The sequence below is a fragment of the Rhamphochromis longiceps genome, linkage group LG7, assembly GCF_057381845.1.
Source record: "Rhamphochromis longiceps isolate RC_006_pf linkage group LG7, R_longiceps_female_GT1.1, whole genome shotgun sequence".
Lineage (NCBI taxonomy): Eukaryota > Metazoa > Chordata > Actinopteri > Cichliformes > Cichlidae > Rhamphochromis > Rhamphochromis longiceps.
Window position 1 is genome coordinate 36,846,444 of NC_140563.1, and position 144,179 is coordinate 36,990,622.

General features: G+C 40.1%; 2 protein-coding genes and 1 long non-coding RNA gene across 3 annotated transcripts in view; 1 reads left to right on the plus strand and 2 right to left on the minus strand.

The window, feature by feature from the left end:
- Positions 1 to 14,813: 14,813 nt before the first annotated feature.
- LOC146665789 (uncharacterized) lies at positions 14,814 to 15,373 on the minus strand. The gene is made up of 3 exons (XR_014912412.1): positions 15,209 to 15,373; positions 14,930 to 15,135; positions 14,814 to 14,850 (listed from the first exon to the last, which is right to left on the minus strand). It is a non-coding gene; the product is annotated as an uncharacterized LOC146665789 (long non-coding RNA).
- Positions 15,374 to 29,907: 14,534 nt separating this feature from the next.
- On the plus strand, positions 29,908 to 94,359 carry lrrtm4l1 (leucine rich repeat transmembrane neuronal 4 like 1). Its single transcript, XM_085411214.1, has 3 exons — positions 29,908 to 30,378; positions 46,926 to 48,556; positions 92,677 to 94,359. Exons 1-3 carry the CDS (start codon positions 30,375 to 30,377, stop codon positions 92,740 to 92,742), a joined length of 1,701 nt encoding a protein of 566 aa, XP_085267340.1. The 5' UTR covers positions 29,908 to 30,374; the 3' UTR covers positions 92,743 to 94,359.
- Positions 94,360 to 109,770: 15,411 nt separating this feature from the next.
- LOC146665791 (putative flavin-containing monoamine oxidase A) overlaps positions 109,771 to 144,179 on the minus strand; it is a 53,048-nt gene continuing 18,639 nt past the window's right edge. The window contains exons 8-12 of the mRNA XM_085411216.1: positions 141,920 to 142,020; positions 128,341 to 128,499; positions 126,219 to 126,305; positions 120,215 to 120,315; positions 109,771 to 110,709 (exon numbers count right to left, since the gene is read on the minus strand). Of these exons, the coding sequence (XP_085267342.1) occupies positions 110,364 to 110,709; positions 120,215 to 120,315; positions 126,219 to 126,305; positions 128,341 to 128,499; positions 141,920 to 142,020 (794 nt within the window). The 3' untranslated portion in view covers positions 109,771 to 110,363. The remainder of the gene's footprint in view (positions 110,710 to 120,214; positions 120,316 to 126,218; positions 126,306 to 128,340; positions 128,500 to 141,919; positions 142,021 to 144,179) is intronic.

Here is a 144,179-nt window from a genome sequence, read left to right on the forward strand (position 1 = left end):
TTGTTTTCTTTAGGTCACGAGCAGTTGTCCAAGCATTTCACTACATATCGTACTGTGTATGACTGTGTACGTGACAAATAAAAATTTGAATTTGAAAGTAGTCTGCGTTTAATATGGCTTTTGTGTTGTTATGCTCGCTTCGACGCCGCAGCAATTAAAACAACAAACGGCTGCGCGCACTCGGAGTGCACCAGTGAAGAAAATGCATTCGTCATCACAGAGCATGCCGTGAGGAACACCTTCAGGAGGGTGAACACCAGGAAGGCAGCAGGACCAGATGCAATCCCTGGCCGGGTCCTTAGAGCCTGCGCTGATCAACTAGCACCGGTGTTCACGGAGATCTTCAACCTCTCCCTGGCCCAAGCTGTGGTTCCCACGTGCTTCAAACAGTCCATTATTGTCCCTGTTCCAAAGAAACAACAGCCCGCTTGCCACAATGACTACCGTCCAGTAGCACTGACTTCAATTGTGATGAAGTGTTTTGAAAGACTGATGAGAGATCACATCACTTCTTCACTTCCTGCCACCATCGACTCACTTCAGTTTGCTTACCGGACTAATCGTTCCACAGACGATGCCATATCTCACCTGCTCCACACATCCCTGAGTCACCTGGACACTGGCAGAGGGAATTATGTTAGGATGCTGTTCGTGGACTACAGTTCAGCATTCAACACAATAATTCCCTCTAAGCTTTTCACCAAGTTGACGGATCTAGGACTCAGCTCATCACTGTGTCAGTGGATCCTCAACTTCCTCACAGACAGACCCCAATCAGTGAGGGTAGGAAAACAAGTCTCCCCCTCCATCTCACTCAGCACTGGAGTGCCTCAGGGCTGTGTTTTAAGCCCCCTGCTGTACTCACTGTACACTTATGACTGTGTAGCCACATCCGACACCACCTCCATTGTCAAGTTTGCTGACGACACTGCTGTTGTGGGCCTGATCTCCGACAACATCGAGACGGCCTACCTGGAGGAGATTAGGAACCTGGAGACCTGGTGCCAGGAGAATAATCTCCTCCTAAACATCAGCAAGACTAAGGAGCTGATCGTGGACTTCACTACAAAGCAGGCGAGGAATTACAAACCATTAACTGTAATGAAGATAACAGCAAACTCTTCTTCCTCAGAAGACTTAGAGACTTCCATCTGCCACTGAAGGTGCTCAAGAACTTCTACTCCTGCACCATCGAGAGCGTCCTGACGGCAAACATCTGCACCTGGTTTGGGAACAGCACCAAGCAGGACAGACGAGATCTGCAAAGGGTGGTGCGCTCGGCAGAACGCATCATTCAATCAGAGCTCCCTAACCTGCTGTCCATCTACACCAAGCGGTGCAAGTCCAAAGCTAGGAAGATTATGATGGATCTCTCCCATCCCAACAATGGACTCTTCTCACTGTTGAGGTCTGGGAAGCGCTTCCGCTCCCTTAAGGCCAAAACAGAGAGAATGAGGAGGAGCTTCTTCCCCCAGGCTATTCGGGGCCTGAACCAGGTGTAGGACTGGACTCTCCCAAACACGTCACTATAAGACTGGACTCTCACACACGTCACCACACGCACCACCACACATTTCCTATAATCCTATAATTCCTATAATTTATAATCCTTATCTTTATAATCTCTTCTGCTATTTGCACATTCTTTACTGTAAATTCCTAAGTTAATTTGTCAATTTTTGTAGTAAACTGTAAATTGTAAATATTGTAAAACTTTTCTTCTGTCATTTAATGGTCGGGCATTGTACAGCTACAAGCATTTCACCCCCATGTCATACTGTGTATGGTTGTGTGTGTGTGACAAATAAAATTTGAATTTGAATTTAACATGTTTAATGTTATTTATTTTCTTCTATTTTTCTATTTAATCTCAAAAAGCTCCTAAAACAGTCAGTGATCACTGTTGACCTCCCTCAGCTTTTATTATCACTAATCATTTATTTAAGCTCAGTTTTTAAAACCTTAGGATGTAACTACAGCCCAGTCCATGCAGCAGTATATGAATGACTAACCTCGTATTGTGGATGGTAGGGATGGGTATCGAAAACCAGTTCTTGTTGAGAACCGATTCCCACTGTTTCAATTCCTTGGAATTGTTTGCCATTTTTGCAAACGATTCCCTTATCGATTCCAGTTGCCCCGAATGACGTCACCACGTTGCGGAGCGTCATTTACCTGGCAGGAAACACGGCGCGTAAGCAGCTCAAACGCTCAAAAGTTTACGAGAACGGATGACAACAGGGCAACTTGCAATACTTCCAAAGTAGATACTTAATTTAAGGGAGGAAACACTACGAATATGCAAAAGCATTTGTTCACAAAACACGTGATAACCTTAAATGAATGTCATGTTTTTAATTCCGCTCCGGACTCGTGAATCTCAACCCAGCAGCAGCGGTAACGTTTGCACGTCCTCTCCCGTTAATGCGGCAGGTAAATCATCAACTAACAGTGCATATTATGTTAGCGCGATCTGCCTTATTACAAAACCTGCCATTACTGTGCATTTAGGTGACCATGATGAGACAGACAGACAGAGTCTGGCTCAGATGCTGGCAGTTCTCGCTGCAGTCTACCGGTAGCGTCTCCTTTCAGGCCAGGATAGACGAATGTCACCGAGCAGTGACTAAGTTTGTGGTAAAAGGCTTGCACCCATTTGCCACAGCAGATGCCCCCAATTTTAGGTAAGTGAATGTGTTTAATTGTAGGCAGGGACATTACTGGATATTCTTGTGTAATTGCTACAGAATAATTTATGTTATGCTTTGTTATTGCTACAGAAGAATATTTATTTTATTATTTTTCCTGGGGACCCTGTGACACCCCATTGAAGAGCCGTAGGCTGGATCTCTTAAGATTTCACTGTTGGGTTTGTAAGGCCATGTTACTCCTAAATATAAAACAAAGTTCTAAGCTAATCGACCTTAGTGTTCTCCTTTTTTAAAAAAGAATCGATAAGAGAATCGATAAAGAATCGAATCGTTAAACAGAATCGAAAATGGAATCGGAATCGTGAAAATCTTATCAATACCCATCCCTAGTGGATGGATTATCTCAGTTGTTCTCCTGGCTGAAGTTTGGTCTTTTTACAGCATCCTGCCATGCGATTACATTTGTTCCTGACCACTGAGAACACTCACGTTAACTTTTATCGAGTGGAAAAAAAGTTAGCTTGTTTATATTATGCCAACATAGCTGTGTCGCTAGCGGTCACGTAGCACATCATTATATACCAGCTAGCCCAACTTCAGTAACCCTACAAACGTCACTGCTGTTTAGTTTTCTGTCTTCATTTATGCTGGAAGTGATAACAGAGCTGTACGTTTTAATTTGTTTCCAAAACCCCGCAGTCAGGACATGCTATATTGTATTTAGATAGAAGCTAGCGAGCTAACTTCCTGCTAACTTCTAACTCCGTTAAATGTCATAAATTCCGTTTTCATGGATGCCTGGATGTTAAACTCAATTGTTACACCTGGTAGAGCAGAACGCTGATCATTTTATTAAAGATGAAAGACTTTAGACAGTTTTTCAACTCTCAGTAATGCCATAGTGATCGTTTGATATATGGACCTGTAGCAGAGTTTAGACCCAGACATGGCTAGTGACGTCAGACTGAACAATCGGATAGACTCTTTTGCAACACTTTTCACAACATCAGCAACAAGCTTCTCTTACTTTGGATTGCTAAAGGTCTCTTGGGTTAGACCACCCTGCACACTGAAAACTTTCACTAAAGGGAGTGAGCCATGGCATAAAAATACAATGCCAATGGGGCCTGCCAGTGCTAAATATATGACAGTTAACGCTCAGCCCCAATCTGCGCCAAGGATAAATCACCAAAGAGATAAAACAAGGCAAAATGATGCAATCTGTCAACTTCTCTGATTGTCATAAAGTCTAAAGTGTCTAAAGCTTGTGTGTACAAATAAAATCCAATGCAACAGAAAATCCTTTCATATCTCCTGCAGTAAACCTGATGAATGACAAGATTATAACCCATTTAAAGTGCAGCATACTGTGGACAATGTGGAAAGTATCAGTGTGTAGTCTGAGGAAAATAGCACTTCTTAAATGAAATTTTGCTGCTGCTCTCTTTGTTGCTGGTTCCCTTCTATCTCTTCAGTCTCTGCAACCTAGCAACCAAACCTGCTGCCTATGTCTTTACATCATGACTTGGACACCCACTTAAAGGCAGTCTAAACTGAGCAAAATGAGGAACAGCCTAAAGTCAGAGTCCTTTTGCAAGTATGCACTGTTATACATGGCAGCCCAAATCATTCCCTGGGTTGAAAAGTCTGATATTTGTAATTATTGTTTATCAGAGCTCACATTTTTTCCCAAACGAGGCAACAAGGCAAATATCAGTCTTGGCTGAATCTCATACAAACACGGGCGATTCTGTTTGCTTTATAGCTACACTATACAACATGAAAACCATACAAATGATGAACATTGCTAGATTGATGAGCAGCAGCTTTTTTTCCTCTTTGTCTTTCCTCGTGTTTCTCTGTGCCTCAGCTTTTTCAAACACACACACACACATATAGAGAAAAAGATTCTATTAAGATTAACCTGTATGAAATTGTACAAATTGAAAAAGTGAAACTTCATCTTCAGCTCCAAATAAAGTACACTAAGCTTCTAAGGTTTATTTTATCAGTTTGCTGAAAAAGAAGTCCTTGATCCTCCATACTCAACACACACAGAAAAATAATAATCTCAACAATCTAAGAATTGTGGTTGTATCAATATATATATATGTCACTGTTGAATTGATTTTTTGACCCTTTGTAACATTTAATCTTCTTGTTTAACAAGGTACTTTTTAAGAGCTGATATAAGCTGCCACAGCCAACATTTGTCAGTGAAAGTGAAGATAAGCCCTAAAATGAAAAGCTATGTCCAGAATGATTTGTCTAGGGTTTGAATTTGTAAATAATAAACTGAGCCAATTCTCACAGTGACCAAAATAAAGATTTTTGGTCACTGTAAACATTCTGGAAAATGTTTATAGTGCTTTCCCTACTTTCATTAAGGTGACAAGTATAGTAATAATAACACTTTGAGGTTGACAAGTCAACAGGCTACACTAGAAATGTATGATTTTTTTCAACTTTAGGAAACACTGAACAATTCAAATCTATCTGAATCTATCTGTATGTCTTTAAAAACACTGTCAGTACTTATTCTAGGTATCAGAGTTCATTTTTTAGATATTTTGTTTCTGTCAGTGAGAGAATTTTTTAACAACAAAAAGTCTGAAAGGCAATAAAACACACCACCCCCTAGCCAGATACCATGCTGGGATAATAAGCTGGCCAAGTGAAGAGCTAGAAGCCGTGGACATTAAGACAAGGAAGCGCCTTACCAGTTCCTTGGAGGGTTTCACCCCAGATCCATCACCCACACACTGTACACTAAGTGGAAGGAGGGAGTCAGAGGACTGGTGAGTGTCAGAACCAGTACTACTACTGCCCATCACCCTTCCCAGGGTATGGACCACCAAAGGTAGATCTCCACAGATTTCTATCCTGGGCCATTCTTTCTAGATGTGTCCAGGTGTAGCCCATCTTTTTCGCTTCTGCCTCGAGGTCTCTTCACTAGGTGTTTCTTGGGCGTCCTCTCTTTAGCTTGCCTTGGGGCTTCCACTAGCAAGATGAGGAACTGGCAAATAGAGGAAGAGGCTGATATGCAGAAATCCTGCCAATGGCTCCAGTCAAAAAAATGGACTGAAAGAGAGCACGGAGGCACTAAGCATGCACAAGAGGTACTCATCAGTGCAAGATCAATAGAAGCTGGGGGCAACCACATGAGGCAAGACGCCAGGTGCAGGCTGTGCAAAGATGCCCCTGAAAACATTCAGCACATAACAGCAGCGTGAAAGATGCTAGCAGGCAGGGCACACATTGATTACCATAACCAAGTTGCTGGCATAGTATACAAGAACATCTGTGCCAAGTATGGCCTGGAAGTCCCGAGGTCAAAATGGGATTCGGCCCCTAGGGTGGTTGAGATTGACCGAGCTAAGCTAGTTATTGTATGATCCAAAGTAATCATATTACAGGCTTTAGCTCAGGAGGTAGAGTAGGTCATCCACTAATCAGAAGGTTGGTGGTTTGACCCCTGGCTGCACCATTCTGCATACCAAATATCTTTAGGCAAGATAGTAACTCAAAGCACTTGGATACACTTACACAGAAAAGTGCTTATGTGAATGGGTGAATGAGGTTGCTTAAAGTGCTTTGAGTGCTCAGTGTAGAAAAGCGCTATATAAGAACCAGTCCACTTACCATGTTTACATGACCAGACATTCCCTTGGCAGTTACCGTAAAGACCATTGCAGTAACATTTGCTAGTTACTGCTGTGGTAACTAGCAAAACCTTTAAAGTCAAATGTTTTACGTAAAATTTAGCAGTACTTGGCTTGGGGTTTACGGACATCAAAAAGTTTTCACCTTTATCAGAAGTTTAGTATAATCATCTGTTAAGCGTTATGTCTTTTCATACTTAAAAGTTGTATTTCTAATTCTTCATTTCATATTTACTGGTGACCCAAACTCAATATGAAACAGAGAACTCAATATCGCAGTCATGGGGGTTGATCAAATGAACATGATATAAACGAAAATCAAAAGAACTAGAATTGATTTTTTTTTTTTTAAAATACTGACGATAATAATTGCTGCACAAAACAGAGCCCACGATGATCTGTGGTTTGTTGCCTTTGTAACATAATTTTAAATGTAGTTTGCAGAATCTTCTATCCAGGTGTCGGAGTCTGTGTGAGATTACTACAGCCTCATAAATGCAGCCGTTCCTCTTGCTTACTTATTATCATTCTCCTTCCAGAACAGTTTTTCCTGATTGGAAAACTTTGTCTCAAATGGCACTAATAGTTTCAGTGTCCACTGTGGCATCAGAGCAAAACTTTAGCCTTGACTATTAAATTCTAGTCTTGCATAAACTGCCTCCATACTTACTGTTATTTTTGATTTGATGATACTTAAGCGGGAAACAGTCTAGTAAAACAACCTTTTCTTCATTAACTGTAATGAAGATAACAGCAAATAAATAAATAGGTGAAGAAAAATTTGATTAGATTATGATAAAATGTTGTGATCCAGCCTGTCAAAATAAAATAAAATGAGAAATTCTAAAGAAGCCTCTGTTTGGCAGTAGAACATAGCAGTGGGCGGATTGATCCAAATATTGATAGATTGATGCTTTAGTTTTTTTCTCTTCTGTAAATTCAGTATGTTGCTCCTGTTTGTCAGAAAGTAGACATGTCTGTGCAAACTCTGTTCCTGTCATGCAGGCACACTTTGTTACGCCCCCTTTTGCACGCTCTGCTGTGTTTAGTTGTCCTACGGTCATGTGACTCATATGCCAATGAGCAGAGCTATCTAGGCTGACTTAAGCGAGAAAGCAAAGCAATGTGTATAGGTGCTTTGCAGCTTTAAATTAAAGTACTGCAACCAATGATACCTACTGAAAGGAAATTCTCTACTTTGGCAACACCACCAACTTATTGAAAGACATGAAAAACCATGAAAAAGTGAACTTTGTCCTGGAACAAGTAGTAAAAGAGAGAAAAAAGAGAGAAAAAATGGAAATCCATCAGACAGACCCAGACTCCCAAACCAGAGACAGAGCCCATTGTTACAGTCCTTTGAGAGAGGGAAAGAATAACCAGGTAGCTCAGTGGTGAAAGTAATGTCTCAGTCATAACTGACACTGGATCTTCAGCAATTGTCGTAGTTGTTACTTTAGGCAATTGCCTACTGTAGCAGAGCAATCACCTCAGATATTCAGATAATATATTCAACCCACTGAACTGTGTTAAATACATTTTATTGGAAATGGAAAAAAAATACCTCAAACACGAGCTATGAAAAATGTCTCACTATACTAACCTTTTCGTACTGAATGTCTGGTCAGGTATTTCATATTATATCGCGCATTTAAACAATGAGTGCTTTAGCAGACACGTTTACATTCCAGGTCGCATTCAAAGTTGAAAGGTGTGTTTTATTGTGTTAACGAATTATTATGGAAAGCAAAATTCCGAGTGATTTAATGGTGATTAAATTTGATAATTAAAATTCAGCTTATGAATCATAACACAATGCTCCCCTTTACATAAGCTGTCTTTATAAGTTGAAAGTATTGATATTGGCAGTCCTGGTCCTGTATTTACCAGGTTTTGGAGTTATACCAAAATTTGCAGTATCACACACCACGTCGATACATTTTCTGGCAACAATTTCGCACTTAGCCTTGAAATATTTCTAAAAGAAAAACAAGTTCAGGTTGATGTTTTAAAAAAATGTATTAAGCGTGGTCACCATAAAAGCAAGATTAAATGCTGCCTGCATCTATTCTCACAAGGGCAAGAAAAACAGTCTTTGATCTGACAGCGTTTTCCATTTCCAAATCTAGGGTCTTAACTATTTACTCTTATGTTTGGCTGAATGGCTTATGTTTTCTTTGGACTGCTTCTTAGACTGTGATGCATGTCTTTTCTTTTTCAACAGTCAGCTCTCATCAGTGCTTTCCAGCTCCCAGAGGTTGCTAGACTGGAGTCCTCAGTTTGAATCAAAGCAAATTTTCACCTTTCTACACATCACGCTCGTTTCTGTGGTTACACTATACACATTGGCAATGTAAATCTGCACAGAATAGTTTGAAAATTGATTCATGTATACAGCAAAGTAGCTGTGGCCAAATTAAATCTAACCAAAGTTGAACTGCAGAAGTGGAAATTTTGTTGTTTCGCCTTGTCTTCTTTTCTTTCCTCTCCTCTTCTTTTTTGAGTAAATGTTATGAGTCCTGAGCAATACCTTCCATCCATTCTTAAATACACATATCATCTATTCGATCCTTAGTGGCTTGTCTTGCCTCTCTCAATCCCAGCTCGCAGGCAGCATTATGGGTCTTTGTGCGCTTATGCCACAGCAATATTAGATGCCTTTGCCTTCATTTGTTTGCTGGTCAGGTTTAAACTCCAGAAAGCTTGGTTATTTTTTGGTAAAAGTATGCTCCTTCAAAATATTATGCCTGTATGTCCAAAAATTCATGGCTGTCAAATGTGTGTACACGTGATGCAGAGAGGTCTTTTATGAATGACGAAATTGCAAAGGACTGGGAGTGACAAACACACTGGGAGTGACTCACAATTGCCATAACACAGTCCATAACAGCACAGATGCCAAAGGACACCATGTGTGCATCTCTAAGATACCAGTTGCTTGGCAAAACATTTTTGACGGCCTGGGAATAGATGTAATTCTTCTATAAGAAAATTTGCTAGTTATGTATACCTTTGATTTTCAAACTCAGGACTCTTCACATAAAGCAAAACTTCTGGCACGGATTAATGGAATAGGCTGAAAGGCAGTTTAAAGAAAACACAAGCGTTAGAGACAAGTATAATTGGTAAGACTGTCACGGCGACGGATGGCCGGTACTGAATAGGACTCAGGTGCAGAAACCCAGAGCGGAGACAGATGATTTAACAGTTTATTACGGTTAAGTGCAAGGGGGAAAAAAAAGGGAAACGTGGCAAAGACAGAAAATGACGAGACGTGGAGCCTTGGTGTGGCGTGCCCAGGGGAACGTGGCTAGGGCGAGGGGACGAGGCCTGAGAAGTGGAACGGAGCTGAGTGGGGAACAGTCACACTGAGGGGAGAGGATATAGGAGTTAGGCAGGTAGTGAAGGCAGCTCAGAAGTGGCCAGTATAAGAGCAGCAATTCTTACTTGCAGTTAGGGACCTGGAGTGTTTGAGAGGGGGATGATGAAGATCCAGGGGAGGCTGAGTGGCGTGGAAAGGCTGACCTGAGATCCGGGGCTCCAGATGGAGTGTGATGGCAGGAGGGCAGGCGGGTGAGGCACAGAGGGATTTCCAAAATGATCACTAGGTATCCCGAGTCCGGAGGTGGAGTGAGCCAGGGTGGGTACAGCAACTGTAGTACAAAAGAGTCTTTGTTAGTAAGATAAATCACAGCGAGAATTTGAAACACAAGACCTGTTACCAACATGGGTTGATGACGAACTGGCAGTGAGTGAACATCGATGTGTGGTTTAAATCCCTCTGGCTTGATAGCCTGCAATAGGCTCCAGGTGTGCAGGAGCTGGAGTTGGCCCTGCCCAGGGGCGGATCCCAGGTCAGTTCAGGAGCCTAATGGAAACTCCAGCCACCCACCGTAGACCATGACAGTACCCCCCCCTCAAGGGACGCCACCCGGCGGCCGACCGGTCCCCAGCCCGCGACGTGACCAGAAAAAAAAAAAAAAAAAAAAAAAAAAAAAAAAATCAGAGACAAGAGCAGGATCAAGGATAAACGAGCGAGGAACCCAGGCACGTTCCTCAGGCCCATACCCCTCCCAGTCCACCAAAAACTGGTGACCCCGACCACGGCGACGGACGTCAACGATCCGCTGAACCGTATAGGCCGGATGACCATCGATGAGCCGGGCGGGCGGAGGGGGGTCGGAAGGCGGGCACAGCACACTGGACAGCACAGGCCTGACTTGGGAAACATGAAAAACCGGGTGAATCCGCAGACTGGGAGGAAGCTCGAGCTTCACAGCAGAGGGCGAGATGACCGAGTGGATGACATACGGCCCAATAAACCGAGGAGCCAGCTTGCGGGAGGAAACTTTAAGGGGAACATCCTTAGCCGACAGCCACACCTTCTGCCCTGGAGCGTACCGAGGAGCTGGCGACCGTAGACGATCTGCATAGCGGCAGTGGCGGGCAGCAGCTTTCTTCAGTGCCTCCTGGGTCCGAGTCCAGACGCGGCGGCAGCGCTGGAGATGGTGCTGGACGGAAGGCACAGCCAAATCAGCCTCTTCCTCAGGGAAGAGGGGAGGCTGATAGCCCAGGGACGCTTCAAATGGAGAGAGACCAGTGGATGCGGAAACATGAGAATTGTGCGCATACTCCACCCATGGGAGATGTGCTGACCAGGTAGCCGGGTTATGGGAAACCATGCAGCGGAGCATGGACTCCAGCTCTTGGTTGAGCCTCTCAGTCTGCCCGTTGGTTTGAGGGTGGTAACCAGAACTGAGGTTGGCTCGAGCACCCAGGGCAGAGCAGAAAGATTTCCAAACCTGGGATGTAAACTGAGGTCCCCTGTCAGAAGTGACCTCGGCAGGAATCCCGTGGAGTTTGAAGACGTGGTCAACCATCAGTCTTGCAGTTTCCGTGGCAGTGGGTAGTTTCTCCAGGGCAACGAAGTGAGCTGCTTTTGAAAACCTGTCGATCACAGAGAGTATCACTGTTTTACCTGCTGACCTAGGCAGTCCAGTGACAAAGTCCAGGGAAATGTGGGACCAAGGACGAGAAGGTACGGCTAGAGGTTGTAGAAGACCGGATGGTCGCTGATTTCGGGTCTTGTTCCTGGCGCACACGTCACAGGCAGAGACGTAGTCCCGCACATCATGTTCCAGAGTTGCCCACCAGAAGTGACGACGTAGTAGTGCGATGGTGCGGCCGATTCCAGGATGGCAGGAAAACCGGGAGGTATGAGCCCACTTAATTACAGCCGAACGGGTTGCTGTGGGAATGAAGCGGCGGCCCGGAGGACCTGTGCCAGGGTCTGGTTCATCCAGTAAAGCACGCTGGATGGATTCCTCTATGTCCCAGGATAAAAACGCTACGCGGCAGGAGGCAGGAAGCACAGGAGCTGGTTCGGTGGGTTCAGCGTCTGGGTCGTAAAGACGAGACAGGGCATCAGCCTTGGCGTTCTTGGAACCTGGACGGAAAGAGATGGCAAACTTGAAGCGATCAAAGAACAGAGACCAACGGGCCTGGCGGGCGTTTAGACGCTTAGCTGTTTTGAGGTAAGTAAGGTTTTTATGATCTGTGAAGATGGTGAATGGGTGTTCAGCTCCTTCCAATAGGTGACGCCACTCTTCCAGGGCTAACTTAATAGCCTCTCTGTCTCCTACATCATAGTTGCGTTCAGCTGACGAGAGTCGACGTGAAAAAAAGGCACATGGGTGTAACTTGGCCTTGGAACCTGAATGCTGTGAAAGGACCGCTCAGACGCCGACGTCGGACGCGTCTACCTCTAGAACAAATGGCTTGGAGTGATCTGGGTGACACAATACTGGAGCTGAAGTAAATAGGCGCTTGAGCCTACTGAATGCTACCTCAGCTTCAGGTGTCCAGATGAACTGTCTTTTGGTGGATGTGAGTGTAGTGAGAGGAGTGGCTACCTGGCTGTAGTTGCGAATAAACCTCCGGTAGAAATTGGCAAAGCCGAGGAAACGTTGTAGGTGCTTGCGTGACGTGGGCGTGGGCCACTCCAGGATCGTGCGGATCTTGGCTGGATCAGTCTTCACCTGCCCTCCTGCGAGTATATAGCCAAGAAAAGTGACAGATTGTGCATGAAACTCACATTTCTCGGCTTTGACGTAAAGTCGGTTTTCCAGGAGGCGTTGGAGGACTGCTCGGACGTGGACATGGTGTTCCTGGGGGGTCTTGGAGAAAATGAGTATGTCATCAAGATAAACAAAGACAAACTGGTTCAGGAAATCACGGAGCACGTCGTTGACCAGGTTCTGAAAGACAGCGGGGGCATTGGTTAACCCAAACGGCATGACCAAATACTCAAAATGACCTAGGGGCGTATTAAAAGCCGTTTTCCATTCGTCCCCCTCCCTGATGCGGACAAGGTGGTAGGCATTGCGGAGATCCAGTTTGGTGAATACGGTGACTTCATGGAGGGGTTCGAAGACTGAGCTGATAAGGGGTAAAGGATATTTGTTTTTAATGGTGATGTCGTTTAACCCTCTGTAGTCTATGCATGGACGGAGTGATTTATCCTTCTTTTCCACAAAAAAGAAGCCGGCGGCCACTGGAGAGGAGGATGGGCGGATGATACCTGCAGCTAATGACTCGTGGATGTACTTTTCCATGGACTCTCTTTCTGGTCTGGAGATGTTGAATAGCCGGCTAGAGGGAAGCGGAGCACCAGGTAGAAGGTCGATAGCGCAGTCATAAGGCCTGTGGGGTGGTAAGGACGACGCTTTGTCTTTACTGAAAACTTCCTGGAGGTCATGGTACTCAGGTGGGACAAGTGTGAGGTCAACCGGATCAACGCCCGAGGTGTTAGTGTCAGGGGCACCCGGCGATAGGGCAGACTTGAGGCAGTGGGCTAGACAAAAAGGGCTCCAACTAGCGATTTTACTTCCAGACCAGTCTATATGAGGGTTGTGTTTCTGTAGCCAGGGGTAGCCTAGGATGAGTGGTGAATCAGGAGAAGAGAAGGTGAATAAGGTAATGGCTTCATGGTGGTTTCCAGAGGTGACGAGGGTTACGGGGCCAGCCTGATGGGTTATCTGAGAGAATATTTGATCGTTTAATGCGGTAACAGGGATGGGAGGATCGAGAGTCTTGAGTGGCAAATGAAGGCGTCTAGCGAGAGCTAAATCTATTAAATTTTGCTCTGCTCCGGAATCAACGAGAGCATGGAGGGGGTGAGAAACCTTATTTAGACACAGGGTGACTGGTAGAATTAACCGGGGTTTGGAACTGAAAGAGGATCCGCCCACCTGTATCCCCGAAATTACCGGCGGGCGGAGCCTTTTGGCCGAACCAAACACTGCGCTAACCTATGCTCCACTGAGCCACAGTAAAAACACGCGCCCGACCGAAGCCGTCGTTCTCGCTCCTCTGGTGTGAGACGAGAGCGGCCGATTAGCATAGGCTCCGGAGCGGCGTCCGTTTCCACGGAAACGGGAGCGGATGTTGACACCGGACGTGACGGTGGAGGAAGTGAAAACGTACGAGGCGCAGGTTTACGATGTTTCTGGTTCTTTTCTGCCTCCCTTTCCCTCAGGCGATTATCTATCCGAAGGGAAAGGGAGACCAAGTCTTCAAAGGATTCGGGCTCATCGCGGGAAGCGAGCTGGTCTTTGAGCTCGTCGTTTAAGGCGCGACGGAACACTCCCCGAAGGGCATGATCGGGCCAATTGGCCTCGGCGGCTGCGGTACGGAAGTCGATAATGAACTCAGCGACACTCCGGCTCCCCTGTTGCAACCCGAGCAACCTTTCATCAGAACTACCCTCCGATACTGGGTGAGTAAAGGTCTTTTTAAACTCGCACAGAAAATCAAACGAGCAGGTTGGGAGCGGGTGAGCCGACAGGTACGCCTCGGCCCATAACAGCGCCTTGCCCTGTAGCTTAGCCACCAGATATGCTACCCGAGCTGATTCGCTAGTAAATGAACGGGGTGAATGCGTGAACGCGAGAGAACATTTCAGTAGAAAGGCCGTACAGCGGCCCTGCTCCCCAGAGTACGGCTCGGGTTCTGGGAATGCAGCATCGCGAAACACGGAGCCCGAAGGGGTCAGAGCTGGGGAAGACTGGGGAGGTTCTGCCACGGGCGCAGGGGACGCGGAGGATGGGCCTGGAGGAGGGGAAAGAGCCGACTGAATCTCCTGCAGGGAAGCTAAGATCCTAGCCTGGGTCTCGCCTATGGCTTGACACCGGGTGTCGAGAACCTGCAACGCTTGCTCATGAGCCCCTAAAATGGCTCCCTGCTTGGAGACTGCTGCACGTACTGGGTCTGCTGAGTCCATTTGTTGGCCAGTTCGTACTGTCACGGCGACGGATGGCCGGTACTGAATAGGACTCAGGTGCAGAAACCCAGAGCGGAGACAGTAGATGATTTAACAGTTTATTACGGTTAAGTGCAAGGGGGAAAAAAAGGGAAACGTGGCAAAGACAGAAAATGACGAGACGTGGAGCCTTGGTGTGGTGTGCCCAGGGGAACGTGGCTAGAGCGAGGGGACGAGGCCTGAGAAGTGGAACGGAGCTGAGTGGGGAACAGTCACACTGAGGGGAGAGGATATAGGAGTTAGGCAGGTAGTGAAGGCAGCTCAGAAGTGGCCAGTATAAGAGCAGCAATTCTTACTTGCAGTTAGGGACCTGGAGTGTTTGAGAGGGGGATGATGAAGATCCAGGGGAGGCTGAGTGGCGTGGAAAGGCTGACCTGAGATCCGGGGCTCCAGATGGAGTGTGATGGCAGGAGGGCAGGCAGGTGAGGCACAGAGGGATTTCCAAAATGATCACTAGGTATCCCGAGTCCGGAGGTGGAGTGAGCCAGGGTGGGTACAGCAACTGTAGTACAAAAGAGTCTTTGTTAGTAAGATAAATCACAGCGAGAATTTGAAACACAAGACCTGTTACCAACATGGGTTGATGACGAACTGGCAGTGAGTGAACATCGATGTGTGGTTTAAATCCCTCTGGCTTGATAGCCTGCAATAGGCTCCAGGTGTGCAGGAGCTGGAGTTGGCCCTGCCCAGGGGCGGATCCCAGGTCAGTTCAGGAGCCTAATGGAAACTCCAGCCACCCACCGTAGACCATGACAAAGACCTTGGATTTGAAAATGGAAAACCTTGTCAGATCAAAGACTGTTGGCAATATTTTTTTAAAAAGTAAGTTTTTTTTTCCCCCTTTGAGAATGGGTGAAGGCAGCAGTTGTTGTTAAACTCATTTTCACAGCAAACCCATTTGGGGCTTTTTCTCTTGTAGGAGGTATTTTTCTTTTTTAAGAGAAAAATGATAATAATTTGCACTTTGTGGGAAACCATATCAGTAATGCTAACATTTGTTAGTAGAGTGAGGGACTGCTGTTTCTGCTATGTCACCAGCTAACTCGAGGTCTAAATACCACTCGCTGAAGGTCAGTTGTTTGAATAGACACGCACACTGTCAGGGCTCTGTGTGCGGGCAGGCAGAGATGAGGATCCAAATGCAGGACTCGAACACAGAATTGAAACTCAAAACCCTCAGCTTTATTGCTGGCAGGAAAACAAACATGAAGTGATGATGGAACACTGAGACCAAGGACACACAGGCATAATCTGATGGTACGACGCGACACCGAGCATGGGAAAACACAGGGCTTATATACACAGGGTAGTAACGGGGGAATCGGCAACAGGAGGGAGACACAGCTGGGAGAGATCAGGGCTAACGAGACAGGGGGAACAAAGCTGCACACACTAACATCAGACAGGAACAAGAACCCTCAAAGTAAAACAGGACACAAAACACACTTTACTAAGACACAGACTAGACAGAGACAGACTTGACACTGACCAAAGGCTACTAAATGATAATCATAATCACAACAGTATCAGATCATAAATCATAATATAGAAAAACACCAAGATAACTGAAACACCAAGTACCAGAGAAACATAAAGGAAAATCCATGATGCAAAAGTACCAAAACATAATGAACTCAAAATACTGGGTCCAACGGACCCAGAACCGTGACACACACACACACGTCTATCTCTCTATCTATCTATAGAAAAATAAAATTAATTGGATTTTTTTTTTCAATTGGAAATTCTCAGTGCTCATCATCTTCAAGTGTTGTTTTCTTTCATTGCAAGTGTTGTGCACTTAAGGTGCGTGCCATTTGTCTTGCCTCTACTCATCATGTGTATGGCCATGATGGATAGTCTTCTTGCGATAATGATAAGCTCAGAGGAGCTGAGGATGCATGCATGAACTGTAATTGCTATCTGTCGGATTCAGAGAGGAGCAAAACACTGACAGAAAGAACTACACAGAGTGGTTCTTTCTGGACATGCTGTGGCAGCCTTACCTATATTCATGAAGCAGATCTAAAACATGTTTAACTTTAAATCATATCCTTTACATTTTCTAAATCCCCTGTCTCACAGGATACGGTACACCCTGTGAGCTCTTTCTGTCTTTGCTTTCAAAGGAAAAATTGTGTAATATGGAGTAGACAATATCCTGAATGTCCAAAATGCAGAAGTGGATCAAAAAGGCTTGGGGATATATTCTTAAGCCTGATATGACACCAATTGTTGCTTTTTCAGTAAATGTATATTGATACATCTCAACACCAAGTACCCATGTTTAGAGCTGAAAATGACACGGAAAATAGTGGAAACAAGAGTTCCTGACCAATGATTATTTGTATTGGTTGGAATATACTTGTTCCTCATCATATATAGCATTTGAAAAATAGATGATTCCTTGCATTAACTTGTCACTAGGTGAAACAACAGGTTGTCCAAAGTAGAGCTCTGCTGTTTTTCTGTTCCATCATTTATAATGTCCTGAGTCTGTGCATGTCGCATGCTGGCAGATGGAGTTATGGCAAGTGAATAATGTTTACATAACAAATGTGTGGAAAGAGGCATCACTAAGGATCTGAGGCCCTGATGATTGCTTCCAATATGCCCCATTGGATTATGACCTATATACCTCTATATACATCTTTCTTTTAGCATCTAGGAAGTTGGACAAACATCAGTGCTAATTTTGACTGTAAAAAACATATTGCTGGCACAATTCCCAGTGTTTCCAGGTCATGTATTTGATAAAGCTGTGAACCAAGCCTTTATATACGATGGTCAGATAAAACCACGGAAGCAGTTTTATGGTCTGATCCAAGAAAATAAAGATATATTTTATGTTTCCCAGCAGAGCAGCTGGTGTTTTTTCTCGTTTTCAAGCAAGTTTGGTAGAAAACTTAGTAAAAAATTTCCTCATTGAATTTGGCCATCCACCATGCCCTGATAATGTCCTTCTATTTATCATAATATTACAGGAAAAACAAAAATCCAAGTAGAATGATATAACTTTACAACCTTCATTAGACCTCTCATGTTTAGGCAATGTGAAAATTACAGTAGACGATGGACATAGAGATAAGCAGAGTTTCTTATTCTACATTGCATCTTTGTGCTGACTCTGATAACAGCAAACATGTTTCATGACTTTCTCTGACTGTTTTAGATGTGAAAATCTACTCAAGTGAATGCACTTTTAGAATGACAAACACGTTCACATTAAAATGTTTTCACAGGAAAAACTTTGCACCCCACCATTCAGTAGCTTGTAGAACCACTTTTCAATTTAATGAATCATTTTCTGTATAATTTTATCAATCTCTAAAAAATCTTTGTGGAGGAATTGTGGCAAACTCTTCTTTATCATCTTACTTTAGTTCATTGAGCATTTGTTTATGAACAACTATATTAAGGTCTAAAGTAGACTTTGGGCTTATTTTTTTCAGCCATTCTGTGGTTGTGTTCTGTTGTATTAACAAATTTCTAGCTGTCGGACAGATGGCCTCACATTTGATTCTACAATACTTTGGTTTAAAAGGAGGTCCTGGTAGATTCAGGGACTGCAAGCTGCAAAACAAACCCAAATCACCCTTCCCCTGCCATTGTGACTGGCAGTTGATATAAGGTGTTTGTGATGGCGTCACTATAAATTTTGAACAGTGACCTTGGTTTGACTCCAAACTGTGTATTTCACTGCTCCATTATCCAAAAAAGGCCCCCAAAAATAAAATTAAAAAAAGAGAAACCATACTTGTTCATTTTTTTTCAGCATCAAAAGACTGTCAGAAGGCTATATCCCAATAAAGGTTCAGTAATTACTGAATAGCACTTACATATGTAGCCATGTGTTTGAGAAATTGCATTATACACTGATTTGCGCTCATGCACTGAAATAATTTTTGGCTCTCATTGTTGGGTATTGATAAAACTTCACTGGACAGGATAAGTGGTGTCTTATTATGGTAATGTGACCTTATCTGCTTGATTGACCTCTACTTATACTGTTGAATAATTGATATGCATGTTTACAATTTATATCAAATTTAACATGCGCCGTTTAATCTAGTTAAGAATCATACAAAGCCTGAAGCCTTTTCTTGTATTTTTAAACTGATGTACAAGAACAGGACAGCACTTAAACTTTCCCTTTTTGCAGCTTAGATACAAGATGTTTCCTTTTTTTTTTTTTTTTTTTTTTTTTTTTTGGCCTGTCCCGTTTGGCTCTTTTGCCATCAGAATTGTTGTCTAAAGGCAAAGAAAGATGCCCAACGGATTTACTTTACCAAACTGACCATCCCAGCCTTGCCGTAATGGTCCATTTGATTCACCTTTTATTGTTTATTTTATTTTCACTTACTGAATACGGGACAGACTTGACTGGGGGAAAGAAAGGGAGAAAGAAAGAGGGAAAGAGAAACAGCTGAGAAGAGGGACGGGGGAGAAGGGCAAAAGACAAAAACCAACAGAACGGGCAGAGAAAAAAAATGCATATATCAATCACCTGGATCACCTGCTGAGAAAGAAAAAAGAAAGCAAGCAGAAGAGAACAAGAGTAATAGAATAAACAACATCACAATGATATATGGGAATATGACAGTAAATACTAAATGTTAAACATTATTGTGCAGCACATAAGATCAACAGAACACAGTGTGCTTTGAGGTAGGAGCCAAAAAGGGTGTAGTTTGTGGGTGTGATCACCCGTGTGTACACCTGTGAGCATGGACGCGCTTGTTTTTTGTTTTTTTAAAAGGTTCCTTCATGTAATAATCTGCTAGAGGGTGTGGGGGGGCCACAGCCCCGTCCTCCAGGGCGTGAAGCAGGTGTGGAGGAGATCAAAACTCCAGACATCCAGAGGCCCCCAGAACACAAGAGACCAAGGAAGACCAACAGAGGGGCAGCTGCGCCACTGTCCCGGAAAGAGCTGAGGAGAGTCCCAGATGAGGGCTCACTCAGCAGCCGCGGAGCAGAAGCCAGGGGGAGTTGCAGTGACGCGCCCGTGAGCTCCGCCGGCAGCCAGCTGCGCCTGAGTGACCGAGCCCCAGGCCGAGAGGCCGGGGGCACCCCACCTCCGAAGTGGCCCGAGCGAGCCCCAGGCTCCAGGCCCCGATAAGCGGCCGCCAAGGAGTGAGCCGGTGTGTACCTGGACGCCCATCCCCGGACACAAAGAACCACCAACGCACCGATGTCTGAGGGGGTCCGCCACTGGCAGGGGAAGTGGTGGTAGGGGGAGATAGGCCTCCAAACCTTGGAGGGCCTGAGATGTCCCCAGACAGGTGGCGCCTGACACCCAACCTGACATATAGACACAGACATACAGGCACACACAGATACAAACATCCATTCCCACCCTCATGCTCTCATATGCACTTACTCCACACTCAACCAACGTGGAGACAGACATAAAGAGACGTTGTACACACGATCACACTCCCCAAGCGTACTCTACAAACCGGGTCTAGGTGCCCTCGCCCCTGGAGGGGGGAACTGCACCCAGACCCAGGTGGTGTTTCCCTTTTCCCTGCGGTGGGGGGAGGCAGACTGCCCCGACTCCGCAGCAGCAGGGAGGCCCCACACCCCAGACCGCAGTCGGACGGCCAACTCCTCCTCCTAGCCCCCCTGCTCCAGCAGGTCGCAGAGAACGGGGGTGAGAGAAGACTCCAAACCTCCCTCCACCCGCTCATTGTAATGTTGATGCATGTGTGTTCTAAGGTGCATTTAAAACCCAGGAGGGCATGGAGCTACCTGCCAGAGAGCAGCAGGTAAGCGCATGGTCCCTCCTGCTAGCCCTCAATGTCTACGTGTATTTAAAATTGAGAGGTGGGCAACGATGCCAGGGGTGGGGTGTACACCCTGATGGTACTTTGGACTCCGTGTATCGTGCCCACCCCCAAGATCCTATATGTATGTGTAATGAGAGTGTGAGTTTCCAAGATGTTTCCAAGGTCTCGATTCAGTCCTTTTCTTTTAAATCTTTCATAACTCTATTTGTAAAATACTACGTAACCAATTCCAGTTTCTCGCTATGAATAGAGAAGAAGTAAAAGCAAAAATCTGTATAAATATATTAGTAAATAGTAAATATACTTGTACTATGAAGAGACCAATAACCTACAATAATGAGATGGAAAACTACAGACCGTTATGTTTTTATTCTTGCAGCTGTGAATCCCTTTATTTTAAGTCATTAAAACTGAGAATGAATTTGGAAACCACACAAATGTAATTATCAGCCTAGTGGGACAGAAAACCAGCAGGATTCTGCACCTTGAGAGCTCCAATTGAAAACCACTGATATGCAGAGATATACCAGCACGCCACTCAAAGCTCTTCACATAATCTGAGGAATGTGGTAAAAACCAGTTACCGCATGCATTTTTTAAGGGCTACTGACCCTGCAAGCTGCAAAACAGATCCGCTATAGAGATGATAAAACTCAGTTGATATTTCATTTAAGAAACCAATGTAAATGAATGAAGTGGTTACAAGTCAGTAAATTGGCCAAGGAATAACTTTCCAGCAGCAGTATTTCTATAGAGGAGTAGTCCAGAATTTTGCTAATAGACATGTTTTGTCTGAGATGATTGACATCACTCTCATATCTACAATATGAATTAATGGAGCTATGGTTTGGAGTTGTTAATCGTACCTTAGCAAGAAGACTTGAGTCTGTGTATAACAGCTTGTCTGGCTCTCTTAAAAGTTCAACAATACAGCACCTCTAAAGCTCACTAATTAATACTGTATCACATTTTACCAGCTGCACCAATGTGGCTGGCATTGTTTTAACTTTGTGTGTGTGTTGTGTGTATGCATGTGTGAGAGGGAGAGAGTGAGAGTTGCATGATGGCCAACTGTATTCTGAAGGGACCTAAAGAACTATCACAAAAAACTTTAGACACTTCTTTGGGAGTCAAAAGTAACTGCCATGTGATTCATGAAATGATCGAAGCCATGGACGGTGTTATGGCAAGATACACGGAAATTGTTAAATCTAAAAACAAACTAAAGGCTACATTTAAAAATTGTTTTATTATTTCTCACTGAAGATAATGATATTCAGCATGATGATTGTCTTGCGAAAGCCTTTTTTTTTTTTTTTACCAACACTGCCAGAAAACCAGTGGAGGTTCTTTCTATGTCCACAGACCTTTCTGGCAAAAAAAAAAAAAGTCCATTGCTGTTGAGTGTTTATCCTTTTACAATATTTAATTATAGCTCTGACATACTTATAATTAGTAAGGATTTACTGTTTCATGCTAGGCTCAAACTGCAGCACATTTAAAGTCTTTATAAGTTTTGGAGTCAACTTACATTACTCATATGAGGAGAAACTGCTACACATTCATGTGCAATGTTAATGAATGTGTAGGTAGTAATAGTAATGTAGTAATGTTACTAACAGACAAGTATCAATAATACTGAAGCAAAAAAAAAAAGACAAAAGGCTGAATGTGTTGTAGATGAGAAAGTGGTTATAAAGAGGCGATGAACAAGAACATTGAAGATGTTACCTGTCCTTTATCTGACATATACATGACTTTAGCATAGTCATGTATATGACAGATAACACCAATTTATAGGACAATTTAAAACCCAGCAAAGAGGATGATAAAAATTGAATGACAACAGGAAAAAAAAAGTTTTTTTCTTTTTTTTTAATCACGTTAACTGCTGATTGCATGCAGTATTTATGTCTGTGTGTCCACAGAAAATAATGTAGATAATTCTTCAATATAACTGCCCAAACAGGTGCAGGTGGCATTTGAAGATGGCTGCCCAGTGGCAAGACTTCTTAAGGGTGTTTGCCTCTGGGCTAGAATATTTACTGTTGCTTGGCAACACTGGAAGCTCCTTGTGTTTTCCTATATATTGAAAGTTTTTACTCTCTACTGTCCAACACATTTTCCCACATAAAAAGAAAAGAAAAGAAAACATTTGCACAGTAAGTTCTGATTGCCATTTCAAACATCCCTGTTGACGTCTGTCTCCATCTTTCTTACTGATTTTTGAGAAACTGTTCATATAATCACAATCATCTGGCTTTTATCCCTTAAATATCAAATACTTTTTTTATCAGTGGTGTGGCTAAATCACAGTCAGAATCAGAATTGGGATGCTTTATTAATCCCAGAAGAGGTTGTGTGAGGTTGTGACAGTAAGAACAGTAATTAAACAAACTAAATTTAATATTACAATATATTACAAAGTGACAAAATATAACAAAAAACTCTAATAAATACAAATAGCTCTAATTATAAATATTCCAGTATATTCCACATAATTAAATATAAATAGTTGACATTGAGGTGCCCCTCTTATTATATTGACTTATATTACATTTTCTCTGTAGAGGAAGTGATATTATGGGTGTGCAACTATTGCAGCGTGTACTGTGCTTTAGAGTTAGGAATTGAGCTGAGAGAGAGATCTACAGGCAGGAATGATTTCCTGTGTTGTCCGGTGGTATATTTGGGTAATCTCAGTGAACATGCTTCTGTGACTGGCCTGCAAATCATGGAGTGGGTGGGAGGAACTGTCCAGCATTGTCCTTATCTTGGACAACAAAATAAAATGACTTTTGTTTAATATAGAAATTTGAGAGTTGTAAACACCTCATATTAAAGTGAATTTGGGAAGAATATCAGTGAAAACGGGGGATCAGATTTCTCTTTGGACAGTCAGTGAATTAGAGCTAGAATGGCTCAAACCCCTGCAATCCAAAACCAGAATTTCATCATCATCATTCTGAAATGTACATTTAGCAGACACGTTATTAGGTTCACCTGTTAAATTAAACTCCTGTTTGTTATTTTTAATACTAATATCTAATCAGAAAAATATATTGTAGATAAAGTGATTTAGTGAAAGTAATTTGTGTCAAGACGACCTGCTAAAGTTTTAACTGAGCAACCGAATTGGGAAGAAAGTGGATTTAAGTGACTTTGAATGTGGCATGGTTGTTGCTTACAGACAGGCTGTATTTCTAAATATTTCAGAAACTGCAAATCTACTGACCTTTTATCATACAACAATTTCTACGGTTTACAGAAAGTGGACTGAAAAACTGAAAATATCTAGCGAGCAGCAATTCTCTTGGCCAAAATACCTTGTTGTTATCAGAGAGCAGAGGAAAATGGCCAAACTACTTCAAGCTAAAAGGAAAGGAACACAAACTTGAATAGCCACTTGTTAAAACCGAGCAGAAGAGCATCTCTGTATGCACAACAGCTCAAAGCAGATGGCCCACAGCAGTAGAAGACCACACCAGGTGCCACAGCTGAGAACAGGAAAGTTATCATTTACACAGAGTCAACAAAACTGGAAAAAAGAGGATCTGAAAAAATGTTGCCTGGTTTGATAAATCTTAATTTCTGCTATGATATTCTGGCATGAATAACATGATATCCCAGCCTTTTACTAATGCTTTGTTGTATACTTGTGATAGCAGTGTAATGGAGTGTCATATTTTGTGACCCTTCAGTAGTAAATAAGTATAATTTAAATCCAATCCACAGCTCCCAGTCCTTTGGGATGAGAGGACCTTTGGGATATAGTGAAATGAAACAGTGACATCGTGGATAAGCCGTCAACAAATTTGCAGTAGCTACAAGATCTTATCACACCAATATAGACCAAAATTTCAGAAGAATGTTTCCACTACAGTGTTGATGCCAAAAAGAATTAATACAGCTCTGAAGGCTAAAGAAGGTCCTAGTAAGGTATACCTGAGAAAATGTCCTAAACAACAAAATTTGAGATTTCAACTTGGATTTTGGAATGATGTTGTCTGTTGGTTGTTGGTTGCTGTCACATTATAGACTCAGCAGTCAATAGTGACCAGAACACTTGTTGAGAAAGTAAAGCCACTTATCTCTGCATGGCTAAACTACAGTGGATAATTGAAGACTGCTGAAGTAAATTATTCAGATTGAACACGCTAAACTGTGTCATGCAAATTATTTTATTACTTTACTTTCATTGTGGCCTTTACTCCATGGCTTTGTCCTTTCATTTCTACTTCAGTTACTTAGTTCCCACATTTCTACAAGAAACCGACATGAAGCTGGTGAATCAAAAGGTTGAAGAGTGGCAGCATAAATACTCCCAGCAAGTCAAATGGTTGGTGTATATGAGGGCATGTCTGTGATAATACTGTCTGGTGGCAGCACAGTATTGTGAGCTCCCAGTATTTTCATCTCTGCCTCTTGAACAAGAAATCTTTCCCCATGAGAGACTGACACCAGAAGCTTACATGTATGTCTGATGTTTCAAAAGAGCTGAGGATGTTAATCTATCAAAACATTTAGCTGTAGCTAAGCTACAAAAGTAATCCTGTCAATGTTATCCTACTTATTCCACTATTTGAAAAATCAGACAAATATGTGGAATTAGTTAATTGATATATGACTTATATCGCAAATTAAAGTTAAATTTAACAACTATAAATAGTTTAAAGTCTAGTTTCTACATTACCAATGCAAACGTCTCTCGTGATTGTCTACTTCAGAGTCATGACTCTCCTAAGATAATTTGCAGACAGTAATGCCTTACAACAGCAGGGCGATGTGATCAAGAAAGATGGCTGCCTAGTTGAGACATTTAACATTTCATATTCACGGTACAAGATGTTGTTGTCCTAGATATGACAAAAAGTTTTCACCGTCAACTTGCAACTGATTTGCAGCAGCAGAATCACGTCCAGATCCTAGTCTAATTAAATAAAAAACAGTATGCCAAAAGATCGGGAGAAATTTGATGCCACATAAAAAGTTATGAGAGCAGGCTTTTAGTCTTTCAGTTTTATATACGGCCAGTGACCATGGTGGAGAATTTTCCTTTTTTAATTTGTGAGAGTTTTGCAGATGTGATATAAATTTAAGCAGATGTCACAACAACTAATTGTGTATTATGCACATGATAGGTGTTCACATATCTGTTCACATAGATTATAAAACTTCACCGCTTACAGCTTTAAGCCAAAGTATTTCTCCAGGTTTTAATATATCCTTGTCCAAAATAAAATTAACATGAATGAAAACATAAGTGAATGGAAAAATGTGGCGCACATGCTCCGATCATGAGCAGGGTCAACCTCCCCAGGGCCCTGTATAGGCATAATTTTGCTCAGGAGCCCTCCTAAGTGACCCATGAGTCATTTAAATCATTTGCGATTGCCTCACAGTCACACCTGACACTCTAGCGCTCCAATCAATCCTTCCTCCTTTAAAACGTCTTGCTCCATCTGTCGGTCCAAGAGGAATTAGATCTACAGAACAAAATGGGGTATAAACTGACAGCATTTACTAAATAAAATATTTCAGTTTGTAGGAAATTAAGTGAATATTAACTTTAAAAATTAAACACTATTTATACCAATTTCACTGACTACTTAATAGTATTTCCTGCAAGATAAGCTTTTATATTACTCACTTTGGCCTGCCAATCGATATTGCAAATTAAATATTCAATCAATACTGAATGTCAGTCCAATTTCCATCTTGTATTAGTCGAGTGCCCCCACTGAATCTGTCTTTCCAATAAAAAACAGGTCTTTTAAATAAAGGCTAAATATTTGTAATACCTTGCTTGGCTGATGTACAGAATTTCATCCCCAAAGACAGGCAGATGTAGACATGTGAGTACTTACTGTGTTTTCTTTGAAAGTAAAATCTCAGCCCACATAAATATATCAACAGCAGTGATCACAAAACGGTGTATAACTGAACACAGTAGTGAGATCTTTAACCAGGTCTTCCCACTAACACCTGACCTGTCCAGAGGTTCAGTCAATGAGCTCGTCAATAGCTTCAATGCTAAAATGTTAAATGTAATGGACACTATTGCTCCCATTAAGGTGAAGGTTATCTCTGGAAGGAAAAAGTCTCCATGGAGAAACTCCACACTGGTGAAAAAAGAAAAAAGAGAGTGTAGGAAAGCTGAGCGCAGATGGAGAAAAACAAACCTCCAGGTTCACTATGACATCTATAAAGAGAAACTTCACAATTATAATTTACAACTGAGGAATGCAAGGAGGTCCTGCTTCTCTGACATCATCACTAAAAACAGCCATAATGCTCGGGTCTTATTTTCTACAGTTGACAGGCTAACAAACCCTCCTGTGTCAGTGGCAGCTGAACTTCATTCAACCATGGCCTGCAATGACTTTGCCAAATTCTTCACAGACAAAATCCAAAAGATTAGACAAGCAATTGGTACATCAACAGCAGATCCAGACTATGTACTGTGTCCACTGAAAAACTGTTTAAACACCATGAAACAGTTTCACCCTATTAACAGCAAAGACCTGGAGGACATCTTAGGTCAACTGAACTCCTCCTGCTGTTTAGATGTCCTGCCAACAAGTTTTTTCAAAAAGGTCTCAAAGACTTTAGAGTCAGACCTGTTACAGATCGTCAACTTTTCTTTATTATCAGGTGTGTTTCCAGAATCACTAAAAACTGCTGTAATAAAACCTATACTGAAAAAGGACAATCTTGACAAGACACAAATGAACAACTACAGGCCGATCTCAAATCTCCCGTTTTTAAGTAAGATCATTGAAAAAGCAGTTTCTCAACAGCTCAATTACTTCTTAAAACAGAATAACTGCTATGATGCCTTCCAGTCAGGTTTTAGACAGAACCACAGCACTGAAACTGCTCTGACCAAAGTGTTTAATGACATATGTCTGAATACAGACAGTGGAAAAATGTCAGTCCTAGTTTTACTGGATCTCAGTGCAGCATTTGATACAGTTGACCACAACATATTACTCAAACGACTGGAGAACTGGACAGGTCTTTCAGGAACTGTACTAAACTGGTTCAAAACATACTTAGAAAACAGGAAATACTTTGTATCAATAGGTAACTTCACATCTGAGCAGACAAGTATCACATGTGGAGTTCCCCAAGGTTCCATCTTGGGACCCCCTCTGTTTAACATTTACATGCTCCCACTGGCACAGATTATAAAGAACAACAAAATAAACTACCACAGCTATGCAGATGACACACAAATATATATCACAATGTCACCAGGAGCCCGAGGCCCTGTACAGGCTCTTGGTAAATGCATTGAGGAAATTAATGACTGGTTGTGCCACAATTTTCTCCAGCTAAACAAAAACAAAACTGAGGTAATAGTCTTTGGTGCCAAAGAAAAACGATTACAGGTCACCAGAGAACTTCAATCTATACATCTAAAAACCACAAACCAGGTGAGAAATTTGGGTGTAGTGATGGATGCAGACCTAAACTTAGAAAAACACATTAAGACAATAACAAAATCAGCTTACTATCACCTCAAGAATATTTCAAGGATAAAAGATGTGATGTCTCAACAGGACCTGGAAAAACTAGTCCATGCATTCATCTTTAGTAGGCTTGATTACTGTAACAGCATCTTTACAGGTCTGCCTAAAAAAAATCAGTTAACGTAGCTTTCCTGTGCTATGCCTTGTGTTTGTTGAATGGCCGTTTGGTTTCTCCCATGTAAAGGATCCTCACTGAAGCCTAACCAGTTTTGTCTGAGCTTGATGCTGTGTTTGAAGTGTCCTGGAATGTAATGCTTGAAGAAATTTCTTCGGAGTTCCTCTGACAAACGCGCAATTGAAGAGATGACAATCTTGTTCCATTAGTCCCCCTTTTTCTCCATCAATAATGTCTGAGGTTCTTTCCTGTGCAAGTTCACTAATTTAAGTAATTTATGTTTGTGTACTCCTTGACTTACGTGGCAATGACCCTCAGGACCACATTTAACAGGACAACTACGGGTAAAATATCACAGACTCTCAGATGTTTTAGAACAGAAGAAGCCTCCTGGATGAAAGGTGAACTCACAAATCAGGAAGAAGTCAGTTGTTCTTTTCAAGCACTCAGTGGAAGCAAATTATGTGTTTGTGACAGTCTGCTAATACCTGCTAATAAGCACCTAAAGAGACCGTTTAATATTGGTTCTTTGCTAAGTGATCTGTGATGTGTAGACACAACACTGGCTCATCCCTTGAGTTTGGTGCCTTTTTTTAATACTTAAATGATTCACTGGTCAGTGTTAAGTGCCATAACAACAAGAAGAACAATGGTCAGTTACAAGGATTGAAAATGAGTGAAAGCAGCCAGTGTCCAAAGAAAAACTTGGAATGATCTCCACAAAGCCTGGAAACAAATTTAAAAAAAAATTCTGGATCCTTGGAAGCAAAATATTAGGAAACAAGTAGCAGCTCGAGACTTTTACACAATACTACAACACTCTAACTTTTGACTCTCAGGCTCTTGAGATGTGGACTGTTCCTCAATAAGGCACTTGTAGTGAGAGTGAGAGTGAGAGAAAGATGTGTGTAAACCTTGCACTTTCAATGTCATGGTGTTATAAAACGTTCAGTGAATCACTTTAGCCCACAGTCTGTCAAGCCTAAACTGAAAGCTATTTCATAATGGGCACATTTTTATAATTGATCTTCCTTTTTTAACTCTGTGTCTGAATCATCTAAAATAAAGGAAGTACCGTTTGGGTGACTTAACACCATCCCAGGGATTAGTCAGAATGTAAAGTGAGTCAAAAAAGGAAGCACCAAATCAAACATTTGAAATCATTATAAACTGGTATCGTCAATGTAAGAGAGGAATGCCATATCAGAATGTAATTTTTTACAATTACGCAAAACTTAAACAACCACTATCTCTCTGGTTTCTCAGCAGTAGTGTCATGCCATCCTACAGAGAAATATCTGGATATGTTTCAATGTTTTATTCCTCTATTTTTAATTAGCCCGACACCCTGTCCAACAGTTTCCCCGCTCTAACAGGTTTCCCGTCGATCTATCTGCAATAATTATGCAACACGAGGTGGGATCAGGCAGGCTACCCACTCATGATATAATGACGACCACATATAGCCCTCAGCATATCCTCCACACCTGCATAATAGACTTGGAAAAGCATGTTAAATGGGGGGCGGCTCCTCCGCTGATTTGTGGTGGCGGTGGAAGAAGCAGGCGAACCTAAAGAAAAAAAATAAGAACAAAAGAAAATAAAAATTTCATATATGACCAAAAATATGCCTGCAGCTGTTGAATGCTGCGTCGAACGTGTTCTCCCTCTCTCTCTTTTTCTTTCTCCCACATGCGCGAACACACGTTCCCTCGCGCGGCCGTGCGCGCACACGCAAACCTCGCCAAAGCACTGCACAGGAGCCCCCGACAGTGCCCGTGCTTGCTTGTGCTCCGTGCCTAGCGCCTCTGCTGCTCCGCTGGACGATTGCGCAGAGGACACCTGGCGCACAGCCGTTCATTGCAAGCGATCCCAGTGGTAAATGCTCGTTTTAACCTCTTAACTTTTGCAGCGTGACTGTTTTGTTTTTTTGGTTGCAGTTTTGTTTTTTTTTTTTGTTTTTTTTTTCTAAAGATACCTGCTCCGAGACCAAGGGTCTATCAGGGTAAAAGAACCCTGTAGAGCCAGGCGTTTGGCTTCCAACTTAGGGCTTAATGACACGGCTATTCGCGACAGGTCTGGAAAGTTGCTTCGTGTGAGGAAGCATGTGCGCAAACTTTAAAAGCTTTTTTATAATCAAGAGACAGTTTTTTCAGAATGAAGGCAGGTGAGTCACCCGTGGCGTAAGGGGCGAAAAGAGCTCCTCGGCTCTCCAGGTACTGGAAAGACAAGAGAGAAGAAGTCGTGATCTGTGCGGTGGATAGCACTACGGAGGACGGAGGGAACGGACCGATGAGACAATATGGGTAAGTAAGTGGAGAACTGTGTCGTTTTAAAACGATTCCCGCCCTTTGTGAATGTGTAGACGTTTAGGGGGGAAAAAATCCCCAAGTCTTCTGTGGCATATTAATGCGCAGCAAGCTGGCATCTCCTTTATTTAAGAGCAGGAGACTACTTTTGTCCTATTCGCTCAGAATCTGTGTGAGTACTTGAAAAAAAGAGGCTTTCGTTTTCTATTTGGGAATTTGAGGAGAGGGGAGAAAGGAAGGAAGAAACAGACGGGAGAGTTCATGCTTGTGAATATCAAGGCGAGGAGACAGAGAAGACTACTGTCACCTTGTTGGTGTGGAAGTGATGTAGCCCTAATCTGAATCAGTCGACGAGACATTGCAACACGAGCTGAAGCTGAACAGCTCATTAATTGTCCTTGATTTTTATGCTGCAATGGCAAGTTTGTTCACCCAATCTGAACCTGACCTGAAACGGGCAAAAAAAAAAAAAAAAAAAAAAAAAAATGGTGGTGAGATGTGCCTGTTTTCTTTGGCTTCCACCTCATACCCCCTCTTGTTTCTCCTTTCTAAGCACTGACATGTTTTGACTGCCCCTCTTCTCCTGACAGCTCTGGGTACCTACAATCTCATCCCACACTGCCTATCACCTCCTCCATTTTACTGACTGTGGGTGCTCCAAAGCTAAATTCACTCCTCAGCCTTACAAACCCACACTTCTCTTCAGTGTTTCAGGGGATTCTTCGTGTTCTGCAGCTCCAGCACTTTTTTTTCCTTATTTTTCTTCTTTTTTTTTTTACATATACTTGGTCCTCAAACAAGTTGTGGGTGTTTGGGATTGTCACTGAATATGCGATGAAATGACGCTGTCACTTTCAAGCAGTCTGGAGCTGCTCAAACAGAAAACCTCATGTTTCATGTCCTTTCCTTTCAGTGCAACTTTTGTTGTTGAATAGCTCAGTGAAAGACTATTATTCATATCCAGGCATGCACGAGCGCGTACACGCACCATTGGACCAGAGCATGTGGTGCACTGAAACCTATATGAGTTGTTTTCTTTTTTCCTAACTCTTCCTAACACTGCAGCCACTCTTTTTGTTTGACTTGATTTTCTGTTGGATTTATGCGCCTTTTCTTTGTTTTTATTTTTCTATTACTAAATCTAATGAAAAGCTGAAACAGGCCCAAGGAAAGCATGGTACCTACACATCTGTGCAGAATTGTGGCATTTTCCCAAGTAATGAGGAGCTTAGTGCTGCTAATGAGCACATTTTAATTATGTCATCACAATTACTATAACCCAGAATAAGTGGCTGCATTTGTTAGGATATCCACACTTCTCACTAAAGCGCTCTCTTACATCCCAGTCGCACCCATCACCTTGTTTTCCCTCATTCAGGGGCTGATTAATTAGGGGAAGTTTATGCTGTTGGCAGGGCTGAAGTTTTCTTTGTGAATTCAACAATAAAACTTGGCATTATCTTAATATCATATACAGAAAACTAGCAGCTGAACAGTTTAGCATCAACAGAAGATTGCTCAATTGTCCTCTCATTAATCAATTAATAGCTTGGTCTAACTGTGAATAATTCCCATAACAACTTTCTTCACTGTGCCTGTTTTGCCAGACTGACTCAGCTTCAATGCATTCAATTTGCATTGATTAAAAAAAAAAATAGAAATGCAATAAAATGTCACATCTCACATTTTTCTTTTTGACCATTTCATGTTCAAAACTGGTAACAAACAATCAAGTAATATTTTTACAGTGCGTAATTTATCAGTGTGCAATTTCACTGACAGCTAAACAGCGATGGATGTGAACTCCCCGCTCCATGGCCCAAGCAGTGAAACTTGTATTCATCCCACAACAATAAATGACACAAGGAAGCTACATTTTCAGCTCCAAGAGTGAAGCAAGAGTTTCTGTGACACGGCATCTCTGTGTTCACCAGTCTGTCCATACACACTCATCTACTGTAGCAGAACTGAGCAGACAAGAGCAATAGAGCCGTTAGACTGAAATAACGTCCCTTATATTCAATAATCCGTCAGTTTCCTCAAGCAGACTGAGACGCTAATTAGTCCACGGAGCACTCTTGAAAAGCCTCAACTGAATGTCTTTGAAAACAAAGAAAAGAAAAAAGAAGAAGTCACCTGTGTGCACAGCTTTTTTTTTTTTTTTTTTTAATTTCACATTTTAAGGCTTATAATAGTGCAGATAATTAGGAGATCTACTGTTGTTTATAGGTTGCTCTTGGCAGTAAACCATCCACTTTTCTGCAGCTCCTGCAGTCTACTTTTTTCCTCAGCTTCTTACATTCATGTTGCCAGTAATACTGCCAAGTTTTAATCAGATCAAATATAGTAAATAAGTTTATGTAAAAGACAAGGTCTCTCTGCCCTATGGATTAAAACTATAACAGAACTTGTTGCAGTTTCCTTTAGACTTTGCACGACTTTATGACTTTTACAAAACCCTGTCTCTACTTTATAGAAAACATCGAGACAAAAAAGTCTGACTTTGAACAATCTAAACAGTTGTAGCTCTAGCTACTTTAAAACCTGCTGAAGCCACCACTAAGAATTATTCTCTTTGTGAGGAATCTTTCCTTATTCTGAGAATGACTGAAAGTCCCCATTAGTCATTTTTTTTGCTGAGGTTTAGTAATATGTTCTGTACTGCTTCCCACTCGTGCCATCAAACTGTCATAATATAGCAGATTCTTTCAGTGTACCTCCAGGTCATTGATTTGAAGGGTTTTTGTCCCTGTTGTTGTGCAGACTGTTGGGCTATTTTGAAAAGCAATGCCTTTTCCAATTTTTTTTTCCTTTTCTTGAAATCCTGCAATGACTTCAGCTGTGAATGGCTTTCCCAAACAATGTGTCCTGCACATTGAACTGATACGGTGAAATATGGGCAGACACACAAAACTGAGAACAAAGTCTGGCAGTAAGAAGTGGGAGCTGAGCTTGGAGAAGAAAAAGATTCTGCAGCTAGAGGCATATGATAACGTTTTATGCCACTGAGGTGCATCACGGCCTGAATTTGGTTGTCATGGTTTTACATTTGATTATGCAGGCTTCTTAATATTTTGGCTTGATTTGCTTTCTTTGCAAGTCCACCAGCCTGAGCAACAGAAAAGATAATTAATTATCCAAAATTATTCTGGTCTGCTACAATTCTGCAACTAAAATCACTTGGTAAATAGGAAAGAGATTTGGGTTTTGGTTAAAAGAAACCGCCAATGACATCATCGAACACCTCTTACTCAGTTACCACAGTCATTATTCATGTGGCCACAAGAGGTCACTTGTCAGAAAACTTTAAACATAGTGAGTTGAGAAATAAAAACAACATTTCTGTCAAGCTTAAAGGTTCTTTATGCTTGATAGTTAGATGTGATGATATAAGGTTACATTTTCGCTTAAATACTTATTTTCTGTCAGAAGTTGAATATGATAAATGTACTGTCAAGCAGTACAGTGAACTCAGTGTGATCTTCGAGGCTAACGATGCAAGCAGCAGGAAATCAAGGCTAGTCAGACCAGGAAATGTTTTTCAAATTCTCTAATTTTCCAGCTTTTGTGAGCCAGTTGAAATGACAGGAGTAGTACTTGTTATGGTCTTCTGTTGCTGTGTAGCCCATCTGCTTCAGCGTCCAACATGTTGTGAATTTGGAAATGCTCTTCTGCACATCTTGGTTGTAATGAGTGGTTATTTCAGTTACTGTTGCATTCCCATCGGCTCAGAGCAGTCTGGCCATTTTCCTCTGACCTCTGGCATCAACAAGGCATTTTCACCCAGAGAACTGCCTCTCACTGGATATTTTCTCTTTTTCTGATCATTCTCTGTAAACTGTTGATATGGTTGTGTGAAAAAATCCCAGCAGACCTGCAGTTTCTCAAATACTCAGACCAGCCCATCTGGCACTAACAACCATGCCACTTTCAAGGTCACTTAAATCAACTTTATTCCTCATTGTGGTGCTGAGTGTGAACTTCAGCAGGTCATCTCAACCATGTCTAGATGCCTAAATAGAGTTGCTGCCATGTGATTCTCTGATTAGTTATGCACCTTACAAACAGTTGAACAGGTGTACCTAGTGTCGTGGCTGCTGAGCATCCATGTGTTTGTCATCAATTTTAATTATTGAAGACTGTGTTCTATACTTCCTATTGTATTGAAGTATAATATATATCTTGATACTATAAGTAATGGTTTCTAGTTAATATGTTAGACAAATCATAACAATATTGTTATTGAAAATGTCTTGACTGTGTTCATTTTTTTTCTCTCCCCACAATCCAATTTTCCATCACATTATCCGGTGGCAGTGCCTGCAATCTTCAACTTCATTCAACTTTTTATGGTTATATTTAGACACTCAAAGAGAGTCGTTAAGGTTACGGTGACTTGACAGAGGTGTTTGCTTCAGCTGACTAAAAGCACAGTTTTTCTCTAAGCTTAACCAAAGAAATTTCGTTGCCCAAATCCTAAACAAAAATCTGGATGAAACCTGTGTCGCTGACTAATGGCGTATCTTCTTAAACTGGCCGCAACTATTATGCATTAGGCAGACGATGAATTCAGTTGTAAAATGCAACTCATGACTATGTTGCACTCCCTGCATGGAAGTACATGACATCACTTTATTCCAGTAATGTCCCCCACACTCCAGACCTGTGCACATGATGACAATTTGTTATGTGAAAGAACCTGCAGTGGTTCTAACTTTGGCAGAGAAAGTGTTAATTTATGTAGTAGCCCATCGCTCATATGACCTGTAAGAGGCTGACTTAGAAATTAGATTTCCAGGGGCTTTAAAATAATGAAAAGTAATGACCAACACTGTCATTTATTCTGACTACCACAGCATCCCTGTGTATGCTCATCTTCATGTGTGTGAAGACACATGAAGAGAAGAAGAAACTGTTCAGATAATATTTATGCCAGTTTTGTGCCTTGGATATGTTTTATTCAGAGCAATTTGTGCATTGGGTGCTTTATTCTGATGAATTTCTGCCAGGAGTCTTGATTTTTCAGGTTAGCAAAAGCATTTTGGAAAAAGAAAATGCACCTTGTCTTCAACTATCTATGCTACCCCACTTTTTTTTTTTTCCTTTGGTTTTCACTGGAGCCAGTTAAAAAGAAAATGTAAGAAGCAGTTAAAATAATGAAGGCAGAATCCACGATCCAGAGTTCAGATATCTAATGCAATATAGCTTTCTCAAAGTAAAATGAGCTGGTTACAGCATGAGCAACAGAAATCATTAAACTGATTATAATGCACATTGGGATTGACTAATCACTGGCACAAAGTGTTGAATTCTGATTAAACATAAATGTGTCTTGCCACAATTTTGGATGAAAGTAGCCTGCAATGCTTTCGACCTTTGCTGATTACCAGCATGCCACCACTCACACGCGCACGCATTTGGACACACACTTATGCATTAACATCATCTCTGTTGTTAATTCCTCAACATTTACAGCAGACGCGCTTTGCAGTGGCTAGCTTAAACGGTTCAGTTTGTGCTGATCTTTTGACATCAGCACTTATATTGATCTGCAGAGCTCTCTGGCTCTCTGCACCGATTTATAAACCAATAAGCTGTGCATGTGTGTGTGAGTGTGTAGGCCCATAGGAAAGGCAGGAGCAGTAAAGTTCTTGATATGTACGATGTTATGGGGCTGTGAAGAGTTTCAGCTGTCACTGACAGCCTGAGATGGAAAGCGCTGTGGGTGTAAAGATGGAAGACTTTGTGATATGGCTGATTTATTGGGTGGAACAGTTTGAGAAGCAGCCTGTCTGCCTCATGCAGTTCGATGCTGCCTGGACTTTAAAGAAAAATCTTTGTGTCTAAATGCTGATTCTTAAAAATTATATAGGTAGGTAAATAAAAGGCAGATCCACCCCAACCAGAACAGTAAATTCCATCATAATAATGGGACAGTTCATCCCAAAATCAAATTTATGTAAAAAAATTTCTGGCCCGTAAATCTCTTTATCCATCAAGATTGTTTTGGTGTGAGTTGCCCTATTTTGGATGTATCCACTGTATGAAGATGTCTTCTTTCTTTTAAACATAAACAAACTAAATGGCACTGACCTTGTGATGTGCAGTGTGCCAAAAAATACATTTAAAAAAAACTCAGCAGCAATATCTCATTGCAGAAGTCATGACCTAGTTACTCCAAGCAATCTTACATAGTGACTTTTTCTGTCTTTCTGACAAACAGTATCTGCCAACCAATAGAAATATTCAGCCATTTAATATTACAATATGACAAGGTGGAGATCATCAAGTGGTTACATTGTGTCTCATAAACTGGCTGATTTTTGGATTTCTATGTAATGATTACTTGAAGGGAAGTTTTGTGTTTATTTTTTTGGAAGACCAAATTCAGTTAGTTCCTGTATAGTTAAAAGAAGACAGACAGTTGTACAGCTAGTATTTCCAAACTGGACTAATTGCACCAACGCAATGTAGATGGATAAGTAGCACCAAAGGCCAAAGGAAATAATATGAAATATTTTTTTTTGGAGTGAAACGTGCTTATTACTTTATATTGTGCATTGTTATTTGTGAAGAAATTGCACTTAAAATTTTGTGTATCTTTTCAACCAAGGAATTAAACGTCTTCCACTAGACTAGAAAAGATAAAGAGTACAATAGCTAGATAAAATAGCAGATATCAAGGTATAATAAAAACTGTCCGCTGTTTGATAACTTTAATTACACTCCTGCAGCTTCCTGTCTTTCATGGATCTTCGTAAGACACGTCATGTCAGATCAAAACATTGCAACCACCAGATAATTAAAGTTTTAATGGGGACGTTAAACAGTACTCTGACATCTCTTAAGAGAAAACTGTAGGCACCAGACCAGAATGGGCTGGCTGAAGCTCACTTTAAAAAGTCACATCGCTAAGAGCACTTCCATCCAACTCTTCTCATTAAGGCTGGCTTTTTCGAAAGCGGGCAGCTTTCATGGGCATGAAAACCTGGTGGTATAAAAATGTTGACATTCAAAATTACCAATTAGCCCTTTTAAAGGTCTTCCTCTTTGCAAATTAAGAATGTGGTGTGTACAAATACTCTACATTAGGTTGTGACTTGTGTGAGACATCACTTTAGTCGTCATGTTTTTATTTGCTGGGCTCCTTCGTTTAAATGACATCGGTTAGAGCGCCAGTCTAAACTGTAGTAATGATTATTTAATTGGTCGACACCTCCAAAAAAGAACAACAAGTGAAAGAATTAATTCATTTCCTTTTTGAAACATGATTGCCAAATTACCTGATGTGGTCTGGCAAATTATTTTCAAGAAAATTGAAAATGTTTTGTTTTGGTTTTTCTGATGGCAAATAAAATAATTTAAGATTACCTTAACCCTTTAGTTTTAGCTCATGGAAACATAAACAAGATTCATTTATTTTTAAAGAAGTAAGTTCATGGGTAGGTCATGGCCACTTGCTTTAAACCATTTAACTAATTAACATTTTGTGTTCATCTAATTTTTGTTCCGTTTTTAAAATGTAATGCAAATCCTCACATTGCTAGGCAACACGTACCTTTAGACATGATGTTTCACACACTCTGGCTCATAGATTTAAAGCTCTATCAAATTTGAAAAACCTGAAGTTAATTTTCAGTAATTGTTTGCACATACTCAAATTAAAACAATACAGATCACACCCAGTCTTTCTCCATTCCAGCTGCGATACTGTGGTATTCTTTCTGACACACACAGACATTATTTCCCCTCTCCTCCCCTGCTTCTATCTGTCAGACAGACATCCAGAGATGTTAACTTTCTGTCGCACCACCACTTTCCCTGCCATACTTTACTGGCAACTTTATCCAAATGTCTTTATTTTCCGTGGGGTTTCAGTTACATTTACATTCTGCTTTCCCCTGCAGCAGTCCCTTAGACCCACAGGCTCGTTCTTCACTGTAGCTAGCTAAAGAAAAGTCCTTTTCCTGACATTCTTTGACTAAGCCATGAATTTACTGTCTTTAACTGCAGGTTAATATTAGCTCTTTCATTTAGGTCTACAAACTGATTCCTGCATCAGTGATCTCTGGTTTTACTGTCTGCCCGTCACAACCAAGAATTCTCAGTGGAAGCAGCATATCCATCGTTAGTCTTTACTTTCAGCACCTCTGCACAGGATTTATAAATAGGTATTGATGTTTGTTACAGTTAGTTGTGGATAAATAATAAATGCATAAACAAGGAATTATGTTACTCATCCTATTGATCTGGAATATTATATGCTTAAGGGGCATTCACACAGGAGGCGTGTTGGCCTTTGGTTGCCTGAAATGTCACTACAGGCTCCAGTTGCTTAGGTAACCCTGATATATGTTGATTAACTTTAATTGCTCACCCCAAAATTGAGAAAAGTTTCACTTGGGACCTGCCTTCTTGATGCTGACAGCAGTTATTTTGACTGCCGTGTGTTCTGTGTTCTTTGGTTGCCAACAAGTGACTTCAGTTTCTTTAGATTTAGAAAATCCTGATTACAAAATTAGGTCTTAAAGAGTTAATCTATAGGCGTGCCTATTGGCAAATTACAGATTTTGTATTGTCATATTTAAAGAGGCATAAACACACACAAAACCATGCAGCAACAGGTTTCTTTTTTAAATTTCATGACAAGAACTGCTAAGCTTTCCTGAATGCACGTACCTTTTATAAATTAACAATGCGTAGAGTAGTATAAGCAACAGATTATCAACCAAAATTATTCAGTCATGCTCCCAAAACGGTTGAATTCTCTGCAATTTCCTTGACAAATAGCCAACCAACCCACCAACTGAACATCATATCAGCCACTTTTTCCCTGTTTGAAGCAACTGATGCAAGAGTTCTTTAAGTGCACTGAAGAGCACTTTGATCTGTTCCCTGTCCAATTCTACATTTGTGAAGGGCGGTGCAAATGTACCTTACTTTTGTTTTGGGTTAACGTGCATAACTTTAAAATCCTGAATGCATACTGCTTTTGTTAAGTTACCAAGATGTTTAATTTATCTTTCCTTTTTTATACGCACTTGTTCACATGGCCACTAGAAGTAAGTTCACTTTTAAGATGTGACTATATTTCATAATAACAGATTTCATTGTTATTATATATGAAATTCCAGTTCAGCAGAAAAGTAGAAATGGAGAAGATCTCAAGGCAAAGAAGCCTTTCAGATGACACTTTGCATCTGCTGGGCAGAATGTCAAAGCATACCCTCAAACAACTGTACAGAGTGGATGCACAAATGGGGTCTACGTGGAACACTCATCAGTCTTCACCCTTATTTATCAAGTTAATGACATAAAAGTTAATTAACATTTGGCTAATTCTTTGCTGCAGTGGTTGCACTTCTTTTCTGTTTGCACACAACTCTATGCCTCTTTTCCTAGTGAAGGTTCCAGCAAGAGCAGCTCTGTCTGTCTTCATTTCCCCATTTAACTGCTATGCTTGAGTAGGTCGTGGACTCAATAGACCTCAGTTACTACGTCTCCCACAAATCCAGACAGAATAACTGAGCTCACAGAATTGACTGCTCATTTCATTTAAAATTTTAATGGATGCTGCCCCATTTAAGCTGTATTTTTCTATTACTGCTATTAAGCTCCACTTTTACATATATTTTGCTCACCATATGCAGTGTATTGTGTATGTAGGACTGGCTGCTTGTCTGTATGCACGTATGTGCAGCTCCAGTAGTAGTAAAATAAGCTTTTATCATAAATCAGCTGTTTTATACTGCTTCATGCTTTCGCTGCGAGTTGAAATTACAGCTGACTCCAATTTTCAAATTAATGGCCGTAAAAAATGGGTTTTAAGTGTGTAAAAGGTACTTCATTTCAATATTGTAATGCCACTGTGTCCAATTAATCACAATTGCATGATAGGCCCCGTGACTGGTAATATGTCACGTTCTTCTGTCCTCTGGAAGTATTTTTAATTCTATGTGCCTTAAATCTGAGTGAACACACTCAATAGTGTAATATATCACACATGCTGTAGTACCATACAGTTTTGCTTGCCTAAGCTCAATCACACATCATACACTTTAAAATTCTTAGATGCTGTGTCAGAACAGAAGTGTCAGGTTAAAAAAGGATGCACAGGAAGTAGGACTGGGAGAAATCGTGTTACCTGAAGCTTTAGGTTATGCAAAAATACAGATTAGAATGTATTATACTCTTTTATTTCTAGACTAAAGCCTCATATTGGGATCAGTATTTCTCACAGTCACATCCTATCTTAATTTAGTTTAGTATGTTGGCATATTTATAGAGAAGAAAGAAAGAGAAAGTGACAATTAAGCCTATAGTGTAGACGGTCTTCTATTTTCCAATTTAAAACAGGCACAGCTGCAGCGAATGTTTAAATATAAAACGCTAACTATACTTTTCTGCCAGTCAATAACCTTTAAAAGCCACCTCATACACCCCTCCTTTTAATGTGTATTATCTTTTATATGGTAGAACATTTAATAAGAAATATTTAGTTTTTTTTTCTTCTTTTTTTTCTCCACACTTTCATTTCTTTGAAGTGCCCCAGCATGTGGCCTGTTGCAGCATGTAGTACTATTGGCCAACCCACTTGGGCACTCTGGGTAATAGCCTTTGCATCAGTGCCTGAGCACTGTGCATTCAAATGAAATATCAACTTGTCTCACCGCCAAGGAAGATGACAGCTGACTCTGCTGGGCCTGCCAGAGACCACTCTGTCCTGGGGGGAGGGGCAGTGTCACTTTTATGGGATTTCGGGAAGGTTGCCACTGGAACCTGGCCTTGGGTGAGGTAATTGGAGAAAATATATATTTTAGGATATTGTGTAATAACTTTAGCTTTTTTTGCATTTGAACCCATTTCAGCTGACATTTAGTGTGCACATTAAAGTGTAACTTCAGCAAATTACCTCTGTTCAGGACGTTGTTGAGCTCCAGGGATACCGGAGCACAGAACTTGTTTCTTAATTAATATTTATGGTCTTCAATTGCATTTTCATCAGCTGCAAATTGTGTTGAAACATTGGTCGCTGCACAAAATAAAAGAAAGTCTGCTCTACTTGTCTCCTACATACTTGACTAAGAGTATAATTCCATCTTATAAGAAATCTGTTTTTAAAACCTTTTATTGCTATTGCAAGAAATCTTTAAATGAAATGCTAAACTAATAAAGGTGGTGTTAAATTTGGTATGGGTTTAGTCTTTTAGAAATTTTTGACACTGTCCCATCTGGGTTTTTTTTGTTTTTTTTGGCCATCTGAGGCAACAAAAATTATATTTGCATCTAGTTTGGTTGCTGAAACGTTTTCTGTTATGTACATGTTGAGAGTCATTGTGTACATTGAGTGCATAGGAAATATAATCTAGATTATCCTTACTGAATCAGTAAACTAGGTTACTTAATGCATTCACTAAAATATATAATATATTTTGCGGTAGAAGACTACTACTATTTTACTACTACTCCAGCTCGACCAATCATCGGCTTTATATGGATTTAAATTTAGATGTACCCACAGGTCATTGGAAATAAAACCGTTCATCTGTTTCTTTCTCTGACCTTTGAATTTACTCTTTATGTGTTGACAAAATGTACAATGAGATTTACCGTGGTTCTCATTTTCAAGGTCACTTTTGATTTTTCTTTAAGACTTGTGGTAGTCATTAATGTAGGATTCTTTTTAAAACAAATAGTAAGAGAAAATTAACTTCAAATAAAAGCTAAAGGGTGAAATACACTTTACAAGGCTGTTACATAGGTTATAAGAAGACATTTGCACAAAGTTTAATACAAATCGTTTCTGGCTTATAGGGATTTGTACAGAATCTGATCTGATATTGTCTGTAGTGATGTCACTTGTTGCCTGGAGACTTCCGTTCAAACAAACTCCTACTGCTCTTTGTACTTAATGTAAAATAGGTGGCAGTGACAAACTGGAGCTTAATGCAATGTTGGTGCTGCTGCACTATGCTGGTTTTGTTGAAATCTCCAAGATGTTAAATCTACAAGATATGAAATCTTTAAAACCCTCCGGCTCTGATTGGTCACGCTCTACTGAGAAGAAGGAGCCTTGCTGCTGGAAAGTTGTAGCTTACCACAAATCCCATATCAAATCTGATCTGCAGGGGAATGGATTTAATATCAACCTGTGGCAGCTCTATTTTATTTAAGCTGTATTTAGATAAAGGTTGTAACTTAATGATTTTCTATATATGATTTTTAATATTTTGGTTGTGTGGGGTTTTTTTTGTTTTGTTTTTTTTGTTTTTTTAACTTTAATAATGACACAAACACAGCTATATTGAAAGACACATTTTATATTATTAAATAATTTATTTGTAATAGTTATCATAGATATATTTACTTATGCCCTGGTGTACATCTAATACGTGAAATCAATGGAAGCCTATGACTGCCTGCATGTAGCACCCCATTTAATTTCTGATTAATGAAACTGTACTGAGAGTAAACATTTCTCTTCATTGTATTCTATAAAGCCTCTCATGGGAACCTAGCGCACATATGTCCAAGGGGCTTTTATTACTATTCTCTCTATGCAGAAATCCATGCTGAACCATTGTGTGCTAATTAAAGACACTGTCATGCGTAGGCGTCTATGAGCCCAGTGGCACATTATTGTGGCTGCATAGCTTTGAGTTTTCTGCCATCTAATAACCTCCTTGTTTTTTCATATTTTGCTATTCTTTTTTTAGGAGTACATGCACATGAAATCCCAGATGTAGTTTTAGTGATATGACATTGTGAGGTTGCCCTGGGGTTTTACAACACAGCCAATGTTCCAATGGGATTATCATTTAGGGAAAACTGATGGCTGCGTGTAGTGCAGCAAATGCTTGGAGAGTTCACAAAGTAGTTACAGGAGGTGATGGAAGTGCCACTGCATCTTTTGCTTCAAGGATTAGAGTGATTTATTTATAAAACCATTATTTTTTTGTTGAGTTTATCTTGACTTATTTTCATGCACTCATTTGCTTCCGTTTATTTCCCCCAATAACCTGCTGTACAATTCACAAAATAGCTTTATTCTTGAAATTTATTTACTTATGTTTTGCTATTTTATGATATAATTAAATGTAGAGTGCTGAACTGAATTTGTATGCCTGTCTGGATCATAGCAGGATATGTAAGAAATCTGAAAAGTATTATTTTGAATGATTTTCCTTTTAACAGGCACATAACTCATTAAACACAGGGGAAGGCTGGATGAGATGCTGAAACCAGATAAGTTACTTCAAAGAAAATCTGTACCTCTTATCTCTCAAGATGCAGATTAATGATTTCTTGACATTTTGTGTTATTCTGATAACACACACTTTCTCAAAGTTGGTGTGTGCACTCCCAGTGGCCACAAGGTAATTGTTGTTGGAACACATTAAGACGGTGAAATCGTGTCCTCTAAAGCATAGACTGATGCATAGACTAATTCATGTTCACAGGAGCTGTCGACCAGGTTACCCAATGTAGTTTCCATCCATCTTTCTTTATTGAATGTAATGGAATAATGTAAAATAATAATAATAATGTATTCTGATTCTTCTATTATAATTTCTCCAAGGAAGGCATGGCAAAAACTGCTAAAACACTGCAAATTTAAAACCGCACTGATTCAGGAAGCGTACAGGAGTAAATCAAATCACTGGTTAAATGTAATTTCCGTAAAGGTCAAAAGTTACCTGCCAGTGTTGAAGTATAGCATAGCTGCATTTTGCAGTTTGTGGTGGCAGCTCATGTATGACATTGGATGTTTGTTGCCCATTTTAGCATGAAATTGTCACTGTGCTGTATGACAACCCCTAAGTTGTGGATTAATGATGCATACTAATATTTTCTGCATACCATTTTCTGCACAGGGGAAGAATTGCCTTTTATTTTCTTACTTTGCAGCTTACAGCAGCAGGTTAGTATAGAGAAAGTGCAAGAGTTGAACTGTACAAAAATTGGATTTTCTGAAGCTAGTAATAAACAATTATTTATTCAACCTCTTTTTAGTTTCATTAATGTAACACAAAATCATTCAGGACAGTTTATACAGTACGAAAGAGAGCTTGTAGTGTTGTAGAGGAAAACCCTGTGATCTTTCCATGAGTAAGCAATTGATAATTGTGAGGAGTAAAAAGACCCACTTAACAAGAAGAAACATTGGGCAGCACCAAACTCAGGGAGGACAGCTTTTGACTCAACTGGGTGGGGTGAGAGGAGAGCAAAGAGGGGGAAAAAAAAGGTTGATCATTAAGAGATAGCAGACACTGAGCAGGCTGTTGGGGCCAGTAACTACAGACAAGACATGTACAGCTCTGGAACCAGAGATACGGGCAGAAAGGTACAAGAAGAAAGAGGACAGAGAGGAAAGGGCACAAACTGCAGGAGAGAGAATATCACAAAGTTAATTAAATGTAAAAGTGAAGTCTAAAGTGTGGAGAGTAGAGGATAATTACTTAGAACATTATGGGAGGTCCCCATAGCAGCCTGAGCTTATAACGATATTATGATATTACTAAAGGATGACACAGGGATTACAAAAGTCCACCTTAGACATGCCAAACAATACTTTTTCACCATTACTGTGATACAGAATGTGCTCAATTTTGACAGCACTGGATAGTTGAAAGCTGGAAGTTCTAGAGACTTCGGTTATGTGTGGATACGGATATGCAGTCAGGCCCCTTAGTATTTGGACAGTAAGGCGTTTTTGTTTGGGTTTTTTTTTTCTACTTTTGTAAATCACACAGGGTTTTAAAATCAGTCAAGATTTTATTGAACTGCAGACCTTCAGGTTTAATTCAAAGAATTTACCAAAAGGAATGCGTTGTTGTTGTTGTTGTTGTTGTTGTTGTTGTGATATCTGTTTATCTTTAATGATGTTGGTCCATCTGTCAGTCCTCAACGTTCTGGAAAGAAATAATCTCAAAGGATTGTTCGTTGAACATAAGTTATCTTATAACTCAGACTCAGAATGTGTTAGGACAGTGATACATCTTTAAACATACAGCCGAATCTGAAATCAAGGTCTGCCTGTCAGCATTGATATGAAGGTGTGTTTACATAATTTGAGTGGTGTGAACTTGTTTTGGTTGTCTTGCTGAATGTCCAAAAAATGTGCCAAGATCTAAGATCAGCTTTAATACTTGGACAATCGCTGCATTTGCATGGCAGATGAGGCTGCCACTGAAGCAACAGGCAGAAGTTGTGCTAAGGCCATGTTGATAGGCTGCACAAGGTCTTAAGGTCCTATATTGGTCAGAGGGCCCGGTGGCGCCAGTGTCTGGCAGCCTCGCCTCTGTCAGTGCGCCCCAGGGTGGCTGTGGCTACAATGTAGCTTGCCATCACCAGTGTGTGAATGTGTGTGTGAATGGGTGGATGACTGGATATGTAAAGCGCTTTGGGGTCCTTAGGGACTAGTAAAAGCGCTATATAAATACAGGCCATTTACCATTTACCATTTATATAAAAGACCTGAGATACTATAGTCTAATGCAGGGGTGGGCAACTCCAGGCCTTGAGCGCCAGTGTCCTGCAGGTTTTAGATATCACCCTGGGTCAACACACCTGAATTAAATGATTAGTTCATTACCAGGGCTTTGGAGAACTTCAAGACATTTTCAGGAGGTAGCCATTTGAATCAGCTGTGTTGGATCAAGGACACATCTAAAACCTGCAGGACACTGGCCCTCGAGGCCTGGCGTTGCCCACTCCTGGTCTAATGGTATTGTAAATGATTCACAGAGCCATTTGACAGAACAAATGTCATGTAGGGTGTATGAAATCATGGAAGCTTTTTTTTATTCAAAACAACTTGATGAGGGCTAATACTTATTCTGAGAAAATATCTCTTTTACATCATCCTGTAAACCTAAAATGCTGCACATTTAAGCAGTAGGTCTTCTGGTTACTTAATCAGATGTGTATATTTTTTATCATGCTGTTATTGACCTTGAGAAGTCTGTTCAGAATATTCATTTATGAGGAGAACTATATGTCAGTTAGTGTATTTCTTTTAAGAAACCATTGTCATGACCGGTTGGTTACGTAGAACCACTGTCCCAACTGTGTGTTAGGTCATGACATGACTGGCGGGTTTTTGTAAATATGATTCTTTTCATGACATAATGTAAAGAAAAAGAATGTAAAGAGAAGTCATAAAGATACTTAAATAAGGGCCAATCTCAACAGAAACAGAAAAGTACCACTGCTGAATGATAAACTATTTAGATCACTAAAGAAATAATTTAAACAAACAAACAAAAAACCCACAATTTAAAAAAAACATTATATTTACCAGTGTCGAATTTTGAGATCTTTGTAGAAGAGATTTTATATTTAAGTCGTTTTCAATGCATGTATAAAGCTGTTGTTGCACCAGCCCAAGCAACACATTGCTGACTTTGCATGGTAAATCAGTAATAATACTTCTTAGTCCTTTTTGTTTGACAGCATGAATATTTTGAAATTGTAAATATAACTTGTAAAGATTTGAATGGTGATCGTTTTTCTCTGTATCTCTTTCTCCTAATGTTTTGTAGGTCCATTGCTGTGTGATGGACGACTGACACACCTCCTCTTCCCTTTGCTTCTTCTCTTGCGGGCTCCCCTGTTATTCAGTTTTGGTGAGCGAACATGCCCTAATAGCTGCCGATGTGAGGGAAAAACTGTCCATTGTGATTCATCTGGATTTTTAGATGTTCCAGAAAACATCTCAGTAGGCTGCCAGGGCCTTTCCCTGCGATACAATGAACTGCATACGCTGCTACCATATCAGTTTGCTCACCTCAGCCAGCTTCTCTGGATCTACTTAGACCACAATCAGATTTCAGTTGTTGACAGTCGAGCGTTCCAGGGGGTCCGCAGACTCAAAGAGCTCATTCTGAGCTCCAACAGGATTACAGCCCTACACAATTCAACATTTCATGGAATTCCAAATCTTCGAAGTCTGGACTTGTCCTACAACAAATTAGAAAATCTACAGCCCGGTCAATTCCATGGCTTACGAAAACTACAAAACCTTCACCTACGCTCCAATGGTCTCTCCAACATCCCAATTCGAGCATTTCTGGAGTGTCGAAGTTTGGAGTTTCTGGATTTGGGTTACAATCGAATCAAAGCTCTTACCCGCACAACTTTTCTGGGTCTACAGAAGCTGATGGAGTTACATCTGGAACATAACCAATTCTCTCGGATCAACTTTTTTTTGTTTCCACGTTTAGCCAACCTAAGATCACTTTATCTGCAGTGGAATCGAATTAGGGTGGTCAACCAGGGTCTGCCATGGACATGGTATACACTGCAGAAGCTTGATCTGTCTGGAAATGAAATTCAGACTCTGGACCCAGCTGTGTTTCACTGCTTGCCCAACCTGCAAGTCTTAAACCTGGAATCCAACAAGCTGTCCAATGTGTCTCAGGAGGCAGTGTCAGCGTGGATCTCACTGACCTCAATAAGTCTTGCTGGCAATATCTGGGATTGTGGAACTGGGATATGCCCACTTGTTGCTTGGTTGAGAAATTTTCGGGGTAGTAAAGACACAACAATGATATGCAGCAGCCCAAAGTATCTCCAGGGAGAAAAAGTCATGGATGCTACAAGGAGCCATGGTATTTGTGAGGAAACCGATTACATTCTGACTGAAACACCTTCACCAACATCAGAGCTCATTTCGGAAGCCACTGCCGAACCAACCTTTGGCCCCACAAGTGGCATTCCACCTATGCCACCGACCAGTACCTTTGGTCCTCTCCCACCATTTAGACCTCGACCCATTCCTCATCCTACCTTTCCCGGGCATATGAGCAAAGATCCCAGAGACTCAGTGGTTCGCCCTCGACCCACTCACATACCACCCCCAGAGATGGAGCACATGACTCTGCACAAAGTGGTTGTGGGCAGCGTAGCACTCTTCTTCACCATGTCATTAATCTTGACAGTTTTTTATGTTTTGTGGCGGCGCTACCCAGGTGCAACCAGGTTGCTGCAGCAGAGATCCATGGTGGGACGGAAGCGTCGCAAAAAGAGTCCAGAGCCAGAACAGAACCTCAGCTCCCAGCTCCAAGAGTATTACATGAGCTACAATCCTGCTGCAACACCGGAAGCATTGGAGGTGCTAGGCAATGGCACTGGTTCCTGCACTTGCACAATTTCTGGCTCCAGGGAGTGTGAGGTATGATCGATCGCATCAGCCTAAAAATAAAAACTCAAAATCAAAATACAAGACCCAACAGAGAGGTAAATCCTTTATCAAGTATGTACTGTAAAAACACTAATCACAGTAAAGCACCCTTAACTCTTCATTTAAAGCACGCTTGACTCCAAATGTTAGATGTCTCCAATTATTCCAGTTTTTTATTTTGAAACCGACTCTAAAGGGGAAAATACAAAACAGCTAATCTGATCTGATCTAGGAAAAGAAATCTACATCATGGTCTCAGAGGACTGCATTAACACAATAATTAATGCATGCATAATTTTTTGTTCTCTGAATTATATTGGTTATGGCTTTAATTACCATTCTTTTGCTTGGAATTTATCTTTGTATCACTGGTTATCTGGATGATCTTTTCAAAGCTACCCTTTTGAAAATGTTCTTCATGGTATGTAGACTTGAAAGCACAGGGAATAATTGGAAACTGTCTAACTAATTTGTAGACACTACTCCACATTAGCATTGCATGGCTTAGATGTTTTAAAGCTTTTTTGGCTTGCGTGTTTGGAGGAGTGAGAATGATGTGTTTCTGTGTGCGTGTTTGTGGACTAATGCATAAATGTGTGCCTACATAATTAATTTTTCTATTGAAAAATGCCAAATATACTATATTTAGCATCTATTAAGGTAAAATGGCAAGGGTCTACGAAGTGCAATGCTGTTAAGTAAGAATTTGGTAGTTTTGCTGTCACAAAGTGAGAGCAGCTGATCAATACTAGATAGGCAATATATTTGAACTTTATGTTCTATCGTCAGCTGAACATCCATTATAGATGTCTAAAGTTGATGATCTGCACTGAGTGTGTCTGGCGCACTGCATGCCTCCTCACTTGAGGAAATTTATGTTAATCTGCATAAGGGGAGGCACTATGGTAATCCCAAAGCTTATGATATGGCTTAAATGAGGATCCCTCTGCTCTGGTAAGGAGTGAATGTATAAACCATTGTAATTACAACCACAAACATGAAGACATGTCTAATTTTGGGACGGAAATTTTACCTTTCAAAGTAATGACTGCACACCTGTGTGTTTTTCACCAATGGGCCCAAGATAGTTTAAGTAAATTAAAATACTTAAAATATTTTTGTCTAAATATTTTATTTTAAATGTGATTGATTTCAATTAAATTGAAAAAAGGGGGAATTGGAGGATACAATACATCAAATAATAGTTTTTTTTCTCTAGCTATCCTAACTCATATTCAAACTTTGTGGGTTCTAATGTGAAAGAGGCTCACTGAGCAAAATGTTTAATTTTGAAATTTAAATTGTTTGGTACTATTCATTTTTACTTGAGCTATAAACTTAATTTTCTCACATTGTGAAGTTATAATATAATAAGTAAATGTCAGTAAGAAAATATATATATTTTTTCCTTCCCTGTAGGTGAAGTCAGCATTACAGATGTGGGGAGGTCGAATGAATTACAGCAAGTCAACCAAATCACCTAATCAAATCAGCCTGTTCCATATACTCTAAGTCGTAACTCACTTGATATTGACAATGGAGCAGGTCCAGCTTTTAACATTTTACATCAACAGTAAAATTGTTTTCAATCTCCTACTTGCAGTTATAGCAGTATTTTTATTCCAGTTTTCCTCATGGCATATGTTTACAAGGACATATTGACAGTTACAATGGTAGCTGGTTTGCTTTCATGATTCACTTTCATGATATTGGGCTATTGTAGAGTTCAGTCATAATGCACTGCATTATGATCGAATGGATAATGTCAGCAGTAACGATAAAGAGAAATGTACGAGGATTAAATTGATTTCAAGTGCTCCCAAGGTTTAAAAAAAAATGGTGTGTGTGTTAAAATGACATGTACTTATATACAGAATAAACAAATGGCGATCAGTTTCATGCATAGATTTTTGTGAGCAAAGCAGCTAATCAAGCAGTCTGACTTCAAGGATGAATGAAGGAGCACTTCAAAGATGCAGTCCAGTGGTTAAGGGGTGAAACTAATGTCAAATCTAAAGCCAATTAGGATGCTATTCATCCAGAGGGTTATGGCTTCTTTCAAAAATTCTCCACTTCCCCTTTGGTGCTTATTCAGTTTCAATTACAAGATGTCTTGGTGGCATAGAGGAGGTGTTTTGATATCTCTTTCCCAAAGCTTGTAATATTTGCTGAAGAAATCTCAATTTTGTGCAATGAGCCATAGCTTGAATGGATGTTTGCCCCTAAACTTTACTAGTACCCCAAAACTACGCCAATTGAAAACTCTTAAAAGAAACATACCTTTGCTTTTGTAAATAGAGAATCAGATGCCTGATTACGCCTGGGTTTGACCAATGCTAATCTACCCTCCAGAGATCAGAAACACAGCTGTATAGCTTTTCTCTGCTCTGAATAAATGAATCTGGGGCTCATCAGTTGCAAATGAAAACCAGCCAATAAAAGGTATCTTGCTCACTTGCATACTATGAAGGTTTTTTAAGCATTGCTTACCCTGCTACAAGGCCAAGCATCCAACACGCATTTACGCTGAACAAAGGACATTATGTTAAATTTACATATCTTTAGGCCGATTTTATTCAGTGGAGTATTTGCGGTTTTTTTCTGAACAAGGATGTTATTAACTTTTCACTGTAGAGAATAATGTGGGAAAACAAACTCAGTTAATAAAGTTAATTCTCACTTTCAAAATCCTACTTGGAATTTGGTAAAAAGCATTTAGATTAATAGTTTGTTGGGCTTTTTTTCATTGTTTTGTTTTTATAGATGTATTCAAATTCCAAAGAAGTCCATAACATCAGAGTTAGGTTCTTTGTAAAGAATTGAAAAAATGAATGTCTTTTAAAGATAAAAAAGTATTGTATACTTCATTTGAAAAGATTAAGAGATCTATATTTGTACAGTGTCTTGTGACTGCTGTGTTAGTCACCAGCACACAGCTTGACTCCAGTTTGATACAAACAAAAGCAATGCTCTGATTCTCTTTTAACTGCAAATATTTCTGTAGCAATCAGTGTCAGTGTAAGTATTGTTTCTCTCCACATAACCATAATCCAAATCTCATCATCTCAAAAACGATCTTTCCTTTTCAACATCACTGACGGTGTCTACAGTAGTTTGCTTGGGGGCGTTCTACACTGTTGCCTATTTCAGCCGTTTAATAATTGAGAAGCTGGTGTCAGCCTGGTTTAGTTTGATGAAAGTGCCATCTTGCTGGCTGTGCCTTTCATTACGGCTGTGTGCAACGCCAGCAGTCCCTTTTGGGTGGCAATGGGGACGAACAAAAGCTAGCACAACACATTTACTCTGGTGTGGCTAGAATTCGGTGAGGTATTCTGACTGACACGGCCCAGCAGGAGACAAGTCGATGTCTTTTTTACTTACATCCTAAAGATTTTGAGGCAAGAAACTCAACACTTAAAAGCCTGTGCAGCTCCAGAGGTTTGGGGGTTTTTTTGGGGGGGGGGGGGTTTCACAGGTTGAGGTTAGCTGCAGTTATGCATGGCGTTTGCTGAGATCACCAAAATGGATCAGTAATACACCATGTACAGAATTCAAATATGGGCAGGTCTCTCATGTAGGAGTTGTGGAAAATTTACAGCTATTGGAGAAAAAAAAAACAGCTTTAGACGTGGTGCCTAAATGATTGCAAGCATTACCACAAATAGAAATGAAACACGGCTTATTTCAGGAAGCTCATATGTGTGGGTATACTCTGCTATTCGAGATCCACATCTATCATCCTATTCATCTTATTAAAACTTCCCTTGAAGCTTTAATAAGCCCTGGTAGGCCTATTGACTCATTGTTTCTATACCAAAATAGTGATGTTCATGAATCTTCAAAATAGTGAATGCTGAAGTTTAATTTACATAATAGCATTACATTAACAGGCGGCATGAAGTTTAAAGCATAAATGGGTGACTCTTTTAAATATTAGAATGATAATCTTTGCCTTCTGATTCATTTTGTTGCTGATCACATTCGGTTGGCAACACAGTGCTGTATTTCATTGTAGATGGGTTCAGCTACTTTGAAATATTGGAAAAATTGGAATAGTCTTTGTTATAACACTGAATATGTTTCAATCACATTTTTATATTTCTAAAATTATTTTCTAAATCTTTGGAATGCCTTTTAAATAATAAAAAATGATACCCCAGTTAATACACAATTTATTATAATTAAACTGAAAAAAAAAATCAATGTAATTTAAGAAACATATTTCTTTCTGTCAGCAGTAAAACAACTATTAACAAATTCTTTTATAAAGTGATATTGTAAAAGGTCAATTATACATATTTTGACATAGCTACAATTATAAGAAAAAGATAGTAGTAAAACATACGAGCATGGTTGCAGTGTGAGCATTACGTCATGCTGCTCAGCTCTGTGGCTATAATATAGCAGTGCACAGTTTGAACTCATTGTATTCAGTTTTGGTGTTGATAAAGTTGACAATTCTGCCCAGACAATGAAATTCACAGACTCTGTGTGTGAGCTATAATAACAGGCGAATTGGTTCATCTTGTTTATTTATTTATTTTTTAAAGATGTTTTTGCTGCATTTCTTTTTAAGACTTCAAAGCATAAATTAACTTCATCTTGGGCTTGTTTGTGATCCTCGTACATGTTGACAGATTATTGAGTAGTACAAATTGTTACACATACCTATAGGGCAGTTAAAATAAATAATACTGGGATGCATATTTTGATCTTAAGAGCTCATTACATGTATTTTTGGTAAGCAGTTGTAATGATTTTAATGTTGTACAGTATTGTGTTGTATGTGTGTGGAAAGGCAATCATATATGTTTAAAATACTGTTATAATAGCACGCTTTGACATAAACAGTCACTAAAACAGTTTAAGAAATCAACATGAGGTGAGTGATGTTTGATTGTCCCATAGGAGAAACTGAAAAAGTAGATTTGGCAGTTCATTCTCTCATTGGTCTTTCCTCAAGCGATCCCTGCTTCTGGGAGATACTGTGCTGGTATCCTACCCCCACCCTTTACGTTAACATGGCTTTGAAGAGAGGCGGGTGTTACACAGTCAGCCCCAGCGTACACTTTGCATGTCCCCTGGCTAATTTCCCCTCTAGTCCCGTTCCACTTGACAGGCGTTCTTCCAAAAACCATTTAGAAGAACACTTTCATTTTCCGCTCTCTCTCCCCTTTACCTCATCAGCTCTAAGGAACCATTAAGAGCTTAAGTGCAAGCAGGCATACACTACTGAGAAAGATCTCAATGAATATACAGTAAGTCTCACACCCCTGATTCCAGTTTAGTCATTTGCTCCCTCACTTCCCCTCCTGCCCCAAATTCTCCCTTGCAGGCACTAAAACAGCTTTTAATATGTGCATCATGCAATCCTCTCCGGTCTTACATTATTAAATTCATCATTTCTGTGATCGAGCAAGATAGAGTTTAAAGTAACTGAATTATTAAGAGTTTTTTTGGTCTATAGTAAGCTTTCTGTCTTGTTTTCTCTTGTTTTTTAAACTTTCTGTGTCTTATGCTCCAGAGAGCAAGATCCTGCTGCTCCTGTCAGCCAATAACTGAACCTCTTTTAATGGAAACGGAGGGCTAATGAGGGAGCGATATATATTTCTGGCTGCACGGCCCAAGTATTTTTCCAGTTGACATAACAGAGAAAAACTGCAAAACATCTTACTTTATCATCATTTAAAATGGCGGACAGTTGGAACAGCTGCTTGTATGACAATGCCAAGATGTCCCTTGGTGAGAAGTATTTCCACTTCTTCGGTGCAACAAACCTCTTAGCCCTCTCAGAGGGACAATTTCATGCCCTCTTCCCTCGATTGCTGGGTCATCCTCAAAAGAACTCCCAGGAAGGTTGTGCTGGATGATGATGCATGTACTAAAATGTAGATGTGATTCTGCACCCTAGGCACTCCCTCCTATCTCACATGAAGAGATGCAGTCATACATACACAACACAAACCCCGGTGAGTGGTGTATTCTTAGCAGCTTCTGGAGCCTGATTTGGCCCTGGAGCTAAGACAAATAAGGATCTTCTGTTTTACTGGATATCACACCAAAAACAGAGAGGAGATTCTATAGTATTTTTTTTTTTTTTGAACAGTTTTTAGACTGAAAAGGGGAAAACAGCTCAGTGGCACCTTATATAAAAGATCCACCTCCGCGTTTGCCCTAAATTGAATTTTCTAATCTGCTACCTGCCCCCCTCCTCTCCCTTCTTCTTGCCGTTGGCTTTGGCAGCCACTGTATACTTCATCCTCAGATAACAGTAGCATCAACCCACCCACCTCACTTGTTCTGTCAAAAACACACAAACATCTTGTTTTGCTTCAGTCTTAATAACTGCAAAGCTGGCACATGTACACACACGTACTAAAATGTGCAGATACAAAAATGAGAATAAGGATAACTCACTATGTCATCACATTCACTGCAGAGACAGGTCGAAAAAGATATTAACATATATACAGTGGGGCAAAAAAGTATTTAGTCAGCCACCGATTGTGCAAGTTCCCCCACCTAAAATGATGACAGAGGTCAGTAATTTGCACCAGAGGTACACTTCAACTGTGAGAGACAGAATGTGAAAAAAGAATCCATGAATCCACATGGTAGGATTTGTAAAGAATTTATTCGTAAATCAGGGTGGAAAATAAGTATTTGGTCAATAAAAAAAATACAACTCAATACTTTGTAACATAACCTTTGTTGGCAATAACAGAGGTCAAACGTTTACTATAGGTCTTTATCAGGTTTGCACACACAGTAGCTGGTATTTTGGCCCATTCCTCCATGCAGATCTTCTCTAGAGCAGTGATGTTTTGGGGCTGTCGCCGAGCAACACGGACTTCCAACTCCCGCCACAGATTTTCTATGGGGTTGAGGTCTGGAGACTGGCTAGGCCACTCCAGGACTTTCAAATGCTTCTTACGGAGCCACTCCTTTGTTGCCCGGGCGGTGTGTTTTGGATCATTGTCATGTTGGAAGACCCAGCCTCGTTTCATCTTCAAAGTTCTCACTGATGGAAGGAGGTTTTGGCTCAAAATCTCACGATACATGGCCCCATTCATTCTGTCCTTAACACGGATCAGTCGTCCTGTCCCCTTGGCAGAAAAACAGCCCCATAGCATGATGTTTCCACACCCATGCTTCACAGTAGGTATGGTGTTCTTGGGATGCAACTCAGTATTCTTCGTCCTCCAAACACGACGAGTTGAGTTTATACCAAAAAGTTCTACTTTGATTTCATCTGACCACATGACATTCTCCCAATCCTCTGCTGTATCATCCATGTGCTCTCTGGCAAACTTCAGACGGGCCTGGACTAGAGATGGACCGATCCGATATCACGTATCGGTATCGGTCCGATACTGACCTAAATTACTGGATCGGATATCGGAGAAAAATAAAAAATGTAATCCGATCCATTAAATATCACGAAAGCACCTCACAAAACTTGCAACACGCCGTAACTCACCTCAGAAAGTTAGCACGTTGGAGCAGTATGCATCACGTGATAGAGCGGCTGTGGCATGCGGGACCTGTCGGTGGTCTGGATAGCATTTGGAGCTTCGCTAGCAACCCGGCATTTCATCTCCGACAAAGTTATCCCGAGAGAAGTAAAGCAAGTGTGTAAGTCCATCTCTGAATGTTTGTAAAGCATTCCTGCGTTAAGCTTAACAAACGATATATGGAGCGACTGCTTCTTCTTGCTGCTACTTCAATCATGAAACTGCTTAACGATCAGCTGATCGGCTTTTCTGTCGCGAGTCCGTCTCTCTGGTTTGTTTTTGGCCCACTTTGCACCAGAAAGAGGAAACCAGCGGCTGAACAACAGCAGCACGTTTAAGCTTGATCAGCTATTGTTAGAATGTATTTAATATTACTTTCTACTCGAGGATCTTTTTCTACGTAGCTGACGCTGGTAACTGTGCAGGGGCGGATCTAGCAAAGTTTAGCCAGGGGGGCCGATAGGGCATTAACAGGGAAAAGGGGGCACAAAGACATAGTTTTCTTTCTTATTCTCATTTAAAATGTCTAGCTTTTAATAAATAATTATCTTACACCCAAAGTTTTAATTTGATGTAAAATGAATAGAAGTCCATTACTGTATATAGTGACTATTAAGTCTAATATATATACCCTAGTAAGCTATAGCACTTTTTCCTTTGGGAAGGTACCATCTGTTCAGTCTGCAATTTTGTTGAAGAAAGATGTTGAATCTATTTAATATTTCTTGAAAAATAATTGATTTCTGTGCATTTTTTTTTTTTTTCACACTGCATCAAATTAAGGTTGATTACGTCGATTAAGCATCATGAGGTGGAGCGTGAGGGGTGGTTCCCTATTTTTTATTTATTTATTTTTGTTGCTGGGAGTTGGAACCCTATTAGTTAGGTTGCTTAATATTTACGCTAAGTACTCTTTAAAATACCAGAATAGGGAGGATGGTGTAGGCTTAAGTTTATTAGATTGATCAGTATTGCTGAACTATGAAACATTTTTTTTTGCATACAGGTATAACAGAATAGCTTTAGTGTAGTTGTTGTTTTAAACTTGAGTATGAACTTATACAAAATGCAGCAAGATATTTAAAAAAACAGTTTTGTTGATTAAAAAAACACTATATCGGATTCATATCGGTATCGGCAGATATCCAAATTTATGATATCGGTATCAGTATCGGACATAAAAAAGTGGTATCGTGCCATCTCTAGCCTGGACATGCACTGGCTTCAGCAGCGGAACACGTCTGGCACTGCGGGATTTGATTCCCTGCCGTTGTAGTGTGTTACTGATGGTGACCTTTGTTACTTTGGTCCCAGCTCTCTGCAGGTCATTCACCAGGTCCCCCCGTGTGGTTCTGGGATCTTTGCTCACCGTTCTCATGATCATTTTGACCCCACGGGATGAGATCTTGCGTGGAGCCCCAGATCGTGGGAGATTATCAGTGGTCTTGTATGTCTTCCATTTTCTGATGATTGCTCCCACAGTTGATTTTTTTCACACCAAGCTGCTTGCCTATTGTAGATTCACTCTTCCCAGTCTGGTGCAGGTCTACAATACTTTTCCTGGTGTCCTTCGAAAGCTCTTTGGTCTTGGCCATGGCGGAGTTTGGAGTCTGACTGTTTGAGGCTGTGGACAGGTGTCTTTTATACAGATGATGAGTTCAAACAGGTGCCATTCATACAGGTAACGAGTGGGGGACAGAAAAGCTTCTTACAGAAGACGTTACAGGTCTGTGAGAGCCAGAGATTTTCCATGTTTGAGGTGACCAAATACTTATTTTCCACCCTGATTTACGAATAAATTCTTTACAAATCCTACCATGTGAATTCATGGATTTTTTTTTTTTCACATTCTGTCTCTCACAGTTGAAGTGTACCTCTGGTGCAAATTACTGACCTCTGTCATCATTTTAGGTGGGGGAACTTGCACAATCGGTGGCTGACTAAATACTTTTTTGCCCCACTGTAACTAGACACACTGACACAGGTAAATTGTGTAGTAATTATGCATTTAATGTTAGTAAAGCAACTGACAAATGTAGCAAGGATAAAGAAAATAAAGGTAGGGAAAAAAAAAAGGTAAGGAACTTGCAACAAATGTTTCTGGCCATTCTTGAACTGTAATAGCAGGCAGTCTGACCTCTGCGACATGTATGTTAAGTTAGTAAGCAACAGCAAAAAAATAGGTGAATAAACATATATTGAACCTCTGTCTTAATGTGACACTCATATGCCATATGCGTTTCATACCATTTACTGCCTTAAACTGAATCAATCAATAGATCAAAAATGAATGGGCAGTTCTTGTCACCTTCATAGTCAGCAGGATTTATTTCAACAACACCCATCTAGTCAAGAGCGTGTCTGTTTCATGCCAGAAGCCACAAAACCTCATTAAGTGTCATCACACAAAAAAGGGGATTTCTTTTTCTTTTTTTTTTTAAATGAAACTAACTTAAAAAATTTAATATTACTTAAAATTAAGCCACACAGTATGAAATTAACTTCAAAAATGAATCTACTTTGTATTGACTTTCCATTTGCCTGCAGTGCTAGTCTTGCAGAATACAGCAATTCATCTCCAGCACACTTCTTCATCCTGCTCTTATTTAATACAAGTAAATGGGTGTGGAAGACAGTGCCCTAAAGCTAGTGAAGCAATAAGATCTTTGTGTGATTGGCTAAGTAGTTAATAAACAACTCACGTAAGACGTTGTCCTTGCTTTTTATTGCTGATACTCTTAGTAGTTTTTAACCAGAAACTTTTATCCGCTATTCTCCATTCTTTGAAGAAACAATGGTGTGTTGAGAAAAGATTTTCAAATTAAGTAGGAATGCTGGGATGTGGGATAAAGTGTGTTGCCTTCAGTTGAGATTTTTCTCAATTGTATTTGAGACGGTTTTCTTTACAGCATTGTGCAGCTGAACAAAACTCCAGCAATAACCTAGCATGCAAATGCCAAGATGGAGAAATGCATATGGTTTGTTGGGATGAGACTGCTGATTCTTCATATTAGGTTTAGCAGAATACATTTACTCAGGTAGAGAATTATGAAGTGCAGTAAATACATGTGTCTTTCTACCAAACAGTGTGGCGAGGAGTGGTAGTAGCACAAAATCCACATGTACATTTATGTTGGGTGGCGGCCAGGAGCGGAGGCCCTGGCGGACTGACCCCCGGCTGCCAAGACTGGCAATAGGGACATGGAATGTCACCTCTCTGGTGGGGAAGGAGCCTGAGTTAGTGCGTGAGGTTGAGAGGTACCGGCTAGATATAGTCGGGCTCACCTCTACACATGGCTTGGGCTCTGGAACCAGTCTCCTGGAGAGGGGCTGGACTCTGTCTCAGTCTGGAGTTGCCCCTGGTGAGAGGCGGCGGGCTGGGGTGGGTATCCTAATATCCCCTCGGCTTGCTGCCGGTACGTTGGGGTTTTTCCCGGTGGACGAGAGGGTTTGTTCCCTGCGCCTTAGGGTCGGGGAACGGGTCCTGACTGTCATCTGCGCTTATGCGCCGAGTGGCAGTTCAGAGTACCCAGCCTTCTTAGAGTCCCTGGGGGGGTGCTGGAGGGTGCTCCACCTGGAGACTCTGTTGTCCTGCTGGGAGACTTCAATGCTCACGTGGGTAACGACAGCGAGACCTGGAGGGGCGTGATTGGGAGGAACGGCCTCCCTGATCTGAACCCGAGCGGTGCTCTGTTATTGGACTTCTGTGCTAACCACAGTTTGGCCATAACGAACACCCTGTTTGAACATAAGAGTGTCCATAAGTGCACGTGGCACCAGGACGCTCTAGGCCGTAGGTCGATGATCGATTTTGTAATCGTATCAGCAGATCTGCGACCATATGTTCTGGACACTCGGGTAAAAGAGAGGGGCTGAGCTGTCAACTGATCACCACCTGGTGGTGAGTTGGATCAGGTGGCGGGGGAGGACGCTGGACAGACCTGGTGCACCTAAACGCGTAGTGAGGGTGTGCTGGGAACGTCTAGCAGAGGCCCCAGTCCGCGAGATCTTCAACGCACACCTCCGGCAGAGCTTCAACAGCATTCCGAGGGAGACCGGGGACATTGAGTCCGAATGGACCATGTTCAGCGTCTCCATTGCCGAAGCTGCTGCATTGAGCTGCGGCCGCAAGGTGGTGGGTGCCTGCCGTGGTGGTAATCCCCGAACCAAATGGTGGACACCAGAGGTGAAGGGAGCCACCAGGCTGAAGAAGGAGTCCTATCGGGCTTGGTTAGCCTGTGGGACTCCGGAGGCAGCCGACAGGTATCGACAGGCCAAGCGGAATGCGGCTCGGGCAGTGGCTGAAGCAAAAACTCGGGTGTGGGAGGAGTTCGGAGAGGCCATGGAAAAAGACTTTCGGACTGCCTCGAAGAGATTCTGGCAAACCGTCAGACGTCTCAGGAGGGGAAAGCGGTGCTCTACCTGCACTGTGTATAGTGCTGGCGGAGCGCTGCTGACGTCGACTGAGAAAATTGTCAGGCGGTGGAAGGAATACTTCGAGGACCTCCTTAATCCCACTGACACGTCTTCCGAGGAGGAAGCAGAGTCTGGGGATGAGGGGAATGACCCGCCAATTTCCGGGGGCGAGGTCACTGAGGCAGTTAAACAACTCCTTGGTGGCAGAGCCCCTGGTGTTGATGAGGTCCGCCCCGAGTTCCTGAAGGCTCTGGACGTTGTAGGGCTGTCCTGGTTGACACGCCTCTGCAATGTTGCGTGGAGATCAGGGGCAGTACCTGTGGACTGGCAGACCGGGGTGGTGGTCCCCATCTTTAAGAAAGGGGACCGGAGGGTGTGTTCCAACTACAGGGGGATCACACTCCTCAGCCTCCCTGGGAAAGTCTATGCCAGGGTGCTGGAAAGGAGAGTTCGTCCGTTAGTCGAACCTCGGATACAGGAGGAACAATGCGGTTTTCGTCCTAGTCGCGGAACACTGGACCAGCTCTTTATCCTCTCCAGGATACTTGAGGGTGCATGGGAGTTTGCCCAACCAGTCTACATGTGTTTTGTGGACTTGGAGAAGGCATTCGACCGTGTCCCTCGGGGTGTCCTGTGGGAGGTGTTGCGGGAATATGGGGTGTCTGGCCCATTGCTACGGGCCATTCGATCCCTATACAACCGTTGCAAGAGCTTGGTTCGCATTGCCGGCAATAAGTCGGATTCGTTCCCGGTGGGTGATGGGCTTCGCCAGGGCTGCCCTTTGTCTCCGGTTCTGTTCATAATTTTTATGGACAGGATTTCTAGGCGCAGCCAAGTGGCGGAGGGCTTTCGCTTTGGTGGCCTCAGAATCTCATCTCTGATTTTTGCAGATGATGTGGTTCTGTTGGCTTCATCGGGTGAAGGCCTCCAGCTCGCACTGGAATGGTTCGCAGCCGAGTGTGAAGCAGTGGGAATGAGGATCAGCACCTCCAAATCTGAGGCCATGGTTCTCAGCCGGAAAAGGGTGGAGTGCCCACTCCGGGTCGGGGATGAGTTCCTGCCCCAAGTGGAGGAGTTCAAGTATCTCGGGGTCTTGTTCGCGAGTGATGGGAGAAGGGAGCCGGAGATCGACAGACGGATTGGGGCTGCAGCTGCAGTAATGCGGACGTTGCACCGGTCCGTCGTGGTGAAGAGGGAGCTGAGTGTAAAAGCGAAGCTCTCAATTTACCGGTCGATCTACGTCCCTACCCTCACCTATGGCCACGAGCTGTGGGTAGTGACCGAAAGAACGAGATCGCGGATACAAGCGGCAGAAATGAGCTTCCTCCGAAGGGTGGCTGGCCTCTCCCTTAGGGTGAGAAGTTCGGCCATCCGGGAGGGGCTCAGAGTAGAGCAGCTGCTCCTCCACATCGAAAGGAGCCAGCTGAGGTGGTTCGGGCATCTGACAAGGATGCCCCCTGGGCGCCTCCTGGGTGAGGTGTTCCAGGCATGTCCCACCGGGAGGAGGCCCCGGGGCAGACCCAGGACACGCTGGAGAGATTATATCTCTCGGCTGGCCTGGGAACGCCTTGGTATTCCCCCGGACAAGCTGGAGGAGGTGGCTGGGGAGAGGGAGGTCTGGGCCTCTTTGCTTAGGCTGCTGCCCCCGCGACCCGACCCCGGACAAAGCGGATGACGATGGATGGATGGATGGATGGACATTTATGATTTCAGCTTAATGCAAATACCAGTATGGAAACATTGTCATTCACAAGGGTATCAAATACTCACATTTTCAAAGCCAGTAGCATCAGACTGATATTAACAAGGTTTCCTTTGGTATTGGTGTCTTGATCAGGCTGAGTGTTGGCTATATTAAAGTTCAACATTCCAAGGGCACTGCTAGTTATAGGTTAACTGGCTAAGTTAACTCACTGAGTTAATCCAGGGAAAATGGTACAGCCAGTGCAATGCACACCAGTGTCGAAGGACAAAAAAAAAAAAAAAGTATGATATTTCAGACTGGACCAAAGCAGCAGACCAAACGTCCACTGCAGGGCCTAAATATGCTGTACTTTATGGAGCTGATTCTTTTTTCTTCTCCATGATGATCCTTGTAATCGTCTTTCAAACCCTCACAATGAATCTTTACTCATTAGTTGGAGCCCTGTAGTGTAGCATTCTAATTCTGCAGGGAATAAGCATCCACAACTATCTTCCCATTTGTCTTATTAAAACTTCCCTTGTAGCACCTTTTGATTCCTCATTGCTGTTTTATTTCCAACTGTGAAGCATTTGAGTTTAGAAAATGTGAGAAAATAAAGGCTGAAGGAAGTCGGCTGGAATGAAAATGTGGAACAAGGAGGCACTATGCCATTTGTGCTATTTATATCATTAAGAGGTTGGTGGCTAATGTGCAGCCAGGCAAGGAATCCCATGAAATCACCTCTATGTAGGAAGAGCATGGCTGTAGTAGCATAAGAGGGTTTACAGCAATGACCAGTGTATCCTGACAAGCTGTCTGCGCTAGACAGACTGTACCCTATGAACCTTGAAACTGTGTGAAGGTAGTTTAGTCATAAAAAATACTTCGTTGTTCTCTTCAAAAGACATAGGTTAGAGTAATTAATTGTGTGTCAATAGTTTGAACTGCACAATGCTTTTTGGTTATGAAATCTCAGAGTTATTTTGGGCTCCAAGGCCTATCAGGTAAAAATAAAAAAAACCACCAATTTAACCAATTCAAACGGTTTTACATACATTTTTTTAAAGTAAGTACAATATTATTTTTGCCTTCTTTATGCATTGCTTATATAATAAGGATCAAATAGGACTGCAACTTTTGTGCAGAACTGGGGGGGTATTGTTTTTTCTTTTTTTTTGTGTGTGTGTGTGTTGTTGTTTTTGTTAGGGGGGTGGGTGTGTGTGTGTGTGTGTGTGTGTGTGTGTGGGGGGGGGGGGGTTCTCTCCTCCTGCGCAAAGTTGCTGGTTCTTTCTCTACAAATGTTTAAATCATTAAAGTGTGGTTTCCTAAAGGGAACAGAAATATTTGAGGAGATCACATATTTTTAAATGGCTCCCTATAGGCACAATTTTCTTTTTGAAAATCCACATCCACCCATGAAAAAAAGCATGTCTTAGTAGACCAGAATAATGCTGCCTGAAGTGCCTTTTCTACTCAAAGTGACCCGTGCTAGTTTAAAAAGTTTAAATAAAATACCTATAGCCTACCTCACACACCTCTTACATTTATGTTGCCCTGTGCTTTCTATGAGTAATGGCTGCATGGCTACTGTTTGTAATAAATTTTGCTACTTAATTAAATTATCACTAATTGATCTTGCATATTATCTGAAGACATCCTCTGTGTGAACAAATTAATCCCACTTCCCGTCATTATATTGCTGTTTCCATGGTCCTGTGGTGCACCCTGTGTGACTGTGTCTTATAACAGGGTGAAATGGCACTTGGTAGGTTAAATCGTGACTCAAAAATGGCTGTAGGTTATCTGTCTCTCCGTGTTACCCATGTGAGTAGTGACCTGCGGTTGGTGAGCCCTGCCTCTTTCCCAGTGTCAGTTAGGCACAGCGACTCCATGACTTTGAGGATGACTGGAGCTATGGAGCTATTTTTATTTATTTATTTTTATCTAATTACATGCATGTATTATAACTGCATTTTCTTCCTCATTGTATTGATTCAGCACGGGTCCATTTTGACATGATAGCATCACACACCACCTACAGCTTTGTCATATACACTTCTTAACACTTTAAAAATGCATCAGATCTCAATAGAAAAAAACCCAAAACAAGACAAAAAACACATGCTGAATATCTGTCTATCCTGATATAGACCGGGTAGCGTGTTAGGAATGAAAGGATGCCACATCGTTTAATGAAAATAAAACGTGCCTGTATCCATGCCTCACAATGTTGTGGCATGCTCCTAATGAGATGACGGACAGTGTCATGGAGGATATCCTCCCAGATCTGTTCCAGGCAGTCACTGAGCTCCCGGACAGTCTGAGGTGCAAGCTGGTGGTGTCAGATGTGATGGAACAAATGTCCCAGAGGTGTTCTGCTGGAGCTTGGGGGCCTGACAATGGTTTAAATTCCTTCATCCTCCAGGGACTGCCTGCTTTCATGTCTGTAACATGTTCTCAGGGGGAACCCTGCTTATGACTTTTTTTGATCAGACATTCACACCAGTGGCTTGCTAAAAGTAACTTTGTAGTCCTCCATCAAAGTTAATGCTATACTTCCCTGATGGGTTGAGGACCTTCTATGGCCCTGTCCAGCTCTTCTACAGTAACTGCCTATCTCCTGGACTCTCCTGCATTATTAGTGGTGATCATTTTTGGATAAGAATGTGTAAAGTTAGTTTTATATTCTGGTTCATAATATAATGTACATTCAAGTTTTGTTAAATGTCACATTGAGGCTGTCATTTATTAACTGCTGAGTATGACACTGTCACTAGTAGTTGCATTTGGAGTGCTACTTGCACTTTTGCACCCTCTGGCAAGTGTCAACAGCCACTTCAGTAGAAAAAAGGGGAAAGGAAAACAATATCTCCTGTAGCTGTTTGGCAGTTCGTCAGGATAAAATCTTATTATGTCAGACAGTCAAAAGTGATTTGGAACATGTGAACATGTTTTGCATAAAACAAAAAGAAAAAAACACAACAATGTCGTAATGAATTAACTAAGCTAAAATACCTGGTAGTAAAAGGAATAATAGCCAAATTCCTACTACATTTAGATGCATTTAAATTTCTGCGGCCTGCTCTTACTATTAGAGACTTTTTTTTTGTATTAAACAAATTTTGTCACGGTTGATTAAGGCTCTGAAGTGAGGAAAGTAATGATGGATAGATATGTTTGGCTTGTAAATAGTACATCTATTTTTGAAAAATAGAGATAAAAATTATATGTCATCAAATTATGTATACCAATAGGAAATGACACGTAGGCTTTTTGATCGAAAGAACCACTGTAGATTCAGAGGAGGAAACGTGTATGAGTAATGCTTTCCCCTCTTTCAACAAGTACCAAAAATATAACTGAATGAACCATTTAGGCAGAGCCTGCTCCCATGTAATTTTGTTTTCTGCACTATCATGTTCAAACGCAAATGCCTACACAATATGGGAGGTTTTTTTTCCAGAGTAGAAGGCATACATGAGTGAGAAGAAATACAGCTTGTTCTCTGAAATAGTGAATGGAGATAAATTTGAAATTTCGGCCCCATTACACTAGTCAGTTCAACTGAATTGTAGGGGTGATGAAATCACAATGAGATCTTCTTACACTTAAAGTATATTTGCAATATATAATTCATATATAATATATATATATATATATATATAATATATAATTCATGCACCATAATATGGTGCATGAATCTCAGATCGGAAATCACACATTTCACAAGACATTGCAGTCAGTCTTGAATACTTGGCAGCAATGTTCCCAAATCTGTTTAATAAGTTTACTCTTTACACATTAAAAGTTTAGCTGTGGTTTAGTAGCTAACAAATTTCATTCAAATGAGATACAATTTTTTTTGTTTGTTTTGTTTTTTTGTTTTTTTTTGTTTTTTTTTTTTGTTCATTTCACAGGATCATGTCCACGTCCCATCCCCAGATATATACTAAATCCTTTAATCCAGGATCAGATAAGTACTACAATAGTTCAGTAGACCCATCATATGAATGTATGTCATTATATTTATCTTCTGATTATTGTATATTTTTCAGTAAAGTTAAAATTTGTTTCCTGGAGAAACTGATGCTTTAACCTGACACTAGACTGTGTCTCAAATCAACCTCAAACTATTTCCGTATATACTGAGGTAAAACACAGTTTAAGTCTCCCTTAATCTCAAACCTTACCTGGTCTCAAATCTTCATTTTATTTATACCAGTGCTTCCTAGAAATGGAACAGCTTCCCTATCTGCCTTAAAAGCATTGTGTGGTATATGGATATTAATAACTGATAGCCTGAGATGATTTAAAGTCATCTGACATAATCCTAAAATTAGCAAACTTTTTTTCTTTTTCCCTATAAAATTCCAAAGATGAACATATTAGAAATTGCTGCTTTACACACCCAAAAATTAGAAATGAACGTCTTTCCTTTCATATCATGTGAAGACTTCTGTCAGTCTCTTAAATGTTAGTGCATCAAAAACATTCACAAAAAGAAGGCTTGGCATAAAAATGGAATAAACCACCCCAACCAATCTGTACCACGTGATCACTTAGATCGTGATCACTTAGACTTAGTGATGGTTCTGTTATCTTTTAGGCATGTGTGACCGTTAATGGAACTGGCATGCTGGCATTTATTGATGTTTATACTGCGGACAGTATCAACACAATGAATTCAGGGTTCTAAGCCAAGAGTCAACATCAAAATTCAATGGACAATTTTCATCATTTACAAGACCATTAATTATAAACATGGGTTCATAGTAACCCAAGAGCTTGACAGTATCTGGCTGACCAGTCAAAGTAGGTCTTTGACTGGTCAGCCAATAATTAGATTACATTTACTTACCGAAGCATAAATCAAAGGCAAAGGGATCACACAACAAGCTGACTGTGACTACAGTGAAAGCATCGTTGAAGGTGTCTGCTGATGAAGGTCCACAATTTCACACCGCTGTAGAATCGAAAAGATTTTTCACAAATTTTTAAACATAGTTGTATATTGTGTATTTGTCCAATTACTTTTTAAAGCTCTAAACTTTGGGATTATGTGCTAAAAGGGCTCCCAAACAGTTCTTTCTATATTGAAAACTGCTCAAATTAAAGCAGAGACTTGACACTTGAATGTGCACTTCATTGTCTTATGTCAAAATTAATTTGCCAAAGCACAGAGCCTGAATAGTACTGACAAGTGTACAGTCTGGAGTATAGCGCTGGGTAAGCGGTACAGAAAACCCTCCAACCATGATAGAAATCAATTACTGTAAACACTGCACATGCAGTATATAAACCATAGCAGTTTGGTATTATGGATAAACAATGGGGTGTTTGAAAGGCTTAAATTGAGTTGACTTATTTCTTTTTTACCTCTTATAAAATGAAACTGTACCACTGCCTAAACACAATACAATTAATCATCTAAAAAGGTTTTTATCATGATCATTACATTATGAAAGAGTCCATTTTAATTTACATCTTTGCCTCTTACTGATGCCAAAACCTCCCTTGTGTAACCGTTGGCCAAACTACTGTCCAGATGAAATAATTGAATAATAAAAGTGTTTACAACATCTCTATCATACTTAATCATATTAAAATGTATTGTATTGCATCAGACAGTCCTGACTTGAATTTCATTTACTCAGTGACTACAGATCATGATTCCCTATTAAAATATTTATTAAGTCAGTTTGTGAAGGAAACACAGAAGCAAATTACAGTTTCTCACCTTCTCATCTTCAGATTTAGAAATAATCTGTAAGACTGAGCAAAGGCTCAGGAGACTTGCTGCAGGACAGTTTTGCACCATATTACATGAACTCACATATACTGTTGGTTCCCTTGTGTCACTTTGCTAATGAGTTATTCACGCTTATAAAATGTTGATTAATTGAACGGTCTCTGACTACATAATAAAACACGTGAACTCTGATTCAGGGTGACTTTCTCCCTATATTAGTTATTGTTTCATTTCATGATAATATTTCATAAAGTGAGTCACTGCAGTCTTATTCCCAATGTAAAATAAATAAATAAATAAATAAATAAAGGTCTAAAATAGGAAAATGGAAAACTGACCTCCCGTTCGTGTCACTCTTGCAGAAATCAATAATCACGATTGTAACCATGTTACCAAGATATGACCTAGACAAATACAAGTAAGATGGCATTGGGGAAGGACGAATTAATTTTTAATCAAACAAATGCAGAAACTTGGTTGTAAAAGCTGAGTGTTATAGAGAAGAACTAAGGAAATGCCATTTCTGAGATGAGAGGATCTGCGGGGAGCCAACATGACCAAAGAAGAGCCCCTGCATTTCTAGCGGGGTCCCAGAAGACGTGTGGGGGAAAAACGGAGAGATTTTGATTTAAACACTGTACCTCCCAGTGCACAGCCAAACTGTGTGATCTAATAACATTAATTCTATGAGAAAATGTGTCAACTGTCAGTTGAGATTTTGCTGTAGTGTTCCTAATGATTATATCCGTGTCTGGTTTCATTAAGCCATTGTAGGCACTGCCGAGGGCTTGGGGACCCATGTATCTGGATCCACACTGCTGTACAAAAGTTTAAGATGTTCAGATTTTTACAATATGTAGCCTCATTTGGAAGGCATCTGATTTGCCTCAAGTGAATTTCGCAGTGTGGCTATGGTAGTAGGTTTAGAGTTTGTTGACTACTCTTAAGACTCCTGTATCATACAGTACAGCCTCAACAGAGACCTGGTCTCAACAATCTATTTGAACAGACAGAAGCAACAACAAGGCTTTTCTTCATAGATTAACTGGGAGATTAAACATTAACTCCAATTTAAGATGACCAAATTAACTATTATTAACCAAATTAGCTATTAGCTCCACCAGTCTGAGAAGAGATATGGATTTTATGATGGCTGTAGATGCTTTTGCACAGAAATAAATGCTTGTTTGTGCAGCAAGACAGCCCACATTGTTACTGTGTGTTCATGACTGTTTAATAACTATTTGTCAGACTCTGTGTTTGACATGTTTTTAGACTTTTAGTGTGGGAATCGGTGACAGCTGATAGAGCAGCAGACTGATGGCTTTGGTGGGAATATGTATCATGTTTTCTTAGAATTCGCTAGAGAGGGGGAAAAAAAGATTGCCTTTTAGCGATGCTGTTTGGCTGATTGTGCTTATTAAATCCTGCATTGATACATTCATTTGGAGTGAAACTCTACCAGTTTAACTGCACTCATCTCTGCTTAGGTTTTGGATTAATGCAGAACACCTGGCCGATATCCAGTATCTGGTACATTTTAACGAAAGAGGACTGAGTAGTTAGGTTGATGCTAACATTAAACTCAGGTAATTTCTCTACTTATAAAGCTAACATCCCTGATACAGATAATAGATGGTTTTCCTACCTCATCTTCAACTGATATCCTGTTAGACATCCTTGTGCTCATCCCTAGCCCCAAGGCTTTAAGCATTTTACTGAGGTAAAGATGGGTTTAGTACACAAAAAAAGAGTAGACCAAGGCAAAAAAGAATGAGACAGAACTGTGTCAAATATATGGGGAAGCTAAGACTAATAAACTGCTGGAACTGTAAGAATATATCCAATGATTGGACAGAGGTATGGGGGAAAATGGGAGACAGTTGCACACATGTGCAACGTGCTAGGGTGGAGTAGGCAGTGATGCAGGAAGGTGGCACAGGAGGGCAGTAAGTAGGGAGAGTTAGGAATCATGCCAAGCCTTCACATTATGACGTTATTTTTGTGCCACTATTCTGAGCACACGTAAAAAAAAAAAATGTGAGCGCACGTACAAAAAATTTGCAGGTGCAAGTCAAGTGTTGCATTTTGAGGAGAAATTTATTTCAAGCGAAGAAAAGCTAAATTTGAGTGAACAACATTCATTGCTGCATGCAAAAAAAAAATGTATTTCAGTGTTTGCTATTATCCATACACACACACACACACACACACACACACACACACACACACACACACACACACACACACACACAATAGCAGCCCCTCTCGCTCAGTTTTTGCATTTGCGCTTGCTCGCAATGTGTTGCTTGCGCTCTCAACATTTCTGCCCGTGCGCGCTCAAATCTTTCTGTACACCGTAGGGCTGCCACGATTACGTCGACTATCAAAATCGTCGACGACTGATTTAATAGTCGACGGGTCGTTTGAACCTTTGTAAGATCATAAAAGACGCAGGAATAAGTAGTAGGATTTAAGTGTAATAACGGACTGAAACAGAAGATGGCAGCACTGCATGTACAAGGATGCCAGCTGCCGTTAAACCCCGAAGAAGAAGAAGCTCTGTCCCAGAATTCCAGCTCAGTTTCCAACAATGGCGGCAGCTAGTTAGTTTTAATATTACTCTTATTATTCTTTCTGGGTCACAAAATAAACGTTTAACATATTTTCAAGTGAGAATGTAGCTGTGTAAACCTCAAATATCTGCTCAGTTTATCAAGACACCACATATTTTCAAAAGCGCTCCGACGTTTTCGGAGACATCTGTTACCCACTAGCTCGATAGCTAGCCGGTGAGAACACCGGACTCCCGGCAAATCGTTTTCAAACCCACCGCCGTCTTTCGCTACTCAGGTTAAATATATATATAAGTCACTTAGATAACTTAAAAATGTTATTGTTTGGCTTTTTTTAGTATTTTATTTGTTCCTGAGTAAATCGGTTTGGCTGAGATTAAAGTTATAGTTTTTACACAGCTGAATAAACTTCAAGCAAACAACTGATCAGAATCAGAAAGGGTTTTATTGCCAAATGTTGAGCGGGTTTACAACATTAGGAAATTGCTGCGGTGCTTCGGTGCAAACATACTGTTATAAATTAAGCTTAAATAGACATGAAAATAAAAATGAGAATAAGAATTAAAAGTGCTAAGTAGATAGATAGATATATACATGAGTGCAGGTGGTGATCAGTGCCAAACATGGAATGATGCAGTGAACACAGCGTAGGGTCATGTGTTAGTGGTGGGAACAGGCATACGGTTATTGTTCATGTGTCCAACAGCAGAGGGGAAGAAACTGTTCTTATGGCGAGAGGTTCTGGTGCGAATGGACCGGAGCCTCCTGCCTGAGGGGAGCAGGTCAAACAGACTGTGTCCAGGGTGAGAAGGGTCAGCTGAGATCCGAGCTGCACGCCGCAATGTCCTGGAGGTGTACAGGTCCTGCAGAGATGGGAGTCTGCAGCCAATCACCTTCTCAGCAGAGCGCACAACACGCTGCAGTCTCTGTTTGTCCCTGATAGTGGCTCCAGCGTACCACACGGTGATGGAGGAGGTGAGGATGGACTCGATGATTGCAGTGTAGAATTGCATCATCGTCCGTGTTGGCAGGTTGAATTTCTTCAGCTGCCTCAGGAAGTACATCCTCTGCTGGGCTTTCTTAATGACGGAGGTGATGGTTGGCTCCCACTTCAGGTCCTGGGTGATGGTGGTACCCAGGAAGCGGAATGAGTCCACAGAGGTGATGGGGGTGTCAGTCAGGATGATGGGGGGGAGTGGAGCTGTGTGCTTCCTGAAGTCCACAATAATCTCCACTGTCTTCTGGGCATTCAGCACCAGGTTGTTGTGGCTGCACCAGGACACCAAACGTTCAACCTCCCTCCTGTAGGCAGACTCATCCCCGTCCGAGATGAGTCCAATAATCAGAAGTGTGAGATGCTCAAGAATATACTCCGGTGTCCTGTTACAGTATATTTTAGATAGCAAGGAGTTTATTAAACTTCACCGAAACAATCTGCAAATTTCATTAAAATTTAATAAACTATCATCTTGTCTTTATTTTTAGTTAGCACATACCTTAAACACTTAAAGCTGTAAGCTAATGATAGTTATATAAGAGCAGATGCATGCTGGTGCAATAAGCTGTACGTTTTACGTCCAATGGATGCATGATCTGATTAGTCGACTAATCGCAAAAATAATCGGTGACTAGTCGACTATCAAAATAATTGTTTGTGGCAGCCCTAGTACACACCGTTATATTTGTGCCACAAAACCAGCCAATCACAGACTTGGATGCAAAAAAATCGGACTTTTTTCGTCACCAATCAGCTCGAAATGACGAAATGCAGTATCCCAGAATCCATTTCGTCCAAAATTCAAACGAGGCAGTGGCGGAGGAACACAGAGTGGCAGCGTTTAAAATATCACTCTTTCTGGTTCACAAAATAAACTTTTTAAGATATTTTCATGCGAGAACGGTGCTGTGTAAACTTCAGGGTGAGGATGCCAGTGGGTAACAGGCATCTCCGAAAACATTAGAGCACTTATGGAAATATGTGATGTCTTGATAAATCGAGCAGATATTTGAAGTTTATTTGAAGTTTGGCTGGTTTTGTGGCACAAATATAACGGTGTACAGAAAGAGTTGAGCGCGCACGGGCAGAAATGTTGAGAGCGCGAGCAACACATTGCGAGCAAGCGCAAATGCAAAAACTGAGCGAGAGGGGCTGCGTGTGTGTGTGTGTGTGTGTGTGTGTGTGTGTGTGTGTGTGTGTGTGTGTGTGTTCGCGTGCACGGATAATAGCAAACACTGAAATACATTTTTTGCACGCAGCAATGAATTTTGTTCACTCAAATTTAGCTTTTCTTCGCTCAAAATAAATTTCTCCTCAAAATGCAACACTTGCACCTGCAAACTTATTTTACGTGTGCTCAGAATAGTGGCACAAAAATAACACCATATCACATATCCAGATCATTTTACTTCTTACCCACATTTTAGTGTTTAATTTTAAAATGACTAAATTCATACACCTTACACATCTTCACTTGACAGCTCACAATTTCAAAGTGAAATTGAGACAAAACCTGAAATTTCTTGTTTACAAATTGTTTGAGATTAAATTGGTACTTGAAGACCCTTTGTCAACCTTTTCTGCCATCATTCTTTTTAAATAAGTCTCCATAGGCTTTTCACACCTGAAATCGTGCAGTTTATGACATTCTTCTGGACTGATATTGTCAAAGTGCTTGGAAACGTCCAGGTCTCAAATGTTCCCTCTGGGTTTTAGTTGGGCCTCTTATGGACAAAACGAGACTTTTCTCAATTTAGTGGCCAAATTAAAATTAAACTGTCCGCTTTCACTGTGTCCCTATGGGTGAGATCCACACCCATAGTATCATGCTGCCACATGCTTCATCCAAATATTTCAGTTTCTGACTCAATGGTTTTCCTTATGCTCATACACAGCAAAATCTCCAGTGTTAAATTAACACTGGAGAGTGTCTATATGGGTCCACACCTCTGAGTGTTAAATACAACACTGTTGAGTGTTAAATTAACACTTTTGACAGTGTTATATGTTTAAAAGTAACCTAGTCAGTTTTGAAGATTAACAATGGCTAACACTGAGCAGTGCTGATTTTCTAACACTGGAATATTTCTAACACTTTGAGTTATTTTCCAGTGTTAGAAAACCAGCACTGCTCAGTGTTAGCCATTGTTAATCTTCAAAACTGACTAGGTTACTTTTAAACATATAACACTGTCAAAAGTGTTAATTTAACAATCAACAGAGTTGTATTTAACACTCAGAGGTGTGGACCCATATAGACACTCTCCAGTGGTAATTTAACACTGGAGATTTTGCTGTGTAGATTTGTTTTAAATGCTCGCACTCATGATAAAGTATTTATTGATGGCAAGTTGTTGACATGGTCGTCCTTGTGTCAGGTTATTTTGTCTCTGCAGAGAATTTCTGAAACTCTATTAGCGTGAATGTGACAGCTCTTGGTTTTTACTCTGAAGTACGTCGTTTCTAGGTGCTCCTATGAATACTCAGCTTTTGAATTTATTTCAACCCTTCCCCTAATGTGTGTTTCACAAATTCATTGTGCCATTTTATTCTTTTTTCTTGACACACATCCTTTTATACACACTTGTGTACTTTTCTAAAGAATTTAATTAGCCACAGTGGAACTTTTAATTTAGTTCTTGACACATCTCAAGGATAATTGAAGCAAAGACGATACACCTGACTATAATTTGGAGAGCCCTGGGGTTTGATTGTTGTAAATAAGAAATTGTACTTTTTGTAAGTGTGTTGATTATACATTACCAATATACAGATTATAGGTTATTTAACATACATTATTGTTTAGAAAAGTTTTAAAAATTGCTTATCACCATATAGTGTGATGTTTAAAAAATGATTTGCGTGCTGCTTTAGCTCACGTGGTTGAGGAGATGACACATGCTGTGGTTTGATTCTGCTGACCATTTCCCTCTTGCTCGCTCCTTACAAATTAAAATAATAATAAAAAAAAAACATATATGTACAAATGTATTATGTATATGTTGCAATTTCAAATCAAACAGTACAAATTCACTTTTCAAAGATGGAGGAAACATTCAAGTCAATAAACAATCCAGTGGGCTCAGTGAAGACAGCAGTTAATAAGGTTAAGAATACACAAAAGCTAAAACAAAAAAATCTCTGTTTAGTTTTTGTTTTTTAAATTCTTTTGTCACCATTTTGCAGTTGTTGCTACATAGTTGTTTGCCAGAAGTTGGCATATGTCACCGTTGTCATGTAGAGGATTCTTTGTAATCACATTAGTTTTGGTTCTGCACGATGAGGTGGAGTGGAGAGTAGTAGATCTTGTGGTAGGGTAGTTTTATGGTTCTGAACTAAGCAGTTTCAAGAGCATCCAGCTGTGCTTTCTATAACCAGCTCCAAGGTTTTGCTGAAATTTAGTAAGTAGTAGTTAGCTGTGTAACATAGTACCTTGCCACTCCCAAGTAGGCCATTTGATCAATGATTGTGAACCGATATGCTACTGCAGTATCATCAGCGCACATCAGTCCAGCAGAAACACATTGGATTTACCCTGGAATGAGACAAATGTATTTTTAAACTCTAAATCAGTAAATTTGAATTTATTTGAAAAGGGGTTCTATTTTATCACATGCCTCTATGATGAAATAAAAAGACAAGCAATTCTGTCATTAAGTTTTCAATTTGTTAGCATTTGCATTAGTGTTTGGCAGGTTTAACAGACAGCTGCAGGAGAAGTGTTGTTGAAACTGCTGAGGCTTTACATTCACAGATGAAGGACGAACGTTAACAAGTGTGACAAGGAGACAGAGAAAGTAACCATATGTGTTCTGACAACGGAAGGTAGAGAAAAGGGGAGTGAGGTGAGTCTGTGCATGCAATAGAGTGAAAGACCCTCTGAAAATCCTGTTGTCCGTGATGCAACACTGTTCTTTATTCTTCTAGTTTAAGTATATTCATGATTCAAAGCAGATAATCACTGAAGCTTTGTGTGATGAAACGTACTTCAAAATTAGTCAAATCTTGCAGTCTAACCTCGTCACACTTTCCTAGCTGGCCCTTTTGTGTTACCTAATGTGAGCAGCATTTTAAGGCACAGGAAATAATATTGGTGGTATCCAACATTTGGATATGAGACTCAAATGCTGAGATGTGAGAAGATTTTCTGTTTTAAGTCCTGCAGTGAAATAACACAAATAATGTATGACACTGTGGCCACGTCCTTCATTACACTAGCAGAACATTCCTTTTTGAGTATGATTGCTGAAATGATGTATGTAACCTAACAAGGTCAAAAATTATTACTTGCCTTATTTATTTATGTATTATTGTTTGAGATATGTGAAGTCAGATTTATTGCGTGCTACATAATATATACAGAGAAAGACCTGAAGGGAAAAAAACTGCTGCTTCTAATGCGGTCATCCATCACCTGCCTGAATCACAGCTATCATAAATCATAACATTCAAGCAGAGATAAACATGCATGTGCATACACTTAAATAAATATGCATACACATTGAGATATTTCATTAGGGGTGTGCTCACTTTGCTCCCAGCCACAAATCACTGAATCAGATGTGCTCAGGGAAATCGTTGAGCTCTACATATAGACCATGGATTAAATGCCTCCCTTAATTTGTACAAATAGAATATTGTTTGTTTGTTTGTTTGTTTGTTTTTCAACTTCACATGACATAAGAACAGTTTACTTTTACTTCTGGTTGTACTGGCCTACTTCAAAGTGGATATCTTTACTGTGCAGTACTATGCAAAAATGTTGAGCCACACCTTGTTTCAGGAGAACAGTTCTCCTGACTTTCTAAAGGTCTTTCAAAGCTTTTCCTTGGATATTGGCTGTTTGTTTGTTTTTTTGTTTGGTTGTTTGTTTTTTTTTACCCTTTCTGCGTCCCATCCTTGTGCTTGACCATTTTCAGAGGCATGTTTTTCTTTGTTTGTTAAGCCACTAAACGCTGACTTATGGATCATTCAGACATACTGTAAGCAAGGTTACCTAACTCAACAGATGAACCAATGTTGTGTCTACGAATGACAGAAAACTTGGCAAAGAATAGTTTTTATATTTTATCTTTAGATATTTTGATACTGGCAGTTTGTCACAAAAACACACCATTGGTTCCCATTTCTTGAGCTGAAATTTTGAAAAATGCCTATGATAACAAAGTTCTACAGGCATAAAATTGTATTTCTACCCCAACAAGGTTGATTCCCAAAAATCTAGTAGTAAAAAATTTGTCCTATCATGCCATGGTGCTGTGGGAGTCCCGTGGACAAGTGGAGGATAAAAGAAGCGGTGGCAGGCTTAAACTATTTACAGCAGATGATCAGTATCTGTAAGTCACGTCCTTAAGGAATAGAAAAAGTGCAATAAAGAACTGACATCAGTTGCATCTGTTGGCCCATCTACAGTTTGCTGAAGCCTAATCAGAAATGGTATCATGGCAGCTGTCAAGAAGTCATTCTTAAGGAATGAATTTTCTGTCCAGAAGAACTGGACTGACAGTCAATGGCAACGACTCCTATGGAGTCATGAATCCAAATTTTACATTTATACATTTCAAGTCACTGTAAACATGTATGGATGAGGTGTACAACAGTGAATGTCGGCAGCCTTGTGTTAACAAAATAAAATAAATATTGTATGCGCTGTATTTCCAGTGGTATTGTGAATCTTGTCACAATACCACTGTTCTGCGTTCTTGAAGACAGAACGCAGAACAATACGATCAGATTTTGACCCACAATACAGTGCCATCTGGAAAGCATCTGACTGGCAGAAGCTTCATTTCTCAGCTTGCAAACATATTGCCAATACAATATAGCATACCTGAATAGAAAAATAAATATAGAATGGAATGCGATCAGGCATGAATTTCTTTCCTGGATCTAGACATTATTGAAGCAGTGTGGAATCATCTAGACACAGAATGGAACAAAAGGCAGACAGTTTCTTTGAATATTGTCCAAGAACTACTTGGTGCTTAAAGAAATTACAAGGTTATTTCAAAATATGTACTTCAAAGTTGCTGTTTGTTTGTTCTTTTACATTTGTACAAACTCTGTTTTTGCTTTATATACAGTATGTGTAGTTGCCCAGATCCCAATATTTCTATGTAGCACTGTGAGCAACAAGTCACATTTGACAGACCTTGCTAAAAACTAAATTAGAGGTCCTTAATGGATGAATTTCAAGTCATTGGTGGAGAGTCTATTATTTTACCTTATACCTTTTATTTCTACTGAACACTGTTATATAAAGAGAGCATCCTAATTACTTGTCTAAGGAGCTTGAAAAGAAAAGCTTCAAGCTTAAGTTGCTTGAAGACGTTTCAACTCTCATCCAAGAAGCTTCTTCAGTTATAGGGTCAAATGGTGGAGAGTCCCAGATTTAAGCTCTGTGGGACTAACCCACCCTATCATGTGATTTCCTGAGGTCAGAAATCACATTATTGGGTGGGGCTAGGTTTCACAATGAGTTCACCCGAAACCTTGGCTGATTGTGACCTACACCCATTTTCACACCTTGGCTCATGTCATTAGGTAGAAGATCATTAGGGGGTCCATTGTCCCTCTCTGTGGGTTACTCCCACAGAGCTTAAATCTGGGACTCTCCACCATTTGACCCTAGAACTGAAGAAGCTTCTCGGATGAGAGGTGGAACGTCTTCAAGCAACTTAAAGAAGTCCAGACGCTTTTCTTTCCAAGCTCCTTAGACTACGCTTACTTGGATGACTGAGAACCTTCACAGACACCCTAATTACTTCAAACCATCTACAGATATCTTTGTTCACAGTGGCTTTTATATTGTCATGTTCATGCAGAATAAGTGTTGCAAATTATTAACCAAGAAATACGATTGGTTCCTAAAGAATAAGAGGATTGAGTATTTGTTTTTGTTCCAGAAAGAAAGTCAGACTGAGGGCTTTTTGTAAGTATTCATGCTGTAGAGATCAAGAGCTTATACAGTGGGGCAAAAAAGTATTTAGTCAGCCACCGATTGTGCAAGTTCCCCCACCTAAAATGATGACAGAGGTCAGTAATTTGCACCAGAGGTACACTTCAACTGTGAGAGACAGAATGTGGAAAAAAAAAATCCATGAATCCACATGGTAGGATTTGTAAAGAATTTATTCGTAAATCAGGGTGGAAAATAAGTATTTGGTCAATAAAAAAAATACAACTCAATACTTTGTAACATAACCTTTGTTGGCAATAACAGAGGTCAAACGTTTACTATAGGTCTTTACCAGGTTTGCACACACAGTAGCTGGTATTTTGGCCCATTCCTCCATGCAGATCTTCTCGAGAGCAGTGATGTTTTGGGGCTGTCGCCGAGCAACACGGACTTTCAACTCCCGCCACAGATTTTCTATGGGGTTGAGGTCTGGAGACTGGCTAGGCCACTCCATGACTTTCAAATGCTTCTTACGGAGCCACTCCTTTGTTGCCCGGGCGGTGTGTTTTGGATCATTGTCATGTTGGAAGACCCAGCCTCGTTTCATCTTCAAAGTTCTCACTGATGGAAGGAGGTTTTGGCTCAAAATCTCACGATACATGGCCCCATTCATTCTGTCCTTAACACGGATCAGTCGTCCTGTCCCCTTGGCAGAAAAACAGCCCCATAGCATGATGTTTCCACCCCAGTGCTTCACAGTAGGTATGGTGTTCTTGGGATGCAACTCAGTATTCTTCTTCCTCCAAACACGATGAGTTGAGTTTATACCAAAAAGTTCTACTTTGGTTTCATCTGACCACATGACATTCTCCCAATCCTCTGCTGTATCATCCATGTGCTCTCTGGCAAACTTCAGACGGGCCTGGACATGCACTGGCTTCAGCAGCGGAACACGTCTGGCACTGCGGGATTTGATTCCCTGCCGTTGTAGTGTGTTACTGATGGTGACCTTTGTTACTTTGGTCCCAGCTCTCTGCAGGTCATTCACCAGGTCCCCCCGTGTGGTTCTGGGATCTTTGCTCACCGTTCTCATGATCATTGTGACCCCACGGGATGAGATCTTGCGTGGAGCCCCAGATTGTGGGAGATTATCAGTGGTCTTGTATGTCTTCCATTTTCTGATGATTGCTCCCACAGTTGATTTTTTCACACCAAGCTGCTTGCCTATTGTAGATTCACTCTTCCCAGTCTGGTGCAGGTCTACAATACTTTTCCTGGTGTCCTTCGAAAGCTCTTTGGTCATGGCCATGGCGGAGTTTGGAGTCTGACTGTTTGAGGCTGTGGACAGGTGTCTTTTATACAGATGATGAGTTCAAACAGGTGCCATTCATACAGGTAACGAGTGGGGGACAGAAAAGCTTCTTACAGAAGACGTTACAGGTCTGTGAGAGCCAGAGATTTTCCTTGTTTGAGGTGACCAAATACTTATTTTCCACGAATAAATTCTTTACAAATCCTACCATGTGAATTCATGAATTTTTTTTTCACATTCTGTCTCTCACAGTTGAAGTGTACCTCTGGTGCAAATTACTGACCTCTGTCATCATTTTAAGTGGGGGAACTTGCACAATCGGTGGATGACTAAATATTTTTTTGCCCCACTGTATGGGCATTAGCTCCCCAGAAAGAGCTCCCCTGTTTAATTGTTATTGTGTTTTGTTCTTTGTTTTTCTTTGAGTAAAAATATGCCTGGTTGTGGTGCTTTAATTTTCCTGCCTTGTTGATGGTTAGAGGTGTTCCATTCATGTACATGAACACACAAGAGTGGCTATTTTCATACATAAACTTATAACTTAAAATTAAACTATATCCTTTGTCTCATTAACTTTATATTTCACAATTGGCACATTCTGTGAAGTTCATATTGTCTGCCTGCCTTTGAGGGACTTTGAGGGAACGTGCAACTTCACACAAACAGGGCGGAGAATTAGAACAGGGTAATTGGTGCTCTGAGTGGAGCAAGAAGCTTGTGATCCTTTTGAGTGTGGCAGGCATATGTCTGTGTTACTTCCAGCTGTCCTAACTGAGAGCAAACTAATTACATCATGTTTGCACAATGCTAATTAGTATCCTAATTAAAAACATAACCGCTTTAGCGGGGGGTGGATGAAAGTAGGTTCAGCTCTGGACATGTAACCTGTGTTCTTGAAAAGACCAGGACTTAGTCTTAAAAGTGCTCATTTGTTCACTGGTATGCCTATGTAGCATAAGAGAAACATTTATAATTAGCTTTTAATGATGGTGTTTTTTTTAGTAGGTTTTTTCTATGTAATTATATACAAGCAGAGAAAGAGTTGTGTGAGTTTGCCACGCTGTTTTCAGAGTTTCATTAAAATTACTTGTACTTTTCTTTGTTTTTCAGTAAAAATACATGGATTTAAATTCTTTTTCTCGCATACTTCATCCACACACAAACACTATTTATTTATTTATTTATTTATTTATTTATTTATTTATTTATTTACTCATTTATAAGTAACTCAGTACAGTTTATTTATAGAATATTTTTCACGGACATAAAGTGCCTTACAATAAAATAAGCAAATGTTAGGAGTAACCACAATAAAATATGAAAGCTAATAGAATTACACTTTAGTAGGAATACAAAACCATATTTAAAAAAACAAAAAGGATTTAAAAAAGAAGGCCTGGTTAAAGTTTTGAACGAGTCCACAGAGTCGAATGTATCTCTGCAAAAGTTGATTCTGTTCATCTGGACGTAGCGTTTTGTGGGAGAAACGTTTCGTCACTCATCCAAGTGACTTCTTCAGTCTCAGCTGACTGCAGGTTTCCCCAATCTTATAAACAGACATTTGCATAATGACTGAAACCAGCCCACTGAAAGAACAATGGGCTGGGAGGTCAGTTCCTTAATGTTAATTATGCAAATTCTCATGACCATTGATCAACAACCATTGACCGGTGTAGATGTACATAGACTGCAGAGTCCTGGCCTGATGGGGTAGCTTTTCTGTGTTGTGCCATCCGCTTCGCCAAAGGTTGTTTGGTTTTCCCGATGTATAAATCCTGGCAATCCTCCTGGCACAACACAGAAGAGCTACCTCATCAGGCCAGGACTCTGCAGTCTATTTACACCTACAGGCCAGTGGACACTCTTCCAATGATGAGGATGTACACATCTTGGACAGGGAGGAACGTTGCTTTGAGTGCGGAGTCAAGGAAGCCATTTACGTGAAAAGGGAAAGACCATCTCTGAATCAAGGAGGGGGCCTAATGGTACATCTTTTGCCATCTTACAATGCTGTGATTGCAGCCATTCCCCAACTCTCTGTGAATGGTACTCACAGCCATTGATCAGTGGGTTTTGGTCAGTGGTTGTTAATCAATGGTCACACACCATGGTGTCAATGGTGTGTTTAATAAGAAGTAGGTTAGGGTTAGGATTAGATAAATAGTCTGGAGCTAGTCGATTTAATGCTCTGTATGAAAGTATGATCCATCCATTTTCTTCCGCTTATCCGGGGCCGGATCACGGGGGCAGCAGCCCAAGCAGAGAAGCCCAGAGCTCCCTCTCCCCAGCCACCTCCTCCAGCTTATCCGGGGGAACACCAAGGCGTTCCCAGGCCAGCTGAGAGATATGATCTCTCCAGCGTGTCCTGAGTCTGCCCTGGGGCCTCCTCCTGGTGGGACATGCCCGGAAAACCTCGCCCAGGGGGCATCCTTGTCAGATGCCCAAACCACCTCAACTGGTTCCTTTCGATGTGGAGGAGCAGCTGCTCTACTCTGAGGCCCTCCCGAATGGCCGAACGTCTCACCCTATCTCTAAGGGAGGGGCCAGCCACCCTTTGGAGGAAACCTATTTCCGCCGCCTGTATTCACGATCTCGTTCTTTTGGTCACTACCCACAGCTCGTGACCATAGGTGAGGGTAGGGACGTAGATTGACCGGTAAATTGAGAGCTTTGCTTTTACACTCAGCTCTCTTTTCACCACAACAGACCGGTACAGCGGCCGCATCACTGCAGCCGCTGCGCCAATCCATCTGTCGATCTCCGGCTCCCTTCTCCCATCACTCGTGAACAAGACCCCGAGATACTTAAACTCCTCCACTTGGGGCAGGGTCTCGTCCCTGACCCGGAGTGGACACTCCACCCTTTTCTGGCTGAGGACCATGGCCTCAGATTTGGAGGTGCTGATTCTCATTCCCACCACTGAAAGTATGAGAATTTTAAAATTAATTCTCAAAATACCTGGAAGCCAATATAGAAAGTACAAAATTAGGGTAATGTCAACTTGTTTGCTAGATTATGTAATGAGCGTGGCTGTAACATTTTGTATCGCTTAGAGGTGGGAAAGAGATGATTTATCTAATATGGTAAATAGGATATTACAGTAATCTAGATGCAATGACACAAATGCATGAACAATTTCCTCCAATTCAGGGGAACAGACTATAGCTCCCAAATGAGTGTCCCCTAAGTGAGAGAAAGAGAGGAATGTGATCAAATATTTCACTGAGATTGCGAACACTGGAGTTTGCAGATGAACAAAAGGAAGCAATCACTGCACTCATTCTTAAAAGCTTTTCAGGAGGAGCCATAATCATGACCTCAGTCTTATTGGAATTTAAAACAAGGTCATTGTTGGAGAGCCAGTCAGTTATCTGGGATAAAAAGAGAACTAGGTTGGACAGCATATCCAGCTGGTGAGGCTTAAGACATATGCAGCTAAATGTCTTTTGCATAAAAATGATAAGAAATGCCAAAAAAAAAAAAAGATTGACATGCTGGCTAAAGCAAGGATCTAAAAAGAGAATAATAACTGGTCTCGGATTGAGCCTTGCAGAACCCCAAAGGTCAGAGAAGAGTTAAAGGAAAACTTCCTTACCCTAACAGAAAAAGCCCTTTAAGACAAATAGGACAATATTGTCAACTGCATCAAATTCTATATAATTATAGACTGTAAATAAAAAAGCCTGATTGGACGGGCTTTGACTAATAGAAGCACAGTGCAGTCTGTCAGCATACAGTGGGGCAAAAAAGTATTTAGTCATCCACCGATTGTGCAAGTTCCCCCACTTAAAATGATGACAGAGGTCAGTAATTTGCACCAGAGGTACACTTCAACTGTGAGAGACAGAATGTGGGAAAAAAAATCCATGAATTCACATGGTAGGATTTGTAAAGAATTTATTCGTGGAAAATAAGTATTTGGTCACCTCAAACAAGGAAAATCTCTGGCTCTCACAGACCTGTAACGTCTTCTGTAAGAAGCTTTTCTGTCCCCCACTCGTTACCTGTATGAATGGCACCTGTTTGAACTCATCATCTGTATAAAAGACACCTGTCCACAGCCTCAAACAGTCAGACTCCAAACTCCGCCATGGCCAAGACCAAAGAGCTTTCGAAGGACACCAGGAAAAGTATTGTAGACCTGCACCAGACTGGGAAGAGTGAATCTACAATAGGCAAGCAGCTTGGTGTGAAAAAATCAACTGTGGGAGCAATCATCAGAAAATGGAAGACATACAAGACCACTGATAATCTCCCACAATCTGGGGCTCCACGCAAGATCTCATCCCGTGGGGTCACAATGATCATGAGAACAGTGAGCAAAGATCCCAGAACCACACGGGGGGACCTGGTGAATGACCTGCAGAGAGCTGGGACCAAAGTAACAAAGGTCACCATCAGTAACACACTACAACGGCAGGGAATCAAATCCCGCAGTGCCAGACGTGTTCCGCTGCTGAAGCCAGTGCATGTCCAGGCCCGTCTGAAGTTTGCCAGAGAGCACATGGATGATACAGCAGAGGATTGGGAGAATGTCATGTGGTCAAATGAAACCAAAGTAGAACTTTTTGGTATAAACTCAACTCGTCGTGTTTGGAGGAAGAAGAATACTGAGTTGCATCCCAAGAACACCATACCTACTGTGAAGCACTGGGGTGGAAACATCATGCTATGGGGCTGTTTTTCTGCCAAGGGGACAGGACGACTGATCCGTGTTAAGGACAGAATGAATGGGGCCATGTATCGTGAGATTTTGAGCCAAAACCTCCTTCCATCAGTGAGAACTTTGAAGATGAAACGAGGCTGGGTCTTCCAACATGACAATGATCCAAAACACACCGCCCGGGCAACAAAGGAGTGGCTCCGTAAGAAGCATTTGAAAGTCCTGGAGTGGCCTAGCCAGTCTCCAGACCTCAACCCCATAGAAAATCTGTGGCGGGAGTTGAAAGTCCGTGTTGCTCGGCGACAGCCCCAAAACATCACTGCTCTCGAGAAGATCTGCATGGAGGAATGGGCCAAAATACCAGCTACTGTGTGTGCAAACCTGGTAAAGACCTATAGTAAACGTTTGACCTCTGTTATTGCCAACAAAGGTTATGTTACAAAGTATTGAGTTGTATTTTTGTTATTGACCAAATACTTATTTTCCACCCTGATTTACGAATAAATTCTTTACAAATCCTACCATGTGAATTCATGGATTTTTTTTTTTTCACATTCTGTCTCTCACAGTTGAAGTGTACCTCTGGTGCAAATTACTGACCTCTGTCATCATTTTAGGTGGGGGAACTTGCACAATCAGTGGCTGACTAAATACTTGTTTGCCCCACTGTATATTCTAAATTTGATTGCATAAATGAATATTTTTAAAATATTAGACATTCCATTGTGAAAAAGAACAATCAGTTGTGTAAAAAAAAAAAAAAAAAAAAAACAGGCAGCAGCGGCTGTGTGTCTTCTGAGCGACACTGCAAAGCTGGAATTCCAACCAGAAAGGTTGTTAGAGACAGGGCTGTGGGGAGGTTAACTGAGCACTATCCTGTTCTGATTTTGACACACAGAATGCACTGTGTGTCAAAATCAGAACAGCTGTGGTTTGGGCAGCTGCCTAGGTGCAGCTCTGGCTGCTTCAGACCTCAGATGCACGAGAAGAGAACGAGGGTGAGAAAAAGATGGAATGAATAAGCCCACCTTAATTAGGGTACATGAGTGGATAGAATAGATTTTGTCTGGGGGTTTTTTGTTTTGTTTTGTTTTTGGCTCTTTCAGGTCATTTTAATACACTTTTTATACATTTTTATACATTTTTATTTTTATACCACAGCCAAATTCTGTGGTAAACAATCAAGGCATGATTTAAATGCAGAACTTTAGGATCAATTAAAGTGCTTTAACAAAAGTACTGTGTTAACTGTTTAGGAATTATTTCCATTTATGTACATAGTCCCACATTCTCAGATTATCCAATTATACAAACCAACCTAATTTGAAATATATAGGTTTTTGTCCGGGGTTCCCCCCCCCCCACACACACACTTGGAATAACCTTAAATTCTCTGGACTTCATACATGAGAGCATCTATCAATTGCAGATTTTGACAGCGACTTTGCCAAAGGATTCTGTGATCATTCACTTTAGTTTTCTTTAATGATCTTCCAGGCCTTTGGGTGTTAACCAGCTGGCAAGTTCATTCCATTTTTTCCCTTCTTTGCACCAGATTGTTTTTCTACTCCTACAGTTTTTATATCTCTTTGTCTTTTGGTCTAAAGATGTCCTCCTTCGCTTGTATTTCATCACTATACAGCTCTTCACAGAGAGTTCCAGTGAACAGCTACCAAATACAAATTGGCAGCTTCTGATTCCAAATGCCTGGAATCAACTCGGGATCATTTATCCGCTTAATTTGTCCCAAGATAATAGGTGGCAATATAAGTGGTTGTGAAGCTGCTTGTCATTCAATTGTATGACTATGTTTGAGTGGACTTTAATTCCAAAACATTTAATAGAATACTTTTGTGAAATAGAAACTGACATCTGCCCACCACAGAGCATATATAGAGAGAATATAAATAGCATATTACAGAGGACTGATATTTTCAAAGAAATGCATTTTAAGTCACATTTTCTTTTGTTGATTATCTGGAATTTTTTTCAGAATTAACTTTAACTTTAATGGAAACCCATCCTCTTTTCATCCTGCACCCATATGATTTTGCAACTATGATTCTAACACAAATCAAATAGCCAAATAATGAAGTCATTTGGCAGCACTTTGTTTACAGAGCATGGTTTCAGATAATATTCTGCAAGAATGAGTAACAAAAACACCAGCAACCATACAGCCAATATACACAACACAAATCACTCTCACAGCACTCACAGCCAGTACATTCCCTCACAACATAAAGTGTCAATTATAAATCCTAACTAGTGATCAAGAATATAGGTTTTACAGGTGTGTGTGTGTGTGTGTGTGTGTGTGTGTGTGTGTGTGTGTGTGTGTGCGCGCGCGCAAGATATGATATAGGAATTCTGAAATCGGCAGTCACAAACCCACAGAGATGGGGGTTATGCAGTGGGTCGGTGTGAAAGTTAAGAGAGAGAGGATTTTGGAACTAGACTGGAAACTTTGGATTCGCTAGGTCTCTAAAATGAAATTATTGTACTGGCTTTCTTCTGACACTGAGGTCCAAATGCTGAAAAAAGCAATCGCATGTCAGTGAACAGAGACTAAAGACAGAAGCAAGCCTAATATGAAAGCACTTCACAGCGTGTAGAAAGCTTGCTCAAAGGTTGGATTAAAACACCTGTCAGTCCATGATGAAAATCATAAAACAATCCTTGGAAACTCATATTGCCTTCAAAAAACTTGATTAAAGGTTTGAATACTATTAAAACTGTAGGCCTAGTAGTTGTCAAATTATGATTTTAGAACTAGATTAGATGTATTTGTAGCCTAAAAAAACTACAAAAATGTTCTGCGGTCTATTATAGCATCCCCTTTGTGCTGTTTTTGAAGTCTTTTCAGTCTGTTAAATTAGTGTCAAGATTTTAGCATTGCATTCTATCTGAATCTAATATTCATCCACACGTATTTTAGACTGTTAAAATTATATACTGAAATTAAATATAACTGATCATTCAAAACCAGCAGGCTCAAATATAATTAACCTTTATTTTCAAATCTTACAATGTCAGATGAAATGAAACATGACTTTCACCATGGATTTGATTTTTGTGCCAAGATCAGAAAGTACAAAACACAAAAATAAATACATAGAGATAAATAAGAACTGTTTATCAAACGTTGAATAAATACATCTGTACACACTTTAACAACTTGGTCATTTTTGGAACAACTAATTTCCCACTGCTAATCAAATACAGAAGGCCATAGAAACTCTTAACCACTAATGCAATTTAGGCATACAGTGGGGCTGGCGCCTAGCCCAGTTGTCATTGGTTGAGAAGCAGGGTATGCTGTGGACAGGTTGCTAGTCCATCACAGGGCTAATACATAGAGACAACCACATTCACACCTATGACCAATTAAGAATCAACTCTTAACCTTGTATACACATCTTTAGACTGCGGTTGGAAATCAGAATATCCAGAGAGAACCCATCCAGGCTTAGGGGAAACATACAAACTCTACACCAGAAAGCCCCAGCCAGCAGATTGAAACCCAGAAACCTTCTTGCTATCTTGAATTTATTCATAGCTGTGTAGAGTAGTGCAATACTTATTTTACTCAAAAAAGAAAGCTTACAAGCAAAGGGCTCACATTTATGGGCCCTGGTTGTATGCATACTTTTTCAAGAAATTATTAAGTCATACTTACATTAACTATGGAATACTCTTGTACAAGCAGGCTTCATCTGAAAATTAATTTCACTGTTATCGAGAGTGACAGTAAAAGAGTAGAGTAGAGTACTGGGGATACTTATCAACAATATCAGCCACAACTGTTTAGTACATGAGTTGGAATGTGGGACTTGATTCACTATGAATAAATCATGAGCCTTCATACAGTACTACTTTTGGGGACATGCTTTGTGTTTCAAAGTAAGGGCCTGCACTTTTATAGCGCTTTACTTAGTCACTATGGACCCCAAAGCGCTTTACACTACATTCAGTCATCCACCCACCCATTCACCCACCTATCCACCCACCCATTCACACACTGGTGATGGCAAGCTACATTGTAGCCACAGCCGCCCTGGGGCGCACTGACAGAGGCGAGGCTGCCGGACACTAGCGCCACCGGGCCCTCTGACCACCACCAGTAGGCAACGGGTGAAGTGTCTTGCCCAAGGACACAACGACCGAGACTGTCAAACCTGCAACTTTCCGAGTACAAGACGAACTGTCAACTCTTGAGCCACAATCGCCCTAAGTAATGCCACTACAGCAGACGGCCCTAGATTTCTGTGCCAGGCCTATTCACAATGTTACTCCTTGAGAGGCTGAACCCTACACATCACTTCTGTCCCCAGTAAATCTGTATAGGGGGACTGATGAGGTTGGTGCTACAAAAGCCAAGCCATCTCTGTCTGTGTATTCAGGGGGAACTGTCCATTTTGAAACCACCAGGATCAACGCCAGCTTCTTATGTCTTCTTTTCTGAACAACTAGCAGGACTGCACAAGCATCCAAGAGGGTGGATGGTTATGGGTTGGCAAGAGATCTAAAATGACAAAGTAGACGTGTCATTTGGATAAAAAAAAAAGAAAAGAAAGAAATCTTCGTCAAATTTTTGGATTCTCTTTTGGACTATCTTATCGCCTACTGGCTTTACTGTGGACATTAAGTTTGTCAGTTCAGATGCCTGGAAAGGGCTGCAATGTGGGGGAGATTTTGTGTGTGTGTGTGTGTGTGTGTGTGTGTGTGTGTGTGTGTGTGTGTGTGTGTGTGTGTGTGTGTGTGTGTGTGTGTGTGTGTGTGTGTGTGTGTGTGTGGCACAGTGAAATAGGTTCTCTGTGATTTTCAGTTGTAAGTAAACAGCAGCTACACTTCTACCACATATTGCAATTTTTCAGTGGTGGGAGGCAGGGACCCCTGAATATAGAATTTATTGAGCTTTTTCCCACCTGTTTTAAACTCCGGGAAAGCTACTAGAAAAAAGAAAGCACACCAGCGTATGTGTTGCTTCATTGAATATACCAGTAGTTCCTGCAGAGGTTTTAACAAGCAGGTGAAGAAGTCAAATGCCCTTGCAAATACATTTTGCTATGGTTTTAAAAAAAAAAAAAAAAAAAAAAGGTCAGCATTGCTCTCCAGTTGTCCTGCTAAACAATGGTGGGAAAGCAACAGGAGAGAAAAAATGTCATTTTTCTACAATAAGAAAATACTTAACTGCTTAAGTGAAGTCCGTTTTTCTGATGACTGGTGACAAAACTTCTTCATTGCTGTGTAACGGCAACCTTCACTGTTTTTTTTTTTTTGTTTGTTTGTTTTTTGTTTTTTTGTTTTTTTGAGGGGGGGGATAGGACAACCTTCACTGTTGCTGTGAAGGACGTTAATGATCTTTTCTTTTTTCACCAGTAGAAGTGATTTGAATGATGGAGTCTGGAAACAAAGATATTCTTAGACATCCAGCATGTGAGGATATAAAACGTATAGCTTTAGAAGCCACTGACCATTTAATGGCTTTTTGCACTGGAAGTGTTTGAAGAGGTATAAGCTTAAGTGTTTATTACAATAGCACTCATTTGCCCAAGCAATTCAAGAAAATCATCTTGAAGGACCATAATGAGTTTTGCAATAGCTCAGCTCAGATGTCAGTAGCCGTGAAGGAAAGTCTGCACTGTGCTAAAAAGAGGACATTTTGCATAATTGCAGTGCACAAATGCAAGACAACAACATAAAGCTCATTAATTAACATGTGGAAATTGTGGGCTTTTATCATCAGTCCTCACTTCTGCCATCACTCAGCAAGTTATGTGAAGAATAGCTCTTGAATACAGATTAAAATTACAGCCATTCTGACCACATTCTGTAATGTTCCAAGTTGTTTCTGGAATGCAAAGTACAGACTGTGCAAACTGTAATCAGGACCACTACAGTTCTGCATCAATTTATATTTGGTTGTGATGTGTTGTTAGGGGACCTCTTTGCCCATCAATGCACAGAGCAGGAGAGCAGCAGCAAAAGCAATAACAGCCCCGGGTGCAGAACAGAGAAGGCATCTGCAACAACAGACTTTGGATAGAGTTACTGTAAGTGTCAAAGTGGCTTGTAGCCACAGCAGCAACTATAGGCACACTAAAGCAACTTAAAAATGATATGTGCCAATTGGATGCATGGGAGGATATCAACTGAGTGCATTTGTGAATCTACCAGGATTGCAGGCACATCTGTTACATGCATATTTATGAAGATCTATTCAAGACCTTTCCATATATCTTGCTGACTGATGGCTGAAATTCAGTGCTTGTTTATGCATATATAATTGTATTTTTTTATAAATCTGTATAAAGTAACTTGTACACCGTGCCAGGATTTGATTATGTTTTACAAGATGAACAAATGACACTCATATTCTGCATACTGTTTGCAATGTGATAAATTAAGTCTGCAATACTGATTAACGGCAGAAATTACTGAGTGGATGATCTGATGGCACAGTACCTGATAGGATTATTTCCTTCCATTTAGGCGTGTGTCTGCAGAGAGTTGTGCACTTTATTGTCTCTGTGTTGCTACACATGTGTTCAGAGATGCACAGTCTGAGGTTTTGCTGCAAGTTGTTTCTGTTTTTGTGCTGTGTTGAAATTGTCTAAGGTATGACAATTTGTGCAGCTGTCTCCACTTCTTTCACATCCACCTGAGAGGTAGATAAAGAGTGGAGTGAAGACTTGTCAGCCTGTTTGATAACGTTTAAATCAAAGTTCTGCTCGGGGCATACTCGTCTGAGCCCTTTGTTACAGAGATCTGCTTCACACTGACAACAATCTCAGCTTGAGCAGCAAAAAGTTGAGCTGGAATAATTTTGAGCAGATTCAGAAAGCTTTAGAAATTGCTTAGCCTGTCAAAACTCTGAGCATTTTTTTTTCTTATTAATGCAATGTGGATTTACCTGTAGCCAAGTCACAAATAGGCTCTTTTAAAGGTTAAGTTGTAAAGGGTCTGAGAAAAAAAATGCTCAGAGGCAAAATTGGATAAGGAGGTTGAGTGTGCCTTTGCCTTTTTTTTCCGTGTGGAGATCAGTTCATAGCAGGTTAGAGTAAAATGTCAAACAAAATTCTTACTTATTTGCAGCATCTCAACAAGGTTGACTTGACCTGTGGGAAAGCACTGACATTTAAACTGTTCCAAATTATTCACCTGTGATGATTTCTAATTTACTTTTTCTAGTGTATCCAATGTGCTGTGTGATAGAAATGAGCCTTTTATTATCCCTGTATTTAGGTGTGACCATGCACTTATCCCCCAGGGTGCACTCTGCACAGGTCACCAGGTCTATCAGAGAATTAACATGGATAGAAAGACAACTGCTGAGAGCATGACCAAAAAGTTGACTCTGTTCATCTTGACTTTTTCAGTGGACGAAACGCTTCGCCACTCATCCAAGTGACGTCTTCACTCTCAGCTGACTGCAAGTTTCTCCAGCCTTATAAACAGTACATTTACATAATGACTAAAACTAGCACGACTAACGAACAATGGCAATGTTCGTCGATGAACCTTATAATAAGGTTCGTCCATAAAACATTTCTCCCACTGAAAACACTATGTCCAGAGGATCAGGAATTAACCTTTTGTGATTTTCTTACCTGGATGATTGAGCATGCATCAAGATACTCAGAGCATGGTGGTGTAGTGGTTAGCACTGTTGCCCCACAATAAGATAGTCCTGCGTTTTAATCATGTCTGGGGTCTTTCCGTGTGGCATTTACATCTTCTCTCCAGCTACTTCCTCCCACAGTCCAAACACACAGATGAGGGATGGATGGATATGTATAATGCAAAAGTTACCCTATATTTTTTTTTCAGGAACACGTTGTTCTAAAAACAAGAGTCTGGAAAATAACGGGGGAAAATGCTCCTCTTTCAATAACCATAATAATTCATTAAAATTGTTATAATAATTAATCCAGTTGTATGTTAATCATCAAAGAGTAGTAAACAGTTACCGACTAAAGTGAAAAATTTAATATTTTAATTTCAGCTTTAATTAACATTTTCAAAAAGAATACTTGTGTGCTGAGCTGCCTTTTAATCTTTGTGAGACATTTGGGAAGTCACTCCACCTCAGCCTTCCAAGTTATCTAAGCTTATGGGATTTCATCATCTGCTTAATTGCTTACCCTAATTTGCTTTGCTGGCACTGTCACAGCCCCATTGTACTGTTATCAAATCACTGGGCACTGTAATTAACTTTACATTGTAACCACCACCTCTGTAACTGGTGCAGGCCAACTGTTAAATGGTCTTCATTGTATTTTTTTTTCTGTTCTTGCAGAATGAGTATACATGTCCACGCCCCCTACCCGGTGCCTGGTTGGGAGATTTGCCTACCATCCATTAACCCTCAAACGGACTGCTTTCGGATGATGCAGCAAACCACAGAGACGCAAGGAGAGAGACATGCAGAGAACCCACCAGGATCCTACTCCCATAGTTCACATTTAAGGACACACTTACAATGGCATTCCATGCTAACAAAGGCAACCACGGACCAACACAAGGAGACACTACTGTCTTTTTTTTTTTTTCTTAAAATTTTCTAATGTCTTTTTTTTGGCCTGTGGTCTTTGGTCATTGGCTTTGCTCCGTTCCATCACATCGCTTCATCACTACACAGATACTGACACTGATGATTGTGAACATACAATCTTACTGTATGTTGCACAGTAGACCTTTTGATGAAAACTCATGAAAACTAACTGGATGATTATGAACAACAACCAAGCTTATTGTATAGATATTAACAGCTTATTGTCTCCATGAGGACAACGAGGCACTGTACAAATTCAAGATGCTTTAAAAAGTGTAAACCGAGCAATGAGTCGTCAATGAAAATGCACTGAACAAGTAATGGTGATCTGTTAACTAATTAGTTAACTAATCTGTTAACTAATCTGTGTATAATTTAAAGTGGGCTTGCATATTTTGTTTCCATATGAAGCATCGTTCTGTCATTTTTCACTTTTTTTACTTTTTTTTTTTTTTTTTTTTTAAGAAAGACTATTCAAAGGCTATGATGTAAATGTGCCTCACTGGAGCAGAAAATTTATGGAACGAGTCACTGAGTTTTTAAGCACCTGCCAGTAAAGAGGAAGTCTGACGTCTGGTGGAAATTAAGTAAGCAGCTGGAATCTCCATTTGGAGCTTGTGGAAAATTGCCTGAAGAAGGCAAACTATCCCCCAGCCAATAACATTTGGTGAAGATGTTTGCTTATTTGCTTTTTTGAAATTATTTTTTTAGGTTGTCATAAACTGCAATCAAACTTTGACTGTCTTGTACGATTTGGAGGACAGCAAGGGCAATCAAACGCAAATGAGGGGATAAAAGAAAAAAAAAGTCCTATCAAGGATAAAATGTGATTTTCTGAAATTATAATGTCGTTAACGTTGTACTTTATATATATAAATATATATATGTGTTTCTGCAGTTTTCAATGACAAATACCAAAGAGCCAAATGGATACTTCTTGGCTTTTGGCTCTCCCAAATAAGAGCCATAACAGATCCAGGAATGGTTCTTTTAAATGAAATAACCCCCCCTCCCCCCAAAAAAAATCTTAAGCTAGCCTCAACACCCCTGACGTACAGCAGTGCTCCATTACTGAATCGGCTTTTCTCATGTGTATAATGTGTATGTCTTTGTGGAAAAAAAAAAATCTTACAATTACAGTCTTCATAAGGAAGATGACTCTGAGCACTGCTTTACATTGTATGACTTTTGTTTAATACATGCTTCACTTTCCTTAAGATAATCAGCCCACCTCTCTCCTCAAAGGAGAGTGCAGATGTTGCTGTGTGTAGTTCCTGCGTGTGCTTGTGTTTCATTCGTTTTGAGTTTGACACACCGAGTTTTGGATTGTTTGTTTTGGACCTCTCGACATAACCTTTCTACGGCGGAAAATGATAATTTTCTATTGTAAATTTCTGTCCCTCCTCCCTTGAATTTGTTGATATTTAGTAAGCAGCTGTATTCTTTATTCACTTTCGACAGTATGTTTTATAAAGAAAATAATGACTTTATTGGTGAGCAATATGAATTGGTCCAATTAAAATATTCATTAATCATTTTTCTTGGGTTCTAGCTATGTGTTTGAGGCATTTTCTTTGGCATGCACTGGAATTTAATAAGCTTGTACTTGTTTCATGTCTCCATTCACAAATGGTGAAATCTGTCTGATTCCCCACAGATCCCGAGTGTCGATGCTGTCACACCAACATTAGCCTCATTAATTTAGAGAGCAGAACATTGATCTCTGTTTGACCATTCTGTTCAAGGTGATGCTGCAGGCCTCACCATGCCTCTAATTATGCTTCCTGTGTAATGTGCTGCGTATCTCAAGAGGGGGCCCTGCTTAGTGAATTTGCTCCACATTTGCTGCGCTTGGAACATGTCAGGCTGTCAGCTCAGAGGTCCAGATGGCCAATCTGTCGGGCAGTCTTTATACTCTTCTCTACCTTTATCCCCCTGCAACCCCCCCCTTGCTCACACTTTCTTCCTCCTTTCTGGGTGCCCATACTTGAGTCGTTTTTAGTTTCTTTATATTATTATGACATACAAGGCCAATCCTATGCATAACAGTCTCACTCTTAATCCTTTCTTCCCCTCCATCTGCCTCAAAGCATCAGTGGACTCAAATTTATCAAAGGAGATTTATTCCTGATACTATCTAGCTATACAGATTATAAAACTTTTTGCAAATAAGTTATGTTTGAAATGGGTAAAAAAAAAGATTAACACCATATACTTCAATAATGTAGGTTTCATTTCTGGGCTGTTCCATTCGAGTGCAGTAGCTTCACGGAGCTGATGAAGTCAGCTGGTCATGTGTCAAAGTTGTGAAATTTCCAATGGGAGTGAATGGAAGTGTGAGTGGTTCATTAATCAGCTATTTATTGACAGCGCACAGTAGAGACAGACAGGAAACACGCAGAGAGATGGGGGTCGGCCTGCATCCAACAGTTAATATTTGTATCGATCAATACCCCAGTTGTGTGCTTAATTAATTAATAGAATGATCTAGTCCAAAAAAGAAAATGGCACGATAGAGGAACTCTTCCAGCAAATGTGTTGTGAAATTCAGGAGCACAAAAAAAAGATATTCAATTTGCAGTTATAGAAAATACAAATGCAAAATCTGAGACTCTGCAACGGTGGGCTTTGTTTGCAATTATAGACTTCCACAATGATGTCTGAAAACATTTAAATAGCATTTATCAGGCACCAATAGTAAACATTTACCACAATCAAAAAAAGGGTTGCAATTTAACGTCTCTGCCATTTGTATTTTTAGAAACGCTAGACTAGCATTATTTAATTTTAGAGAAGCACTACTTTGAATGGCCTGTTCTTCTCTATTGCGTATTATACATTTCTGTGTTTGGTCATATTTTCTATATTTCTCTGTCGCCTTCTCTTTTTTCCCCCCTGTCTATCGGTTTTATTCGCCACTGTTCTCTATGATCTCTGTAACTCAGTCTCCGTCTCCGGTGCTGCATGTGCAGTGGCAGCACAGACAGGGCTGTATGCCTGAGAGCAGACACCATGCATAATTCATGTGATTTGGGCTCCCTGTTGACCCGAGTCCAAACAGTTGGCAGTCTATAACACTTGCACAGAAAAGCCCCAGGAAGAAGATGTTAAACTATGAGGAAAATACACTGATGCAAGATTCATCAAGCCAATCCCGTGACATCGTAAACAACGTAACATTCAGACATCATCGCTGTCATCTCAGGATATGAAAGAATAGCTTAAAGTATCTGAAAAACCTTTGAAGCAGCTGCAGTCACATACACTGCAAGTAGGACAATGGATCATTTGGAGAATTTAAAAATATGACATTACTCTAAGAATTTATGATAGCAGAGATGTCAGATTATATGACAAATGAAAGAACAAAACTGAGAATGTATGTAAAGGCAAATTTGAAGAAGAAAGGAGTCAAAAATTATGAGAGACCCTGTTGGGCCTTGATCTATAGTGTTTTCATCCATTGGAATGCTTCCAATTGGAAAAGAGATGCAAGAAAACATTATTTTTCCCTTCCCTGCTCTTGGTCGTCACTTCAAACAAATATGCCACTAATAAATTTGCCTAGCCTCAACCTGACTCACAACCGAATCATTCTTTTTTTATGTAAGGCATGTTAATTTGATGTGACACTGTAATCTGAAGTTTCATTCAGACAGTAGGATTTGTATTTTTTTTTAATGTTAAAATAGCACTGTGTCTGCTTCTCTAGGAATGACTTCTAATCACTCATAACCTCATATAATCTCCAACTTGGAGCACAGCTCACCAGGTGGCTCTCACTTTAATTACGACTGCTGGAGCTATTAGTCAGCGACTGCCTGAGAGAAGTGAGTTAGAAGCTAAAATATCGAACTCCATCAGTGAACGAATGGCAAATCTTTACGTAAGCACCAGTCACATCACTGCTTTCACAACACACCAGGAGTGGCGATCAGCAGATCATCTGCTTAAGCCATCTGCTCCTTGCTGGGGGACTGCAGGGTTCTCGTTGAGATCATCTTCAGTCATTGCCAACTGCTGGTCTGATATTTTCACATGCTTCCATCTCCTTTCTTTTTTCTTCTTTTTTCTGGGGGGGGAACACCATATATACCATGACCATGTATGACTGATCCTTTAAAAGACATAACTGAGTACATATTGAAATACACCTCTGGAGCGTTTTCTTAGCTTCGTTAACTTTTGGGGCCCTACAGTACCTTTACAGTAACATAAAGGAATACCTCTTTACAGCAATTCCAAAATTAACAAATGTCAAGAAAATGATGCATCTCAATTAGCCATGTCTCATACAATGTGAAGTTAATGTGGGCTATTTTATACATCAACACATTATATGGTATGTGCATCTGTGGGGCATCATTGAAAAGCCACGCCTCAACAAAGCATCTCCACCCACTGCAGGGAAAAACATAATGAGCTGGAATGAATAATTTTAAACCGAATAATTCACATAACATGTAGCAGAAAGCTAAGATTGGAGGAGCTGATAATAATCATCTCATGGGTATAAAAATCTACAATCTATGTCTTGGAGCGATGAAGTGCGATGTAGAATTTGCAAGAAGCAGATCACCATAAAGTACCTGAACTTAAATGTTACCCATGAATGCAACTGGACTGAGGAGCAAAGTTTACACATATACACGGATTAAAAGAAGTTCAGTAGTTTAGATGGATTTATCAAAACGGGCTCTCTTATGACCACATTTGAGACAAAATATGTTTCTAATGTTTACCTGAGTATGAAATGTGCTGAGAAAATGTGAAGAGGTCAACGTCCTGTACACAGGGATTTTCCCAACAAAGCCAATTGTACAGCCAATAATTGTATGTGCAAGACAGCAGTAGACTTTACATTCTGCCAGCATATGAGCTTCTGCTAAGCCAAGAGGAAACAATAACCAGCAAAATCAATGTATCCCATAATATTCATGCATGAGCACAATAAACCACAATAAAACCTTCGTGTTGGAGCTGCCAGACAGTGCAATACAGAAAATTTAGGTCAGCCACAATAAATATTAAACTCATTATCAATAAAAATGCAAAAGCAGCACCTGAAATGAGTTCAGCATTTGTGCAGAAATTAATACCCAGGTCACAAAAGACATCAACCCACCATAAAAATGTACTTATTTAATTTTTTGATTTTTTCATATATATATATATATATATATATATATTTTTTTTTAACTAACTGTAGCTTGCAGCATCTAAAGTGATAATACGCCCTTCTTTGGGAAAACCAAGGTGTTGACAACAGCAGGGAAAGACAAACAGAGCCTGTTAGAGTATGGCAACTGATATGACTAACCGCCCCCTGAGGTGTACCCTGTTTCTTTTTCCTCCTCTAAACTGTTTTGTGTTCACTTTGTTAGCAGGCTAGGCAGCTTAATAACAGAATTAAGAGATTTATGTTGGACGATGCTACAGCAAATTTAAGCATGCACAGCAGAACAAAGCAGTGCTTTTAGTTTATCTGTGGACATGTGTGCTTGAGATTACCATGCACATTGGCCACACATTTTATTAAGTAGTGTTTCTGGACAGTTTCATGCTACACTGCGCATGCTCAATGACATTATTGATGTTCTCCAGAGTGATGGATGTCTGGAGTATTTCTCCAAAGCAAAGGGGTTTAAATGTTGACACAATTAAAAGGACAAAGTTACTTTAGGGAGGCTGGGTATTTCAAATGAGACTGGAATTCAAATATGCCTAAAAACACGTGGATACAACCTTGCATATTATTTGTTCCATGAAACTGAACACATTGTTGTGGTAGTTATGTCCAAATTAAATCAAGTTTACCAGTAATCAAAGATGAAAACAATAATCAAAATCTTGTACAATAAATGAACTAAATGCCGTGATAAGATTCATAGTCATGACTTGCACAAAGATGCTTAAGAATAAAATGAGGTGGTTTTTTTTTTTTTGATTTTATACAGTGAGAGCTCTTCAAAAGTCTAGGGTTTGCAACTTCAAAAGCTGAGCTCTCTGTGGAAACACTAAGAGACTTATATGGGCTGACCTAAAAGGTCAAGGCCTTCTAGTCCATTTAAAGCTTGCAAAACAAGCAGGAGAAGCCCTTCAGCCAGTTCTGAGTTAAAATGAAAGCCAGCAATGAGAATGAAGCACAAGGATAAGGACCTGCCAGTTCCTTGAACAGAAAGCAGATAAGCAGCATTTATACATACAGTGGGGCAAAAAAGTATTTAGTCAGCCACCGATTGTGCAAGTTCCCCCACCTAAAATGATGACAGAGGTCAGTAATTTGCACCAGAGGTACACTTCAACTGTGAGAGACAGAATGTGAAAAAAAAAATCCATGAATCCACATGGTAGGATTTGTAAAGAATTTATTCGTAAATCAGGGTGGAAAATAAGTATTTGGTCAATAACAAAAATACAACTCAATACTTTGTAACATAACCTTTGTTGGCAATAACAGAGGTCAAACGTTTACTATAGGTCTTTACCAGGTTTGCACACACAGTAGCTGGTATTTTGGCCCATTCCTCCATGCAGATCTTCTCGAGAGCAGTGATGTTTTGGGGCTGTCGCCGAGCAACACGGACTTTCAACTCCCGCCACAGATTTTCTATGGGGTTGAGGTCTGGAGACTGGCTAGGCCACTCCAGGACTTTCAAATGCTTCTTACGGAGCCACTCCTTTGTTGCCCGGGCGGTGTGTTTTGGATCATTGTCATGTTGAAAGACCCAGCCTCGTTTCATCTTCAAAGTTCTCACTGATGGAAGGAGGTTTTGGCTCAAACTCTCACGATACATGGCCCCATTCATTCTGTTCTTAACACGGATCAGTCGTCCTGTCCCCTTGGCAGAAAAACAGCCCCATAGCATGATGTTTCCACCCCCATGCTTCACAGTAGGTATGGTGTTCTTGGGATGCAACTCAGTATTCTTCTTCCTCCAAACATGACGAGTTGAGTTTATACCAAAAAGTTCTACTTTGGTTTCATCTGACCACATGACATTCTCCCAATCCTCTGCTGTATCATCCATGTGCTCTCTGGCAAACTTCAGACGGGCCTGGACATGCACTGGCTTCAGCAGCGGAACACGTCTGGCACTGCGGGATTTGATTCCCTGCCGTTGTAGTGTGTTACTGATGGTGACCTTTGTTACTTTGGTCCCAGCTCTCTGCAGGTCATTCACCAGGTCCCCCCATGTGGTTCTGGGATCTTTGCTCACCGTTCTCATGATCATTTTGACCCCACGGGATGAGATCTTGCGTGGAGCCCCAGATCGAGGGAGATTATCAGTGGTCTTGTATGTCTTCCATTTTCTGGTGATTGCTCCCACAGTTGATTTTTTCACACCAAGCTGCTTGCCTATTGTAGATTCACTCTTCCCAGTCTGGTGCAGGTCTACAATACTTTTCCTGGTGTCCTTCGAAAGCTCTTTGGTCTTGGCCATGGCGGAGTTTGGAGTCTGACTGTTTGAGGCTGTGGACAGGTGTCTTTTATACAGATGATGAGTTCAAACAGGTGCCATTCATACAGGTAACGAGTGGGGGACAGAAAAGCTTCTTACAGAAGACGTTACAGGTCTGTGAGAGCCAGAGATTTTCCTTGTTTGAGGTGACCAAATACTTATTTTCCACCCTGATTTACGAATAAATTCTTTACAAATCCTACCATGTGAATTCATGGATTTTTTTTTCACATTCTGTCTCTCACAGTTGAAGTGTACCTCTGGTGCAAATTACTGACCTCTGTCATCATTTTAGGTGAGGGAACTTGCACAATCGGTGGCTGACTAAATACTTTTTTGCCCCACTGTAAGTCAGTACCCCAATCAGTCACATCGGTTAACTCCCACAAACAAAACTGTATATACAATCTACTGTATATTACACTCAAGTGACTGCAGTAATAATGGGCAACACAGTGGTTAATTGTTAGAACAACCATATGTAATCAGTCTCAAGGAAAGCTAAGCAAAAAAGCTTTGATTAGCAGTTAGTATGCCCCAGATAACTAGCTGTTATGCACTTTCACATAAATAAGAGGATTGTTCATCACAATGATCAACTTCTCAATTTTGATGCGGAATAAACTAGATGTTTGAATGCCCTTGAATGAATAGCAGCAGAGTTGGGAAGTAATAAAGTATAAATACTAAATCGCTATACTTAAGTAGAATTTTAAAGTATCTGTTTTTTACTTCTTAATTTCAATCCCTACGAACACAAAACTGTTCCTGTGTGTTTGTAGAGGTGGGAATCACCATACATCCCACGATACGATATTATCACAATACTTAACGCACGATACGATATTATTGCAATTTTTTAAAAATATTTTGCGATATTCAGATTCTGTACATAAAGGTAAACTTTATCAATATTCATTTTATCTAACATCAAAGTCTCACACTCAGTCTTTCTCTCATTTCAGTCAGTTTTATTGTTGACAAACTGAACGGTTTGTATTACAGTCTAGTCCAACTTAACTGAATGCAACCATCTGGTACAATTATAGCTATTCTGAACTATGCAATTTATGAAAAATATGCAGCCCCTTCAGCAACTGAAGAATTTGAAAGTAAATTAAAACAAAATATAATTTTACATTAAATAAAAAAGTTTTAAACTTAAAATAAAACATGTTTATTGCTGCCAAAAAAAAGTTAAACACATTTGGACAGTGTCAGGATTCTTGCTCAGAAAAAGGATCGACATGCTCTGACTTCCAGTCCACAAAAACTTTTTTTGTAACAAAATATCGATTTCTGCTGTCCCTGTATCGACACATTATTAGCAAATAAAATATCACGATACTACACAGTATCGATTTTTCCCCCACCCCTAGTAGTTTGCCACACAATGTCTGCTAGCTAAAGGTATAACTGCTTAATTTCCCAGGGAGACAAAAAAAAGAAAAAGAATTAACTTCACTCACAAATGAAAGAAGATGTAAGAAAGAAAGGACAGGAGAATAAGAAGAGAATTTTTTGTCAAAGGTAGGTGCTCAGTGACATTCATTAAATTTGAAAATTAAATCTTACATTTAATGTTCTAATTCATTCTAGGGGTTTGGAGATCAGCCTTGATAGCTCATGAAATATCTGGTTATGTCTTATTGAATTCAGTTCAAATCACAAAAAGCAATGTATCTCAGCAGGCAATGTAGGGAAGAGTGAACAGACCTTTGTTTTTGTTTTTTTACTTTTAAATCTTTTGATTGGTTTGTTTCTGCCTGTGTTCTAAATAATACATGTTCATGGCGTGCAAATTCATTAGAATTTAACTTAAAGTTTGTATTCTGTTATATTAATATTGGTTTTATTATCATGTTAATATGAAAGATGAGGATTTAGTTAAATTTGTAAAAAATAAAAATTTTAAATTAAATTAAAATTTAAAACTAAATTATAAATAGGTGCCAGAACAGCTACTTTTTACTTTTATGGATTGAATCAATTTCACAGCCTTCTTTACTTACTACTTATTAGTTGATACTTTACTTAAAATTTAGTTCATTCATCTCAAGGCATATTGTAAGGTAAAGACACTATAGTAATGTAAAGAAAACCCCAATAATGAGACAATGATTATGAGCAAGCACTTGGCAACAGTGGTTAGGAAAAACTCCCTTTTAACAGGAAGGAACCTCTGGCACCACATGGGGGTGGGGCAGACATCTGCCATAATTAAATTGGGTTCAGGGCAAAAGAAGAGAGCAGAGGAGACAAAAATCCAAAATCCTGTATACATAGAGGGTGAAAAGAGGTAAGTATCACAGAAATTTTCAGTTTAACAGGGAACCAATGAACAGTATGGGAGAAATGTCTCTTTCTCCCTGCAGCATTTGGGATCAGTTGAAGTATTTGTTGAACTTTTAGAGCAACCTGACAGTAATAAATACAGTAGTCCAGCCTAGAAGTATTAAATGCATAAACGAATTTTTCAGTATCACTCTGATTAAGAATTTTTTTCTAATTATAGAAATATTGCGCAAATGCAAGAAAGCAGTCCTACATATTTGTTTATCAAGCACACTGAGACACATATTATGGTAAAAAAAAAAAAAAGCATTAAATATCTCTCATAGTGTCATGGGAGGCCAAGGTAAAGCTATCCAGTGTAAGTATCTGGTATGTTTCTAAGAATTTTAGGGAAGCATTAGGGCCTTGATGTCTTTAAGATATTCCTCTAGTACTTAGAGCCCCGAGAGCAGCCATTTGGCTGTAGGGACTTAGTTTCATTTGGCTGTAGTGCTTAGAACATGCATACAGCATGTTCTAAGCACAAAAATCAAAACAAATGTCATCCATAGTCTTCACTTATGTTGTTTCTGTATTTTGATGAATTCTGAATCCTGACTGAGACTCTTCAAATAAACCAACCCTCTGCACCTAATCATTTGGCCTTTTTAGAACTAGTTTTCAAGGATTTTAGACATAAAAGGAAGATGGGAATAGGGATTGACCTATAATTACCTGTAACAGCTGAGATTGATCATATTTAAGATAAAAGTATTAATTAATGGTATGAATTCTTTGACCAGTATTGTAGGAATGGGGTCTAATAGACCCCATGGTTTGGAGTATTTAGATCAGATTGGCTGGAACCTCCACTGGTACTTAAATAATTAAGCTAGTCACCATAAGCAGCACAAGCAAACTCCAGAGATAGATCTGTTATTCACTTTGGTAATCCATGACCCTTAACCTTAAATAACTGCAACCTGAAGAACTGTTTTAAACAAAGACAAAAGGCCAATATGATAATTCAGTTTGTAGGACATATTCTTAACAAAAAAAGAAGTAAAATGATTACAAAAAAACATACAAAAGGGGGGGAGATGTATCACTACTTTGTATAAGTTCACACTTGAAGACTCAACTGAAGATTACAGTAACAGGAAAAAAAATCCAATGGTGACATCTAGCACATTTTTAAAGCCAATAGAGATTTTTGTTTTAATTCTCACATTCAATACCTGATATTATGTCCCACCACTGTGCAATGTCACCCAGGGGATTTATACAATTGATTATCTGCTAAAGTGTGCAGGTTTAAGAGAGCTGGGTATTTTCCACATAGCAATGATGTTCCCAAACACACTGGGATCAATGAGATGTATCTCCTGAGGGAAAGATATTAAGCATAAATGCAGCCAAAGATTGAATCCTATGAATGAGAGAGAGCATAATTGTGGAGCTGCTCCTACTTCCTATTTTATGAGTTAGGCTAAAAGAATTTCATGTATTTGAGATGAAAAAATGGACTGAGTGGATACTATGAAGAGACAGCCTCGGTCAGTCTTTGACACACCAGACTAAAGAGTATTAGAAATAAGAACCAAGACAAAAACACACTACTGTGCAAACCTTTGAGCTACCACACCAATCATTTCTTCATATTTCGCTGACACATGAGCAAACGTACATGGAAATAAAGCATATGTCAAAACAGAGCTTGTGCAACTCTAAAAACATTGAAAGCCCATGTTCTATATGCCTTCCTTTATTCGTCTCTGTTAGAGAAGAGCATTGTTAGAATTTTTCTAAATAGTCTTCAGGAACAAATACTCTGAGTTTCTTAAAAGACAACGTTCTTCTCTCGCTGTTGTCTGCTCTTGGTTCTGTTCAGTGTCAAGATGAACAAAGATTGCTTCAAGAATGTTAAGGCATGAGCTCTGCGGAGCCCAATTCATAGTTTTCCATTATGTTTTTTTTTTTTTTCATGGATAGCGTAATGCCTTTTTGCTTTTTTGAATGACAAATGAAATGGGCTGGAAATGCTCTTTTTTCTCTCAGCAAAACGTGCTTTTCTTCTTCTTTTTTTTTTTTTTTTGCTTTAACTAGTTTAAAATGCTTGTTAAAAAAAAGCCAAATGACTATAACAAATAAATATCCCCTCAAAAACTGTAACTATCTACTTTACCATTTAATTTGGCATTCTGTCTTTTTCTTTAGGGTTGTAGGGACCCTATCTCACACACTTAGATAAGTGGTAATCTGTTTTTCACAAGCCACACATGAATGCAAATGAATATGTTGCTGTTATATGTTTTTGCCTCACATTATTTTCACACATTTCTCAAAGCAGCTTGAGACCACTCCCTACTGAATCACCCACCAACATATATAATAAAGTAAAGAATATTATTTATAGGTACCCTTACATCATGTCAATATGGTCCAAAATCTCGATTTTCAACACATTACTTAATCTAATCTGAGAAGAATTAACAAAAGGGCTCCAACTTGGTTCTAGCAAAGTGTCCAATACCTAACAAAGTGATAAGTGCGTATATTAATTTAACTTGCTATCACCTTACTAACGATAGTTTTAAAGTATCAAGTTGTGGTGAAACCTACATTTTACATCGTTTTGAAACATTTCTCATCATTTGTAAATTATTACAAAATCTCTCTTGTAGCTGAAAAGGTGCTAATTGGTATTGAACTTGATGTACCTTCTTAAGTTGTTGTTTATATTTGCAAAACAGAAGGAAACTGAAACTGAAACAGTACGACGATGACTGCTTTGTGATTTCTCTGAGTGAACAACTACAGTACGGTATCCATCCATTTTTAATTTTTTTTTACTTCTGTATATATTTATATGAGAATTAAATTAAATTGTATTGAATAAAAGGAGAAAGTAATACATCTTCATGCGTGGGACTTACATGTACCTAAGGATAGAACGTTGGATTTGTTAATGGGATTTCCCCAACAGGTGAAAATTAATGTGACAGGAAGTGAGTGGATGGGGCGCTTTAGTTTTCAAGCCGGCTGACTGAGACGACGGACTTGTAAAATTGTTTTCCTGTGACACAAAGTCTGTGCCAAATACAAAGGCATTCTCTGTAGCACATGAAGGAGGAGCTGGGACCCAGGCTGGAGCAAAAAAGGGAAAGAAAACCAACCATTTGTAATCGCGACATCTGTCAGTTCAAGCTAAAAGCTAAACAATGTTTTCTTTAGCGACAGGTGTTCCTTCACTCTCTCGTGCTGCTTTACGTCGAGCTCTGTCAACTCTCCGATGATGATGGCCTCAGTTATAATCAAGTCATTTGGAAGATTATGCCCTTGTTAAAGACAGGGGTGGGATCTGTAGATTTCATTATGAGGACAGATGGTAGCAAACGCTGTTCACCCTAATGCAGCATTCAAAGATCTCTTTCCTCGACTTCCACATAAGAAATAAGTTATGATTCAGTCTCACAGTGAACATGGTTTAATTCACAGAAGGCCAAGTTACTGCAGCTGGCCTTCGAGAGAACTTACCGCAAGTGCACTAATGAGTGGAGAGATGCTATCTTCACACGGCTTAACTGAGACTTTGTCCGCCTTCAGCTATTTCAAGGGTGAGTGAAGCTTATTTTTACCCGTTGGCATTATTGTGCTTCTGTTCTTCTGCGGCTTAATTTGTATATGGCTCACAAACACGGCGCTTTCTTGTTTAGTCCATGCTGTCACTGTGAGTGTTTTTATTTCTGTGCTTCGTCAGTATCTAATTTCCTCGTGTATTCATGAATGACAATTCATTCCGAATCCCCTTGAATGCTTGGCAGCACGGTCACTTCTTTTGGTCTAGTTGCCTGGGTTGCTGTCTATACACCCAGTTGCTATTGCAGTCTTTTTATGACTCCTAGTACAAATCTGCCTGTATATGCGACAGAAACTTTAGGTTGCTGGTTGTGTTTCAGCTGTGACTGGTTAAAGTGAAACTCGGAACAACTGTCTCGGTTGATCTTTTGCGAGCTAGCAAAGACAAATAGCAAGGGATGGCACCAGACTGCCTCTCGGTGATCAGTGGGTGTTAGGAGATACTCATCAGGGGAGAAAGTGGGACTGATAAAAATCCTGTCAATCAAATATGTGCAATCAAGTGATAACGATTAAACAACTCTGTCTTGTAAGATTCTATTGCATGATTTATGTAAACAGTTATGTATAAAATAAATAGTAAAGTAAACCGATGTGATGACAATGTTTTGAAGGCTGCTTACCAGATTTCACACATCAGTTATAGTGCTACCACATGTCAGAGAAAAAGAAAAGTATATATCCAGGTAGCTCCAGATGGAAGTTGCTGAAGAATTCAAGTTGAAGAAATGAGCACTCCTGCTAGGGCTCTTTTACCAGTCTCCATTTTTATTTATTTATTTTCTCAAGGCTCGTGAATTGATGATCCTTTGGCTGCTTTTAACATAAATGTATCTCTGACCAAATTGAGTTGGATTGTGAGCACCAGAGTTTGATGCACAAGCTGCATATATTTTGATCCTTTCTTTTTTTGAACCCTTCACCATGAGTCATTGTCAGACTCTGAGGATTGAAATGTGCAATTGGCACAGCATATTTCTTATTGCTGGTTTAAGGCGGAACATAAATATCAATGTCAAAGTCAGATGTGCTATATGCCCATCATTTTCCTCCAGACTTTTTCTCTCTTCAAAGAAAAAACAAAAACAAAGTTGGATGTTGGTATTGGGTACAAATTGGCGCTAGAAAATCATCTTGTATACATTACATTCTAAAGCGAACTGGCCTCTCACTTTGAAGTGAGTAAATTACAGCTGCTAAAGCAGCTGCATAAATGACTCATCAAGTTTTAAAAGGGCCTCAAAAATCATGATGTTTGTTGAATACGGAAAGTTTTCTCTGACAAATGGCAGTAGAGGCCACGAGGAAGTCCTTGCAAGCATTAACTCAGTGGCTCTTAATAGGATATTTGCATAACAACAATAGAAAAGACAGGATAAACATAGTTGCCGGCATTGTATCAACTAATTGCTCACGTGATGAATGCATCCTTTCTTCCAGTTTTGAATGATTGCATTAATGTTACACTTCTGCAATGCAAGCATGCTGATCCACACAGGTATGCACACATGGGTATTCACAGACGCGGACTAAAGCTTTCTTGGCTGCTGCCTCAAAGCACACTGTGCGCTGTCTATCTTGCGTGCTGCACAATATCGTTTATTATTTAGTAAATATTGATATCTATGACTAGCTAGTTTATTGTGATGGTGCTTTGTTTTCTCTATTATTATGTTGCTCTTTGTTGTTTGCTGTCTCCTCTGTTTGTTTTTTTTGTTTTTTTGTTTTTTTTCTCCATACAGGTGACCCAGGAGTTCTTTTTTTTTTTTCTCTCTCTCTTCCCCCCCCTTCTCACCATCTCTTCTCCCCTTTGGTTTTCTTTCTTTCTCTCCCCCTCTTTCTCTCATTCATTCCCCCTGTCCTATTTATTAAAAAAAAAAAAAAAAAAAAAAATGACAAAGGATGAACTGAAGCTCTGCCATCACGTAATGTCGCATACTGCTGTTTCTGATGTCATTTAAAAAAAAAAAAAAAAAAAAAAAAAAAAAAAAAGTTACACTTCTGTTCACAAGCCACTGCGTGTCTAAATAAATAATAATGACATCTATTTAAACTAGCTGAGTTCTGGTTTAGTCCTGTGAAAAGCGTTGTTTATGGCTACACACCCTGATTACACTGCACTGGAAAGTATGAATTTTTAAAGTTGGTGCTATTGCCCAAAGGCAAACACCATGGCAAGTGATTTGACAGGTGTTTAGAGGCTACAGTAATTACAGGAACATTACTTAGAGACTTTGCTAGAAATGTTATTTTGTTGTTTTTTTCTTTGATATTGGATTAAAAAAAACACTCCACAGTGCAAAATCTCAAGAGATAGTAAAAAATGCTGAAATTTGTTTTGGGTTTTTAGTTGATGTACCACAATATCGTGGCTTCAGTCTTCAGTCATTTTTTAAAAATACAAAGCATTTATACTTCTAATGAACTATGGCATTATTATCAGTGATGACTAGGTTTTTGCATCCATGCTTCTACACTTGTTAAACTTTAACATGGACACTGTATGCTGATGCTTGTTTTAAAAATCTGAGCCATTTTTGAGGCTCATGTTTCACTTATGTTGCACATATTCATTCAACACAATAGTTTGGCCAACTATTTTCTACTTAGTACTCATGATATCCCAATGGGAATGGGGATGGGAATGCATTTATCATTAAAATCAAGACCTGGATTTCAACTAATGATTTAAAAAATAGCAACCGACGAGGCAAGCTGCCATTCTCCCAGATGGTACATTACTGCATGTGTGCCTTGAGCTGGCAATGGCATATATCATAATAAGGTACCTCTGAGAGCAATGAGGAGTTCTAAAATAGTACAATCCACTATACGTATTACAGACGACTCATAGAAAAATGTACATAAGCATCTTTTTGCATTTTATACTGAATTTATTCAGAACTTACTTACACGAGAACCATTGCACTGATTTCAGCTCATTTGACTCTCAACAAAAAATGGGTCAGTAATCAAATGCTACAAATAATCAAACATGTTCAGAAATGTTAGGACACTGGCCTTGATTCAGCCTGGGCTGGCTTAAGTGAAACCAGGGAGAACAAGCAGTTGATTCAGTGCAAGCTAGTGATAACAAAGACAAATGGAAAGCCATGGCGCCAAAGGAGTCACAGACTACCGTACAGTGATTAGTGGGCATTTGAGATTCTCTCTAGAGGAGACATTGGAAGTGACAAAAATCCTTTCAATCGACTGTGCAATCAAGTGATAGCGATTAAATCACCTTCTCTTGGATATGTCCATTGTGTGACTGGTTCATCCATCTTACGCTCGTTCATCTTTTGATGGTTTTGTGAGTCAAAAAACATGCTTGTGGAATAGCTTCAAACCTTTCATCCAGATGTTATGGCTTTGTGTGAGACCTCAAAAGGCATACACTGTAAAGGCTTGATTTTCTCATGACAAACTGGTTTTAACTGCAGTGCAGACCTTTTTTCCCCTCCTATTTATATAAATAGTTTCTTTTGAGTTTTCTTAGCTATTTTTCCCAAAGGCTCTACCACATATATCTGTATTCACCAGTCACTTCATTAGTTACATCTTGCAAGCAAAAGTAGAGTACATGTAAAGGTCCTGCATTCTGGTCCTAATGTCATAAGCACAACCTTATGACTTTAGGGGGGGCATTTGGTTGTTGTTGTTTTTGTAGTCACTGCTAGTGAAAATAATTTAGATTCCAGCAAAACCTGTAGCTTTTTACCCGTCAGCCATAAAAGGCTGATGGGGTTTTGCTGTCACCTTGCCCGGCTGGCAGGCGGGCACTGTGGAAGCTTGTTAATGCAATAACTCGAGAAGGAGACCATTCAAATTGATACCCCAGGTGCAACTACTAAAAACCTTGAATGGAGTTCCAATTTCAGTGGTCTGACCTCAAGATCAGAGGTCTGAGGTCAAGTTTTTTGAAAATCTTGTGAAAACTTTTTGAAATTGATATCATTGGTTGCTGCCAATATATCCTTCATCTTGTTTTAAATTTATTTATTTTATTTATTGCTTTTGTTTAAATGTACTCTTGGTTTACAGGGTATTTTGTTATCACAGCAGAAGGTTGTGCTTGATTGGTGAAAAGGCACTTGTGAAGTACTCTTTGATCTTTAATACTGTATTTTGATGCTGAGCCAGCAGAAGAACGGCTCCTATTGTCAGTGTTGCTATAACCACAGATTTGCTTGTAGGCAGGTACATGAGTTTGGATGATGGTCTTTGCTTAGAAGCACTCTTGACATTTTGAATGCGCTGCAATTCTTCCTGCTCCTCTGTGGTCAGAGTCATGTGGGACACTTCAGCCAGCACCTCCAGAGCAGCTCTCTGACCAGCTTGCACCGCTCCGTCCATGTATCCACACCACTGGGTGGCTGTCTCTGTTCCTGCCCAATGTATCCTGTAAATCAAGAAATTTAGTGATTCATATACGAATACACACAAAGTTCAGTGTTCCCTTGCCCTTGTCAATACATGATAGTAATGTATTTATGATGTCTTAAGAAATAATAATACATATGATGGTGTTGACTGATAAGATTTCCTCTCACAAACAGATACAATTTAAGATTCACCCATAAAACAAATCTCTCCTGGCTTAGATGGTCTATGTCTCTGTGCACTGAAATCTCCCACTAGCAAATTAGATTAGGTCTGTTCAACGCTGTAGGGCTTGCTGCCTGGAAAAGCACAGTAACGATGTTGCTCCTCATCCACCTCTTCTGCTCCATGAAATGACAATACGGCCAAGAATGTCTTATAAATCTTACAAATTACTGCCCATGGTATCCAGCTTTATTGTCAACATCAGTCCACATCATGTGCTTCAGATCTGAACACATTGCTGTCAAAGTAAGCTTCAGCCAGACTGTGCAGACTGCAGGGCTATGTCACTGGTAAGAGTCTATCATTGTGGGTTTCTCAAAAGAAGTGCTGTGTTGTTGTTGAGCTAATGAAAGAAATCTGGAAAACAAACGCTGGTCATAGACTATAGAGATACCATGGCAATGCATGTAGCTGCTTTCATCTGGTGATCCCAAAGACACAGTAGACAAAAGCTCTGTTAAATAGGGGTGGGTTTGGATTATCGATTTATCGATTAAAATCGATTTTAGCTTGAATAAAGCAATATCGATTCATTAAGATCCTGAATTGATTTTTAAATATACATGTATTTTGTCAGAAATCCCAGAATCTCAGGTTAAACCTCACAAAACTATTTAAACAAACAGCTAGACAGCAAATGACAGAAGGTAAATGGATTGTGCAAAAACACATAAGCACAAAGCACAAATCTGACGCATCAGAATCAGTGAGACGTCGGTTTTCTCACACCGTCGCGGCTGAAAGCAGACAGCTCAAAGATTCTGATGCATCGGATCCACGCTTTGTGTTTACGTCTTATTTTGCACTAGATTCTGAAGCTGCAGGTTTCATCACTCTCCAACCAAAATTCACTGAACCAGCAGCAAAAGAAGATCCAAACTAAGCTTCACATTTCGCTTCCCATAAACATCGTCATGAATTCCCTCCTACTTTTGCTGTTTTGCTTCCCCCACAATAAAATCACACTTTGTAGGGCTCTCTCTCCCTCTCTGTGTACTTTAAGAACAGTTTCCCATCTTAAAATCTCCATTTTCTGCATTATTCGCTTGCTTTTTACCCACTAGTCTACCGTTGGTGTACAGCGCTGTCAGCCGCTGTTTTTTTTTTTTTTTTTTTTTAATGACTTCTGACAAGGAAGCCTCACTTGGTGGCTTGGTGCTTTTGGATGATAGTCTATCTGTGCTTAGCCGAGTCAATTGTTTCTATTTTTTCGAGAGGTAATTTTTGTCATTTTTTTGTGCACTGAACTGAATTGTGCACCTCCTTGAGAATTTATTTCAGTAAATAATTACCTCTAAAGGGTGCTTACTGCATTGGCTGATTCAAATTAGCAGTTGGAGTTGGGCCATTTTATACACACTGTTGTTTTTCACCAGAAGAGGTAGTGACAAAATGACTATTAGGGCATCTACAGTCATTTCTGTCTGCTTGGTTCTTAATTGCAACAACAATTTTTAGTCGTAATTACGATCAACAACTGCACACAAATCAGTCCAAATGTGTGGTAGTGGGCACATCTGCTATATTGAGATAATCCATCCCACCTCACAGGTGTGCCACATCAGGATGCTGATCTGACATCATGAGTAGTGCACAGGTGTACCTCAGACTGCCCACAACAAAAGGCCACCCTGGAATGTGCAGTTTTGTCTCACAGCAAAATGCCACAGATGCCACAAGCAATGAGGGAGCGTGCAACTGGCATGCTGACAGCAGGAATGTCAACCAGATCTGTCGCCCGTGCATTGAATGTTCATTTCTCAACCATAAGCCGTCTCCACAGGCGTTTCAGAGAATATGGCAGCACATCCAACCGGCCTCACAACCGCAGACCTCGTGTAACCACACCAGCCCAGGACCTCCACATCCAGCAGGTTCACCTCCAAGATCGTCTGAGACCAGCCACCCAGACAGCTGCTGGAACAATTGGTTTGCACAACCAAACAATTTCTGCAAAAACTGTCAGAAACCGTCTCAGGGACGCTCAACTGCATGCCCGTCGTCCTCATCGGGGTCTTGACCTGACTCCAGCTCGTCGCCGTAACAGACTTGTGTGGGCAAATGCTCACATTCGATGGCGTCTGGCACGTTGGAGAGGTGTGCGCTTCACGGATGAATCATGGTTCACATTGTTCAGGGCAGATGGCAGCTGAGAATGTCCCAGTTCTTGCATGGCCAGCATACTCACCGGACATGTCACCCATTGAGCATGTTCGGGATGTGCTTGACCGGCGTATACGACAGCGTGTACCAGTTCCCACGAATATCCAACAACCTCGCACAGCCATTGAAGTGGAGTGGACCAACATTCCACAGGCCACAATTGACAATCTGATAGACTCCATGTGACGATGTGTTGCACTGCATGAGGCAAATGGTGGTCACACCAGATACTGACCGGTTCTGGGTCCCCAGACCCCCAATAGCGCAAAAAACTGCACATTCCAGGGTGGCCTTTTGTTGTGGGCAGTCTGAGGTACACCTGTGCACTACTCATGATGTCAGATCAGCATCCTGATGTGGCACACCTGTGAGGTGGGATGGATTATCTCAATATGGCAGATGTGCCCACTACCACACATTTGGACTGATTTGTGACCACTGTTTGGGAGGGATGGTTATATTGTGTATCTGGAATGAATTTTAGGTCTCTACGTCCATCCCATGGGGAATGGGAGCAGTAACAAAGGTGTTGCGTTTATATTTTTGTTGAGTGTAATAAGGATTTTGACTGTTTAGTCCAGCCCAATAGGCAACTTCTGCTGTTCAATACCGAAGAAATGTAAACTTTTTAAAATTATGACAAACTGCAAAATGCTTAGCTGTGTCTCTAATAAAACCTCCGTAACTTTGCTCTGCTTCACTTCAGCAGCATCAGGTAATGTTCATATGCTGATTGATGGTCTTCTTCTGTTTCTGTTCTACTACAGAATATTTTTAAGGCTATCTACTATAAAAAACCAGGCCAGGAAAATCTCCGTCATGTTTTTCTGTGTTTTATCCTCAGTTACTTTGACACAAAGGCACCTGCTGTGATTCTTACACCTCTGATGCAGTCTCACAAGTGTCAGTACTGATAAATATAATATTTCTGACTGTCTGAGGCAAAATTTCCCCAATTTGAATCGAATCGAAATCGTGGATCGAATCGAATCGGGACCTTGTGAATCGGAATCGAACTGATTCTAGAAATCAGTGACGATACCCAAACCTACAGTGCATGCATTACTGTCCCTTATCATCAGCTACATTATGCAAAGAGGCCACTATCCACCCTCTGCTGTTGATACAGGTTAGCTATTTTTTTCAAAGATCCAATCAAATAGCTATAGAAGCGAGAGGTAGGATAGTATTGAAGAACTGTCTGGAAGGTCTGGAAAACCAAACATGAGCTCCTAAACAAGCATAATAACACGTAATGTTTCCTGACCTGACCCTGTAATTGAGATTCTGCAGAAACTAAACATGCAATGCAGATTGGGATGGGTGTCATGGCTTGGTGCTTTTGGATGATAGTCTATCTGTGCTTAGCCGAGTCAATTGTTTCTATTTTTTCGAGAGGTAATTTTTGTCATTTTTTTGTGCACTGAACTGAATTGTGCACCTCCTTGAGAATTTATTTCAGTAAATAATTACCTCTAAAGGGTACTTACTGCATTGGCTGATTCAAATTAGCAGTTGGAGTTGGGCCATTTTATACACACTGTTGTTTTTCACCAGAAGAGGTAGTGACAAAATGACTATTAGGGCATCTACAGTCATTTCTGTCTGCTTGGTTCTTAATTGCAACAACAATTTTTAGTCGTAATTACGATCAACAACTGCACACTGATCATTTGATACCAGTTAGGATCAGAAATATATGGGGCAATCAAACTTTCAGAATTTTGCCTCTGCATATCTTTACAGTAGATTTTAGCTCATAGAATCAAAATGTGACTGAAGTGCAGGCTTTCAGAGGGGTTTAACAAAAGCATTGCATTAGTTGTTTGGGAATTACAGCTATATAATGTCTACTACTTTTTCAGAGGTACAAAAGTAATTGGACAATGACTGTTTCGAATAACTGGGTGAAAATCCAGTAAAGTCAAAGACTGTCTAGAACCCATCGGGATCACCAATGTCCGTCCTTGTTATTCCCTGTCAGGCCTTTACTGTAGCTGTCTTTGGTTTCTGCTTGTTTGTGGGCATCTCTGACTTCAGTTTTGTCTTTGATATGTGGAAAACATGCTGTGTCAGATTGAGATCAGGTTTTTGACTTGGTTGTTGGTTGTACTATGCTTTGGGTCATTATCTGAGCACAGCGGAGAGTAGCTGTCAACACATCAAATTTCATCCTTCTACTTCTATCAGCAGTTAAAACGTCAATAAATACTAGTGCCAGTGGCTGCCTTCCTGTTCTTGACTGTAACCAGTTTGTACCTTGTTGCAAACTCTCTGTGTTTATATTTATGAAGGTCTCTCTTGGTAATACAGGTTGACAAAGTCAAGCAAGAGTTCTCAATGTGGCTAAATTTTGTAAAGGCATTTTTACTAACCAAGGAAATTATTCTGCATTTTAGTCATCGTCGGTGAGCAAACAAAAGTAAGTTCAACACTAATTAATTATTCTTGAAATAACAAAGGACCAGGCCTTGTCGTGCTGTGAAATTCCTTTTCAGTCAATTGTATATTTTTTTTTAAGTGCTTTAACATGTTGGACTATTTACAAAACTGGCTCTAATTATGCAATATTTGTATTAAACTCCTTAAATTAAAAGTAAAAAAAGCTTGCACTTGAATCACGCCCTGATTGAGTTAAAATCCACTGTGGAGTTGTACAGAGGCAAAACTATAAAAACTGTGTCATTGTCCAAATATTTATGGACGTATCTGTAAATTATCCACCTGTTTGCGGATATATAGGTAGCAACTGGACATATCCCTTAACCTCATTGCCTCCCTGTGTCTGTTGACTATGTATTTTTTGCCAGCAGTCTCTTTGATGTTTGCGTTTGCACACCTTACGCAGATGATGGTTAATTTGATTTTTTTTTTTAACACAACGCTCAGTCTTACTGGAATCTAACACCAATAAAATGTAGGATCATTTTTGCTTTCACTGGACAAATCCCCTTTTGAGGATGGCATGTTTTAGAGATTTGTAGCTTTTTATTCACAGCTTTCTACACTATAGGTACTTCAACATACTATTAGATATGATGAGGGTTTTTTATGTGGATGATTTTTTTTCTTTGGGATATAATATGTTTTTGTACCACGTTTTGGTGACCTGATGGAGTCACTCACAGCCTCTCCAGGTTAAAGAGAGACAATCTTCCGGGTGGTTCAAGTGCCCTACAGCAAGTAAGAGTGCCAGTCCATTATGTAGTAACTGTTGTCCTATTGTTTTATATTATCTATGAAAAAAAAAAACTATTTGCCTCCTCAGTGGGAGTGAATCTGAATGACCTGCGGTCAGAGGTGGGTTATCTAAGGTTTCATATGGCAACCATGCATTTAATTTGGTACATATGATTGGTTCTTTTGTTCTCATACAATTTTTTTTCTTTGTTTGTGGCTACCCACAAAAAGGGAAATCCATATGCCACAATAAGACGTATCAACCAATCACGTTGGTTAAAAATGATGCCAGTCTAACTCAGTTTTGATACTTAGAAGCTATTGCTTACACCACCACAATGATTGTGTGCAGTTACATGTTTTAGGCCATCAATTGCATTTTAATACTGAATTAAATTAAATAAATAAATTTATCGAGTTATGTATGTATTAACTTACTAAGGGGCATGCAGTTTTTTCCCTTGGATAATGAAACAGAAAACTTGCATTTACCTGAGTTACCTTTATCTAATATTAAAATCTGTTTGATCTAAAGCTTGTAAATGTGACAAATATGCAAAAAAAATAAAAATAAAATAGGAATAATGATACAGGAGCATCAGATAATGACAGCTGTGCATGGTGGTTACCTCCTTGCATGTGATAACTGTGTTAGAGGAAATCAAGCCAGTTGAAGTTATGAGTTTAATGTGTGTGAATAATGGGTGTGCTGATTTAACCCCCCCCCCGGCTTTTTAAAATTTGTTCATTTGCACTGGGTTCCACATTATTGGCCTTTGCACACACTTTATGAACCGCTGATCTAGACTACTTTAATTATGTTTGTCCAGTTCAACATAACCTCATCTAACTGGTTTTAAGGTTCTTCTGAAACTACAGCAGCCACCAATTTTCACTGATCAATGCAACTGAGAAGGGCTTCACCTCAGCTGACCTACTGGCAAATATGCTTGATGAATTTCTGTTGTCTGAACAATAGTGTTTGATGTCTTTGCAACAAACAGTCTTTACTCTCTATTCACACTATGGCTATTTGTGGATTTCATGGGCTATGTCGATGAAATCCACAAATAGATGTGAACACTGAATTGAACAACTAAAATACCATTCAGCAAAGGTGCTAAAAGAATAGAGAGTAATCAGGAGTAAACAGAGGGTCAATGTGTGGCAAAGCTGCAGTGTGAATGTAATAAGGATTTTGACTGTTTAGTCCAGCCCAATAGGCAACTTCAACAACAGCAGAATTTCTAAGACTTTAAGACCCAAGTCTGAGATGTCAGAGAGCTTGGTAATGAGCTGGTAATGCTGAGTCTGTCTCTCACAACACGCAACTGCCTAAGCTTAGAGGTAAAGTTTAGCTTTCCAGAATGTATGTTTGGAAGTACCAGACATCACCTCAACTATAGGATAATTGACTGCAGCATATGATTACACACTTGCTTGAGGGGTACTCTGTAATGGATTTATGCAGCAGTGATTCATATCATTGAGATATAGGATACATGATAATGAAAAAGGAAAGCAATATATCCAGTAAGAATAAAAAAAAAAAAAATCAAACATGCAGAAGTGGTGGAGAGGGAAATCAATCAACTCGGCCATTACAGTGGCATGCATAGCAGGTGGCAGTAAACAGTATAATGAGCCGCAGCATTATGATGAAAAGAACGAGAGCTTGTCAAATTAAAACGTCTGCATTTTGGCCCTGATTGAACTTGATTGGTGTCTTGTTTAAATGGGTGATTAAATGATAAGAAGTAAGTGAAACCGTTCAGCTGACAGCCGTCATAACTGTAGCGCTCTTTCAAAATAAAGGAAATGTTTTGTGAGCTTAAATGTGTGTGGGATGTAAAAGTAGTGGTATAAAAGTCAGTCATATAACACAGGTGCGGCTGGATATGCACAAGTATAACATTTATACAGTCTCTAAAACTGGGAATGATGAAGTCAACTAGGATTTTAAAATTGATACCAACTAAAGCAACTAATCGTCTCAGACAAGTTTGAACCCCGGGTGACCTTGGCCTCAATGTCATGGTCAAAGTTGAAGTTTTCTAAAAATCTTGTGACCACAATAAATCGAGAACAAGGTGACGTGGGTTTTTAAATTCATCCCATACATGCAGTCGCCTGTGTGAGTTCGAAACCTTTGATCTTGAGATCAACTTTTCTGAAAACACTCCTGAGGCTGAGGGGTAGAACTGGTGGCCAGTATCTTTTTTTTTTTTTTTTCTCAGCCATTTAAAGTGGGGGTGCCTTGCATGTTTTCAGCACTCCTACTGTGCAGTGTTTCCTAGTCATATATCAGTGTTCCTTGATTATGGCAAAATCAAGATTCAGAAATTCAGAAGGATAAGTTTTGCTTAAAGAATGTATTTGTTTTCAAAGAAAATGTAATTTATTGTAAACCATGTAAATACATAAAGAATCAGTAATGAAGTGGTTCCCCTGAAGGTTTGCTTGTGGAAAATCTGTCATGACTTAATTTTCCTTTGCATTATTTTAGCTTGAGCTAACCACCTGTAAACAGTAAGAAAGTTCAGGCCTTAACTACTGGAACAGGGACTCATACTGGTATTTTAGAATGAGGCTGCTGCTGTTAAGACAGACTTAGATGGGACTCACAGACTAATCATGAACTGACTGAATAGATGCAGACTTTAACATAGATCCGATGGAGAGTGATAGCTCTGTAAGTTGTTAGAATTCAGTGATACAATGATGCAAGCCCCGGGAATTATATTAAACATATAATCAAATTAGTGTAAACCAAGCAAGCTACTTTTAGTTGCTCCTTTTTCACAAAGGGGCACAACAGTGCTTGTTTTGGATTTGACATATTATCCCAGATGTTTCCTCCCTTGGTAAAAAACAGAGATCTTTTGTTTAAACTACGTATTTATATTTATACTAAAGAATTAATCTTTCTTTAAACAAAATGCTAACTTGGTGTAAAACCTACTGAGGTCAGTTTATTCATATGTCTTGGTTTTTCCTCACACCTCACATACCCTGTTCTCTGCTCTCAAACATCCTCCATGCTGTCTATTCAAGCGTATTATTAACCTAGAATAATTAGTCAGTGTGTGAAGTGTAAAAATCACATTGTCAGTATAAAGATACAGACCATGTCAAATCCCATAATGGGACACTAGCTAAATTTTTTGCACTGGTAAATACATTACCTTGGAAGCACCAGCAGCATTTTTGTCCACCAGTCTTGGGTTTGTCTTCATTACATGTGCTAGATTTGTGTCAAGGTTACAGTATGCCCTTGAGAATCAATTTCCTATATGGGGTAGGGATGTGGCTGAGAGCTACCATCACCTTTCTGCTGTTTCAGTCACGTTATGTAATGAGCTTCCTCTGCTCCCCACGGACTTGATGTCATTATGGAAATGCATTACCTGGATCCCCCCCCCCCCCCCCCCCCCCCCCATCTCTCTCGCTCTCTCTCGCGCTCTTTCGCTCTCTCGCTCTCTCTCTCGCTCTCTCTCGTTTTTCAGCTTTGTGCATCTCTGAAGAGGCCATTAGAAATGGATTATAGGGCATTTTCCCATGAGAACACCCCTCCTGATGACCTCTTGCCATTTCTTTAGAACTGGACTACTATGTATCATTAAAGATGTAATCACTCCCACGACTCATGTCAATGATCTGTACGCACTGGGTGCTAGTGAGTAATACCTAGTTGGCAGGGAGAATAGACCTATTTTTTGTTGTATAAAAATAGTATAAACATTCAGCAAATATTCTCAGTATCTCTCATCCTGTCACCTTCTGTACTATGTTAACATTTACAACTGTGAATTCTATAACTCCACACGTTTAGCCATTGAAAACATTAATATTAATCTTGTGTGGATACAAATACAGATGGACGATGAGTTATTTTAATGTAAGGGAGAATAAGTATTGTAATTCACTGGTATATATGCCATTAGTAAGGTGTTTACCTGCCAAAAGGCTTCCTCAGGCTAGGGTGGTAATATGTTAGCAAACCTGGTGCCATGACATTAACTGGACAGCCACCACTGTAGTCCTCCTTGGCCCAATCCTGTAGGAGAAAATGGATTTAATTATATTTTTCAGTATTGTTTCACATCACATGACTTGATTTCATAGTAGTCATAATATTTTTGACAATTTATGAGGACATAACCATGGACCATGGAAAACACCATGGACTACTCCTTGACATTCCTGTATAGTATGCTAAATAAGCTGTTATTAGTTTAATGTTTGCAGGCTGCCTAAATCCGTAAAACTCGTATTACAATCATTCAATATTAAACATTTTAGTGTGAAAACTTAAATATATAATGATTCTCAGGCGGGGACCAAAAAGACATAATAACAGTTTTGATTATACAGAATTTGACTCTTTTTAAGCCCCAGTGAGGCCTAAAGTACAAAATGTAGCATCTAATTTTCCTTTGGAAAATGTTAACTATATTGAATTATTTGTTGAGGAAAATGTGTAATACTAATTAATACCAGTGATGGGAATAACGGCATTACAAGTAACGGCGTTACTTTTTTCAGTAACGAGTGATCTAACTAATTACTATTCCTATCGTTACAACGCCGTTACCGTTACTAACAAGAAAATGCGGTCTGTTACTACTTTTCAACAAACAGACGGTTGAAGTTGTGTTCAGCTTACCGCATCTTATATCAGTTGTACAGAAGTAGCTGTAAGTAATCTGGATGCTACAGCTTTAAGCAGCTGCGCGCTCCCGCAGACGATAATCACGATCACTTTCTAGCACAACACCTGGAGCTAAGGGGGCAAAACAATTGCATGAGTGCTGCTGTTTGACTGAGGAAGAATAAAGTAGTCGTGGTAAGCCAATCACATGACCACATGACAAAGCAACAAGGTGAGTCATGATAAACAATATATACACGTGTTTTTTCCTCAATAGTTTCGTCACGTTTACTGTCTAAGGACAGCGCTAGCAAGCACTCTCTGCTTATGAGCAAACAACAACAAAAAACAGAAAGTTTTAGGAGTGACGGAGAGAGAGAGAAAGAAAGACAGCAGAAAAAGAGAGAGAGCGAGTTTTGTGGTGTGAGAGATTTGTGAAGTTTAGCGTGTTTGGAGTGTGTAGTTAATGTGTTGTCTTGTGTAGTTAGTGTGTAGTGTTGTGTAGTTAATGTGTTGTCTTGTGTAGTTAGTGTGTAGTGTTGTGGATAGTTTTGTGCTGTTTGTCAGAACAATGAGGCGACTGCTGTCTCCAGGTAGAAACAGGAGTGATACACCTGCTGCTGTCAGACCTGCAGGTATCAGGCTGTGATGTTCTCCTTTATAGTGAACAGAAATTATTTTTTTGGAGTGGCACAAATAATTTCTGTGGCATCTTATTGATGCAAAACAGCTGATTGTTCTGTAAATAGTTTGAAATGGTTATTTAAAAAAATCAAGGTAAAAGGTAAATGGCTGCAAATAACTTTGCTGTTTGCAAAACTTGTGCATAGGATTTTAAAATTGACAATTTATATTTGCATTTAAAGTTATGAAATATGATTCATTAAACATGTTTGTGGTTGTTACAGTAAAAAATATAACTTTTTCTACTCTGATTTTATGTTTTTTGTCTGATTTTAGATCAATTGTGTTAATGCAGTCAAAATGAAAACATAACTGTAAATTCAGAAACGTGAGGTTGTGGTGAAAAGAATGATACCAAACTAGGCAAAGTAAATAGTTTTTAAAGGTAAAATGTGGAGGGAAAATCAAAAGTAGTTAAAAATGGCCAATTATACCCTGGACCCCAGAGGGTTAAACCATTTTTTTAAAAGTAACGCAATAGTTACTTTTCAAGTAATTAATTACTTTTAGAATATTGTAACTCAGTTACTTCTCTGAAGAAGTGACTAGTAACTATAATTAATTACTTTTTCAAAGTAACTTGCCCAACACTGACTAATACTAATCATCCAACACCTTGAATCTGCACACAGGAAAACTAATCTTTCAACTTGCACCTCCTAGGATGTCATCCAGTTAAAGAAGAGTAAGGATGCCTTCATGACAACACATTTAAATAACACCTTAGAAAGGACAACTAAATATAAACATAGAAATAAAAATGTTAAGGACTTATCAGTCACTATCCAAAGTTCTGTGCAGATTTACTTATTCTCTTCTTTTAAACTTAACATTCTTTCTAAGATGGATTATTAAGTACCAGATTAAATTTCTCTGTTCCTTTAATGTCTAGAAAGTCCGTCACACTGCTTAACCCAGAGTGCAGAGAAAATTTCTGGTGTATATTCTCTGTTTAGCCCTCACTCATTACAGGACTGATGTTCTCAACAAGTCCTGTGGATTATTCAGTGACTTTAAGATCGTGCCAGTGCAATCCTGCCATATATTTTCTGTCTCCGCAGCTGCTGGTGAAGTGAATAAATTATCAGCCTTGTATCTGGCCTGTATTCCTTTACAGGCCATAAATGAATGTGCTACGTCATGTAATACAGCTGAGCTATTTGGTTTATGTTTGACACATTTTTAGGATGATAGGCAGATTAAAATTAAAATATCTTTCAAAGTTTATTGCATGTACATTGTTGTTATGCAGGACTGTAGAAGATGTGTGCAAAATGGGTGATTGTGCCCCATTTGGAGACCCAGCCTAAATTCAGCATGCTTGCCTTCCAGTGACTTATTTATTCAGGTTCTGCTTATTTTGACATCATGTTTTTAAAGCAGCCACCTAAAGTCTGCCATTGAACTTTCAAAATGTGACCTTTTTTTAGTGTGTCCCTAGGGGCTGTCACAAGTCAAGAATTACCTTTTTTATGAGCCTTATTTAGAGTCACCACTATACTTTTTGATTCTATCCTGGCTTTCGTCCTCATTATTCTGGCGGCTGATGACACAGTCATGTTAATTGTTTGTGTATGTTCTTCATTGTGGTGTTTTTTGTCCGTCCGTCCATCTGTCTAGAGCAGGGGTAGGCAACCTTTCTGATGGCGAGTGCCATTTAAAATTTCCTCAGAAGTCAGTGTGCCATATGATTGCATTAGCAATGAATTTAATAACGCTCTATATGAACAGTTACACACTATATAGAACCACTTTATAGAATTATATTTGTTCGCAGATGTTGGCAGCTATCAGTAAATAGTTATCAGCTATTTTGAAACAAAAAAAGACTTTTTATCCATAACAGTAAATGAACTGTACAACAGAAAATACAAATGCTATTTATGGTCTCCTCACAAGAATGATAAGAAAAATAAACTAAGCCAATATGGCATGTCTGTTAATACAGAGACACAGGTCTCCAAGTGTCCAGCATTCAGATGGCTGCCTGAGGACACTCATGTGAGAGAAAATCTGATCACACAGATATGTAGAGCCAAATACTGTCAATAAGGCCTCTGCAATGTTCTGAAGACAGTTAAACTTGTCAGGTAGTGATGTCCAGCAGGTGAAAATGAAAGCTCCATGAACACGCACAGCTGTGGATTCTAGCTGCTTCGATGTTGCATTAACCCAGCCAGTTAATGCGAGACAAACCCAGCTGCTCATTAAAGCTTTCTGGTTTGATCAGAAAATAAAACATTGGTCCATACACCTGAAAGTCCCAAAAATGCATTGTGTCTCGAGTCTACGGATGTATCCGTGTATTTCCGTGGTGCTGATGCTGTGCTGAGCGGAAAGCTCCTGAAGCTTTTGAAGTGTCGGAATGTGGAAAGCTAACAATGTCCCTCTCACCGGTAGGTGAGTTAGTAAGTAAGTTATTTTTTTTTAGCCAATTACAAGTTGAATCTGGTAGTTGGGGCTGTTAGCTAAGATATCGTCAACTAATGTGTCTATGCGAGCTGATTTGCAATGTGCACCGCTGGCCCGGCCATTTATTTTTTACCCTCTCAGATTAATTCACTGCGTGTCGTGCCCAGGGCTGGACTGGGACAAAAAAACAGCCCAGGCATTTTGACTAAAGACCGGCCCACCAGGTATTAAAGCCATAAAGCCTTTGAATGAAAACAAACGCTGTCTTGTTGGTATATGTATGATTTCTATACATTTTACATAAGATGAAAACTTTGGTTGTAAGCTTCAGATAATTATTTAAGAACAGCCAGACATTTTAAATGAGAATGAGAAAGTATTTCTTTGTGCCCCCCTTTCCCTGTTAATGCCCTACCTGCCCCCCTGGCAAAACTTTGCTAGACCCGCCCCTGCACAGTTACCAGCTGTCAGCTACATAGAAAATGATATTGGTGTTATTTGTCTCTCAGAAACAGTTCATAACTTCCCTTCAACTCATCCATGTCACCTAAAAGGTAAACCTGTTTCTCCATCACCTGTTCAGCTCTGATGGTTCAGTAAGGACATCTCCTGGTTTCATCTTCATGTTTCCCTCTCACCACATATCCAAACCGACATCCTGACCAGCAGCTTTTACAGCTGTGGCTCCAGCAAACATCAGCTGATACTAGAAATTAATATTAAATACATTCTAACAACAGCTGATCAAGCTTAAACGTGCTGCTGTTGTTTAGCGCGACATCCGGCGGTTTCCTCTTTCTGGCGCAAAGTGGGCGATAAACAAACAAGAGAGCCGATCAGCTGATCATTGATCAGTTTCATGATTAAAGTAGCAACAGGAGAGAATGAGAGGAGAAGAAGAGGCAGCTGTGCAGCGTAACGACAGAATAACTCCACCTTTGTGTCTTTTTCCATCCTAGCTGAAGTCCGGGACAAACTGTGTTCCTTCTCAGCTCAACACGAAACACGTAATATTTTCTCTGAATGTGGGACGATTCCGTCTTTTTACGGGGCGGTTGGCAACTCTACTAACTAACCTTATGAATAAAACAAAGTTCACTATCAGTAACATAGTAGCACCCACCCAGCTGTATAGAAACTCTGTCATGCTAGCTAGTACGCAGTACGAGTTATTGTAACTGACTCTAAAAAAACAGAACAACGAAAATAAACTCCACCTAAACTTGGTTCATATCTGACCCACATAGACTGCAGGTCATAACTTCTTACCTGAAGTTCAGTTCACCTGACACTCGGACCGCCCCGTCTCGGGTCTCTCCTCCTCCTGCCTCCCCTCTCCCTCATCCACCTGCCAGCCTCCACCACTTGTTAATTTTACTGAATCTGTGGAAGCTCCGCCATAGCCACCACCAAACAACTGAGTTATTTTTACACACCGGCCAGCATCTGGCCAATCCACAAGCTTTCATTGTTTATACCGTTACAAAAAAAAAAAAAAAAAAAAAAATCATCGGGCCACCGATGGCTAGTCCAGCTATGGTCGTGCCATCAGTTAACCCTTCGCATGCCAAGTGTGGCACGCGTGCCTAGGGTTGTCGAGCCCTGGTCTAGATTGATAGAGATATGGTGTTCTAAAGTAAATCAAAGCTAAGATAGCACTAGCCATAAGATAATTTGCCTATTATGGTGGTATTGCCATCAACTTAAGTGTAATCCACTGGTTTTTCATTTCCTAAGGTGCTGGGAGTTCAGGTTTCTTGTATTTGCTCATGCAGTCAATAAAAGAGCAAACCATGCTGTGCTTGTGCCTGAGATGTTTTAAAAGCGGAGTAATCAGAAGCAGTACTATCAGGAAAATAAGAATAACAGAATGCAGCAGCTACTCATTTGGAATTTAAAAAGGCAGGTCTGTTAACAGAACTTGTCCACTTTCCACACTAGAAAGGGATGCAAATTTGGAGGGTTTTAGACACAATTTATGGTTTGTGGAAATGATTCTAGACTCACTGTGAAACCCCAGTGAAGTCTAAAATAACTTTTAATTTAAGCATTTTTTCCCCCTAATATAATACAAAAACTTTATACCTTAAGAATACAAACCAGAAAACTGCAAAGTGAGTGAGAGAGATGGGATCCATTTTGGCACTGTACAAAACCACCTTAAACTAAAAATATTGTTTTATTTCACCAGACATTTGGCACTTAGCACTTACTTTTTCTTCATAATGCATGAAAGATGCAGCCTCAGGACCTAGATATTTGACCAGACTGGAAAGCACAGCGTTTTTCCTTTCTCCAACCTGTAAACAGAAAACAGAAACAGAAATGTGTGTTGTAACTTGGCACTTTCTCTAACTCAAGACTGTAACAACATGCTTTGTGCTAAAGTATGAATGTATTGTCTAGAAATCACCAAGTTGGACAAAAGAAGTAAAGAATTTGTGCAACTCATTCTCACAGTTGTATTAGCACACATGATGAGCAGCTGAGGCCTGGTAACAAAAGGAGATCCAATAACTTAAACTCTGATTGTGTTATAGAGATTCTAGGAAAATAATTAAAGCCAAACACATCATGTTTTTGAGTGTTTCTGAAAGTGATCTATTACAGTAAATGTATGTAAATCAAACACAGATGATTTCCTACAAATGTTTTTATTTGTAGTTTTTTTTATGTTTCCTAATAAAATAATAAATAATACATTATTTTTTGTGTGTCACAACAGTCACGGATTTGTCTTTTACACTCTGACCGACTCTTCTAACATCAGCCTGTCATTCTGTTTGAGTTTCTCTGTAAAACCAAACAAGAATGGCCTCCTATTACATAAAACATGAGCTGAGCAATAATATTTATAATTCAGGAACGTTGTAGTTAATTCTAATTTATTTATTTATATTTATTTATTTATAAAGACTTGAGTTCAACGAAGGTGAATGAAGTGTCAAGTTAATTTTGGAGTCATCCCATTTGCTCCAATAAACGGTAAAGTTTACACTATTTTTTTGTGCGATCTTCAATCTCTTGTATTTCTGCATTGGGAATGTTGGCATACTACAAAAAAACAGGCAAAGAAAGAGCATCCAAGTGAACATTTAAACAAATTTAAAACTGCAACAATAGAAAGCCAGCAAAGTGCAAGAGACCTGAAAATGGAAAAGAAATACAGAAAAAAAACAAAAAAACAAAAACACATAAAATACATAAAATAATAACAAATTCATACTTTGTAACAGCACATACTGTGCGTAATTGCATGCCTGATGCCACGTCTACTCACATATACCACCATAGTTTGGGGATTTTTCTTTCTTTTGTGGGGGATGTGGAGTTTAATTATTTAGCATCCTACACAGAATAAAGCAGCATAGTGATAGTTACTCAAGAGCTTTAGCCAGTCAGGATGACTTAGATGGCAAAAACAACTGTAGAGATGGGGCTGAATGTATTTATATTTTTATGTAAAGGGAAACACTGCTACCTGTATGTATGTATGTATGTATGTATGTCTCTATGAATATAGAAGGAAAGCGTGTAGGCTGTGTGCAAAAAGCATGTTGCAAACCTCATACACATGCTTAAAGGCATATAAAGCCTGCATTCGTCCTATACCAAAGCTATTGCTGAAAAGAATTCAAAGGAATTTAAAGGATTAAGACAAGACTTGTACAATTCCAAATAATTTTAAATGCTCTTTGTTAAGAAATAACAGATTGGTTGGCCAATAACATGAACAACCACGCATCTTAAATTTTAGTTAAGTCATTCTCTATTTTTGTGGGTTGTCTTTTACAACTTAAATCTTAAACTTAAACCTGGTAACAGTAATTATAAACACCTTCCCTTTATTTCTAAACACTTAACAAGCAAAAAATACCCACTGTCTATTTTTAGGAATGCTCTTAGTCTTCTTTCTACCATACAGGTAAAAAAAACACTTCTGTCTGTTATTCACTTAAGTTGCAGTTACTGAAAGCTTGCATCAGTACCCCACAATTCTCAGTCTAAAGGCAGTGCTTTATCTGCACTCGGGTGATGAGCAATCTTGAGTGCATTTTTAAAATGCTGCCACTGAACAATATCATTTTGAGAATGCATTCTATGTGGCTTTTTTTCTCTAATGCAAACAAGACTTAACCCTAAATATACCCATGATTGTGGAGCTCTTTAGTTTATATCTACTAGCAATGGACATCCAAGAAAAAGCAAATGATCCTGATGGTGGAGGAGTATGCAAGTTTCTGCTTATTAAAACATGTTGAAAATACTGTCATGTTTAAATGACATGTGCATAGAAAGTTACTTAAAAGCCTCTCTACAGCATTTTTCCATTACCTCTTTTGATTCCCAATGAGAAGCCTGCTGGCCAGCAATGAACCCTACCAGAGCAGCATTACCAAAAGGGCTGGTGGCATCAAAGGTTACACAGAATGGACACTCGGTGGAGGACCCTGCCACTATTTCCCCAGAAAAGCCCTTCTCCCTCCAAAAAGCCTGCGAAGAAATACAAACATTCTTAGCATCATCAATAATGGCAACACTTTAATACTGAAACGAGCTACAAACCATTTGCATACAGTCATTCCTTGATTACACGTTGGGGAAATGTCATTAAATTTTGACTGGATTAATTTGAAGGTTTGGCAAAAAAAAAAAAAAACCAACAAACTGCTTTGTCAAGAAAAGTTGTTTAAGCTAAAACAGAGGGGAGCTACCATAGATCTGTCTGAAAACAATAACGAATACCTTCTGTGCTTCATGATTAACCTCCTAAGACCTGAACTCTTCCACGGCATGCATTTTTAATTTCTCTTTGATATTTGGGCTGATTGGGACCTGATAAATATAAAAACAAAGAATTACCTGATTTTTTTTTTTACCTAATTTTTGTTTCTGAGAAAAATGAGAGCTACATATGAGGATATTCATTTGAAATTTCGATAGAACAGTAGCAGTATAATGTCCTGGTTAGTGGATATCAGGCCCTTGTAGAGCAAAATTGAGTATTTTGTTCTAAATAACCCAAAAAATGTGATGTCCACATATGTGGACGCCAGGTCCTAGGAGGTAAAAGTGATAATGTCAGGAGGAAAAATAGTCTTTTGTGCTCACATTTCCCTCAATGTCTTCAAATTTGAAGATAAATCAACAGAACCTTGTATTGACAACTTTTAGTTACTCAAAGTTGTCAGTAGGATATTGGAACTTCTTTACACATCCAAATGTGAAATATTAAATTAAAGGAAAACAGTAAAGAAGCACAGTGCACAATGTGGTTAGCACTGTTGCCTCATAGCAAAAAAAGTCCCAAGTCTAAATCCTCCACCTGGCTGGGGCCTTTCTGTGTGGAGTTCCCATGTTCTAGACGTGTTTGCATGAGCTCTCTCCGGGTACTCTGGCTTTCTCCCACAGTCCAAAGACAAACAGTTAGTGGGGTTAGGTTAACTGGTGATTCTAAATTGCCCATTAGTGTGAATGGTTGTCTGTCTCTGTGGTAGCCCTGCAATCCTGCAGGGCTTGCACAATCCACCAGGGCTAGCAGGATTGTGCTAGATAAGGATAAGTGGATGGATGGATAGAGAGAATACCCTTCATGAAATCAGGATGGTTTACTGTAGAGCTGTTCGATATAACGATATATATCGGATGACGATATAAAAACGTCTATCGTTTCATTTTACGCTACCGTTTGTTTCATGGTGTCGCAAAATAAACTGTTTACGGCAATATTTTTTCATCGTTTTGATGGTCACTGTAGTGGCTATATTAATTTCTTAAAGTTCTCTCTTTCTCTTATATTTAATATAACCACACTACGGACGGACAAGCACTTGTTTTTATGCGTTGTCGTTAGCAACAAAACTAAAACCACCGCGTGTTTATGTTCCACATAAACCTTTCACAATAAAGCTCAAGATCCTGTTTAGACTTTTCAAAATAAACTGAATCACGTGAAAGAGCAGATTAATTACAGATGACAATTAAAAAAGAGCCGTCAGGTGCTAAAAAATAAACCTTAGAGTCAAACGTTAGAACAGGCTTTTCCCCGCAGCACGCCGTGTAATAAATACTCACAAAGAAAACGGCGGACGTTACAACCTATGTCTAAAAATTTATAGTTTCATGCATCAGTAAAACACTCGACTCCAGGTACACGACGCCCAGCTGGAAACACTTCACGCAACTTGAGCTTTACAGAGAATGTTACATTTTTGTGATTTATATCGTTATCGGGACAATAGATGTTTTAATATCGGGATATGAGATTTTGGTCATATCGCACAGCCCTAGTTTACTGAGCACTTACTTTGTACCATACTGATACGCTGTTCACACAACACCTTAGTAATAAGGTTGAGGTCCTGTGTTGGCCACTCAGTTACTGAATACCTGACCTGACCTGAAGTTACCTGACCAACTTCTTTAAAAATTTGTGTATAATTTTTGAACTTTTGGTTATTATCTGGTTTCACTTTAGAATGATGTTAAACCATAGTAGTTGGGACCAACCACCTCTTTCAGCATCTGTGTATTTATTCTACATCTCACAGCTGTTTTTCTTTTGGTTCAGACATCTCAAACACAGACTGTTTGTTCATAGCACATTTTCCAATGTTTCTCTGTCCAGGTTTTGTGTCCCTTTGCCCATGTTGATCTTTTGGGCCAATATCAGGAGTGGCTTTTTTCTTTGCATCTCTACCCCTTTTGAGACTGTTATCGAAACCTAAGCTGAAGCTCCAGACATGCAACTACACTAGGGAACAAAAAGCGGTGCTTCTTTAATCGGCAATTACCATTACTGGCAAAGGCTTTTTATAATGATCAATCAGCCTTAAATTAGGTAACACATCACTGGATGGGCCTCTGTATAGTACATCTATGTAGTTATTTTATAAAGGAAAATCCCTGATTTGTGGTGATTAAATATTAAATTGATTCCTCATTAAATTTCTTTCAAAAACAACAGATCCAAAACCTGTCAGTAATTGTGGGTTTTATTTTGTTTTTTTAAGAAATGTGTGCTCAATATAAATATACAGTCTGTGACAGCTTTGTTTTACTGAACAATATTATAATATTAGTAATATTATAAAGTATAATATGTCGTAGCTAATGCAAATTACATGTTCATGTGTAACTATAATTTTATTTTCATATATTGGAGTGTTGGTAATTTGAATACATTTCATGTATGTGAAGACCATCCTGTGGCAGTAAAATAGCATGAGATGTACAAATGTAATACAAATGCTTCATAAAATTATAATCATTTGGCTCTGTCACACACACTAAGTGTTGCTTTCTGGCAATCTCATAGCCTCATGTAATAATAAGTAACTTTAATGTTCTTACAGCACAGGCTTTTGGAAAGTAGGGACTTTTTTGAACCTGCATCAAATAACACTTAAACTTTTTATTTTAAGAATTTATTCACTTTGTGACATGGGGAATTTTATAAGAAAACATAATATGACCACTGCTACTAGCAGCATTGTATCACAAATTATGGTATTACTAATGCTACTATGTATTCTGCATTTACATTTGTATAAGCATGGGCTGTCACATTTACATCCACATGAATTTAAATGTGTGATGAGTCATCTTTTTATTCTGTTTCTCTCTAACATTGTGATCAGTGTCATTGTATAATGGCAACTGTGATTCTGAAAGCATATTTCTGGATCTTGCTTTGAATTTGTATTCTCTCTTTTAATTATTTCCATTGTATTTTTGCTCAAAATAAATAATGACTTTGCTTAATACATGATTACTGGAGACTTGGTTTCAATTACAGTTTCCTTTTTGGATCTTGATTAGTTATTCACTGCTAAGAACCCCAACAACCACCCACAAAAAGGCTAAATAGATTTCAACCAAAATGTGCTTACATTGTGATTGAAATTAAGCTTTTATTTTTTATATTTGATATTTTTTATGTTTTATATACTTTATGACAAATTCATCTATTATCTACACAGGGCATATCAACTCTCCCAGGCTAATTCAAATGCTAAACGAGCATCCAATATGCTGTTTAAGTTCACATTATTTCCTATTCTAGAAACAATCCAAAGAGAAAGCAGATTCTGGCAAGACAAATGCACTATATTGCCAAAAGCCTTCACAGATGCACAAAACTGAACTGGAGTAACATCCCTTTTTTAATCCATAGGGTTTAATCTTTGATGTGTGCTGGCCTTTGGAACTATATCAGCTTTAACTCTTCTGAGAAGGATTTTCACAAGGCTTATGAGTAGGGATGGGTACCGGCATCCGGTGCGTTCTGACATAAACGGTAGTAACCAGACCGAAAAGCAGCGCACATTTCTGTGCTTTATTTCGGTGCTTTTTTTTCCTGAGATGTCACACACTTTGGATTCCAGCCAATCATTTTACCTTTGCGAGCGTAGTAGGCAGGCCCAGGTACGTACGTTCTTTTAGAGCAGAAATACAGATTAAAAACGCCCAAGGCGAACCGGTCAAAAGTCTGGCTGTACTTCACAGCAAAAGATGCAAACTCAGCAGCCTGCAACAAGTGCTTTAAGGTGATACTGTGCAAAGGAGGTAACACCTTGAATCTGATGAAACACCTGGCGACGCATAGTGTTTTTTTTTTTTAAAAGCCGAGAAATGCACCGTATTTGATAGCTTGCTGCGAGACCTCACACCAAGCACATCTACTCCGGGTGGGTTGCCTGTTATCGGTCTCGGAGTTTGCAACATCCCCCAAAAACCCGAAGAGGAGAGTCCTGGCCCCTAGCCCTGCCAGTGTAGCAGAAATGATGACGGGTGATGATGGCAGCAGCAGCCGTTCTTCTCTGCGTGAGTTTACGTTGAGTAGGCTAACCACGTTATTACATTAATGCACGTAAGGTGAACTAGCAAACACCTCGTAGTTACATGCGGCTGTCTTCTTGTTTGATGGCAGATACTCCCTTCACCCTGGCCAAAAAAGCTAAAATGACCAAAGAAACAGTGGAAAACAGTTAAACATGAGAGGTTTTTGGATAGTTTTTTTTCCCCCCATTGTTTAAACACTGCTTCCAGCCAAGAGTGATACCATAAATCCCCTATAGCTGCAGAAAAGGCTAACATTGTTATCTTTTTACAAAAAAACAGCTGAACATGAGAGGGTTTTGGACAAAGTTTGTGTTCTTCATTCTTTAAGCACCGGTTCAAGCACAGTTTAAGCACCGGCACCGTTCCAAAAGTACCGGTTTGGTACTGGTATCGGATAAAACCTAAATGATACCCATCCCTACTTATGAGTGTGTTTTAGGGAATTTTTGGCTATTCTTACGCATGCACATTTGTGAAGTCAGGTACTGATGTTAGATGAGACAGTCTGTCTCACAGTCTGTGCTCTAATCCCATCCCAGAGGTGTTCTATCAGGTGGAGACCAGGACTCTGTGCAGGCTAGTCAAGTTCCTTTACACCAGGGGTGTCCAACTCCAGGCCTCAAGGGCCGGTGTCCTGCAGAGGGGCCGATGGCGCGATATGGCAGCCTTGCTTCTGTCAGTCTGCCCCAGGGCAGCTGTGGCTAGGGGTCCAACGATACACAAAATTCACGGTTTGGTTTGATACATTGGTGTCACGGTTCGATATTTTTTTGATACAAAAATATTTTCATGCTTTTTTAATTTGTCAGTTATTAAAATTATAAATATATATTTTAACTCAAACGTACAGTTTTTAAATTTAATGTTGCTTAAACAAAGGGATAAAATAATAAATCTATCTGATCGAGAAATCACTCATCTTTGGAAAAGAGAGTTTATTACAGAGAAATGGCTCTTTCCAAAATAAAAGCTATACTATACACTTCTTCTGGGGTATACTCTCAGCAGCATATTAAACATATCAGGTCCCCATAAGGAGAATCATGTGCTAACAGCTGTCTAAATGACTCGGGCAAAGTTTGTAGCATGCATGCTTGTTGTTTTTGTCTGCTTCCACTTGTCTTTGCACTAGGATGATGTCGACGTAAATGTGCAGTCATATTCGCTGTGTTCCCACTAGTGCTGTCAGGGTTAATCTGAAATGACATTAACGCCACAACACGGCAAATCTCCGTTAACGAGCTACCGCGGATCGCCCAGTGCGTGGGGGTGGACGGCGTCAACGCGTTAACGAGCTAACTGCGCTAACGCAGTAGTTCCCACCCATGTAATTGAGCATTGCGTGGCACATCCGACATATTGTTTTACTTTTGTCCATGACGCGCTTACCTTCAGGGTCATACGTCACATGAAGACCAAAATAGTTCCAAAGGCCAGATCTGAATGAGGGTGGGGGAGCTGGATCCTTAGCTTCCTGTCTGACAGACGCCAAGTGGTCAGACTGGGCAGCATCACCTCATCCCCGTCACACTGAACACTGGTGCTCCACAGGGGTGTGTACTGAGCCCTCTCCTATACTCACTCTACACCTACGACTGCACAGCCACTAACAACTCCAACATCATTGTGAAGTTTGCGGACGACACTACAGTGGTGGGTCTTATCACCAACAGTGATGAGACAGCTTACAGGGAGGAGGTCAGCGCCCTGACCCACTGGTGTCAAGACAACCATCTCACCCTCAACGTCGCAAAGACAAAGGAGTTGATAGTGGACTTCCGGAGGTGCAGAGAAGTACACACCCCCATCACCATCAGCGGCGCTGCTGTGGAGAGAGTGAGCAGCTTCCGGTTCCTTGGTGTACATCTGGCTGAGGATCTTACGTGGTCAGTACACACAAACAAAACAGTGAAGAAGGCGCAGCAGCGCCTCTTCTTTCTCAGGAGACTGAAAAGATTCGGCATGAGCCCCCGCATCCTCAGGACCTTCTATCACTGTGCCATTGAGAGCATCCTCACTGGATGCATCACCACCTGGTATGGCAACAGCACCGCCTACAACTGCAAAGCTCTCCAGCGAGTAGTGCGGTGCTCTGAACGGATAATTGGAGGTGAGCTTCCCTCCCTCCAAGACATCTACAGGAAGCGGTGCCTGAGGAAAGCGGGGAGGATCATCAAGGACTCCAGTCACCCCAGCCATAAACTGTTCAGACTACTTCCATCAGGAAGGAGGTTCTGCAGCATCCGGTCCCGTACCAGCAGACTGAGAGACAGCTTCTTCCACCAGGCCATCAGACTGCTGAACACGTCATAGACACCTCAGCTTCACTACTGGAACTTTAACATTATGCACTCCATACTGTACAGTAATGCCACTGTTTTGCACATGTCTCACTCTGTATATTTTATTTTATTTATTTTATATATTTTATTTATTGTTTACTCTATTTAATTTGTAAAATATGTGTACACACACACACACACACACACACACACACACACACACACACACGTAGAAAAATATTTAGTATACACATCCAGAAATGCATATACTATTATATATTGTACATATATTTATTAGTTTCAGATGTAGCCATTCTTGTATTTTGCCTGTTTATGTTATTGTATTTTGCACAACTCTGTTGCTTGTGAAGCTCGCACACAAGAATTTCACTCACATGTGCTGTACCAATGTACCTGCACATGTGATGTGACAATAAAAGTGATTTGATTTGATTTGATTTGGAGGTTGTGCTATGTGTTGGAAAATACTAGGTGAATCAGGTGTTTTTGCTGCAATCAGGTTTGATTTCCAAATCCCAGAGTAGCACAGGTGAGTGGAAATTCAGCTGTTTGGTTTTTGTTTTTCCCTATAAAACCTGCAAAAAAATGTTTAATTACTACTCCCAAAAAATAAATAAATAAATAATGCAAACCAGATTTAACCAGAAATTGGCTAAAATAAAGTGCAGAAATGAAATGGAACACTAGAACCGCGGATTTAGATGTTCAAAATACTAAAAACAACCATTAAGGTCAACAACAGAGGTATTTTGTAGGGAAAATTAGATAGTTTTGTCGCTCACCAAGTTGTTAAAGAGCATTTTCACGTTGACATTAGAGCAGGATGAAAGTAGTTGCACATACACATGTAAGACCACACAACGGTAGTGTTAAAACATCTGATAAAGCAAATGGGTGCACCTACACCACGGGAATGTTGTTTTTTGTACTTTTATACATGAATAGTCAGAGGCAGCTGGCAGCCAAATTAGGCACAAGGCATCCTTTGGTGTCTATGTCTTGACCCACCAGCCGTGATAATACTGTGCACAAAGAAATAATGGTGCTCTTTTCAAGAGCTACAAACAATGAACTTTGTTTCTCGTGATGATTTGTTTCCCTTCCATTCACGTATACTCTTATTTTCTTCAGCCTGTCAGGGAAATGTATATGCTTTACATCTATTATATTTAACCTTTTTAAACATGTATATCTCAGACATATGACTCATGGCTCCTGGGCTACAACTCATGATCGTAATTGATAAAAGTAAGGTCTCCATACATCTGAGACTATAGAATTTCTGCAGATGCACAGGAGCAGAGTAAAAATGACACCATATTGTCTATCAGTGAGCAGTTTTTCCATGTGTTTATTGGAATCTTAGTGCATCTTGCCAAGACACTGATCAAATAAATGTTTGCATGAGCACAAATTGTTTTATGTTCTGTACAGCTGACAATTTCAGTTACTTAACAAGGCACAGAAGCATTTTGTTAATTAACTGTGGTGTTGTAGTGGAAGTGCAAAATGGATTAGATTACACAAATCAAATTTCATGTGCTCGAAGCTTTTTGTACAGATTGTTGTCAGATTGATGTATAAATGTGTCAAGTTAGTTATTTGCTGTCTGATAAAGACTTCTGCTTACCAAATAAATATTTTTAAACTTTTTCTACACCGGAAACTGCAATTTGTTTTGTTATTGATATACAAGTTTTGTCTGCAATTAAAATCAGCTGTTAATTTCCCCACATGTCACTGTAACATATGATATTTTCTTAATCAAGCAAAGTGCAGACTTATAAAGAACCCCCTTGTGGATTCTAACATTTATTTTAAATTTATAATTAATTAAGACTAAGCAACGCTTTTTTGAATCCGGTGACAAGGCAGGGAAACTTCTGGCTTATCAAGCCAGTGCCGAAGGAACCTCCAAGCTAATCCCAAAGGTCAAGTCTGCTGCTGGTGACATAATATTGGACCCAGAGGGAATTAATGAAGTATTTGTAAGTTTCTATTCCAATCTGTACACTTCAAGCTCTCCCCCTCTATCAGAAGAAACTCTCCAAAATATACATTTTCCAAGAATAGATAGATCTGACGAAGGGATTAGGGGGACCTATTACTGTAGTAGAGGTACAAGAAGCCATTAAATCCTTAAACACAGGTAAATCGCCGGGCCCTGACAGTTACTCTGCAGAATACTATAAAGTCAATTCTGATCTTATGGCACCGTTGTTGAAAGATATGTATAATGAAGCCTTTTCAAAATGTCAATTACCCAAGACTTTGTCCGAAGCTACTATTTGTTTAATCTTGAAAAAGGACAAGGATCCTCTGTTGTGCAGCAGTTACAGACCAATTTCTCTTTTAAATATTGATTTTACAATACTATCTAAAATCCTCGCACTTAGGCTACAACGTGTTCTGTAACAAATTATCGCCTCTGACCAGACGGGATTTATGGCCGGCAGGCAATCAATAGGACAATTCAAGACGCCTCTTGAATATTATCCATACATCGTGCAACTCTATTCCAGAGGTTGTGGTATCTCTTGACACGGAGAAAGCTTTCGACCGCGTCGAGTGGAGCTATGAGGTGATGGATAGGTTTGGCTTAGGGGCTGACTTTATTCTCTGGGTTAAGCTACTATATTCCTCGCCATCCACCTGTATTCGTACTAACAACAACTTGTCTTTGCCTTTTCCACTTGAGAGGGGCACTAGGCAAGGGTCCCCTCTCTCACCCCTCCTATTCGCCATTGCTATCGAGCCTCTTGCAATATGGCTGCGTTTAGAGGATAGATTTAAAGGCATTACAAGGTGTGGTGTGACTCACAAACTCTCCCTTTATGCAGATGACTTGCTCCTGTACATTTCTGACCCTCTAAACTCATTCCCGGTGCTTTTTGACATACTGGACCAATATGGTACACTGTCAGGATATAAGGTCAATTATCAAAAAAGCGAGTTGCAACCCCTCAATTCCCTGGCCAGAGCTCTTCCCCACTCAATAGTGCCTTTTAAGTGGACAGAAACCGGATTTAGATATTTGGGGTTTTTTATTTCCTCTTCTATACATAAAATGATGAGGGAGAATTTTCTATCCCTACTAGAAAATGTTGGGAAAGATTGTGACCACTGGACTTCTCTACCATTGTCAGTGGCAGGGAGAGTTAACCTGATAAAGATGAGTGTCCTCCCAAAATTCTTGTATCTTTTTCAACATGTTCCGATTCTTCTTACCAAGGCATTTTTTGACAAGTTAGAAAAGATTCTGTCACATTTCATACAGTGGGGTAAAAAAGTATTTAGTCAGCCACCGATTGTGCACAATTTAATAATTTGCACCAGAGGTACACTTCAACTGTGAGAGACAGAATGTGAAAAAAAAATCCATGAATTCACATGGTAGGATTTGTAAAGAATTTATTCGTAAATCAGGGTGGAAAATAAGTATTTGGTCACCTCAAACAAGGAAAATCTCTGGCTCTCACAGACCTGTAACGTCTTCTGTAAGAAGCTTTTCTGTCCCCCACTCGTTACCTGTATGAATGGCACCTGTTTGAACTCATCATCTGTATAAAAGACACCTGTCCACAGCCTCAAACAGTCAGACTCCAAACTCCACCATGGCCAAGACCAAAGAGCTTTCGAAGGACACCAGGAAAAGTATTGTAGACCTGCACCAGACTGGGAAGAGTGAATCTACAATAGGCAAGCAGCTTGGTGTGAAAAAATCAACTGTGGGAGCAATCATCAGAAAATGGAAGACATACAAGACCACTGATAATCTCCCTCGATCTGGGGCTCCACGCAAGATCTCATCCCGTGGGGTCAAAATGATCATGAGAACGGTGAGCAAAGATCCCAGAACCACACGGGGGGACCTGGTGAATGACCTGCAGAGAGCTGGGACCAAAGTAACAAAGGTCACCATCAGTAACACACTACAACGGCAGGGAATCAAATCCCGCAGTGCCAGACGTGTTCCGCTGCTGAAGCCAGTGCATGTCCAGGCCCGTCTGAAGTTTGCCAGAGAGCACATGGATGATACAGCAGAGGATTGGGAGAATGTCATGTGGTCAGATGAAACCAAAGTAGAACTTTTTGGTATAAACTCAACTCGTCGTGTTTGGAGGAAGAAGAATACTGAGTTGCATCCCAAGAACACCATACCTACTGTGAAGCATGGGGGTGGAAACATCATGCTATGGGGCTGTTTTTCTGCCAAGGGGACAGGACGACTGATCCGTGTTAAGGACAGAATGAATGGGGCCATGTATCATGAGATTTTGAGCCAAAACCTCCTTCCATCAGTGAGAACTTTGAAGATGAAACGAGGCTGGGTCTTCCAACATGACAATGATCCAAAACACACCGCCCGGGCAACAAAGGAGTGGCTCCGTAAGAAGCATTTGAAAGTCCTGGAGTGGCCTAGCCAGTCTCTAGACCTCAACCCCATAGAAAATCTGTGGCGGGAGTTGAAAGTCCGTGTTGCTCGGCGACAGCCCCAAAACATCACTGCTCTAGAGAAGATCTGCATGGAGGAATGGGCCAAAATAGCAGCTACTGTGTGTGCAAACCTGGTAAAGACCTATAGTAAACGTTTGACCTCTGTTATTGCCAACAAAGGTTATGTTACAAAGTATTGAGTTGTATTTTTGTTATTGACCAAATACTTATTTTCCACCCTGATTTATGAATAAATTCTTTACAAATCCTACCATGTGAATTCATGGATTTTTTTTTTTTCACATTCTGTCTCTCACAGTTGAAGTGTTCCTCTGGTGCAAATTACTGACCTCTGTCATCATTTTAGGTGGGGGAACTTGCACAATCGGTGGCTGACTAAATACTTTTTTGCCCCACTGTATGAGGAGGGAAACAAGCTAGAATTCGCAAGTCTATTCTTCAGTCCTCTAAAAGTGACGGTGGTCTTGGTCTGCCCAATTTTAGACACTACTATTAGGCAGCTAACATACAAAAACTTTTACATTGGGTTCATAACGACCCCCCTGCAACAGTCTGGGTACAAATGGAAACTGCATCTAGCTGTTACTCATTATCATCAATACTCAGCTCACCACTCCCTTTTTCTCCAACCTTTATTGGAGATAATCCAAATGCTTTGAAATTGATTCACTCGTCCTCAATTTGTGCTCGCCATGCTTTGATTCAGTGCAAGGTGGTCTATAAAGTACACTATAGAAACGCAAAATTATCTAAAATCTATCCAACCATCAGTGATGCCTGTAGCAGATGCGGACTATCGCCTGCCAACCATGTCCACAAGTTTTGGTCTTGTTCGAAATGGAGTGCATTTTGGAGGAATATATTCGACACACTTAGCCAAGCATATGGCCAGACTGTCCTTCCTAACCCACTCTCCACAATTTTTGGCATTCCTCCTGACTTGAACTTATCTGGTCCCCTCAAACAGGCCCTAGCCTTTACCACTTTACTGGCCTGGAGGCTTATTCTGTTGAAGTGGAAGCTTCCCCACCCCCCAACTCATGATCATTGGGTGAGAGATGTACTCTTTAACTTAAAGTTGGAAAAACTTAGATTCTCTCTAAAAGGTTCTATTAGGGAATTTAACAAAATCTGGAAATCATTTCTCTTGCTGGTGGACACCATTACTTTACTTCCTGAGTCTGAAGTGAACTGAGCGAAGCTACATTATAATGTTTTTTTTTTTTGTTTTTTTTTGTTTTGTCTTTTTTAAATCTTACTTATACCTTATCTATTTCTTTTTCCTTTTGTTTTGTTTGGTACTTTCTCTGCTTTTGTTTTCTCTTTTTTTGCTTTGCTTGATTTTGTTTGTTTGTTTGGTTGCGGGGGGGGGGGGGGGGGGGGTTATGCTTGTTATGTGTATGGGTCCTGAGATGTTGTTTTTGTTTTTTTTGTGTGTGTGGGCAGAGACTGGTTCTCTGCGGTGTTTTGTCTAGTGTGGACCTGGTAGGGGGAGAATTCGGGTTGGGGGGTTGGAGGGTATAATGGACATACCACTGTTCTGAAATCAAGATTGACTTAGCTGTTGCTAACTTTGTATGTCATTGTTGAAATCAATAAAACAAAGTTGTAACAATATTTTTCCTTCCCACGATAGGCCGACGGGCAGGGCAGAGATAGATCTTGGTAGCCCGACTGGAAAAATCACTAGGCCCGGGACGTCGGGCTAGCAATTTTGTGAGCCCTGTATCTGATTGAGGAATCACTCATCTTTGGAAAAGAGAGTTTATTACAGAGAAATGGCTCTTTCCAAAATAAAAGATATACTATACGCTTCTTCTGGGCTATATTCTCAGCAGCATATTAAACATATCAGGTCCCCATAAGGAGAATCATGTGCTAACGGCTGTCTAAATAACTCGGGTAAAGTTTGTAGCATGCGTGCTTGTTGTTTGTCGGCTCAACACAGACAGCATAGAAGGAAAGTTGATAAAATAAATTACAAATTTTGTATTGTTCGATACATATGCGTACCGAACTGAAAGCACTGTATCGAACGGTTCAATATCGATACAAATATCGTTGCACCCCTAATATATAGTCACATAAAACCTTTTTAATCTACAACCAACTTCATTATCGACCATAGCCAATCAGTCTTAAATGTGGTAACTACCAAATTAATTGGAGTGAATTATATGTAACTTTGGCCCAACAGATTTGAAGGGAAAAGAGTTATCATTTAAAACAAATGCTTCTTGATTAGATCATCATAACCTTAATCATATAAACATTGCTTCTGTGTGTTCTTGTTTTTTTTTTCTACTTACCATTTTGTAGGTAATAATGAATTTTATCATATGACCCACAGGCATGTTCTGAGTAAGGAATTCTCTCTGGCTGGGCAGGGCTGGTTGGTAGTTGATCTTTGCTGGTGGGAAAACAAAGGTAAACCATGAATCTTAATCTGGACTAGTACTTAAATAAACAGAGTGGTTTTCATATCTATTTTAGCACTTAAAGTATTTTTATTCCAAGCCTTATTCACTCACACATTCATAGAGTTGCTTTTTTTCTATGTCCTAATGCTTTCAACTTGATATTCACACACTCACACTGCATCATTTTGCCATGCAGGCTAGAGGAGCTGGGGATTGAACCACCAACCTTCTGATTGGTAGACAGCCTGTTCTACCTCCTTACTGACAGATGCCCCAAAAACTGCCCTCTAGTGCATCACCTTCACTAATCTTACTTCATGCGCTTTACTATAAACCATACTATAACACATAGGACTAGTCTACTTTTTTTATTTTTTTTATTTTGAAACACAGCGTAAAGGAACTAAAGTTAAGACAGAACTCAGGAGCTAATCCTTCTATTGATCAGGCTTTATCTTTAATCACTGACTAGCATTAATGACCTTCTAAATAAATTGCCATGACCTACTGCAACTCTCTCTGCTGCTTGGCTTCAGAGTACTAATCACAGTGCTTACATCTGTTAAAGCTCAATCTCACTGATGTGAAGGCAGTCAAGTAACTTCATCAGTACTGTTAGAGTTAGCGTATGTCACGCATAAAGAGAAGGCAAGCTGTTTCTGTGCTTGTCCTGGCAAGTGTACCAACATCTGGCTAGAAGCCAGGCTTTTAACGAATGAACCACTGGAAGATGTGAAACATCATTTTGAAACCGTCAAGGGCCTGTCAGCAACCTCAAAATAATGCCCTCAATGCAGAACAAAATTTATGATCTTGAAGCAGTATAATTGAAAAACAGTGACATGATAAGTGGCTCAAAACTAATTTGACATGGGCACCTAGACATTCAATTGACGGCACTGTACACATGACATAAGACCTGTCAAGTGGTATCTATCCATAATACTATTTTTGACACCATGCATTGCTAAGTTGATGGCAAGGGATGTCTTTTACCACATTTCTGTCAGACAGCTGTTGAATTGCAGATAAGTAAATACATGCACTGGCATCTCACGCTTTTGAACACAAAAGTGCAGTGAAATCATCCGCTCATAAATATGCTAATCTGTTGTGACACTTTTGTGGAACTTTGCTACCGCAACTCAAAATCACAGTCAAATCAAGGCGACATAGGTAAAAGTATAAAACAGGAACAATGCAATGGCAATTTATGCACTTACATAAACATGAGCGAGTGCGAGCAAATTTTCCTATTTGAGACAGCCATCAGCTGTTTGCAGCAGAAAGAAAAATAACACTGTTGTCTTATCTTTTTAAGGTATCCGATAATTTCTGTTCTTTTTACTGTTGAGGTCCCCTTGTTTTTGGCATCTTCTGAAAAGGTGGGTTAAATCATAAAGCTTTGAGAGCACAGATTTCAGTATATACACAGGATAAATACTGATGATTTTCCCTGTCTGATATAAAAGTGGAAAAGCCACTTTGACAATAACAAAATATCCTTCACTCTAGAGCATTTAATTACTAAATAAATGGGTTTACTTAAGGCAATGATAGTCTCTTGGTTCCTCACTGGGTCCAACACTCAAGGGCTGACAGTATTTTTAGTTTTGATCGGATAGTCATTGTCCTCACATTATCATTTCTATTTGACTGCATGGACCTTTTAAAATTTGACATGTGTTACATCTATTCAGTGATTTTTTGCATTACACTGTCATCTATGCAAAACAGTGGCAAGTTCAAGAGCATCTCATAGCGTCCAAGCTATCTGCACAAATTTTTGTTCCTGACCCTTAATACTCTGACATCTGAGGATACTGCTTCCCCTCTGAGTGGTTTCCTTTCAATTTTTCATCGTCATTCTGTCTGTCTTCATTTCATGTCCTTCCTTTTAAAAAAATTCTGGCATTTGATCCTCTCTGACTTAATTTTTGTGAATGCACTCCTGGACAACAGTAACCACACTTTCTCAATTTCTTCGGGATGTGACCTGCAAGTCACATCTGCGGTTGCCTTCGGCAACTAAGGCCTCAAAATTTCCATTACTTTTTCATTCTGAATTTTTAGCACAGCATACGGTACTGGCACTTTCAGTGTCTTTGACTGTTAGAAGGATGAGGAAAGTGAAACTTGAAAAGCCACT

Excerpts from the sequence above, each read along its gene's own strand:
- lrrtm4l1 (XM_085411214.1), top strand. Across the intron at positions 48,557-92,676 it reads CTGGCTCCAGGGAGTGTGAG|AATGAGTATACATGTCCACG; the intron begins GTATGATCGATC and ends CTGTTCTTGCAG.